Below are 144,179 nucleotides of genomic sequence, written 5' to 3'. Positions count from 1 at the left end.
TCGAACGCTTTTTCGTAGTCTACGAAACATAAAAATACATCTTTTTGTACCTCTCGACAATTTTGTATTAATACTTGTACAGCTAGTAACGCTTCTCGTGTCCCCATGCCTTCCTTGAATCCAAATTGTGTTTGTCCCATGTGTGCTTCGCAGATCGGATAGATTCGTCTATGTATTATTTTCAAAAATATTTTAAGAGCGTGGCTCATTAGACTTATTAGTCTATAGTCGCTGCAGGTCTTCGCATTATTTTTCTTGGGTATTGTGATAAATGTTGATTTGAGCCAATCTTGGGGATATTGTCCTGTTTTATATATATTGTTGAATAGTTTTAAAAGAAGCTTGGTGTTATTTCCGTCTATTAACTTAAGTACCTCGGCAGGTATTTCGTCTGGACCCATTGCCTTTTTATCTTTCATTGACATAATAGCTAGTTGTAATTCATTCTCAGTAATGGGTGTCCCTGTAAAATTAATTTCATCCCCAGAGTTGGATAAGGATGTTCGTTGGTGATCGATAAATAATTGCTTTATATATTCTTCCCATAGTTTTTTCTTTTCTGCAGTTTCATAAATTGCTACTTTATTATCATTGTAGATAAATGTTGACGATCTCTTTGGATAAATACCAGATGTCTCTTTTAATTTTTTGTGGAGATTGAAGTCGTCATGAAGTATTTTAAGTCGTTCAATTTCCTGACATTGCTTATTTATTTGCTCATTTTTTGCAGCACGTGTTGCGATTTTAATTTCTTGGTTTATCTCCCAATATCTTTCATAGTTTACATTTTTGTGTTTACTTCTTTCTTTCCGAAGTGCTCGAATTTCATCCGTTATCCATGGATCTTCTTTTTTGCACATGTTGGTTCCAATTATATTTTTTGTGACATCTTTTATGGATTTTTTCACTTGGTTCCATAGGTTTTCAACATTATATATTGTTGCATTTATTTCAATGAGATCGGCATTTAATTGTTCCTTTATCGTTTGTTTCGTTAATGGGTCATTCAGTTTTTCAATATTGATTCTTGGTTCCGGCTTTTTCTTGCGAGTGGTAGCAAGTTTAATTCTTAAATTGCACATTAAAAGGTTATGGTCTGAGGGGACATCAGCACCAGGGTAGGTAGAACATTTTGACACACACGTACAGTACCTCTTATTTATCAAAATGTAGTCTATTTGGTTTCTTACTATGTTGCCATTATTATCCTGAGGTGATTTCCACGTATAAAGTCGCCTAGGGTGAAGACAAAATAATGTGTTGGTGATTTTGTATTTATATTCTTGGCAAAACTGAATCAATTTCTCTCCTCTTTCATTCCGTTTTCCCAGTCCGAATTTGCCTGTAACTTCAGCTGTTATATTTTCTTAAGTTGTGAAAATATATTTGTTAAAAATCGCGCGCCTGCTTTTTCGAGCTTTTCGTTTTTCAGAAAGTATTTAAATATTTAAAAAAAAAAATTATCTTCTTAAATTGTAAAAATATTTTCGTAAAAACTGGCGCGATTTTTTAAAAATATTTACAGAAGGTATCTGCGAATTTTAACAAAAACTTTTTATTTTCTGTAGGCAGCATTTTTCGTTTATGTTGGAAGGCAAATTTTGAATATAATTCGATTTGAGATTGCTACTACTTATTTTGTACTTAATTTTCTTAAAAATTTTAAATCAATTATACATTTTTTTTTTGGAATGAAAAATGCATATGAACTTAAAGTTAATTTTTAATTTTTTTCTTTTACATTTGAAATAAAAATTGTATTTAAATAAAAATCACTTAAATTTTAAAAACGGACATAACTCCCATTGGGACTTATGTCCGCTAAGGGTGGACGGACATAGCTCCCAAAAAATTTGGGAGTTATGTCCGCAAACCAAGTCGGACATAACTCCCAAAATCGTTTTGGGAGTTATGTATGTCCGTTGGGAGTTATGTCACGGCACCCCTTTCCCAACACAGCGAATCAATCCCTTTTATTTGATGTACAGTTTGTCAAATTCTATTTGGCGGCCACGATGTAGCATCCGCTGCATATTAGGGTGCAAAGTACAGTTAAATGATCATAATTTCCGCGAAGTTCATTTACATTTTATGCGCATCCGATTTCAATAATCACCATTAAAAAATACATCATTCTATGCCGTTCCAATGCGATCCATCAAGAACCGTGGATGTAGCATCGCACTCAATTTTTAGGAAAAATCTATTATATTTCTGGATTTACGAGAGTTTTTAAATATCTGTTTTCGCGCAGTTTAAACACGCGTATCCATCTATTTATTTAAGTAGAACTGACACATCCAAAACGCGTTTTAATATGCGATATTTTCAAAATAATTTTTTGCAAATTTTCGAAATTTGAGGGGTATCATATCCGCCGATCTAGTGGGTGGATTTTTACGCGTGGCTTGTTAGATTCAGAACGTAAGAAACTAAATTTACGCGGGTTTCCACGGAAATCGAATGACGTTTGTACATTTTAAACCAAAAAAATAGGTTTTTGAGAAAAATTTACGCACAAAAATTTCGTGTTTGGGCGCAGATTACTGTGATCCTGTGAGGGCTACACCCTCATGTTATACATTAAAAAATGCGAAATCGCGAGTACTACAATCAAATAATAAGCCTTTAGGGAAATCCAGCTGCGCGTCCCGATTAGAGCAAAAATTCAAAAAACAAAAATGTCAAAATGTCAGCATCCGTTTGAGGTAGATACAGTGGGTACAGTGGACTCCGCTTTACTGTAAGTCGCTTAACTGGAAAATATTGGATAACTGGAATTGAGTTCCTGCACCATTACATTTTTTGGTCAATTTCTCACATTTTACTCCGCATTACTGAAACTCCGCATAACCGAAAATATCGGATAACTGAAATGATTTTTGAAGTCAATTATTGCAATTTCTATTGAAGTTACTCCGCTTTACTGAAAAATGCCATTTAGTTTATATAATAGCAACTGCTCAAATTCATTAGAAGAGAAGATAATGACGGGATTTGATATACATATGTATATAATTCATATTTAGATAAGTTGAATCTTCTAATTCCTTTTAACTTGAATAAGTGAAACAAAAACAAAATAAGCAAAGAATTAAAAGAACATAATGTTCAAATTATTTCCAAGAAATCTAACATGTCCAGTAAATATAAGTGTTTGTCTATTAAAGAAAAGATAGAAATTATAGAAAAACTGAAATCAGGTGTTCCAGAAGAGAGATTTATGAACATTATAAGCGTAGTGCCACGACAGTAAGTCGAATTGTAAAATATAAGCAATGTATCACCAATGTAATGGATCAAAACAGAAATGTTTTGATGAAAAGACAAAGGACAAGATTACATAAAAATGTTGAGGATGCTTTACTAATTTGGTTTAAAGATATGCGATCAAAACAGGCCACAATAACTACATAAGCTCTACATAAGCTACATAAGCTTTTTGCTTATTCCGAGTTCTGAATATTATCCGACTATCACCCGCATCTACTCCCAAAAAATTCGTGACGATCCGATCAAAGTTGCGACCTGTATCGTGATTACAAAAAAATCGGAAAATGGGATGCATTACCGACTATTGCGATATCTCTGTTGTTTGACCACCTACGACAACCTACTTTACATCGTTGTAAACGTGATATTTTCTACTTTGAAATAATACGTTGACCTTTTCACCAAATAAGTTTTTGCCCATTCCGACCCCTGAATATTATCCGACCATCATCAAAATCAGTAGGTTTCTTCCTCTGTGGGACCCCCATTAACACCTAAAATTTCGAAAAAAAAAAATTAAAATGGGATGTATTACCGACTATTGCTATATCTCCGTTATTTGGCCACCTACTCCAACCTACTTTACGTCATTGTAAATGTGGGATATTCTACTTCCATAAGGTGTGTTCGTTTACTCAACAATTTGTACAAATTTGTACAAGTCCAGTAACTTCTTGTAATCGACTAAGGTCTTTTGTATTGAATTGTAGAGTAAACGAACAACATCCAGTAACAATTAGTACAAATTTTGAGTAAACGAACACACACATAATCAGGCTTTGCTTTTGGAAGCTCCCCATCCAAAGCTGTGATATTCGTCATTATAACTAAAATCGCAAAAATGAAAAGTAGGTTTGTGTTAGCGACTACTGCGATATCTTCGTTGTTTGACTTTTGCTTTTGATAAGCCCATTATAGATGCGGAGATATTCGCTTTGAAATAAAACGTTGACTTTTTCCCCAAATAAGGTTTTTGCCCATTCCGACCCCTGAATATTATCCGACGATCACCAAAATCAATAGACTTCTTCCCCTCCGGGACCCTCATCAACACCGAAAATTTGGTGATCCGATCAGAATTCCGACCTGTAGTGTGATTGCACAAAAAATGGAAAAAGGGATGCATTACCGACTATTGCTATATCTCTGTTGTTAGACCACCTATGACAATCTACTTATCATCGTTGTAAAGGTGATATTACATACTTTGATATTGTCATGGGACTTTTGGAAACTTCCCTCCGCAAAAAATCTCAACGCAGCGCACACTTTTAAAAGTGGGGGTATTTCAGTTGATCTGTAACTTACTTTGAAGTCATCCTTTAACGTTTCCACAATATAAACTAAGGCATCCTTTCAATCGAAAATACGCCTTAAACCTAAAATAATTTACTGATTATACAGATCTTTCCAACATGAGCTTCAACTTAAGTACAGTACACATTGTCAGTTTTGAATGACGATTTTTTGCAATTATCGATAACTGTCCAACCGTCCAGCAAACAACAAAATATTTTGTGGTTGCATGATGAAAGACATAAATGAACGGCCACACTACAAGCACCAACAAAGCTGTCATTCAAAACTGACAATCATGCCCAGCAAAAAGTTTGAAACAGCTTCTTTTTTTTCAATGAATTACCAGTAACCCCAAACATTTTTGCAAGAATTCTACTTTCTGCGAGAAATTATGCATTTAGTGGAATGATATAGAAACATTCATATTGAAAATCTAACGAGTTTTCATTAATGTTTTCCAAAATATTCAATCAAATGTGAAAAATGCTTAGTTTTTTAAATTCCAATAATTTATGGACATTTCCTTATTTTGTTTACATGTACGTTGACACTAACGTTTACAAACAAAAACAAATTTCTATGTGGTTGTTGTTGAGTTGTATTTGTTGCAGTATTTACTTTACCTGGGGCTCAATTCTTGTTCTAAGAAAATTTGAAATGAAAAGTTTTATAAAGGAAATAAATGTCAAATGAAAATAAATTATAAAGGAAATATTTTTCATTTCAAATTTTCATAGAACAAGAATCCAGCCCCTGGTTTGTTCTACCATGACTGACAATGTGTACCCAGTAGAGCTGGCAAACCATCGATATTCCCAACATTAGATATTTTCGATATAATGTTTTAAAATATCGATCACTATCGATATTATCGTTAAGTTGTCATCGCCATTAATTTGGAGATAAAAATGGCGGAAATGTCAATGATTTTCTTGAAATTATGCAAAAGTAGTTCACAGAAATGTAAAGGAGAATAAACAAATGCTTTTATTTTATAAAAAATGTAAAAAAATACATTTTATTTTACCGAAAAATGTGTAGGTGTGACTACGGACTTACTTTCCTACACACACATAACCGAAAAGCAGCGAAATTTCTATTTATTTCAATGGATTTCAGGTTAGTCCATGGTCACACTAGATGGTTTCATTGAAACAATTTCATGAAATCCAGGGTTCCTAGGTCGATTTCCATACTAGAGTAAAATCATGAAGTGGCTGTAGTGAGGAACTCGATTTAAAAATCCCTAAAAGTTTCAATGAAACCACTCTAGTGTGACCTTCGACTTAGGGGTTTTTATTCCGATATTATCGATAGGCAAAACTATCTGTCAATATTGAATTTTTAAATAACAAATCGATATTATCGATAGTGCCATCGATTTTTTTCCAGATCTAGTACCCAGCTTTACAGTGCAGATCAGCGTTGTCAGTATTGGGGATTTTTCCCCAAATTGGGGAATTTTTATTTGAAATGGGGAAAAAAATTTCGACTTGGGGAATGGGGAAAATTTTGAGGAAATCTGAAAAATATTTGGGGATTTTTGGGGAATTTCTTTTTTGACTAATTACTTCAGATTATCTGTTGTGGAATTCTGTAACTCATATTTTGAGTTTCCGACAAAAATTAGTAAAATTAACAACAACACCCTTGCTATCGGTAGAATTCTACGATTACTATTTATTGGTCGTTAACTTACCGACAAATATCGTTAATTGCCGAAGTTATAAGCATTTTAAAGTTACCGATTTTTGTCGGTAACCCGAAAAATGTATTACAGAATTCCACTACTGGGACTCAATTCTTGTTCTATGAAAATTTGAAATGAAAACTTTTATAAAGGAAATAAATGCCAAATGAAAAATATTAGCTCTGTTCCTTTACGTGCAAGAATCTTCAAGTTTTACAACTTTTTACTCTAAAAGCGTTCCTTTACTTCAGACACCATAAAATTCATATGGAAACAGATTGCAACTTTTGCTACTTTTGCCGGTTTTACCACTTTCAAAAGTAAAGGAACAGACCATTTATAAAGGAAATATTTTTCATTTCAAATTTTCATAGAACAAGAATCCAGTCCCTGAACTTTTTTAATGTCTGTAGGTGAATAGTAGTAGCTCACGCGTGGCGCACAAATAACACGCGTCATATACTAACTGGTCACAGTTGTAATACCCAGCAAAAGTTTGCATTCGCGGATGCAGTTGAATCACTACAAGTGTACAGTATAAGTGCCGTTAGAGTACATCTTTTTCTATGAATTTTACAAGGGAGCGCGCAGCTAGGATGCACTCCATTTTGCTTCCACAGCACACAGCTAGGATGCACTCCACTTTCGATCCAAATCACAGCTTTTGATGTAGTGTTTTGGATTGAATTTAAAGGCACTCTACGGATTGCATTTTAGTCAGCCTAAAGATGCAATAAAAATGCAAGCCATTGCGAAATATCCCAGAATAAATAAAATGCATTTATTATTGCTGCATAAAACAATAACACAAAGAACATTATTATATAAAAACAAATTAAAAAAAAATTTCCATTACATTCAACTACATTTGAGTTTACTTTCTCCGTTCTCCAAATAACGCAAGCGCATCTAATTTTCCTTCATCATCCTAAAGGTTTTTTATGTTGCCTTCCCATCACTAGTTCAGCTTTCGACATGGACTCCAACTGCACTCCACTCCATTAAAAATTTCCGTCTCGTGAATTACCGCAAAATTTGTTCGCAACTTAAGTTTTTATTTCTTTATTTTATAACAAGTTCTTAGACATGTATACACTCTCTCTTATTTTTAGAATAAATGTAGGGATCTCTAAAGCAACTGCTTATAAATTGTATCCAACGGAGTGCATTTTTCATAACTCCGTGTGGATGCATCGAAGGATGTTGTGAAATCATAACTCCACATGCACAACTTCCAAATTTTTTTGCTGGGTACAAATATGCATTTTTTTAAAACTTACAAACAATTTTACGCTGATATTTGAGGCAATTTTGAACCATATTTAATGATATGAATTTCAATAGTAGTTATTTGTTGAAAAATGTTTGGGGATTTTTTTGAGGAAATTTAATAAAATCTGGGGAATTTTGGGGAAAAGTTTTGGACAAGTTGGGGAAAAGAGGTCAAAAAATACTGGCAACGCTGGTGCAGATGGCAATTCCAATGGATTCGACTTGTCGCTCAAATTTCTTCTAATGGATGCCATGTCCTGTACATTTTCTTCATTATCAAAAAATAATTATACTGAACTTATCATTTTAAAAAGTTTTTTTGGCGAATTGTGCCTTTTGGATTTTAGAGTTCACAAGTTTGAAAAAACACGGATCGATAACGATTTTTGTAATAATGCTTTTATTATTATCTGCCTAACAACATTTTTTTTAAAAAATTGTTTGAATCGCTTTATTTTTGGAAAACATTTTTGATATTTCACTGAACTGGTTTTTGCTGTAGTTATATTATAAATTGTATCCAACGGAGTGTATTTTTCATAACTCCAATGTGACAGCATCTGAATGATGAACAAACCGAACGAGAAAGATCGAAGTGAGTGTGGAAATAAAGACCTTGATCACACTAGAGTGTTTCATTGAAACAATTTCTTGAAAACAAGGGTTAATAGGTCGAGTTCCACAGTAGAGTGATATCATGAAGTTGCTGTAGTGGGCAACTCGATCAATAAATACCTAAAAGTTTCTATGAAACCACTCTAGTGTGACCTTCGACAAAGGAAGAAAATGAAAGGATGCACGACTGGCACTATATGAACTATATAAATGCAAGAGCCGGATATAGTTCCTTGTCCGGAATAGTTCCTTGGAACTAGTTCTTTCCGGAACTACACAATTCTAGTAATAATGTACTTAATATATATAATATATTTCCTTGAACTAATTCTTTCCGGAACTACACAACTATAGTAATAATGTTCTTAATATTCTTGCTTTAAACAAATAAAAAATAAATTTCATTTACTCTGGCATATTTCGCAAAGGAATGAAAACGAAAGGATGCACGACTGGCACTATATGAACTATATAAATGCAAGAGTCGGATATAGTTCCAATAGTTCCTTGTCCGGAATAGTTCCTTGGAACTAGTTCTTTCCGGAACTACACAACTCTAATAATATTGTTCTTAATATTCTTGCTTTAAACAAATAAAAAATGAATTTTATTTATTCTGGCATATTTCGCAATGGCTGGCATTTTTACTGCATCATGATCCCAACAAAAAAATTTGGAAGTTGTGCATGTGGAGTTATGATTTCACTACATCCTTCGATGCAGTCCACTCGGAGTTATGAAAAATTCACTCCGTTGGATACATTTTATATGCACTTGCTTAATGATCCCTACAAAACGAGCCAGTTTGTTAATCCCTATCCGCCGCTGGCGAAATTATTTTTTCCAAAAACAAAAAAGAGTGTATAAACTTCTAAGAATTTTTTATAAAATAAAGAAATAAAAACGTAAGTTGCGAAAAATTTTGTGGTAATTCACGTGACGGAAAATTTTAATCATGGCCCAATTATAAAGGTCCTCTCTCAAAAACAAATGATTTTGATTTGAGCTGTCAAAATTCATATTTGTCATTTGAATTCGCTGTGAGGTAGAGAAATGTCAAACTGTAGAGGAACAGGTAGATGTATATCGAAAAAAGAAAACAAATCAACTTATGTTGTACACGTAAAATGTCAACATTTATCGTGTTTTGTATTAGAATTTAATTTACAATAACTTATTTTGGCAGTTAAAGATCGATTAGCTGGTATTTTCTGTTACGCCAAACAAAAATAACTGCGTCAACAACTTTTTCTCGGAAAATGTTATGTATGCATCTACCTTAATTGACAATAAAGAAATTCGCCTCGAACATATTCCTTGTCTGCGAAAACAAATTGTTCGCCTTTGTTTATGAATTTTGACATTTCAAATCTTTGTTATTGTTTGAATTCGCTTGAGAGAGGACCTGTATAATTGGGCCATGAGTTAGAGGGATAACATATTCTACAAAAAGATTCACCACTCGATTTGACTGAAGACATATAATCTCAAAATGAAGCTACAATAACGCTTAACAGAGATATAAAGCTATTTTCTCGCAAATTAAGGGGCCAAAATTAAACCATTAATCATGCGATATCTCGGAAACATGACCTATGGTGAAAATTTCCTTTTGGGTTCTTAGTACACTCACCAAGGGCTTTTATCTCCAAAAGGGATTTTCTACCCACTGAATTTGAGTCCCATTTTGTAGCACAGTGTCATTTATCGATATTTTCCGAAAAATGTGCACCTTCTCGAGGCCATAACTCCCTGAAGGAGCGTTCCAATGCTTTTGGGATGTACTAGAGAGTTCTTTATTATTGTCTTGGCTACAATTGTTGTCTTTGTGTTGGATCGAAAATATCAGTGGTTTGGTTGTTATATGCCAAAATATCCGAAAATCCTTGAAAAAAACTTCAAGTCAAAATCCGGGGGCTCGATTTTCACCGTAGACATATGGTCTAGTTGACTTTTTTGCTCAGTACAATCCCAAGAATCAGAAACTCCAGGCGCCCGATAACACTTTTTTCCTTCCATACAAATCGCCCCGGCCACTTTTCACACATTTTGTAAATTCTCAAAAATAATATTTTAAAAACAAAATTATAACCATTTATATCTCAAAACTTATAGTCAAGACATGCTAATATTTCTACCAAAAATAATATTTGAAAAAACTTTAACGGTGTCGGTATGAGAACATTTTGAACAAAAACGTGGCGAAGGCGCCCCATGTTACCATAACAACTTAAGTTGCGAACATTTTTGCGGTAATTCACGAGACGGAAATTTTTAATGGAGTGGAGTTGGAGTCCATGTCGGAAGCTGAACTAGTGATGGGAAGGCAACATAAAAAATTTAGGATGATGAAAGAAAATCATATGCTCTTGGATTAAATCGGGAACGGAGGAAGTGAGCTCAAATGTGATTGAATTTAATGGAAACTTTTTTTAATTTATGTTTATATAATAAAGTTCTTTGTTCTTGTTTTACACAAATAATAAATGCATTTTATTTATTCTGGGATATTTCGCAATAGCTTGCATTTTTACTGCATCTTTAGATTGATTAAAAACACCATCCGAAGAGTGCCTTTAAATTCAATCCAAACGACTACATCGAAAGCTGTGATTTGGATCGAAAACGGATTTCATCCTAGCTGTGTGCTGTGGAAGCAAAATAGAGTGCATCCTAGCTGCGCGCTCTCTTGTAAAATTCATAAGTGAATATTTACAGCTTGGCATCTCCCTAACTCACTGCGAATTCAAATGACAAATATGAATTTTGACAGCCCAAATCGAAATCAGCTGTTTTTGAGAGAGGACCTGTAAAATTGGGCCATGTCAGTAGCGGGATTCTCGAACGCATTTTTTTGTTATCGACAAAAATCGTTAAAAATAAAATGCTTATAATTTCGGTAATTAACGATATTATTCGGTAAGTTAGCGACCGATAAAAAGTAGTCGCAAAGTTCTACCGATAGCAACAGTGATTTCAACTTTTATATTAACTTTTCATTCACAATTTTGCGTTTTAATTTGACCGATTTTTGTCGGTAACCCAAAAATGCCCTAACTTCGCAATTAAAACATATTTGCAAGTACTTGCAACTACTTCTCATTTCCCTTTATTGAAAAAGTTTATTATCGAACAGCATTTTGTAAAAGTTTGTACAAATTTGTACAAAGTTTTGGGTTATCGAACAGACCTACTACAGGTTATAAAAGAGATTTGATTTTTGTGTTATCATCTCCGAGACACTCAAATCGATTGATAGCTGTACCTCACCTATGATTAAAAATGTCACTATTTTACAGTGAATAAGTATGTTTTCGATATTCCTTCATTCTTCAATTTCAATTTCATTTTATCAAGTGTCTCCTCTTCGTGATTTATATTAATATATTTAATACTTCCTTCAAAATCAACGCCATAGGGAGAAGTGTGAGACACACTTAACAAATGACTATCGCCCATGTCGCCATGGAAGTGCAAATAGAAGGTCATGATCAAATGATAGAATCACATCGCCAAGGAGGAGGAATTCCAGAAAAGTCCGCTGGCGGCCTTAGCACCACTGTTATAATGTCAAACAGTAAATTTCACATTGACACATATCCGAACGCAGGAGCAGATGACAACTTTTGTGAAGAAATTGGCCAGGAGCCACAATTTTTACACCCTGATGAAGCAGGTCATCACCAAGTAACATGGTTGGACGACGACATGGTTGACACCCTTGACCTGGCAACGCTGGATATTGGTAACATGTTCAATCGTGTAGATAGTGCGGAAATTATATATCAGCAGAAAAAGAAAAATATTAAAATGGTAGGAAAATATGTAATGGGCGATGTACTGGGAGAAGGATCATATGGCAAAGTAAAAGAGGTGCTTGATTCTGAGAATCTTTGTAGAAGAGCGGTAAAAATATTAACTAGACGCAAGTTGAGACGCATACCCAACGGCGAACAAAACGTTCAAAGGGAGATTAAGTTATTAAAACAGTTGAAACATAAAAATGTTGTGGCTCTGCTAGACGTTTTGTATAACGACGAAAAACAAAAGATGTATCTTATTATGGAATATTGTGTTGGAGGTCTACAGGTATGTTTAATAGCTAAATCATATTAAGGTATAATATATATTTAGAACCTGGATTGTTTTCTTTAGGAAATGCTGGACAATGCCCCCGAAAAGAAGATACCGCTTTATCAAGCCCATCGATATTTTCGACAGTTAATTAATGGACTGGAATATTTGCATGGCATGCGTGTAATACACAAGGACATTAAGCCAGGAAATTTACTATTGACATTAGATGAAACATTAAAGATATCAGATTTCGGCGTTGCTGAGCAACTAGAGTTGTTTGCATCTGATGATACATGTACAACAGGGCAAGGATCTCCCGCGTTCCAGCCGCCAGAAATCGCAAATGGTCTGGAATCATTTTCGGGTACAAAAGTTGATATTTGGAGCAGTGGAGTCACTCTGTAAATCAAAAGGGAGAATTTAAAGTGTAAATTTGGATGTTAAGTGAGCATATCATTCCATTTCCAGGTATAATCTGTGCACAGGGAAGTATCCATTTGATGGCGACAATATATATCGATTACTTGAAAGTATTGGTCGTGGCCAGTGGAAGGCCCCCGATTGGCTTTTCAAGCTAGATGATAAGCTTGCTGTTTTGATATTGGGAATGTTGCAGGACAACCCGGAAAAACGTTATTCGATACAGCAGATACGACAAGATCCGTAAGTAGTTAACTATCTTACATTTCCATTATCCGAGCACGTATTTCCGGTAGAAAAATATTATATATATGCGCTGGATAATTATTAAACTGATTTTCTACTTGCCAGGATATAAATTTGCATACTTATGCAATATATATACCAAACATCTATTGTAAAATTTAACACTTATATTTTTGGTACACAAAGTAAATGATGTTATTGGAAGTCAGCTTCTCATTTTGTAACTAATCACAATTATATAGAAACAAAACTCTTGAGGATTTATATACATTATCTTTATCAAATATAAACGTCGGAATGATCTCACAGAATGATAGGTTCGAAATGATAATATTTCTTTATAAAATTCAATATCTCGTGATTCTTTGACAGAATCTTCATCGTCAGAAATATTTCGTTTTTTTTTTAATTGAGTTATTTGGTCGCGCAAAATTTGAGTTCCGACGTCTTTATTTTCATTGCACATTCAAATATAAAGTTTGTCAAGTAATTGTTTTCGAACCAAGAAAACTAACATTTTTCTGTATTAATTAATGAAAAAATTACTGATAATTGTGATAAAAATGTCGGGTTTTTTGCAAAAATTAGTTGGACGACTTATTTAAGACAAGATTGGATGTATAAATAAAAAAAATTAACCCACGTAGTCCAACAAAAAATAACGAAAAGCAATAACTACATGAAATGCAAGTTGTCAAATAAATGTTTTCGAAATGTAATGGAGGTTCCAATGTACCCCATATTTTCGGTAAATACTTGAAAATCAGAACAATTTATGAATTTTATTTTTAACAGGGAGTAACTACTAACAAGTATCAACAATATTAGTCATCGAATATCCGTACTAGGAGGGTTACCAATGGACCAAGGGAGTACCAGGTCATATTACATGTAAATTGGGTCCTGTAGGTTTTAAACCGGGAATATTTGAAAACTAAGACGTTTTATGAGTTTCTTTAGTTCACTAGGATGGATTGTCATCAACTAAAATAAATATTACCTTCAGAATAATTAAATCAGGAGGGTTGCCAGATGTACGAAAAAGGTACCAGTAGTGCGATTCTGTAACTCCTTAACGACAGAATTAACGACGAATGTCGGTAGTTAACGATAATTTTCGGTAAGTGCTATTCTGTAACCAATTTTAACGATTTTTGTCGGTAAATTTTGTCGTTAATTACCGAAAATTATTGTTAAGTTAACAACCAAAAAAAAGTAGTTGTTAAGTCTTAACGACAGTACATGATTGCAATATTTAGCCGATTTCTCTTAACAAAGGCGTTTTTATTTGAACATATGTTATGTTAATAAGAAGGGTATACAAGATAAATTCCGCCTTATTGAGAAAAAATCTTCTTAAGTCATTAACATAAGGGTTAACTATGTAGGATACATGGGCAGCTCCGCCATAGTTGCTCTTTCGCCAGCGCCGATTTTATTAAAGCTACATAAAGATCGTCAAAGGGAAAATTTTAGATCTTCGACGGTCTTGGACGGTCTTTATGTAGCATCAATCAAATCGGTACTGCCGAAGCCCATTTTACAATACATATCAAGGCTACGCTAATATTTGTCTTTATTTTTAAAGAGGGAAAACGTTAGCTAAAGTTTTAAAAGAACTCAAGTGTTGCACTTTTATATAAGACCTATACCAATGCGCTTAACACAATCTTTCTAGGAGACTTTAGTTGGCTTTAATGCCGTATTGAGGCCAAAACGTGTATAGTGTTCTTATAACCTACTTTGTTCTGTGGTAATATTATAGATTTAAACTCAGCATCACTAACAATAAGAATACTAAAAATGGCGTATAAGTTCGTATTTCCGAACTATTCATATTCTCCACTATGAGAAATTCTGTTTAATGTGGGCGTGAGATGAAGATCTGAATATATAAACTCAAATGACGATAACGTGGATCCACGAAAATCACTGAAGGGACAGGCTTAAGTCATGTTATATTTTAAACCTCAATCTTCATCTAGTTCTTCTTTTTATTGCGCTATTCAGAATTTGCTTTCAAAGCGCCACAATCCAAAAAATATGACCCTACCTTTGTAATTAGAAAAACTAAATAAAACAGCGATTTAAATACATACAATTAGGATTCTACATTTATATTTTTATATCACACACACACATGACCTTTTGAGCAACGATTCTGATTACATATATCTATTAATCTTCTTTCACTGCAACACAGACGGTGTGTACTTCCTGAGACTGCAGGCAAATTTGTTGGTCCGCCAGACAAGTTCCTGTCCACTTAAAACACATAAATCGGAGATATTCTATATTTTGCGTTGTGATCCCTTTACGTGGAGATTAATGCAAAATATTCTAAAAAAACACCAAAATCTATGATATGTTTGTACTGTTTACTTATCTCCTAGAAGTACTTACATACAAACTTGACGTTGAAGTTACCCTTGGGAAACGCATTGTTGGGATACATGCAAACACCCATTGTAGGCACATTACTTCTAAAAAGAGATATGTTTTCTTCGTTACGCGTTTTGTCTTCTGTAGTTGCGAAGAAATAACATTTTCAACTTAAAAATACAATAATAAATATTAAAATATAATTTTGACAATTTGTCTTTCCATCGATATTCGTCGGTATGTGCTACCGATTTATACAATCGGTAACATAAAGTTACAGAATAGCACATTCGTTAACTCAACCGAATATTTTCGTTAACTAACGATGTCGGTTCGTTATTAAAAAAAGTTACAGAATCGCACTACAGGTTATATAAACAGTAAACAAGACCACCTGTGTCTCAAAACAGGGCACCGAAGTTTGTTGTTTCACTTAATATTAATTAAGAGGTAATAACATTTCACGAAACTATCGGAAATATCGCAGTAAGAGACTAATATTGCTTAGAAATGTATGGGGTACAGATTTCGACAATTTTCAGAAATGCCTACTACGACCTATTGGAATCATTTCGTGTACTCTGCAATACTACTCAGCATATTTTTTAAGGGAAAAATAATGCTAGCGGCAAAATAATGCTTCAATGTTACCATGGAAGCCTAAAAACTTACAGAAGTCCTCTGAACTGGCTCTAAACAGTTGACATCGGATGTCCATTATAAAATCAGTATAGACTGACAATATCTTGCATTTGTATTTCTTAGCGATATTTGTACTTTTATGTCATGATTTGTTTTAGAGAATTGTTTCATCCATTAATTCAATTTGAGATAAATAAACAAATCTTAAGCCCTGGTTATGGATTCAGGTGGTCTCATTTACTGCTTGTATAACCTGGTACCTTTTTCGTACATCTGGCAACCCTCCTGATTTAATAATTCTGAAGGTAATTTTTTTTAGTTTATGACAATCCGTCCTAGTGAACTAAAGAAACTCATAAAACGTCTTAGTTTTCAAATATTCCCGGTTTAAAACCTACAGGACCCAATTTACATGTAATATGACCTGGTACTCCCTTGGTCCATATGGTAACCCTCCTAGTACGGATATTCGATGACTAATATTGTTGATACTTGTTAGTAGTTACTCCCTGTTAAAAATTAAATTCATAAATTGTCCTGATTTTCAAGTATTTACCGAAAATATGGGGTATATTGGAACCTCCATTACATTTCGAAAACATTTATTTGACAACTTGCATTACATGTAGTTATTGCTTTTCATTATTTTTTGTTGGACTACGTGGGTAAATTTTTTATTTATACATCCAATCTTGTCTTAAATAAGTCGTCCAACTAATTTTTGCAAAAAACCCGACATTTTTATCACAATTATCAGTATTTTTTCATTAATTAATACAGAAAAATGTTAGTTTTCTTGGTTCGAAAACAATTACTTGACAAACTGTATGTGTGTTGTATTGTGTAAATGCTTATGCCCTATTGTTTTGTAGCAAAGAAATAACATGTGATATAAAACAATGAAATTAGGGAAAGTAAAAAGGGCCTTTTTATTTGTTCAATTTGAATTACGTTGATAGCTTTGTGAGAATTCATAAAAACACACTCAATTCATGCAAATGTGTTTTCAGTTGGTTTATTTCAGCGCCTGAAGAAAAAGGACCACCGATACCCATTCCTCCATTGAAAAGTGATAAATATCGCCGTTCCACAGTACTGCCTTATTTAGATGCCTACCATTATGAAACGGACAGAGATTTAGAAGAAGTGTACTTTACCGAACATGATTTAAATCGTAAGATTTATTTAATCATAGAAATTGTTTTTGTATTAACATATTTATTTTATTGCAGAGGAGTTGGCACGTAAAGCTGCAGCTGCTGCAGCCGAAATTAAAGCCCAACAACAGCACAACTCGTTTGCAACTATGGCAGCATCATCCAGCAGTTATCACAATGCACAATCTTGTTCCAATTCAGCTTCCCACCACACAAAGGAGAAGAAATCATCCTCATTGAAAAGGCGAGCAAAAAAACTTACGTCGTGTATTTCCGTTCGAAAATTATCCAATTGTCGTCCCTCATAAAAGATTTCGGAAAAGTAAACGTTTAACCTCAATCACATGCCCCTTTAGTAAAACAAATCCATGCAGTAGTATTCTATTCACCTTTTCTAATGCAAGGAAACACAAATTACATAGTACATTTTTCTTCCTTTTGTTGGCTTATCACTTGGAATACTTCAGTTTATAATATTCCTTTGTTGTTATAGTATTTATTTAGTTATATCTGCAATCGATTAGACTAAATAATTTGTGTATATTTTTAGTTGTTGAACCATATAATTTTCCATTTGAAACATAGTTTATAAAAAATAATAAAAACAATGAAAATATGGAAGAAAATAATTTTTTGGATTGAGTTTAAAATATTCAAATAGTGATTTTGTTTCTCAACACTACTTCTATGTACGATTATAGTGTAACGAGAGATTGAATACTTACCATTTACATTGTTTGAACTACTAACACTTTTTATACATTTTCTGTTGCTATATTCAAATTATTTCTGTGATTCAATAACATGGTCTGACAAAGAGGTATTTATGCTTATTGAAATATTACGAAGCTGGGGCATTCCGTTTGTGCCATACTCGGGCATTATAAACATTTGATAGTAGTGTTGACCCAATTTCGACAGTTTCTTCTGCATAAGATTCCGTAATGTGTCAACGTACTGTGGTGGAATTTTACTCAGTTGAGAGTTCCGCCACTGCAACCCATTGTTATCGACGTGGAAAAGGGCCGGGGATGGGACATTATCCTTCATATAGTTCCACACGCATTCTTTAAGTAATAAAGCTACCTGCAATATTACAAATTTGTGATAATCTGAGTAAGTCGACACTGTGATTGCCTCTTACCTCTTGGGGCTCGAAGTGCTCAATGATATTGTGAAGATTAGACAAGGGAGGCGGCAGTAATTGACCCATTGACAGAATTTTCAAAAGATTTTTTGTTGTTTCCATTAATTCTCCACTGGTATTACTTGTTTCAAATTTATTAACTATGTGAATAAAAAAACAATAATGTACAATATGCTAATAATAATAATAATGCTGATAAGGTAATTACCATTTTTCGCTCTCCACTGATGTAAACAAGTTGCACACAGTGCCCTCAATAAGACGGAAGAGAAACACAGTGCTGGTCGTTGTGTTGATATAAATCCCAGTAGCGACCAAAGTATGGGAGACGTAAGGAATGCTCTTCGAATCATTAAATCTCTCTCCATAGTTACTTTCGTGAACTCCTCATCTGGAAATGGGAGTCCGTTGTACATGACATCGGTGGACACCATCTCTACCAATAAAAGCGATATGGTCGAATATGACTCTACAACGACTTGGCGATCCTGGCCGGTGTAAACAAGACATAAATAAATTCATAAAGATATGTCTACTGTATTGAACTAATTGGACTTACGTTATCGGAGCAACACATTTCTATTGCCTTCAGAAACAATTTTTGCACTTCTGGTGGACACCGTTCTCCGATTAAAGCATTTTCGGGTCTTAAACCACGACCAATCACCCCAGCATGTAAAATGGAGCGATTGGAATTTGGCCCGAAGGACTGCTTTTGATTTTGAACTATAATCATTTCATTTTCAGGTATCAACAGTTCATCCACTAATGGTTCTTCATATTGTCCAAATAAGAATCCATAATAAAAGAGTGCACCCTCAATCAGTTCTCTTAAACACGCAGACCGAGAAGACTTACGCGCTCGACACTGACGTTGAAGTAAAATGCAAGCACGATTGATAGCGGCCATTCGTTGGATAGAACCTGCTCGTTACGATTAATACAATAGCATCAGGTATTTTATGTAAATCACATCGATTCGGAATTTTAATGATATGCACAAAACAATTGAACTGATATTAATGGGCCGATTCCGTACAGCGAGGCGAGTCATGTCGCGTCGTCTATCGTCTCTGTGACAAAATTTAAAAAATGCACTACGTACAGCGATAGAAAATAATCGTCGATAACAAGTTATTTTTATTTTTTTTATTTTATTTTTATTCGTTAGTAAAAATGTACGGCGACAGCTAATTTGTTGTCGCCGGAAAATGAACATTTCGGCGACAAAATTTGACGACGTCAGGCGATATTGCCATACGGAATCGAAAAATTGCATTTGACAACGCGACACGACTCGCCTCGCTGTACGGAATCGGCCCATTAGACTGACTTCCGTATCGTCAGTTGCTTTACTAATGACTGAAAATCTGCGAAGTATTATGTTTCTTAAGGGCGTTGCAATTAACAACTGAAGCTGCGCATTTCAAAACATCAAAGATACGCATTTTCAACGCAGGTAAAAATCAAAAAATGAAATATTTTTTTAATGTAAAACAAATTGTTTGAAATCATCTTTTGTACAAGAATTAAGGGGCCACTTACAAATTTTACAAAATCGAATTTTTTTTGTCTCATTTTAAATTACTGGTAGAATAGAATATGTTGCAAAAATTAGCTGAGATATGTGCGTTAGAAAGAGAAAATTCATTGTGATTTGTATGTAAAATCGAAGTTTGAAACTCGGTTTTCTCAAATGGCATTTTGGAATATGGTGCCCACTGAAGCTCAAAAACTGATGACCCGATATTCTTATGTTTTTGTGGGATTGTTATACACATAAAAAGCTCTTTTAGTTAAAATCGGAATTTTGACTTTGACAGTTCACAATTTTCTTAAAAATTTATATTTTTGAATTCCGTTTCGCTTAAGTACAAGATTATTAGGTTCTTATGCATATTAAGCATATGTTGATCGGTTCATTCGTTTTCAAGCTAGAGTGGGCACCACAAAATGCTTTAGTAAAAACAGTTGTTCTGTTACAGAACCTGCAAGAAGCTACTACTTTTTACTACGATAAATTTTTTTCTTTAAGTTATCGAAAAAAATTGTAAAAATTAGTAGATTCTTACAGTACTGGAACAGACCAAGTGTTTCGTAGGCGACCATTTGTCAGAATACTGTGCAATATTTTTCAACAAAAAAAAATCCGAAAGTAGCTTAAGGTGTGATCTATCAAAAGAAAACTAAGGTGTCGATTATGGATAGCAACTCAACTGTAACTGCGTTGCGAGAAGAGAAAATCATGCAATCAAAATGATTAAAGAGACGGAAATTTTTGTCAAATTCAATCAATATCAGTGTTTTGAACCTTCAGCTATTACTTTTATTGTATTTACTAAATTTGTTATTACTAAATTTGCTGTGGGCAACGCAACTGGAGTTGGGTTGCTATCCGTAATCGACCCCTAAATCTTCTGAAAAAAGTTGGTAGATTTCTTGTAAAAAATGCATGAAAAATTTCAGTTTTCGTGCTCAATAAGTGGCCATAATGTATGTAATTGCTTTGCATGAATTGTAAGTCCATATTTACATTAGTTAATTTTCCTTGCGGCAATTGTCAGTTTGATGGAGGAAGGAGTGAGGCATATGGTAACCCTTTGCCTCTCAACACCCTCTCTCACCTACAAGCTGACAATTGCCACAAGGAAAATCGCCTAATGTAAATATGGACTAAAATGAGGATTCTATTGTCATCTGACAAAACACGAGTTTTTTCTTAAGAAAATAAATAAAGGTAGTTAAATGTTGTATTTATTTTAGTTTACTTCGGGAATTTTTTCAAAAGGGCGAATTCAGGCCGTAGTCTTCATTTGCTGCCAAAATTGTTTGCGCGAAATATCCACAAAAGATAGAAGAAAGTGGTAAAATATTCTTCGCGAAGCTGAAATAAAGATGTTGTACATAGATATTCTTTATAGAAGAGAAATGTTTATTTTTGATTAAAAATATGTTTGACGGCAAATGAAGACATCAGTTGGTATTATTGTATCACCTCCATTCTTGCACCATGACCTATTAAATATGTCTGACTTGGAATTTATAACATCCAAAACGAACGAAGTAAACTATCTTTAATTTTATCACACATTTTTCTATCAATATGTACAAAAGCAAATACTATTAATTTCTGATTGTAAATGGGTACCGCCGTGGTGCAATGGTATGCACACCCGCATTGCACGCTAAAGGTCGAGGGTTTGGTTCCCAGGACAGACAACGACAAATTTTCAACGGTGGCAAAATACCCCTCAGTGATTTGGGCGACATTTCCTGAGTATATCAGCCATGTAAAATTAAAAATTGTAAATGCATCGCACCTACAACATGTTTCAACTCATTTTGCACTCGAAATCGATTTACATCACGTATCTGAATTCAATTTAATTCATACTTACCTTGTTCATTTAGACTTATGAAAAAGTACTTGACACTCAATACTGCCAATTTTAATATCTGTGGGAATAGAGTAAAATCAATACTTTAAAGTGGTTATTTGACACTATACGATATATACCTCTGCTGTTTTAATCACTTGAGATTTCGAACCCGCTTCAATTGTATTCAAAAGGTCAACAATTGTATGGGCCAGGATTAAACGTTTTGCTATGTAATCCAACTCCTCTTCCTCGTCTGAATAATCGGCATAAATGCCAAACTTCTGTCTTTTGTGTGAATTGTATATGTGGATGGAATTATTGTTTGTTTGATTTTGTAAATCACGGAACTTTTCTTCGCTTCGCTCACAAGCATCGGCGTCCATTCGTAAAATAAGTTTATCCAATGTTACTTCCAATATTTGTAGTATTTTCGGAAGACTTTCATTTAACGCAGAACTCATTTGATGCTGTTTAATGCTGGAGAAATTGTTTTTCTTTTCCATTCTGTAAGAGTGGATGAAATGTAAATGTAAGTTTTTAGAATTAGCTTTTTAATTATGTATATTATACTTGCTTTGTTATTGTGTTTAGGTTATTGAAAATATTCAGAGCTTCAGTTTCATCAGATGCTTTTGCCAGACGCGTTTTCCTAAACTGTTCTTGTAGCAGAGCATCCTCCAATACCATTTGAATTCCAGATTTAATTTCAGGGAATTCTACCACACCTGACTGACCACCGATCATTCTAATTATTGCCCCCAACCCGGATGCATTAAGGGTGTAACATTTACGGAGCAATTCGGATATAGTCTGGTAGTATATGTGGGTATGTTGTGTAGCTAAACAATGAAAATATATTAGTGGGTTTTGTTAGAAACCGTGTACACAAATTTACTCTTGAATACTCACATACAACTAATAAAAGACGCACAGCAGTTTGCTGTTCATAGATGTTAGTGCTCAGACAGCTTTTCCATAACATATACTTCGTTTCCTCCATTGCCAAGTCGTCCATTAAAGGACAAATTCTGGCATTTAATACAATTTGTTCTAATTCTTGCAGAGAAAATTCCAAAAAATCCTGACACCACGAATACTGTTCACACATTTTTGAGACGGTAATCAAAACTCGCGACCCATTCGTTTTTAATCTCAGCACTAAATTATTAAGAGATGGCTGCATTTCTGCAAATAGGCGATTTGCCATCCACAAGGGAGCTTTCTGAGCAATATTAACGCGCAATTCGTCGTTATCTAAAACACAAATAGGTTTGAATACTCGAACAAATTTGGAATAAAATCATTCTTACACATATCAAGGAAAACACTGATCGCATTTTGCAGTAGTATGTCGGAATAATTACAAAACTCTAACATAAAAGGTATTATTAGTGCGTCCAACTTTCTTTTAGGTTGGAAGCCATCTTCTAGCAGATCTCTTACACAAACTCGAAGAACCTGCTCATGGGCAAAACATAAGTATTCGAGAATGCCAAGTTCTGAATCAAAACGGCATGGGTAATTTTCGGAGAATCGTTTAAGACTGCATTGCAAAATCTGTGATATGATTTTCGACGGAAAGCATCCACCCAAGCGGGCTACTACCCAATCAAATGTCATTGAATATCTTTGGTAAGCAGCTAAAACTCAAAATAGGTAGTTAATGTGCTTGGACAAAGGTATGTATATTAGTTGCGATTTTTACCTAATAATGTCTCAACACATGTTTCGGCTTCAGCGTTCGTAAGTTTTCGGAAACACACGTTAACCAGTGACAGCAGTCCTCGCATGGTACAACAGTTGAGCCAAAAATTACAAGCAGCACCAATCTGCATTCTTTTGCTATACTTATCGGACAAACTACCAACCAATTCCAAACTCCATGATGCAATGACAGCTGCCCATGCACTCGGACCTTTGCTTACCATATTGTCCAGAGACTGTTGTATTACTTCAAAACTTAAATCTTCTTGCGAAACGGGTAACTGTTGCTGTTGATTCCCTTTCTGCTGCTGTTGTATTATCATTCCAGTCTGTGGATCTACATTTGCAGTATTCACGTAACTCTGAACTCCTACCTCAGCCACCAAAGCAAAGTATTCGAAAACAATTTCCCTGCAAGACGGAAGATCGTCCAACAAGTGCAAAGATGTTCTAATCAGCCCAATCGATGTTAGATGAGAACTGTTCCGATGTATTGAGGATATGGACTGAATAAACTGTTTTAGTTCTACCAGAACATGCTGTTTCAACATGATTCTTTACTGGACTTTTTGAAGTTTTCGGAAAATTAATTATAGGATGAATATGAATCAATTTGTTTATTAATTTATTCTCGACACAGAATGCCACTCTTGCACAGCTGATAATTGGGATTCACAAATATTGGATAGCATGCAGGGTTTTAAGGCCCACACCATGGTAGAATAAAGTAAAGGTAGGCCACAGCTAACAGCTGATTACAATTTTTTTCTTTTTATGGCCTAATCTGTCAAAAGCAGGGTTGACATTTTGTACTGTTTTTGACATTATGCAATCATAAAGGTAGATGTATCGCTGAATTGTTCAAAAAAAAACTTCTGCTGTAACACTATATCTTAAAATTGAAAACAAGGACAAAAAATGTGTATTCGCTTGGCAAAATAAAATTGTTGATTTTTTTTTTAGCAAAACTTACGAATGAACAATTTATCAAATATTGATGTTGAGTTCGAGACGCAAAACAACTTTTTTAGTCGCCCTCTTCCAAATAAAACACTTTGAAACAATTTCACTTTAAATGTTTATTAATAATAAAGGGACTGTGGCGCTTTAAAAACAATTTGTTCGCTGCGTATTCAAATTCGAACTAATTATTGTCATCTCTTCGTTGCCCTTTGAAGCTACTTGTTTTCGTACATTAGACATTGCCGTTATTAAACAATAACAACATATGGTCTGTTCCAGAACTGCAAGAAGCTACTAATTTTTACTATTTTCTTCGATAACATAAAGGAAAAAATGTTATCGTAGTAAAAAATTGTAGCTTCTTGCAGGTTCTGGAACAGAGCAATACTTATTACTTTATGCATGTATGTATATACACATAGGCAAAGGGCCACATAAATAAAGGGCAACGAAGAGATAAATAGAGATCAATGCAAAAGTGTATTGACTACATAAAAGAGGAATAACTCAAATTAGTTTAAGTAAATAAATAACTATAAAGGGTAAATAAACAGTGGCGGCGGTAACATTCCCCCCTTCGTAAGCGAACTAGGGCCTCTTGAGCTTACTGTCATCCTTCTTAATACCGACGTCCAGGACTGCTATTTTGGTTACTGGCCTTTCGTACTCGCTGGAACTGGTTCTAACCTTGACGCTTCGAACTTGACCATCTTTTGCTGCAAATAACTCGGTTACAATACCTTTGGGCCACTTGTTGCGAGGTAGTGTATCGTCAACTATAACTACGACATCTCCGACAGTTGGTGGTGGAACCTTTTCGAACCACTTGCTTCTTCGTACCAACATCGGTCCATATTCACGTACCCATCTTCTCCAGAAGTTATTTGCAAATTGTTGGGTTTGATGCCATCGTTGTCTTAGATCGTAGTCGTATTCACAAAGAGGTTTCTGGCCTGCTGCTGAGCCTAATAACAAATGGTTCGGTGTTAGTGCGTCGTCTTCAACAGTATCCAGGGTCACAAATGTTAACGGGCGAGAATTGATGATAAACTCAACTTCATATAGGGCACATCGCAGGGTTTCGTCGTTAAATTTGAAGGCTGGACACATTGAGTACAGGATGGATTTAACTGAACGTATTAAACGTTCCCATGCACCGCCCATATGCGGAGCAGCTGGAGGGTTGAATCGCCACCTGATAAAATCATATTTGGAACACATCTTCATGAACTCTAAATGCTGTCTTTCCTCTTGGAGCATTCTTTCAACAGACTTAAAATTTGTTCCGTTGTCGGTAAAAATTTCTCTGGGAGAGCCACGACGACTTATGAAATTTTGAATGCACATTATGCAGGAGCTGGTGTCAAGACTATGAGCCACTTCGATGTGAATAGCACGTACCGTTAAACATGTAAACAGAACACCCCATCTCTTTTCTTTGTGCCTGCCGACTGTGACATATAATGGGCCAAAGAAGTCAATTCCGACGTAAGTAAATGGACGTTCAAAACTGGATACTCGGGCTGACGGTAATGCTGCCATTTGAGGTGGACATGGTGTTGCTGCTAAATTTTTGCATTCTTGACACTTTCTTCGTACGCTCTTATAAAGTGCTCTTAATCTGGGGATGTAGAATTCGGATTTAATATTTGACATCACTGCTTCATGCATACAGTGATGAAATTTTTGGTGGAAAAATTGAACCACTAAAAATGTTACGTGATGACCATTGGGTAAAATTATTGCATTGTTGCAACTTAACATCTCAGCTCTTCCTGAGACACGTAAAACTTCATTTTCGTCTAAATAGATATTCATTGGCTTCAATTTGCTGCTTTTTCCTATTGGCTTGTTATTCTTGAGGCACCATATTTCATCAGGAAAACTGCTCTTCTGGGCATTTTTGTACAAAATAAGTTTGGCTTTCTGGACACATTCGAATCTCCCATTTTCTGGTAATTTGCAGCTACGAACCACGGACTTTAACTTCTCCATATAAAGTATAAATAGCGACAGCGCTTTATAAAGTCGTCTCCAGCATGAAAAATACTCAACATTTATGGTGAACGTATGTGATTTCGAAATATGCAACAGACAATTACGTACCTCTTCATTGGTTTGTGCTAATACAGGACATTTCGGCCAAGAACATTCATCTTCTTCAAGGAACTTAGGGCCATGGAACCACAAATCTTCATTACAGGACCCAATTTTAGTCGCAAAATCAGCTGGATTCAATTTTGAGGGCACCCAATTCCACTGGGTAATATTTGTAGACTCCAGGATTTCTCCAACTCTGTACATTACTCAGTACAGTTTTTGAGTCCGACCAGAAGAAACTTTCTGTACATTGAAGTCTCGTTGCTTTTACTATTTTGTCTGACAGGCGCACACCAGTTAGGGCTGCTTGAAGTTCCAATCTCGGAATAGAAACTGGTTTGAGGGGAGCCACTTTTGATTTTGCTGCTACAAGACTGATATTGACTTCTTCGAGATACTTAATGCGAAAGTAGCACAACGCTGCGTATCCGTCTTCTCCAGCGTCAACAAAAGTATGAATTTGAACTTCCTGGGTGAACTTCAACAGCTTGGAGTAACATCTCGGAATTTGTACTTGCGAGATCACCTTCAAATTGGACAACCATGAAGACCAGTTATTATATAGCTCGTCATTTAATTCATCGTCCCATTTAATTGCCGATCGCCAAATCTGTTGTAGAAGTATTTTCAACCCAATCGTGTAATGGGAGATGAATCCAAGCGGATCAAATATGGACATCAGGACTTGAAGAACCTCCCTCTTCGTAGGGACCACATGCGACTCGAATACGTTTCTCGAGAGCCGTGAAAATCTGCAATTATACTGAAACACATCATTATTGGATTCCCAATACATACCAAGAATTTTTTCGACGGCTCCAAACGTATTCTTTGTCAGCTCTCCATTGCCTAATTTTTCCTGCACCAATTTTGAATTCGACACCCAATTTCTCATGTGGAAGCCACCAGCAGCATGTATCATTTTAACTTGTAATGCTAACTCTAGGGCTTCTTCTTCACTGTGTACGCTGTCGATAAAATCATCCATGTAGTGATACGACTCAACCGCCTTAACTGCTCTGGGATAATTTTCACGAAAGTCGTCTGCGTTCTTGTTGCGCACAAAATGAGCAATACATGGAGCACAGCTAATTCCAAAAGTTAACGCCTTCATCACATAAACACTGATTTTGTCTACGTCACCATTTTCGAACCACAAAAATCGTTGAGCATGCATGTCTTCATCTTTGACGTTGATTCTATGAAACATCTCAGCAATATCACCACAGACTGCAACTTGACCAACTCGGAATTCGATTAAAACATTGAAGAGTGACGTAAGCAAATCAGGACCACATAGCAAATAATCGTTGAGTGATTTATTATTGGATTTGGCTGCTGCATCCCAAACTAGACGAACTTTACCAGGCTTATTCGGATTAAGAGCCACAAAAATTGGAAGATACCAGGTGCGACCAGGATAATTATTAATTTCGGAGTCCAAAACTTTTCTTGCGTATCCTTTTGAGAGAAGCTTTTCGATTTCCATCTGCATAGTCTGCTTTAATTCAGTATTTTTCTTAAACTTCCTCATGAGACACTTTAGTCGATGAACTGCGACATTGTAGCTATCAGGTAATTGAGGATCACTATCTTTCCACAGTAGACTCACTTCAAATTGTTGATTTTTCTTTACGCAGTTGTTTTCTAAAATCTGCATGGCCTTTTGATTTTCAGTAGACAGTATATTTTTAGGTTGAGACACATCCAGGGAAAAATATTCTTTTACTTCATCATGTAAGATTTGATAACGGCGTTCACATTCACAAGTGTGTATATTCAGCGAAGCTATTTCACCAACATCCTTGCCACTACCTTGAAGAGTCCATCCAAGTCGAGTCTTCGTTGCAATAAACTGATTATAACCACCTTCACGAATTTTCATTGGGACAGCCACTCGCCAATTATTAACTCCAATTAAAATCGTTGGCTTTGCGTTGACATATGACTCGACTGGCAATCCTTTTAAATGTGGATTATATTTCACAACATCTTCAAAATTTAATGTTTGCTTGGGCAGTTCAAGATTCTTCACTGTTCTCACATCGTGCAGCATAAAACGAGAATCACCTTTGACACCAGACACTTCAATATTAATTTTCACCGAGTCATCTTCAGAACGAGTTGTGTTGCCAGTCCAACGTAATTCCAGAGGTTCCTTCTTGCCCTTAACTCCAAGTTTATTAAAGAATTCTTTCTCCATAAGGGTCACAGAAGAACCTTCATCCAAAAAAGCAAACGTTGTCACTGAGCCACCATCATAAAAAACTCGAATCGGCAAAATTCTAAAACATGTCTTCTCTTTATCACTGCCACGATGCGAATTTACACTTCGGCTTTGTTCGGTTGGCACGAAATTATTAGCACTCGCATTCAATGAGGATTGATGATTATGTAACAATGGATGATGCTTTGCTTTACAACCACCGATTTCACACAATTTATTGGAAAAACACTTTCTGCGATGTGAATTTAGGCACTGGCGACACAATTTGTTTTCTTTCACTATCTTCCATTTAGCTTCCAAATTTAGGGATTGAAACTCACCACAACTCTGGATTTTATGAGCTTCACTTTTGCACGAAAAACAAGTTGGTTTCCTTGGGCCACTATCCTGATGTGTATTCACTGATGCTCCTTTCTTGCTTGTTATTGGAGACACGACTTGGCTGGCAGCAGCGGCTATGTTGTAAATCCAATCACTAAACACTTTCACTATAGGAACATTAGAATCCTTTTGATGCATAGCCCAACTTAATTTGTGGTTATTCGGCAATTTGTCCACTAATGTCTTCACTAACATCGGATTATTTAAATGAGCCTTCATATCGCACGCTTCCATTGTAGAACAAATATTTTTAATTGTTAAAGCATATTCAATTATGCTATCCAGTCTGTCCTTCAATGGTGGAATCTTCATGGCTTTATCGATCATGACATCTAAAATATGCTCAGGACGACCGAAACACATTTCCAACGTCTGGATAATTTCACCCACCATCGAAGGAATTAACAATTTACTTTTCACCAACTCTTTAGCACGACCACGGAGACACGACTGCAAACGCATTAAATTTTCACCATCAGTGTAACCAGCAATCTCGGTACTATTTTTGAAATTACTGATGAACAACGGCCAATCCTCTGGGTTTCCATCAAAATTCGGCAAATCCTTTGGTATCACTTGTCTGGCTGCAATTTGAGCTGCTGTTGGTTGAAATGTTGTAAACGTCTGAGAAAAGGAACACGATGGCTGGCTTACGTTGCCTTGGGACAGAATTTTATATTTCTTCTCCAAATATTGCCTTTGTAATTCTTTCTCCTCTTCCAACATCTGCAGCTGCAATTGAGTCTGAGACATGTTGCTTGGAACCACGTCAGAATTACCGAAATTCTCAAAATGGCGGTCTTTATGAAAATTTTTATTAACACTGTTTGAATATGTCGATGTTGTTTTTGTCAGTGGCATAACTGTCGTTTGAGACATAGTTGTTGGTACTGAAGACACTGTACTGGAGCCATGTTTACTTGCACTTGGATTATGTGCCTTTTTATATGCACCTTTTCCAAGAACGGGATCCATTTCTTTTTGTTGTTGTTTTTGTGATGTGCCAGGTTGCGCCATATTGGCTGGTGATGATGAAGCCTGCCTCCCGGCGGTGAAATCAGCGGTATTATTTACGGCTGGCATATGCTCCGATCCATCACACTCGTTACTTTGGGCCACAGATTGGTCACCACAGCACGAACAACTCCAGCTTACATTTTCAATGTTGCTATCCACTTTAACACACTCGAAATGGAACCACTTGTCACAAGAATCGCATTGCACCATACGATCGGTGTCTTTTAAATCACACTTATTGCAATTAAAATCGGTTTCTGACATGTCAAATTGTTGAAACACGATATAAAATTATTGTTATTTTATTGAGAAAATATTTTTTTATTTTTCAGAAAATAATTCCTTTTTTTATGTGCGACACTCTTCCCACGGTTCTTTGATGCTATTCACGGCTTTTAAATGTATTGTTTTGTGACACAAAATCTCTTGTACACTTCCTGTAAATTTATTACCGAAACCGAAACAAGCTCGCGAAATTATTTTTATTTTTGTTCTAATGAACTCTCACTAAATTGTTTTTAAAGAATGTTGAGTTCGAGACGCAAAACAACTTTTTTAGTCACCCTCTTCCAAATAAAACACTTTGAAACAATTTCACTTTAAATGTTTATTAATAATAAAGGGACTGTGGCGCTTTAAAAACAATTTGTTCGCTGCGTATTCAAATTCGAACTAATTATTGTCATCTCTTCGTTTCCCTTTGAAGCTACTTGTTTTCGTACATTAGACATTGCCGTTATTAAACAATAACAACATACTTATTACTTTATGCATGTATGTATATACACATAGGCAAAGGGCCACATAAATAAAGGGCAACGAAGAGATAAATAGAGATCAATGCAAAAGTGTATTGACTACATAAAAGAGGAATAACTCAAATTAGTTTAAGTAAATAAATAACTATAAAGGGTAAATAAACAGTGGCGGCGGTAACAATTGATATTAATTTAAATTTGTTCCAAAAGTACGGGAATGTAAAAATTACAATTTTTTTAAAAATTCTGCTGACATTTATCTGCAAATCGGATACCAGCAATCACGATGTCAGATTAGCCAAACTTGCCAAGTAGAAAATAAGTGAATGACATTTTTTCACTGTCATAAGTTTGTGAAGAACTTTTGCTATTTTTGGAACACTTTTCTAACAAGAATATTCTGGAGCCTAGCTAAAGACATTTTTTTACACTATATGGCACTTTTAACATATAAAAAGTGAAGCTTTAAATTCCATATGTTTTTGTAATACGGGATAGCTATGCAGGTACATCTACCATTATTATTGTACCATGCCATTTGACGTTTTAAGCCATGGCTGCAGGGTGGCATTTCTCAGTGATTTTCATACCTGGCCTACCTCTACTTTATTGTACCATGGCCCACACCAATGGTACAATTACAAAGGCAGCCCAGCTGATCGAATCTAAAACGTCAAAAAACTAGGAATTCGCCATGAAAAATCAAAACAAAAAACCATATGATTTGGTAAGAGGTAGTTTACACTATCTATTGCTTGGTTTACATTTATGAAATCCACTCGTTTTCAACTGTCAAATCCATACGTTAAACGTCAAATGAAATCCAGATGAGATTTCATTTGACGTTTGAGCTATGGAATTGACAGTTGAAATCGATTAGATTTCGTAAATGTAAACTTAGAGGTAGTTTACACTATCTATCAATGTCATATGACACGAAAATAAACCATTCCATATCTACCCACGAAGGCAATGTGGAGACGTAGTTTTTTACATTTTTGCTGGTGTGGGCCCACAGAGTAAATGGCGTAAGGAAAATCTCCAATATTGCAAATATTAGCGAATATATAACGATGGAAAATTTCATGTCATATGACATTTACATATAGTGTAAACTACCCCTTATCAATCAATGTCATATGACACGAAATAAAAACATTCCATATTTACCCACGGAGGCAATGTGGAGACGTAGTTTTTTTTTACATTTTTGCTGGTGTGGACGCACAGAGTAAATGGCGTAAGGAAAATCTCCAATATTACACATATTAGCGAATATAAAACGATGGAAAATTTCATGTCATATGACATTTACATATAGTGTAACCTACCCCTAATGCTAAGTTTACATTTACGAAATCCACTCGATTTCAGCTATCAATTCCATAGCTCAAACGTCAAATGAAATCTCATCTGGATTTGACAGTTGAAATCGAGTGGATTTCGTAAATGTAAACCAAATATAAGTAAGAGATAGCATGTCTACACCATGGTACAAATACACAGGTAGCCGCATCGGCAATTGTTGGTAACATAAGGTGTCAAAATTTGACATCAATTCAATGCAGTTGACACATTATGTTACCATCAGCTGGCATGATAATGCTACCTGTATTATTGTACCATGGTCTACACCATGGTACAATAAGAAAGGTAGATGCATCGGCGAATTGCTACAACAAAGCAACTTTTTTTGTAATGTAAACTGTCAAAAATTTCGCCAAATGGTCTCTTGTCGTCTCTTTTTATCGCTTGTGTTTGTCTATAAAGTGTAGACATGCTATGTCTTACTAACCGAATCATATGGTTTTTTGTTTTGATTTTTCATGGCGAATTCATAGTTTTTTGACGTTTTAGATTCGATCAGCTGGGCTGAGGCATCTACCTTTCTAATTGTACCATGGTCTACACTCATGGCATGGTACAATTACAAAGGTAGATTCCTCAGCCCAGCTGATCGAATCTAAAACGTCAAAAAACTAGGAATTCGACATGAAAAATCAAAACAAAAAACCATGGTACAATTACAAAGGTATATGCCTCAACCCAGCTGATCGAATCTAAAACGACAAAAAACTAGGAATTCGCAAAATTATGAATAAAAAGTATTAATAAAACTGGACAACCCTGTTGCTATCGGTAGGATTTATCAACAGCTTTAGTTTGGTTGTTAACTTACCGAAAATTTTCGTTAATTACCGAAATTATAAGCATTTTAATATTACCGATATTTGTCGGTAACTCGAAAAATGAATTACAGAATTTCACTCAAACTAATGATTTTCACTCTAATGATTTTCACTGTAAGGATTTTTTAGTTATAATAGAACAACATTAGCATATTCGAAGGGAAAATTTACTTCCGAAATTTTTTCCGAAATCGGAACGAAATCTGAACGAATTCCCCTATGAAAAATCATTTAGAAATCGGAACGAAATCTGATCGATTTTGCTTCCGAAATTGTTCCAATGTGTCGGACATTAAGGCCTGCGTACATAAGCTGCTTTGCCTGGTTGCCTTGCTTTCCTGCTTCATTTTTGACATAATAAAAATAAAAGAATAAATGAGGCCGAGCAAATTTTGAACTGGGTTGCCCTTTTCTTTTTTTATTCTTTTATCAGAAGCAAGCAAGGCAACCAGGCGAGGCAGCTTATGTACGTAGGCCTTAAGACATTTGGTCATTGACATCAAAATTTGATAGTGTATGCCCCACTTAATATATGGCCTGTTCCCGTACTTTATAAAGTGGTAAAAGTTTTAAACGATTTTCATATAAATTTTGTGTACGGGAACGCAAAATGTGTAAAAGTGGTAAAAATTGTAAAAACTTTTTAGTTCGGGAACAGAGCTATAGCCATTAAGGTAGAAACACAATTAAATACGCCACTTTTTCACGCTCAATTTCATGTAAAAGATTAAAGGTCAAGTACTACCTACTATTTCAAATGAAGTGGGTAACATTTGAATTAGGTAGTACTTGGCCTTTAATCTTTTACATGAGACTGAATCAAATCAATTAGAAAAATGTACTCAAGGAAAATTTATATAAGGTATATGCATGAATTACAACAACTAATAACTTTACAAAAACAACATTGTTGTTATTAGAAATTAAATGTCAAAGAAAATATTGAATAATAGGGTCATTCTAAACTTTTTATTGCCGAGTCCAAACGGCGTGTCTTACGACACCAGTTGTAGAGAAGATTTTCATGGCTTAAATACTCAGGAAATGTCGCCAGCATTACTGAGGGGGAATTTTGCCACCGTTGAAAATTTGATGTTGCTTGGCCTGGGATTCTAACCGCAGACCTTCTGAGTGCAAGGCGGACGTGCTAACCATTGCACCACGGTGGCCCCCTATGAACTACCTACTTCACTATCTTGTTCAATGGACACCGGTCGTTTCTTTGAACAAAATGAGTATACTTATTATCTCACGTTAGTTTGGATGATGTCATGGTATAAGTAAAGAGGTAGATTTAAATGAAAAAAATCTATAGAACCCTTGTTTTTCTTGAATTCCTAAAACTTCAAAATAAAAGCAACAAGTGGGTTTGTTTACAATGCATTTTTGAGCATTTTATAAAAAACGCGAAAAATGAATGAAGAGTTAAGTTTTCTTCACATAATCCAGTTGTGAATATGATAAACTGATTGTTTCAATGCAAATCTCACCAATTTCTTCCGTACAAATGGTCTAAAAACAATTTTAAAAATCATTGAATTCGATTGTTTTTAAAATTGTTTGGCATAATATCAAACACCACACACACACATACACAGTTTGTTTACATTGTTTTGAAGTTTTAGGCATACTCGAATGAAAAAATTTAAATTGACATAAAGCTTTGGCTAACCTTTCTTATTAAACCATGGATGATGTTACTCATACGTTTTTGAACTAGGACAGTGAACTAGGTCGTTCAATTGCCCAACTCTACTTTTCAAAAGAAAAACCCTAAGCATTCTTCAGATATAGATGGCGTTTAATCGCATACTGAGGAAGCAGGTGGTATCAATTCACTTTCGCAAAGCAAGAAGATTTTTTTTTTGATTTTGTGTGAAGAACGAGCCCAGGAGAACTTCCGACGGAATGGAGAAGTCGTCAGCCGGAGAGAATGCCATTGAATGGGATAGTGACAAGAGAAATTGGGCTAACCCCATTAAACCCTTGGAAGAAAAATGGAAACTAGTACCGGCTTTCCTACAGGTTAAAGGTTTAGTTAAACAACACATTGACTCCTTCAATCATTTTGTAAATGTGGACATTAAAAAGATCGTACAAGCTAACCAAACAGTGTTAAGCGATGCTGACCCGATGTTTTATCTGAAATATTTGGACGTACGAGTTGGTACGCCAGACATTGAAGATGGTTACAACATAACAAAGGCTACAACACCCCATGAATGCCGGCTCAGAGATACAACTTATTCGGCTCCGATTACGGTGGACATTGAATATACACGAGGGGCACAAAGAATTGTTAGAAACAACTTGCTGATTGGGCGTATGCCTGTAATGTTGAGATCTTCAAACTGTGTCCTTACTGGCAAATCGGAATTTGAATTAGCAAAACTAAACGAATGTCCATTGGACCCTGGTGGATATTTTGTTGTTAGGGGCCAAGAAAAAGTTATCCTCATTCAAGAGCAGTTGTCGTGGAACAAAATGATTACTGAAGAATTCAATGGGACGGTGCAGTGTCAGGTGACTTCTTCAACACATGAAAAGAAATCGCGTACTGTTGTCCTCAGCAAACATGGTAAATACTATTTGAAGCACAATTCTATGGTAGATGACATTCCCATAGTTGTCATCTTTAAGGCAATGGGAGTAGTATCAGACCTGGAAATAATGTCGTTAATTGGAACAAGTACAGAGACGCAGAACAGATTTGCTCCCTCTCTGCTTGAAGCTTTTAATCTAAAGATTTTCACGCAACAGCGAGCACTGGAATACATGGGTTCAAAACTGATGGTAAAGCGGTTTCAAACTGCCGCTACCAAAACGCCAGCTGATGAAGCAAGAGAACTCCTAACAACAACAATTTTGGCACACGTCCCAGTAGAAAATTTTAATTTTCAAATAAAATCAATTTACGTGTCGTTGATGGTGAGGCGCGTTATGGCAGCAGAGTTGGATGCTTCTGCGGTAGACGACAGAGATTATTATGGCAACAAACGTTTGGAATTGGCTGGATCGTTGATATCTCTAATGTTCGAGGATTTATTTAAGCGTATGAATTGGGAGCTCAAGATGATAGCCGACAAAAATATTCCGAAGGTTAAGGCCGCTCAATTTGATGTTGTGAAGCACATTAGAGCTGCTCAAATTACAGTCGGTCTAGAGTCTGCAATATCCTCGGGCAATTGGACTATTAAACGTTTTAAAATGGAGAGGGCAGGGGTTACACAAGTTCTCTCTCGATTGAGTTACATATCCGCCCTAGGTATGATGACAAGAGTTAATTCCCAGTTCGAAAAAACACGGAAGGTGTCGGGCCCTCGTTCTCTTCAACCCAGTCAATGGGGTATGCTATGTCCGTCAGACACACCAGAAGGCGAAGCATGTGGTCTCGTAAAAAATCTGGCATTAATGACGCATATAACCACAGAGGTCGAAGAAGAGCCTGTTGTCCGTTTGGCATTTAACGCTGGGGTGGAGGACATTCGTTTGGTCGGTGGTGATGCGATTAACAATTCCAAGGTGTTTCTTGTATTTATAAATGGTAATATTCTGGGATTGACAATAAGCTACAAACGATTGGTGGAAGTATTTCGCATGATGAGACGTAAAGGCCGCCTAGGTCCGTTTGTTTCGATTCACACGTCTCATACCCAAAGGTGTGTTTATATTCATACTGATGGCGGTCGCTTGTGTCGTCCATATATTATCGTAAGGAAAGGACAACCCGCAGTGAAACAGCAACACATTGAGGAGTTAAAGAGGGGAATACGAAAGTTCGAAGATTTTCTCCACGACGGTCTTGTAGAATATCTAGATGTCAACGAAGAGAACGATTCATTTATAGCCTGGAACGAAAACGATATTGATCCCGATACAACAACACATTTGGAAATTGAACCCTTTACACTGCTCGGTGTGTGTGCGGGCTTAGTTCCCTATCCACATCATAATCAGAGCCCCCGTAACACATATCAGTGCGCCATGGGTAAGCAAGCGATGGGTGTCATTGGTTATAATCAAAAGAATCGAATAGATACCCTCATGTATAACCTTGTTTATCCACAAGCGCCAATGGTAAAGTCGAAGACTATTGAATTGACTGGATTTGACAAATTACCAGCTGGCCAAAATGCCACCGTTGCAGTAATGAGCTATTCTGGATACGATATTGAAGATGCGTTGATATTAAACAAAGCGTCCATAGATCGTGGCTATGGCAGATGTCTGATATATAAAAATTCAAAATGTACTGTTAAAAGGTATGCCAATCAAACATACGACCGGATTATGGGGCCTGTCAAGGATGCTCTTACCAACAAGGTTATATTTAAGCACGATGCTTTGGACACAGACGGCATCGTTGCCCCAGGGGAGATGGTGGTGAATAAACAAATTTTAATTAACAAGGAAATGCCGGCCGTAACATCAATAAATCCCATTGAACAAACAGGACAAAGCTCACAGGTACAAACCATTGATATTCATTATTTAAGTTCGTCCCGTCTTCATGAAATTTCTTTCAGATTTCGTACACTGCTGTGCCAATTTCCTATAAAGGACCGGAGCCAAGTTATATCGAGAAGGTAATGGTGTCAGCAAATGGCGAAGAAGATTTTCTTATTAAAATTCTACTGAGGCAAACTAGGCGGCCGGAAATAGGTGACAAATTCAGCTCTCGTCATGGACAAAAAGGAGTTACTGGTCTGATTGTAGATCAGGAAGATTTGCCATTTAATGATTTCGGCATATGTCCAGATATGATTATGAATCCGCATGGTTTTCCGTCTCGTATGACAGTTGGGAAATCGCTAGAACTGTTGGGTGGCAAAGCTGGCTTATTAGAAGGGAAATTCCACTATGGCACTGCATTTGGAGGCTCAAAATGTTCAGATATTCAGGATGAATTGTTCAAAAATGGATTCAACTACATGGGGAAAGATTACTTTTATTCGGGAATTACTGGTGAAAGCTTGGAAGCGTACATCTACTCCGGACCCGTCTACTATCAGAAATTAAAACACATGGTGCAGGACAAAATGCATGCCCGAGCAAGAGGTCCCAAGGCTGTGCTCACCAGACAACCTACCCAGGGTCGAAGTCGAGAAGGCGGCCTACGACTTGGTGAAATGGAACGCGATTGCTTAATATCGTACGGTGCCAGTATGTTAATCATGGAGCGACTAATGATATCGTCAGATGCATTCGATGTAGATGTGTGTAAGTCATGCGGACGCTTGGCCTACTCTTCGTGGTGCCATTATTGTCAGTCATCGGCCAACGTTTCGAAAATATCCATGCCATATGCATGTAAACTTCTGTTCCAAGAACTAACTAGTATGAATGTCGTACCCAAATTAAAACTACAAAATTATTAATTACAAACATAACATGAATAGGTACCGAAATATTACATCTTCAGAATAAAGATAATCTGTTATTTTATATCAATACAATGAAATAATCTGACGAAATAGTCTACGATTCTTAAACTTTGGTAAGTGGAACCTACTAACATACATACATATTTACTTTAAAGATGAAATCCTTTTGTATGTTGCAATAATGATTTGAATATGCCATCTATGTCCACATGCCATATTTCTATGTTTTAATATTTGTAGCATTTGCACATTTCTTTCCCACTATAACTACACGCGTACCATAACATTGAATTATATTAACTTCGAAGTCTGCCTCTTAAATATTCCGCCCTATTATGAATGCGTGAGATTTGAATTTTTTTCCTTCTCCCACATTTTCATATTCTGAATTTTGTGGGAGTTGGTTTCCCATATTCCCTGATTCAAAATGAAGTATTCTCAATCTTGAATCGCTGGAGAACTTGGTTTTTTTTGTGGGAAAAATCTCCGCTGCAAACTGTGTTTAACCAAAATGTTCAAGGAATTTATGTTTTTATAAAAAGTAGGTCGAGATATTTTTGAATTTTAACCCAGCAAAAAGTTTGCCTCCAAAGAGGCAGTTAAATATGTACAAGTGATTTGGAAGTGTATCAAATTATGAATTTTCACTCATGATTTTTACGAGAGCGTGACTACTGAAAGATGCACTCCATTGCACTGCATTTTAACTGACCCTCTGACAATGCATTTTAACTAACCCTTTGGGGGTAGAATAGGATGCAGTACATAGCACGTGATTTGGTACATTCTGCGGAATGTGCGCAAACCATTACAAAATATCCCATAACAAATAAAATGCATTTATTATTTGTGTAAAACAAAAATATTAAGAACTTTATTACATTAACACAAATGATGAAAATTCTCCATTGAATTCAATTGCAACCATGCGTATTTCCTCCGCTCTCCATTTAATCCAAGCTGAATTGTTCTTGCTGCATCTGCTAAATGAGTTTGGAACTATATTAAGGAACTAGTTCCTTTTGGGAAAAGGAACTAGAAAGAACGACATTTAATAGAATACATTCGTCTTTACCAAAGGAAAGACACTCTTAGAGAGGCTAAGCAAAAAACCTACCAAATTCTCTCTCATTTATTTTGAGAGAGAACTATTAACCCACTTAAAGCCACTGGTCGTTTAAACGCCAGCAAAAAATGTGCACAAAAATGCCGGTAAAAAACAGTTAGATACGTGTTTTATCGCGGGGTTTTTTGTATTTTCTAATTATATACTCATATGTCTGTCCTTCCCCGTTCATAAATTGACATTTGACCTGCGTAGTTTTTCGCGGTTCGGTCACAAAAATAACCCTTTTCGTGAAGTGATTTTTTGATTTTCTTACAATGGTAAAAAACACATAATTAGATAAGTTACACTTATACAACGCAAAGATTATTTAGAAAAGATGTGAAAGTATTATTCTAAAAACATAAATTGTGAATACAAAGCAAGAATTCTTCTGTATTCCACTGCAAAGTTAGCTGTCCGTTTAAACGGACAGTGGCAAAATCCAATACCGTAAATTTGTATGGGAAATTGATGTTTTTTACAATTACGGATAAAGTAAACATGCCGTTCTTTAGGGCGTACGATGGAAAATATTTTATAAAATGAAGAAGATAGAGAATATCTTTAAAAATATAAAACAGTTGGCTTTGTGCGTACGACTAAAAATTAAGTTTACTTTATACATATTTGTAAAAAACACCAATTTCCCATACAAATTTACGGTAGTGGATTTTGCCACTGTCCGTTTTAACGGACACCCGATTCCGGAAAAACTATAAGTTTTAAGAAAAAAAGTTACTTTTTAAAAAATGCTTAAAAATAAAAATAAAACTGAATTCAATAAGAAAATTTAAAATTTTCCAAAAAAATTTTTTCTGGCGCTAAGTGGGTTAAGGTAGATGTATAATACATCTAATACCCAGCAAAAAGTTTGCATCCGTGGATGCAGTATAATTAGTACAAGTGTACAGTACAATTGCCGCTGGAGTACATCTTTTCCTATGAATTTTACAAGAGAGCGCGCAGCTAGAATGCACTTTGCTTCCACAGCACACATTTTGCTTCCACAGCACACAGCTAGGATGCACTCCATTTTCGATCCAAATCACGGCATAAGATGCAGTGCTTTAGATTGAATTTATATTCATTCTTCGGATTGCTTTTTTAATCAGTCTAATTTGCATTAAAAATTCCTTAATTTTAATTAACTTTTTACCCTGACAGAGGATAGTTTCTGCATTTATGAAACAGCTGTTTGTGTTGTTTGTTTGTACCCAGCAGACCATTTCATAAAGTTTTACAAAAGTTCGCCAAAATATGCGAAACAAATATACTTTCTACCATTGACCCTTTCACCACGATAATGCAAATAATAATGCAAAAGACCATTTGAGGAAGATATTATTTTCGATAGAATTGGGTAATGAAATGCTTGTGAAAACAAAATTTTTTAAAATAGATTTGAAAGAAGGCGCGAAAAACGATTAGTTGCTATTCTATTCTAGAGAGACCACTACTTATTTGAAAGAAACGCGAAAATTTCTGATTTGTTTTCCTTTTTTATTTTCTTTTTTATGGAAATTTGACAAAAGACAATTGATTTTCAATGCAAATTGTGTCTCAGAGCATGAATATGCTGTCTTTCCTACATGAATATGGGCTCTCTTTCACAGCATTGCCATATTGAAATACCTAAATTCAGTTTAAAATTCCTTTGATTTTGTGCGTTAAGAATGAGGATAATGCACGAATTAATTTGAATTATGGCAGTTAATGCAAATTAACGCTGCCGTCTGTCTAGGGTATAAAGATGCACTAAAATTGCAAGCCATTGCGAAATATCCCTGCAACAAATTTTGGAAGTTGAGCAATTGGAGTTATGATGAGTTATGAAAAATGCACTCCATTCGATACATTTTATAAGCAGTTGCGGTAGAGATCCCTACAGAAAAAACAGTTGTTTGATCCCTACACATTTCTTCGAAAGATAAACATGCGTGTATGCATTTCGAAGAATTTGTTATAAAATAAAGAAATAACAACTTAAGTTGCGAACATTTTTGCGGTAATTCACGAGACGGAAATTTTTAATGGAGTGGAGTTGGAGTCCATATCGAAAGCTGAACTAATGATGGGAAGGCAACATAAAACAACTTTAGGATGATGAAAGAAAATCAGATGCGCTTGGATTAAATCGAGGACGAAGAAAGTAAGCTCAAATGTGATTGAATTTAATGGAAACTTTTTTTAATTTGTGTTTATATAATAAAGTTCTTTGTGTTCTTGTTTTACACAAATAATAAATGCATTTTATTTATTTTGGGATATTTCGCAATAAAATGTATCGAACGGAGTGCATTTTTCATAACTCTGTTGGACTACATCGAAAGATGTTGTGAAATCATAACTCCAATTGCACAACTTCCAAAATTTTTTGCTGGGATATTAAATTATATTATTTTCATTCATATTTTTTATTTTTACTCACAATTTTGGCGTAACTGGTATACAGACTTTCTGGCAGGCATTTGATTTTTTTGTTTCTAAATTTGTATGCGAATTTGAAACTATGGACAAGAAATACAACTGCAATGAATGAGAAGACAAAATTTGCTATGATTTGAATGTACACTAGTCGTTAAACCGTTTACTTTTTATTCATGTTTTGCAGTTTTTCTGTTGTTCGTTCTCAAAATTTTGTATGGGAAATGAAGTAATTAGCTTTGTTCCAGAACTAACAAGTTTTTACGACTTTTACACATTTTACACGAAAAACCGTTCCGTACACAAAAAATTTCCAAAATGTTCACTTCTCTTTAAACAAAATTGACGCTGAATGGCGCTCTCTCCAAAAATTGTATACTCAACAAATTTGAGCGTGTAAAAGATAGTAACATGGGTGTCACCGTGGTGCAATGGTATGCACACCCGCCTTGCACGCAGAAGGTCGTGGGTTCGATTCCCCGGCCAAGCAACATCAAACAATTTTCATCGGTGGCAAAATACCCCTCAGTAATGTTGGCGACATTTCCTGAGTATTTCAGCCATGTAAAACTTCTCTACAAGACACACCGTTCGGACTCGGCGATAAACTGTAAGTCCCATATCATTGAGCTAATATAATATAAATAATATAATATATATAAAAATTTTTATATATATATATAATATATATAAAAATTAATAACATGGTTGCCGGACTACATATTTCAAAAAACTTTTGTGTGAGAAAACATTTTTTACAGTTCTCTCTTTCGCCAAAACTATAAAATGTATACATTTTGCTGCCAATTCCATAAATTGTACGGTCCCAGCAAAAATTTGGTAAGCACATGTCATTAGTCTCAATTTACATTTGGCGAGTTTACTTGCGGCAATTGTCAGTTTGTGGGTGAGAGAGGGTGTTGAGAGGCAAAGGGTTACCATATACCTCACCTCTCTCTCCATCAAACTGACAATTGCCGCAAGTAAACTCGCCTAATGTAAATTTCAAACTGACAATTGCCGCAAGTAAACTCGCCTAATGTAAATTGGGACTTGCTTTCTGCATTACCAGGTAATGAGTACTGATTACCCTCCGCATTATCAGACAGTACATATATAACAGTTAACATATAACTAGTTACATCCTTAATTACTACTTACTTACTAAGGAATAAGTACGGTGGCACAGGGCTAGTGTGTCTGACTACAAATCCTAGGTTTGTGTGTTCAAAGCTTACCGTCGGCAGCGGAATAAAAGAAAAAGACAGTAATTTCGACTGCTAAAATAGTAATTTGGCAAATGTAAATTTTTAAATGGTTTTTGGGTAACTCGGTGCGGATGTCGTAAAACTGTAAAGGTAGAAACACAATGAAATACGCCGCTTTATCAGGCTCAGTTTCATGTAAAAGACTAAAGGCAAAGTACTACCTAATTCAAATTAATTACGCAGCATTTGAATTAGGTAGTACTTGGCCTTTAATCTTTTACATGAAACTGAGCGTGAAAAAAGCGGCGTATTTCATTCTGTTCACACCTTAAAAGTTATTTTGCTTTTGGCTTTTTACGACCAACTCATATTCCACAATTCGCATTATTTCACATTAGCCAAGACCACTCTTTGCGCACAACTTCTAAAACTAGTATTTATTTTTGCTCATAAAGAATTAATTTATTATCATATCTAGAAATAATAATATAAATAACAGAAAGCGCTTAATATAGAAGATACTTAAGCTTACGTATTATTGAGGTAAAAAATTTGCGGATTACAGAGCCTACAGTGTAAATATTTTAAAACACATCAAGACTGGTTGCCAGAATTTTCTTCAGGAGATTTTTGACAAGATGAACGATAGGAAACCAGAATTTCTCTGAGAAAGGATCAACGATTGGGTACCAGAATTAGTTTTTTAGTCAGCATTAGTTCTCTGTCAACAAAATTACTATTAGCCTTAGTACTATTAGCCGATTGACCACCAACATTTCATTATGATTTCCAGGATTGGCCACCAAAATGACTTTATGCAAATAACTACAATTGGAAATAACAAAATATCCATGATTGTTCTCTATGAAAATAATCTGTTTGAGTCCCAGAATTGTCTGTTAAAAGAAACACAGATTGGAAGTCACAATTTTTCACGTTTTGTCACAAGAATGTGTCTACTTAAAATACAAGATTGGAAGTCAGAAATTGTCTACTAATAACCCATGTCTTGGCGCAAGAACTTTTATAATAACAAGGCCTCGTGTGGGAACCCTAATAACTTACTTACTTACTTAGCTGGCCCATTACAGAACATTTGTTCTATAGGCCGAACTAAGAAGAGATCTCCATTCCTCTCTATTTGTTGCTTTGTTCTCTGGAATACCGCGCCTTTTCATCTCAACATCCACTTGTTTGCGCCATCTATTCCTTGGCCTGCCAATTCTGCGTGCACCGCCATGTGGCATGTATTCATACGCCTTTTTAGCGGGTTCATCATCGCTCATTCTTATGATATGGCCTAGCCAACGCAATCGCTGCATCTCGATACGTTTAACAATATTGATGTCGTTGTATAGCAGATACAGCTCGTGGTTCATGCGACGTCGATATTCACCGTCAACGCAGATTGGTCCGTAGATCTTTCGAAGAATTTTTCTCTCAAACACACCAAGCACTGCCATGTCTGCTTGCGCAAGTACCCAGGCTTCGGAGCCATACATCAGCACGGGTAGTATCAGTGTTTTGTAGAGCGTTATTTTTGTTTGACGAGATGTGGCTTTGTTTTTAAACTGCTTACTTAATCCAAAGTAGCATCTGTTTGCCAATACAATTCTTCTTTTTATTTCACAACTGATGTCGTTTGTTGTGTTGACGGAGGTGCCGAGGTAGACGAAGTCTTTTACTACCTCAATATTATAGGAACCAACTTCCACAGTCGGTCCGAGCTCAATGGACGCATTGCGCGTCGACACCATCAACTTGGTCTTCTCACCGTTTACCGCCAGACCCACTTTAGCAGATTCTCCTTCGACCTTTATAAAGGTATCAGTTACTTCTTTTACTGATCGACCCATGATGTCTATATCATCAGCATGAGCAAGTAACATGTGACTATTGGTGTAGATTGTGCCACTTCTTTTGACGTTTGCCTCTCGTATAACCTTTTCTAGCAGGATGTTGAAGAGGTCACACGAAAGGCTGTCTCCTTGTCTGAAACCTCTTTTGGTACCAAACTCTTCGGAGAGGTTCTTTCCTATTTTAACTGAGGACCTCGTGTCAGTTAAAGTCATTTTACAAAGCCGGATGAGCTTTGCGGGAATACCAAATTCAGACATGGCTTGGAATACCTTTGAGCGCAGCGGACTGTCGAAGGCTGCTTTATAATCGACAAAAAGGTGGTAGGTGTCGATCTGCATCTCTTGGGTCTTCTCCAGGATTTGCCGCAGGGTAAATATCTGGTCAATGGTGGACTTGCCAGGTCTAAAGCCGCATTGGTATGGTCCAATAATCTCGTTGACCATTGGCTTTAGTCGTTCGCACAATATCCCTGACACGATCTTGTAGGCAATAGGGAGTAGACTTATGCCCCTATAGTTAGAGCATACAGTCTTATCTCCCTTCTTGTGGACGGGGCACAGGATACTCAGTGTAGTGTATTTCAATAGTTATTTCAAACACATGGCAACACTGTTTCTATGTTATAATTTCTCTTTCTTCTTTCTATCAAAGTATCTATGCATTGTACTAATTAGTATTCGTTATATTTTGGTAACTGCCATTTTGCCTACTAGTTATGATTAGCTTGTTCACTTCGATTTCAACCATCAAACATATCAAACGTTCGATTCCAGTTTTCATCAATTTGTATCTTTGTTGTTATTAGTTATTTATTAAATAAAGCAGTATTATTTAAACATTAATCAACGCGTGCTCATTTTTCAATTTAAATACACAACAAAGAATTGGCGACGAGGATAAACTCAAGTTCAAAGAGTTTTCAATAAGATTTTGTGCAAAAAATCTATTTTCAACATCAACAAAATCCATAACCTAAAATGGATCAAAATCAATTGGCGAAACTGTTGGATGCCATTACAACAATGGCAACAGCAATGCAAAACCAGCAAGCAGCTTCTACTTCCACAACAAACAGTGTTCAAATCATCACAAATTTCGATGCTTTCGACCCAAAAAGGGAAAATTTCAAAACCTACAAGGAACGCTTGGAGCTCCACTTGCAGCTAAAAGGGGTGTTTGACGACAAGGCTACCAGTGCAAAGCTTTTGTTGCAGTACATCGGTTCACCTGTATATTCAACCCTAACCACACTAGCTGCACCAAGGACAATTACCGAGTTAAAGTACGAGGAAATAATTCAAATTCTAAATTCACATTTTTGCCCCAAAAAGAATATTTTGGTTGAACAACATAAATTCTTGTGCGAAATTCAAAATGAAGATCAAAATATATCTGAGTTTGTTGCAGTTTTACAAGAACGAGCTAGTGAATGTATGTTTGTGTGTGAGTGCAAAAAGTCAGTGGCCGAGATATTTTTACGCTCTCAATTTATAAGAGGATTGAGAGATGCTCACATACGAGAGCAACTATTACAAACACCAGAACTGACTTTCACACAAATAGTTCAAAAAGCAACAACACTAGAAGCGGCAAAAATCGACAGCAACATAATTTCTCACAATACATCAACATCAGTACATCAAATTCATCAATACCGCCAAAACAAAAATCGAAGCCGTAGTCAAAACCGCCAAACAACAAGAATCAATTACAGCGAATTGGGTTTGGATGGTATGTGTGTGCGCTGCGGACAATCAAACCACATAGCAAGTGAGTGCAAGGTAAAGAAGCAAACATTAAAATGTCAATATTGTGGAAGAAGCGGACATGTTCAAAAGGTATGCATTCAAGCGAAAATGAATCAAAACAAATTAACAATCAATGAACATACCCAATCGATCGATGAGTGCAACCAGCTGTTCTCTCAAAATGATTCTAATTCAATTCACGGAACATACCCCATCGATGACTGTTTTGGTATCAACAAAATTATCGATATCGACCAAAACAAAAACAGAAAAGAAACGTCAATAGATGCAGACAAATTTTATGCAAAAGTGCAAATAGAAGACAAAAATCAAATTTTCGAGGTGGATTCGGGTGCGAGCCACACGTTAATATCGAAATATCAATTTAAAAAATTAAATGTGAACAATCAAATACGAAAACCGGAAATTACATTTCGGTCATACACCGGAGAAGTGATTGTGCCTGTGGGTGTTGTGGACGTGCGAGTGATATACAAAAACAAAACATCAATCGAACAAATGTATATTGTAGATTCAAAATGTGCCACAGTGCTAGGTCGTACTTGGATACGACACCTGAATATAAATTTCTCTGACATCGATTTGGACCGTAATACTTGCACAAATTAAGCCTGGGAGAAAGAGTGCGAATTCCTGGGAAAAAAATCACACACACACAATCAATGCAACAATTCAAAATGATCAATTCCCCAAAATCAACATCATCAACATTTTTCTTTTCTGCCATCAAAATCATATCCAGTTTTCAATAAAGTGCCGTGTCATCACTACAGTCAACAGTCCCTCTCTGCTGCACCTGATGTATAAGAAGTTCAAGCCTAAGGAAACAACCTACTGCTCTCCTGACGGACCAAGTCCTTATTTAAGCCTGGGAGACTGTAGTGTATTTCAATAGTTATTTCAAACACATGGCAACACTGTTTCTATGTTATAATTTCTCTTTCTTCTTTCTATCAAAGTATCTATGCATTGTACTAATTAGTATTCGTTATATTTTGGTAACTGCCATTTTGCCTACTAGTTATGATTAGCTTGTTCACTTCGATTTCAACCATCAAACATATCAAACGTTCGATTCCAGTTTTCATCAATTTGTATCTTTGTTGTTATTAGTTATTTATTAAATAAAGCAGTATTATTTAAACATTAATCAACGCGTGCTCATTTTTCAATTTAAATACACAACACTCAGGTTCCAATCGTCGGGTACTCGTTCTTCCTGCCAGATGGTGCTAACTAGCTGATGAATACACCTTATCAGCGTGTCGCCTCCGGTTTTGAACAGCTCGGCTGGTAAGCCATCGGCCCCTGCTGCCTTATTATTCTTCAGCCGATTTATTGCTGTCTTTACCTCATCTTGGCTGGGCAGTATACATTCAATATCATCTTCTGGGATTGGGACTGTGGTATCTTCGTCTTCTTCGCTGCTATTGGATACCAACAGATTTGAAAAATGTTCTTTCCATATCCTGAGTATACTATCTGTATCAGTTACCAAATTACCTTGCTGGTCTCTACAGGAGGATGTGCCTGTACCAAAGCCATCAGTTTGATGCTTGACTCTTTGGTAGAATTTTCGGACTTCATTCTGGCTCCTGTACATCTCGATTTTTTCACACTCCCGCTTTTCCATCTCTCTCTTTTTCCTGCGGAAAAGACGTTTCTCCTCTCTCCTTTTCTCCCTGTATCTCTCTCGTGCGCTACGCGTTGCTACGGATTGTAAAGTAGCCTTATATGCCGCATTTTTCTCTTCGGTGGCAGCACGACACTCCTCATCATACCATGGATTCCTTGGTGGAGGTCTCTGGTATCCAAGTATGGATTTTGCGGCTGTTTGCATGGAGTGGGCAATGCTTTGCCATTGCGCTGATATGTTATCGGGATGAGGAGGGCTTTGATTAAGCAATTGGGCTAGTTGAGTGGAATATGCTGTGGCTATCTGTTGTGATTGCAGCTTACCGATGTCTAACTTTCGTGTTGTGTCTGCTCGTACTTTGTTTGCTACGTTTAAGCGGGTGCGTACCTTTGCTGCAACAAGGTAGTGGTCCGAATCAATGTTTGCGCCTCGGAACGATCGTACATCCAACACGCTTGATGAATGTCTTCCATCTATCACAACATGATCAATTTGGTTTCTTGTTTTCTGATCTGGAGACAGCCAGGTGCCCTTATGAATATCGAGATGATTAAATCTGGTACTGCTAACTACCATGTTTTTTGCAGCTGCAAAGTCTATCAGTCTCATACCATTGTCAGATGTTTCACTGTGGAGACTGAATTTCCCGACTGTTGGGCCAAAGATATTCTCCTTTCCAATTTTGGCATTAAAATCGCCTAGAATGATTTTAATGTCATTGGCAGGGCAACGGTCATATGTTTCTTCTAAGCACTCGTAAAATATATCTTTGGTCTGTTCGTCCTTTTCTTCAGTGGGAGCATGAGCGCAAATAAAGCTGATGTTGAAGAATTTAGCTTTTATTCGAATTGCAGCAAGTCTTTCATTCACTGGAGTGAAGCTGGATACAAGATGTTTTAGTCTCCGACTAACTACGAATCCACAACCAAACTCATGCTTTACGTCATGGCAGCTATAATACAGTGCGTCACCTTTAGGTGTTGTTGTGACGCCTTTCCCAATCCATCGTATTTCCTGTATGGCAGTAATATCGGTCTTGTACTTTTCAAGTACGTCTGCCAATGCGAAGACTGCACCTTCTCTATAAAGAGTGCGAACATTCCAGGTGCAGATTCGCAGATCATGGTCCTTAAAACGTTTGCGGGGTTCGTCAACTTTAGAGGGGTTTGTTTTTCTTTTCTTTCGTTTTTTCATAGTAGGCTGTTTTTTCTAGGGGAGGGTTACTAACCCGACGCCCAAACCCAAGTTTTTAACGTTCTTATGGGTGAACGCGCGGCACATGTTAGCTCACTACCTTTAACGGGTGTTAAAGGCAGTTCCCCAGGTGACACCACGGGGAGGTCAGTGTCCACTTGGGATGAAAGAGGGACCAAGATAAATCCTGGGCTTTGCCATGTTAAAACCGGTCAGGACCGTTCCTTGGTATCTTCCATCCCCTACGAACCCTAATAACACTGTGTGTAATTTTTTTAATCATGGAAAAAAAGAAGATGTCTCACCATTTTTCCCATCACTTTTATAGCTACTGAATCCTGCCTGTCAACTAAAAAAAACATATATATTACATCCAAATCTGAACCGATTTCAATATGCACAAATAAATATGTCGAAGCCAAAAAAACATTATTTTAAATATTTTAAGATATTCCTATGTTTTTATGACTGCATTCTCTTTCTTAAGTTTCGGTCATTAAATTACGTTTGTCTTACCGAAGTGAATGGTACTTATATCATCTCGATGTGAATTATAGCCTATTCCTGAAGTTTACTTACGGCGGCCTTCAATTTGATAAATGATATGCTCAAAAATATATGTGACTATTATTGATTTGAAAATTCATATATTAAAACCGATTTATAATTTTGCAAAAGTGTTCTAAAACCAAAAAAATTGGTGAATATCGTCGTACATCGTCAGCAATAAAAGTTTAAAACAAGTTTTACATCATTATTAAATAACAAATTTTTGCTAACATGAACTTCCAAAATTTTGGTCCGGTGACGCGTGACGCGTCGTCGTTTTAAGGAGATGGCTGAAATTTGGTATTTAGTCTTCGTTGGGGGTATAAAACTTCCCCCATAAATTTTTAGGTATATATCCACGCCATCATATAGCCCATAGAACGGTACCTTCCGATTTTCGGTTTTTTGAAGGTTGTGGCCACATTAATCCACCGAAATGGCTGAAATTTGTGGTGGAGGGTATGAAAAGTTCGGCCCGACCGAACTTAACGCTTTTCCTACTTGTTTATATCTATTTATTTTAATAGCGTTTGTTTATGTTTTTGCCAATTTGTCCGCCACAAAACATTCGAATTTAGAAAAATTTTCCTTGCAAAAACTTCTAAACAAAACTCTCCAATATTCTCTGACAATTGTCTCCAAATTCTCTCTCTTTTACTTTGCAAGTTTGTTATCGAACAGCATTTTGTAAAAGTTTGTGCAAATTTGCACAAAGTTCTGGGTTATCGTACAGACCTACTGTTTCAGCTTCTTGTTCTTGATTTTTGCTAAGAAAACACTGTTAGCTGTGTTCCTTTAATTACCTGAGGTTACAATTTTTACCATTTGTTACCATTTTTACCCTGCAAAGCGTTCCTTAACCCCAAAAAGTGGTAAAACTGGCAGACATTTTTAAGAGAGTGAGAGAGGAGAGAGAACCCATATGCCTTTCTCTTCTACCACAGGCTACCAACAAAATTTCTGCAGGTAAAAAATGGCAGAACTGATTTTTCGACTTTTGTTTGACGATTATTTCACAATGAAAAAGAAAATGGACGAAAAACAGAAGAAAAAGTCGAACGCTGACAAAACTAAATTAAAAACTGTGAAATAAAAGACGAAAATTGACCTTTTTATGTTTCTTTTTGACATTGCTGCCAGATCTACCATTTTTCTGTTCCTTTACTTTTCTGGTAAAAATGTTAATGAGAGAGCAATTTTGACACTTTTCTCTTTTACCACCTTTACCATTAAAAAAGTAAAGGAACAAAGCTGTTGTTTGTGAATATATACAGTGAGCGTCAAAATAAAGTTTCCACGTCTGAACATTTTTTTTTTGATTGCATTATTACTCCGACATAGAGATATTATATGTAAAATATAAATGTAACTTTTTAAAGTATTTAGAAAATATTAGGCCCTTCCAACCAAGGCCTATAGAAGTTCGGCCTTTTAGAGTTCTGTTAACAACTTTTGTCCACAAAGTCCATATTTACATATATTAGGCAATTTTCCTTGCGGCAATTGTCAGTTTGTAGGTGAGAGAGGGGGCTGAGAGGCAAAGGGTTACCATATGCCTCACCTCTCTCTCCATCAAACTGACAATTGCCGCAAGTAAACTCGCCTAATGTAAATTGGGACTTACAAATTAAAAATTGCCGCAAGGAAAATTGGCTAATGTAAATATGATTTGAGTTTCTTTGTATTTTAAATCACAATAATGTTTTTGACAACAAATATAGCAATCAGGTGGGCTTAGTGTCCAACTGTATAAACTGTGCTTCCAACGTTTCATTACAGAATAAATGAAGATTACCAAAATAAGCCAACATTTGACGCGTCAAAATAAAGTTTACACCACAGTCTATACAGTCGGACACTAAGCCCACCTGATTGTTATGTGTGTTGTCAAAAACATTATTGAGATTTACTGCTATGCCTAAATACGACCGTATTCCAAAAACGTATGAGGTGAAAAATGCAAACAAATCCAACATATAAAAGAAGCATTTGTTTACAATTGTTGGAAACAATAAATGTGAACAAATGTCGAGATTAGAGATTAGATAGAGATTTGTTGCAATTTTTTTTTTGGAAATCTCAATAGAAAGACTCTTGCCCCCACAAAAATGCAAACAAATCCAACGTATAGAAGAAGCATTAGAAAAAATAATGCTAGTTTGCGCCCATGTGTGTGTGTGAGATCTTTGCCTGCGCAAAGGACAGGCGGCAGACAGGCAGCAAAAAATTAAAAGCTTTTTTCCCCCAATCCCTTAGCTAGACGTAGGTGGTAGCTAGAAATGAAGACTAGACTTGGCAATTTTAAGGTGGGTTTTAAATGTTAATATTTTATTTCTTTTTTTTTATAAATTTACAAAAAGCTAATAAAAAGGAGTGGCCTGAAAACACCCTAAAAGGTCCATCAAAACTCCTCCTTCTTCCGAAGCACATTCAAAAAGTAACTAAACAACGACCCCGACTTGATTGTGAAACTCCCAATTCAGAACCCCCCAAGCAACAAATCTGATTTATATCATCGTATCCTTTCATTTCCCCTTCTTTAACAACAACCCCCACAACAGTTAACCCCTCTCAATTGTATTCCTGCTGTGTTGTTTGAATTTTCTCAACTTTTTTATTTTTTAATGTTCCTTCAATGGAAAATCGATCTTCTTTAACATACCAAACCGGGGAAAAAGGGACGAGCAGACAAATCGGCATATTGTTTCTCCCATGGTACCGTCTTCGTGTAATTTTGGCATGAAATAAGCCTAGAGAGAGTCTAGAGACGTCAAAGCGTGATCCGATACACATTGGAGTCAAATATAGCAACGTGTTATTCATAAATATGGGCGACTCTTCAGATCTCTGCCCATATGTTACGTAAACCTTTGGTATTGGCCCCATTCCTTTAGACTTGGGTCTTTAATATCGTGTCGATTTGAGTGAAAGACATTGTTTTCATAGCCCTGAACCCATAAGAACCATTTATCCGCACACCGCTATGTTGAGAGGTTGAAACTTTATTTTGACGCTCACTGTATACAGGGAAAGGCAAAGACCTGCTAATATTGGCTACATCCCTCAATAAAAATGTTACAAAAAACTAAATACTTAATCCATTGCTTATCAAAATGTCCATGGAATACGTACCAAAATATCGAAATATCGTAATGACTGAAACCTAGTTAAACAACACAATTAAGAACTCTGAAATTCTATCTAACAAATACAATATATTTAGAATTGGCCGAGGAAGCAATGGTGGTGGCGTACTTATAGCTGTATCTACTATTTTTACTTGTGAATTGTTGGATAATGTTTCTACACTTAATATCGAGTTTCTTGCCGTTCAAGTTAAAAATAATTTAAAACCAGTAAGGAAAGATCAAAGTCGGGCGGGGCCGACTATGTAATACCCTACACCACTGTGAATATGTGAAATATATACGGGAGCTAAATCCAAATCAGAACAGATTTTGGCAAAACTTGGCGCATTTATTTCTAGACCAAATTCCGAATTAATATTGCAAATTTCATATAAATTGGACATACACATATGTATATGTATAGCGTGTTTCTTGCATCAAATATCTAAAATCGGCCCATAATATATATGGGAGCTATATCCAAATCTGAATTGATTTCGATATGATTTGGTGCACTAATTTCTAGAGTAACCACCGTCACACATTCCAAATTTCATTAAAATCGGATATATATAGCGTGTTTCGTGCATCAAATCGGACTAAGATCTATGTATGTATGGGGGCTATATCCAAATCTAAACCGATTTCGATATAATTTAGCACGCTTATTTCTAGGCCAAATCCCGACACATATTCCAAATTTCATTGAAATTGGGTGTTTCGTGCACCAAATACCTAAAATCGGCCGAAAATTTATATGGGAGCTATATCCAAATCTGAGCCGATTTCGAAATACTTTGGCACACTTATTTCTAGACTAAATTCCGTCACACATTCCAAATTTTATTGAAATCGGACATAATTTGTGTGTTTCGTGCACCAAATACCTAAAATCGGCCGAGGTTATATTTTTAATTCCTCCAAATTGGTTTATTTTGCGTTTTAAAATCCATACAATAGTAAAAGAACACATATAATAATGGCCCTTAATCCCATAGTCGTTGTTTTAATATTTTATTAAAACAACTATAATTTACCCTTTACACTTACCCCTTGGTAAACATCGCCAACTTTCCCACTAATATTAAAAAAACGACTATGGGTCATTATTATATGTCTTCTTTTACAATTGGATGGATTTTAAAACGCAAAATAAACTAATTTGCAGCCACCAAAAAATATAATTTACACATCAAAACTTAATGCCAAGAATGTCCTCCATGAAATTTAATGAACACATTTATCTTTAAGTTAACCGGAACGCTATAAATCTGTTCGGAAAATCCAAACTTTAACGAAAGAAGACTAATAATAATAGGGGTTATGGGATTAAGCCTGACTATTTAGAAAAACAAAATGGTACAATTAGTTTAATTTCGTTTATAAAGAAGATTAAATACCAAATTTCAGCAATTTTGGTAAAACAATGTACAGTTCTATGGGGGCTACATCAAAACGTCGATCTATACTTACACATTTTTTACCCCATGGAAGACCAAGCAACAAGTTTCAGTCTTTCGGAGGAATATTGACGTCACAACTTTCCGAATTGCGAAAATCCGGAGGTGCCGTGACTAAGTACCAAATTTTAGCCGTTTCGGTGTGATCATGAAACTATTGAAAATACCGAAAATCGGGTGGTACCGTTCTATGGGGGCTACCAAATTACAAAGCTCTATCTTAAAAATTGCGAGGTGTATCTTGATTTCAACAGACGGACGGACGACTTAGAATTTTACCATGATCTAGAATATATACACATTATGGTGGAGGGTATAAAAATGATTTTATCGTTGAGACATCATAATAATACATGCCGGATAGAAATGGTAAGAGATGCCTTAACATTGCACCAAAGACAAGGTTCATGAAGGCCTATATATGGTCAGTATTGTTATATTCTGTGGAAGTACGGACTCTAAAAACCATAGATGTGAATCGTTTAGAAGCCTTCTAAGAATTCTGAAAATCCCGTGGATAGCTCACATATCAAATGACGAAGTTCAATCACATAAAAAGGAGACAAATTTCATATCCGAGACACATAATCCGAAACCCAAAATACTACACCTTGCAAAGAATTCTACAAGCCAAAATAGAGGGTAAACGTAGCAGAAGAAGATAAGAGACGTCTTGGCTTCAAAATATTCAACAACGCACGGAATTGCGAAATGCAGAAAATGTAATAAGTGTTGCAAGCAGGGTGTCCAAAAATTCGGGTTTTAAAGACAAAACGATTAACCGAAATTTTCAACATCTTAGATCATGCTAGCTCGATTAATTCAATTAATTACTTAAAAACCTTAATAAATAATGACCTTCATCCTAAAAAGACAATAATAAATAAATTTATTTTAATTTCGAGAATACAATTGTATTCAAGGCACATTTATATATGTAAGGTAGAAGAGACAATCAGCTGTATTTTTACTTTTTTGTAAATTTGGTTTTCAAAATGTAATATGGTCTAGTCATTAGCATGAAGAAAATATTAGGAGAAAAATTCATCTCGAAAACTACATTTGTTGCCTCAAACGGGATAATATATAAAAAAAATTCCTTATTTCGTATATTTCGAACAATATCTCCAAAACTGTCACATTTTTCGCTAACTTTACTGTGAAAGAAATATGCTCTGGAATGTAGTTCACAACCCTTCAGAACATTCTATTCCTATTAAATGCTGCTATCACGCTATTATAACACATTTTTCAGAGGAAATTTGGTAAATATATGAACAATGCACTGAAATTCCAAATATGAAAATAAATAGCCTGTGTGAACATTGTTTGAAATATGTGTTGTAGAACGTATGATATGAAATACTGCAGAAAAAACGTGAAATAAGTATTTTAGAGTTTCAGAATGTTCTGAAGAATTGCTGAGCACATTGTTTGGAATTTTTTGCGAAAGGTTATATGCCATTTAGATATGACACCATTAGCCGGATTTAGCCCATTATCAGGTTTTATTTGCTAAATCCAGCCAAAATCTACCAGATTTCCCATACAAAAATAAATCCTCCTATTGAGTGGATTTGTTTTAAATCTGGCATAAATCCTCGTATACAACATGCTTATTATAGATTTCGTTGGTTCTAACAAGAATGTTTTATATATGAATATATATTTAATGACAAGAAAAACAGAGAGAAGACTGAATACATATTTCATTAATCATTAGTATATATAATAAAAAATTCATAGGCTGCTATGGTTATTATTAACATGGCCAACTAAATAATAACTACTATGATTGCTTTTCTACAACACCCCTTCTCAATCATATAAGCCAATGCATTTTGATAGTTTTTTAAATCTATTATTATCCAGGGATTTCGTGAAGATATCGGCCAATTGATCACATGTTCCGATAGGTTCTATCTTGACAATTCCTTTATCGATGTAGTCTCTTATAAAATGATGCTTTATGTCTATGTGCTTTGATTTCTTAGTCTCAACATTTGACGCCATGAATATACATCCCCGATTATCTTCATCTTCATTATCTTCATTCAAATCTTGAAGTAAGCCACGTAACCAAATTGCTTCTGAAACAGCAGAACTCAATGCGACATATTCAGATTCACTCGATGAGGTAGCCACCGTCTGCTGCTTTCTACTTGACCAGGATACGGTACATCCGAATACTTTAAATAGGTAACCACTTACTGACTTTCGGTCAACTTCGTCTCCGGCCCAATCTGCATCGGCAAATCCTACCAAGGGAGGTTCATCTTTTTCTTTTTCATAATTCAATTTTGTTTGCAATGTCCCTTTTATATATCTCAACACCCTTTTAGCTGCTTGCCAATGTGCTTCTGAGGGGTTTTGTTGGAAACGTCCCAAGTAACCGACATGGTAGCATATATCTGGCCTTACACAAAGCATAACGTACATCATACTTGTTGTGCAAACTTGTAATTTCAAACCTTTTTCCATTGGCGTCTTTACGGGATTACAATCTTGCATAGAGAATTTTTCCAATATTCGGGATAGGTTTGCTTCTTGAGATAACATTATTTTTGATGCGGTCTTTTCTACCTTTATTCCCAAAAAGTACTTCAGTTCTCCAAATTGTGACAACTGAAATTTTCTCTCTAATTGCGCTTTGAACTCTGCAATAAGTTCCATATTACTGGCAGCAATAAGCAGATCGTCCACATATAGTATGACATAAATAACATCACCGGTCATAAGTTTGGTGTATAGACAATAGTCATGACTTGATCTATTGAATCCCAATGTGATAAGGTATTTATTAAGAGTTTCGTTCCAACACTTTGGCGCCTGTTTTAAACCGTAGATAGATTTTAAAAGTCGACATGCCATATCTTTGCTTGCTGAAACCCCCTCTGGTACATGCATAAAAATTTCTTCTTTCAGGTCACCATTCAAGAAGGCAGTCTTTACATCCATTTGATATAAAAATAAATCTTTGTTTGCAGCGATGGCTAATAAAACACGGACAGTAGAAAGCTTAGTCACAGGTGCATAAACCTCATTGTAATCCACACCTTTCCTCTGTAGAAACCCTTTTACAACTAACCGCGCTTTGTACCTTAATGGCTTCCCATCTCCATCGTACTTGATTTTGAAAATCCACTTTGATTTCAATAATTTTGCTGTTTTGGGAGGTCGTTCAATTTTCCAAACTTTGTTTGATTCCAATGACTGCAGTTCGTCATTTATTGCTTGAATCCACAAATTTTCATCAGATCTACCAGCTATATTGGAAAATTTTTCTGGAATGTCCATAGGTGTTTGCTCTTTAATGTATGCCGAAAATCCTAATTTAAATCCCATGAATCTGTTGGGAACGTGCTTAGTACGTTGACTTCTTCTGGGCGTATCCTCTACACTGTCACTTGATTCAGTAGTATTTCCATTTGATGTGGTAACTTGTTGTGGTAAATCTACATTATCATCATCAATAATCTCCACGTCGGGTGTGCTCTCTGTAATGTCGATAGGTGTCGGAGTAACAGGCACGCTATTCTCATCATCCCCTTCTTGCATGTTACTTCTTATAATTTGTGTTTTCAAAGGATTCACTGTGTTGATATCTTCCTTATATGGAAAGCACGTTTCATCAAATTTGACATCTCTGGAAGTGATTATCTTCCTTTCCTGCATATTCCATAACTTGTATCCATTTGGAACATAGCCCAACATAACTAACCTTTGACTTTTCGAATCTAGTTTCTTTCGCTTTTGTTTCGGTACCCAAGCATAAGCTTTGCAACCAAACACCTTGAATTTCCCAACATCTGGCTTGGTGCCGTACCACATTTCTGCTGGAGTTGTATTTATTAAGGATTTTGTTGGACTTCTATTGATTAAGTAAACAGCTGTCAAAGCAGCTTCGTTCCACATATTCTTTGGCACATTTGATTCTAGAAGCATACTTCTTACTTTTTCCATTAGCGACCTATTGAATCTTTCGGCCACCCCGTTCTGCTGAGGGGTGTAGGCAATTGTTTCCTCTACTTGAATTCCCTTCATGGCGTACCACTTCCTTTGCTCATGTGAACAATATTCTCGGCCTTGGTCTACTGTTAGTTTTGAAATTGGCACACCAAATTGTGCAACAGCCATGGCTTCATACTCAACAAATTTTTGAAATACTTCAGACTTTTTGGCGATGGGATATATTACTGTAAAATGGGTATAGTCATCGACGAATGATACAACATACTTGGAACCATTCCAAGCTACAGGATCAATTGGTCTGCATACATCAGAGTGAATTCTTTGTAGTGGACGAGTGGTCTTTTCGCGGGTTTTATTAAAGGGTTCACGACATTGTTTGCCCTCGACACAAACATCACAGAACACGATTTTTTCGGGTTTTACATCAATGCCCAGTACCATCTTCTTATTTACCAGTTCATTAAAGGAGCTTGATCCAATATGACCATATCTTTTATGCCACAACTGATTCTTTTCGACGTTTGAGTAATTCACCACACGATTGTAGCATGTAACCGAAGGAGTTCTTTACTGGAATTTAAATTTAAATCCCAAGGTTGCTTCAGGCGTAGACGGATGACGGCAGCATGCATTTTTTTCCGCAGCCTTATCGCTCGTCGGAGGTGTGGGATCTTGTCATTGTCTACCGAAGGGCATCTACAGTAACGAATTAACATATTTTTTAAGCATGCTTAGGAAAAATAGATATACAGAAGAGAGGAGAGAAAACATGAAGGAAGATAAAGAAAAGTAAACGTTCTCCGCAAGCTGTCTAGGCTAGTCCTGGTGTTATTGCACTAGTCATATGGCCCACCCAACCATGTTACCTACCCAAGATCCAGCATCGGTTCTATGGTAACCCAAGCTCAGTACCCCTACTACAACTTTTGGTGCCTTAGAAAGTCAAAAGACGGTACTAAATTAGTTCATGGCGACAAAAGCCAACATTTTTAATCCAACCATTATAATAATTTAACAATACTAATTTTAATAGATTATCAGAATATTACTGGCAATAGTATTAAGTTCATGATAATTTCAAAACCCGCTATAAAATTCACATGGCATACAAAAAAAAAAATAGGTAATAGGTAAAAATACTTAGTTGTAAATATATTCTGAATTAAGAAAATGAATTAAATAGATATGACTTGGATAAAAATGAAATATTTAATAGATCTGTGTGCATAAAGTTTTCAGTGGTTTCAAAAATGTATCAGCTGACCTTGTACTTGAGTTCATTGAACTTTTGTAACAAAATTGTTTCCAGTTCGAGCATATGAACGGTGGAATGAAAGAAACGCAAATCAAATTATTATTTAATAAATGAGATCATACACTGCTAACTTGAGAGAGGCTTAAACTCTCAGTAAAAAATAAATATTGCAGACCTAGTATAACAGTTCCTATTTGTGGGAGATCAGTGTTAGGTATTGTACCAGTGACTTCCAAACAGTTAAAGCAAACGTCCAACAAGTTGGCATTTCTGAGTACAGCACATAACCTGCAACTTAGTTCAAAATGGATACCATTTCCAGGAAATGGAAAATTCACTTTTTCATTCGCAATTAAGATTTTAGGGTCATAACCACAAAAAAAATATATAAATATTCAACCAATGTCAAATGAATATCAATTCGGATTTCAGTCAACCTCTGTCTGAGAGTAACGGGATCGTTACTAAGAGCGCTATTATCTCAATTAGATGGACACGAAATCAAACAATCAGAGGGAGGTTGTCTGAAAGCCAAATTGGCAAAATAGTGAGAATACTTGTGACTTACTTGGACGGGCTCCAACGATGAAAGGCCTTTCATTTCCAGATGCCGGACTCCTTTTGTTTTTGTCTTTCCTTTTGCTTGTACAAAAATAATATTAAAACAATTTGGTTGAAATTTATATGCTGGTAAACTTTAAATTTACAACTCGTTGATATTTGAACTAGGGGTTTGCTTGGTTTGTTTCCCTCTTACTGACAGCACGATATTAGTTTCGAAAATTATTCTGTACCACACACACATGTACTTTATGCAAACAGAATGAGACTAAGAGGAGGTTGATATAGTTTTGCCAAACAATTAATATTCAGAGTTAATCAATCGTAATCTGTTTTTTTTTTTGCATGAAAACCAATCTTTGATACACATAAAGTCACAGTTTTCCGATCGTGTGATCCAAGGCCAATTTTGACTTCTTTTAAGATGTAACTTAGATTCACTTAACCAATGTCGTCACTCCTTCAACCAAATGTAATTTAATCGATTCTCAACACCAATTTACGAAGGGCTTTGGACCAGCATTCATGGATTTATCCTTTTTCCACTGATTTTTAAATCACAATATGACTATATCCAACCGGTGTCACTACCGTGGCGTTTTCTTTAAGAATTTGTTCCGCTGGTCTTGTTTTGACGACAATTATACCACGAGGATTGATTGAGATTTATGACAAGCGTCTGTAACACAACCAGAATAACTGACGTGCAGATGACCAACATGGACCACTTCAACTAGTGGGGGTTGTAGGGGGAACCTAACGGCAGAGGTTAAAAAGACACAATAAGAGATGCAGATTCCTAGATTAAGAGAAAGATTAACAAACCTCACCTTGTTCAGTGACAGCAGAAAAAATATCAACGGCAAATCATGAAATCACTGGTATGTAATATACAATATTGTTGAGAATTCCTCCAATTGTATTCAATATCTTACGTCGCAAATGGAACAATGCATCGACATCCAATTAGTTTAGCCACCAAGAAATCTTTAAGACAACTGAATCACACATATATTCATATGGAAAAACGTCTGTAGAATTCACTGGGTATTGCCTTACCAATTAAGAGGACGACCAGAATTGAAAATCAAAATTGTAACCAATGGATTCCGGTTAGGAAAAATGTTTTAATAAACACTTGTAATATTTTGATAATGCGTTTCAGTCGAAGGCTGTGTCAGAATGGGCAAGATGGCTTCTCAGTAACCCTCTTTTCTAGCCTCGTAGTTTCCAGAAAAAAAAACAATTTTCTATTCTCCAACACAGACAAAGCAAAAAAAGCAAAATGGTTTTCAGTAGAAAGGAACAAATCTACATTCACCAGGAAAAGCGCTCAATTATCTATTTTCACTTAGAGTCTACTTTGCAGAGCATATCTTAAGGAGGGATTTGTTAGTAGAAACAGTATTATCACGCATACTACTGTATTGGTAAAACAATTACGACTAACACAGCGACAAACAGGAAGTCTACACAAGCGCCACCACACGATCGTTAATGTTAAATCTGATCTCATATAAACTTCCACGTAAGTATGCAGTTCCTATGTGGTATTTTCCCTTCATTATATATGCCTTGTCTTTAACAAATCGCACTTCAATGCTGGCTGATGTCATCTTTTTTACAGATAGTAAGTTGTCTCTGAGATCGGGTACATATAATACATCCTTTAGTTCTACATCAAAATCTCGGTTACTCATTCCTTTGATTACGCCTTTATGGTTGGCAATCAGATATTGATCATCTTTACCGACTTTTATTTCCACGGGAGTTGCCAACATTGACATTGAATCGAAATACCATTTCTCATTCACCAAATGATCGCTTGCACCAGAATCTAGCTTAAATGTTACACAAGACTTACCAACGTTTGAAAAATTTGCATCTGCCATAAAACAAACTGATTTGTTATTCTCCTTTTGTGTAAATTTGCTTCCTTTAGAGGCACTTCTCGCTTCACTTTGGCGACAATCAATTGCTTTATGACCGAATTTGTGGCACTTGTGACATCGACCTTGAAATTTCCTTTTAAAATTCTTTTTACCTTCAAATGCGGTTTTTGCTGGAATTTCGTCTCCTTCTGAACGATGGGTCATTTTTGTTTCTTCCAAGAGTAGTCGCTCTTTTACCATATTGTAGGATAACTGAGATTCGTCCAAATTTTGTAAAGCTGTTATTAATGGATCGAACTTCTCTGGCAATGTCATAAAAAGTTGCGTAATAACGTCACTGACTCCAACTTCAGCCCCAGCCATCTTAAGATTCCTGATTAAATTTTCAAATTTCATTAGGTGTTCCGCTACAGACTCTCCTTCTTTCAAACGCAGGTTCAGAATCTGCTTTCTGGTCAAGACTTGATTTGTTATAGATTTCTTAGCAAATACGTTCTTCAGACTCTCCCACATCTCTTTGGCTGTCTTCTTTTCTCGAACGTATCCCAGGCAATCATTGCTAATAAAGGATACCAATTTGTCTCTTGCTTTCTTATCCTTCTTTAAAAATTCTTGCTTTGCAGCATTTTCTGCGGGAGGATTATCCTTTAAAACATCCTCCAGGTTTAAATTCTCAAAATGAATTTGAACTCGAAACTGCCATTCATCATATCCGCATCCATTAAATTGGGGTATACCAACGCTATCCTTTTGTTCGCCCATAACCTATTATAGATTTCGTTGGTTCTAACAAGAATGTTTTATATATGAATATATATTTAATGACAAGAAAAACAGAGAGAAGACTGAATACATATTTCATTAATCATTAGTATACATAATAAAAAATTCATAGGCTGCTATGGTTATTATTAACATGGCCAACTAAATAATAACTACTATGATTGCTTTTCTACAACAATGTTGCTAGAAAATACAAAAAGTTGCAAGCTGGAACAAGAAACAAGGTAGATGCATCGGTGAATTGCTACACTAAAAATAATTTAAAATGTAAAAATTTGTAAACAAGGCGGAAAAATCAAATTTGTTTTGATGTACAAAGTTGATTTTAATCAACCAAGACTAATATTTATGATGCCTAAACGATAAAATAATTCGTTTATTTATCTTAGATGGGCAAACTGCGATAAAATAATTCTTTATTTGCTCTTTAGTTAGCATTAGTAGCATAATGTGCTAACATTTTCAGTAGTAAACAATACATTTGTTTGACGTATGTTTTTTGAGACGAATTCAATTTACAAAAATTCTTTTGACGTTTCACATTCGTTCAGATGGGCTGATGCATCTACCTTGGTAATTGTGCTATGAACAAAAATCAGCTGACTGCCATTTAAATCCTCCAAAATGTATATCTAAATGCCATGAGATTTGTACTGGATTTATTAAATCCAGTCGAGGATTTATGGCTAGTCTAAATGAGCTATTACTTGGTTCAACTTCCAATAGTTTAGCTGCTACTGACCATAATTCCAGAAATTATGTAAACTTCTATACATTTTATCGATTTTGATGCGCTAGATGCAGTTTTTCCTGGTTCTTCTGATTGACACCTAGGTTCCTCTACTTTAGGGCTACAATATTTCTGAAGACCGCGAACTATAATTCTTATAAGTTTCTGAGACAAAGCACGGATCAATGGAAAAAAGTGTAGTTTAGCCCGGTTTAGATGAGGCTATAAAATCCAAACCCGATCTAACAACACAAAACCCAATTAGGGTTTTTGTAGTCTCAGTATGTACTTTCGGAAAATGCCCATTAAAAGTTGTTTGCATTTTCAGTGTTGCATAGTGTAATTTTTTTCATTTGACAGTTTTCACCTTTATAAAAGTTTTCATTTCACATTTTCATAGAAACAGAATTGAGCCCCAACTGATACACGTAAAATCATGACGGCACGCATTTCTAATTTTTCCATTGTAAAAAAATTGCGGATGCGTCTTTTTTGAAAACCTGTTTCTATATGAAGGAGTTGCCAGATCGAAGCAAAATTTAACATGTGTTCATAACAGAGATGGAAGTTTCCAAAACACTTAACTTTTTTCTGTTTATACCGCGCTTTTTGTGCTAGGCTAAGAAGTTTCCGAACTGCCCTCGTATAAGCTGTGTTCCAGAACTAAAAAGTTTTTACAATTTTTACCACACAAAAACCGTACACAAAAAAGTTGTAAAATGTTCACTTTTCTTTAAACAAAAAAGGCGCTGAATGACGCTCTTTTTAAAAACATTTTACCCGACAAATTTGAGCGTGTAAAAAATAGTAACATGGTTGCCGGCCTCTGATTGGCTGATAAGACGACTTTGACATTTGTTCCAGCTTTTTTGACGTTTTTTTCCATTTTTGCGTTCCCGAACTTTTTAAAAAAAACTTTTGTGTGAGAACAATTTTTCTCTCCTTCATCTTTTACAACTTTTGCTACTAAAAAGTACGGTAACAAAGCTACAGTATGCAAAGTTCATATTCGTACACCCCTAAAAAATTAATAAAATCGTTATTAATTCCATATTTTATGTGCAAATATGAAATAATTGATAGGGATTACCATAACGAAGGAAGATTTAAGAATAACAAAACAAATTTTTAATTTATTCCGTCATTTAGGTATAGATGGCGCCTGTGTGGGTGGCAAAGATCGTATTCGTACACCTATAAGCACTATATATTTGAAGTTTTTAAGGATTTTCAAAGCAAAATACCGCAAATTTTTGTTCTTTTCTTCTTTCGGAATGCCTCTGCTATAGAAATATGTAAAAATAACGGTAATTTTATTAAAAATTTTGCATGAATAAAAAGTCGGACGAATATTTGAAATACCTAAGAAAAATGTGCTAAATATGATTAACTATTGCAATTTATTCCCGAATTTTGGACGAAAATAGCTAATAGCAGTCCTTCTGTAACAATATTCGAGGTCTAATATGAAAAAAAAATGTTGTCAGCGTTTGGAAATGCAAAGAAACATAATCCGGATTTTGGTAAAGTAAACACATTTTTGGTTTTTACTTGGTGAAAATCGCAAGTTTCGTTTTATATTTGACATTAAATGTATTAAAGTTTTAGAATACGGTTTCGAAAATCATTTTATGTCAAGACATATCGGAAATTACGAGGAATAATAAATTTTTAAGGAAGAACATTTCCCCGAAAATAATGCATTTCTTCAAAAGCTTTCCCCACGTTCTTTCCAGGACAATTTACTTCATTCTTTTAACATTTTTGTACTGATTTTGGATCCTTCGGTAAAGAAATATAATTTTCAAGAAGTAAAAACCATTATTTTCGCAATTTTGGCAGCCATAACCTTTGTTCATAGTAAGCGTAGAATTTCACTCGCACGCAGACAGTATGAAAACTTGTACAGTTTAATTTTTCTTCATAATTTCTCACAGTTTTCGACACAAAATTATTTTCAAAACCTTATTCCAAAACTTCAATACATTTATTGTCATATATAAACCGAAACTTGCGATTTTCACCAAGTAAAAACCAAAAATGTGTTTACTTTACCAAAATCTGGATTACGTTTCTTTGCATTTCCAAACGCTGACAACATTTATTTTCATATTAGACCTCGAATATTGTTACAGAAGGACTGCTATTAGCTATTTTCGTCCAAAATTCGGGAATAAATTGCAATAGTTAATCATATCTAGCACATTTTTCTTAGGTATTTCAAATATTCGTCCGCCTTTTTATTCATGCGAAATTTTTAATAAAATTACCGTTATTTTTACATATTTCTATAGCAGAGGCATTCCGAAAGAAGAAAAGAACAAAAATTTGGGGTATTTTGCTTTGAAAATCCTTAAAAACACCAAATATATAGTGCTTATAGGTGTACGAATACGAACTTTGCCACCCACACAGGCGCCATCTATACCTAAATGACGGAATAAATTAAAAGTTTGTTTTGTTATTCTTAAATCTTTCTTCGTTATGGTAATTCCAATCAATTATTTCATATTTGCACATAAAATATGGAATTAATAACGATTTTATTCATTTTTTAGGGGTGTACGAATATGAACTTTGCACACTGTATATGCTCTGTTCCAGAACCTGCAAGAAGCTACTAATGTTTACTACGATAACATTTTTTCCTTTGTGTTATCGAATAAAAATAGTATAAATTAGTAGATTGTTGCAGTACTGGAACAGACCAATAGCGTAATGCATCCATAATGGGTACTTTACACGATATGTTTTTTACATATGAGTTGTCACTTTGCATATACATTTTGTACGGGAGAAGTGACAACTCATATGTAAAAAACATATCGTGTAAAGTACCCATAAGGAAAGGAGACCTCTCTGCGATCCGATGTAGACGAACAGAGGCTCCCTGGAGATTTGTATTGAACAACAAGTAAATTTTATTGATGTAAGCTTTTAAAACCCCACATTTCTCTCCTTCATCTTTTACAAGTTTTACTATTAAAAAGTACGGGAACAATGATATATGCTCTGTAAGCTTTTGAAACCCCACATTTGTAATATTCCTATAGCATATGGTTTGGAAGTAGGAGTTGCCATCATACGTACCTTGCAAAAATGCATCCCACAGTATAGCTTCGTTCCGGTGCACCAAAAAAGTTGCAAAATGTTTATTTCTCTTTGAACAAAAATGGCGCTGAGTAGCTTTCTCTTTAGAAACTTTTTACACAACAAATCTGGGCGAGCAAAAATGTGCAACATGTGCAACTTTGACATTTGTTCCAGATTCGTTGACGTTTTTGCCATTTTTCCGTTCCCGTACATTTTGGAAAAAAGTGTATGTTGGGTTTATTTTCAACAGTTTGCTCTTTTGACACTTTTATCATTATAAAAATAATGGAACGAAGCTTATATTACCTCCACAACGAACGGAATTAATCCAGTGCGTGTAATAGTACGGTTACACTAGAGTTTTTTTGCCGGGTTAACCCACTTCTAGAGGATTTTTTTGACGTTTGCGCTATGGAATTGACATTTGAAATCCAAACCAACTGGGTTAATCCGGTTAAGTGTAACCGGGGTATAATACCTTTAATAAATACTACGTTTCATGAGTATACCCTATTACATTTTGAAACCATTTACAAAAAATATAAAAATACAGCTGATTGTCACTTCTACCTTTTATAAATGTGCCTTGGTTTAGGCTAAAAGCTGTCAACACACAGTGTTGCCATCTTATTATATACTTTATAACATTTTTGATGTATATCTAAAATGCAAAATGTAACGGACAGCTTGTATAAACAGTTGCAAATTTTTCGACCTTTTTGAGTAGAGTTGATTTTTGTTGTACAAACACAGAATACAATACTGTATTTTTGGTGTATTTGTGTTGTGCCGGATTTAAAATAAACCCAGTCGTGAGAGGAATTAAACGCCGTTTGCATTAGATCTTTTCGCCGGTTTAACCTTCTTTATAAGGATTTAATTGAGGTATAAGCTATGTAATTGACATTTGAAACCCAGTGGTTTTATTAAATCTGGTGATATGCAAACGCGCTATTAATTTCGTATGGTAAATCTGAGCGGATTAAAAAATTATATCCTCATGAAGGAGGTTAGCCCGGCATAACTGTATATTTTAGTTACATGTAGTACGTTTACAAATAACCGGATTTAATAAACCCACTGAGCTTCAAATACGGTTAAAATTATAATATAAACATGATATTACATTCTATTTGTTTGTACGAGAATAAAAAAAATCAACAAGCTTTAGCAGATAATACAAAATCCTGAAGATTTCAAATTACTCACTTATGCTTTATTTTAACGGTGTTTGCAATCACTTGTCAGGCCTATTCCTTCTGCGCATGTTGTAATTTTAGGAGTTGTCAAATATGTACTAAATACAAATTGCATTTGGAAAATGTTATTCTTTCTCTTCGCTATTCACTATATTGTTATATTGTGCGTGCGTGTATGTTAGTTCTTTCCTCCGTGTGTTAAAATTGTTAAAAAAATAAATGTAATTTAACGGGACTCCTTATACATCCACTCGATTCAATGTGCAACGAAAATACATCATAAACCAATTTTTCGAACAACGAAATCAAAGTTGAGACGTGAAAATATCAATCGAAAAGAAAAAAATCGATGTGAAAAACACTACAATCTGTCCACCCACCAACCTACCTACATACAACATACCCACAACCTACAGCCTGTAGAAGGAATATTAACACGAAATAATAATCACACGATATGTAACACAAGTATTTGCGGTAGCATCCACTATAGCACATACTACAGTTGAAAAACATTCACCTGAAAAAATTAACAAATATTGCGCATTTTGCAGCTTATTTTAGTAGACATCTCTGGAATAGAGCAAATGGTCATTGTGTCAGAGCTTTGCCTCTGATTCCTGACAAAGCACGAACTTACTTATGTATATAATTATAGTTTTTGTTTTTCAAATAGAACCATTATTTATCGCAACTTCTGAATGGAGTGATTAATTATTGTTGTACTCCTACCCCAATAAACAAAATACCAGCAACCACTACACTGCCTAACCTACAAGAAGCACACCACCACCACCCACTTTGTCAACTTGTGCACCCTCTAAGAGCAAAGAAGAAGTTACAACCGCACGAACTAAAAAAATATGTCATATGTCAAATTGATGCACACTCTTTTGAAGATAACTGTGTCTAGGCCCATCTGTTTGGGTTAAACATTACACTTCTTTGTAGAATAGGAAATATTCGCTTTGGAAGTGTCATCATTATGGTTTCTCTTTGTTTTCAGAACAACTTTTGTTTTGTTGAATGAATGACGAGAAAGTGTTATGGTAATAGTGACAAAATAATATTTATGTTTTATTATATTATGCTTGTGTGATAATTAAACGAATTATATTATGTTTATGTGATAAACGAATTTGTTATTTTGTTCAAACGTAAAAGTCGATGTTTCATGGAAAATGAACCTATCTATTATTATGATTGAGTCAGTTCTGCTAAAATAGTATAAAGGCAAACTGGTTAAAAATTGGCTCAGCAATTGTTTATTCTTTTTCATACAAATTTATTCACAATAACGAAAAATTTGACAGATTGAAGGCAATCAGTTGGCAGTTTTATGACACCTTATTATTATTATATCATAATAACGACCATGTCATAATAAGGTGTTACATCAAAAACAACTGATCATCATTCTAATTGTCAAAATGTATTGTGAATAAAATCGCACACAAAGGTTAATTTGGCTGAGATATTATCATTCAATTTCATTTTTCTCGAAATGGCATTTTTGAGTTGGGTGCCAACCATAACTGTGATCGAAATACCTCCAAGCTGTGCGTATTTACTTTCACTAGAATATTGTGTCATTCCATGTAAACCTAATCAGCAGTGAATTCCCGTATCCTGCAAGAATGGACTTGCAATATACATATCATGGTGGAATAATAAGGTGTAAAGCCAAAAACAGCTGATCCTCATACCAGTTGTCAAAATGCGTTATTGAATAAGATCACATACAAAATGTAAACAAGCACAGTAATGCATTATTGTGACGTTTGACATGATTTGATGTAACACCTTCTTATTCCACCATGATACGACTTTGTGACCGTTAAATTAAATGTTATTAGTCATGCCCATGATGTTTCGTGGTCGTGACCAAGATCTATTTACCAGTTCACGTATGTAGCACAACATCAACTGTATTTTGACCGAAAATTCTTCAAGATGACAGATTGAAACCACTACACTATCGTTTTTCGGCACCTAATAATTTCATCATGGTCGTCTATAAGACAACAACATAAAGAGAATCCTTCAAGCTGTCAAATTCTTTGTTTACATTTCATTCAGGTCACGTAAGGAGAAAAATTACAACTCTGATTTGACCGAAAATTCTTCAATCTGTCAAAATGATTGTTTACGTTTTCATACAATTAATTCACAATAACAAAAAAATTGACAGATTGAAACCAATCAGCTGGTCGTTTTACGCCACCTTATTATTTCATCATGGTCGTGACTTTCTATTTTCTGTGATTTATAGTATGTTTACACTCTGGAGTAAATTATCTTGCAATGAGTTTGACGTACAATGACAAATAAGATCATTTATGATGACAATACACACTTTCTTAAGATTGAAAAACATGATGACTAGCAACATACTTTCAATTCACATATTTCTGCATTTTATCGTAAATCTGCACCTGAACATTAAATATTTCGCCATTAATTGCACCGCCATTTCAGTTTTTAATGTTGCCAGAACTTTGAAAAATAAGAAACGTGTTTTATAAACATTAGTGTTGCATTTTACCTTAAGCACAATATAATTTCAAATACAAGTTTGTATATACAAATACCTACATACGAATGCTCATGGTGCAATAAGAAGGTTCTATTAGTTTAAGGTATTTTTATAAGGTCAAGTAACGAGTACAACAACAATACTCTTTTAATTAAAATGCTTAAAGCTGTCAAATTTTTTGTTTACGTTTTCATATGATTAATTCACAATAACAGTGAATTTGACAGATTGGGTAAAATCATGGTGGAATAAAAAGGTGTAACGCCAAAAACAGCTGATCTTCATACCAGTTGTCAAAATGTGTTATTGTGAATAAAATCACACACAAAATGTAAACACCTTCTAATGCTTGGTTTACATTTACAAAATCCACTCGATTTTTCCAATCCAATGGATTTCAGATGAGATTTCATTTGACGTTTGAACTATGGAATTGACAGTTGAAATCAAGTGGATTTCGTAAATGTAAATTTAGCACGGTTACACTAGAGCTTTTTGCCGGGTTAACCCACTTTATGATTTTTTTTTTTTTGACATTTGCACTATGGAATTGACATTTTAAACCCAAACCCACTGGCATATATTGTATGAAAATGACAACTTATATCCACTGGATTTGCGCAATCCAGCATAGTATAAATGTACTGTAAATGAGTGATATATATGTGCCACTATCTATTCAATATGCCTTGGTATCACATACCATTCTATTATATTTCGTTTAATACATATTTACTTGCCTTTGTTATGTGGTTTCACTCACAATAAAGGCTAAAACTCAATGGATTTTTCCAAGATCTATTTACCAGTAGTGCGATTCTCTAAGTCATTTTTAAGTAACCGACAACAATTGGTAAAATTAAAATGCTAATCAGCCCAGTGAAAACCACTTTTATTGAATATAAAATGCTTATAATTTCGGAAATTAACGATATCATTCGGTAAATTAGTCACCAATAAAAAGTAGCCGATAGCAATAGTGCTACCAACTTTTATTTGAACACTTCATTCATAATTTTGCGTTTTAATATTCGGTAATTTAGCGACAAGTTTGTTTTTGTTCAAGTTGTCGAAACGTTTGTTTGAGTTTCCATTCAATTTATTAACAATAACAAAAAATTTGACATATTTTAACCAACCACCTGGCCGTACATTTATAATTACCTTATAGTACATTTATAATTCCGAAATTGAGTGGATTTCTACTGTCAATTGCTTTGCGTATACGTCAAATGAAATCTCATCTGAAATCAATTGGATTTCATTTGACGTTTAAGCAATGGAGTTGACAGTTGAATATACAGTGGATTATACCCCGTTTGCACTTAACCGGATTTAATAAACCAACTTGGTTTCAAATGTCAATTACATAGCGTTTCATAATGGACTTTTCTTTACCCCTAGAGCGATTTCAATGAAATAATTTCATGAAATTAGACGTTCTTAGATCGGGGAACTAGCAATTTCATAAAATTACTTTTGTATGGAACTCGATCTAAGAACGCCTAATTTAATGAAATTTTTTCATTGAAATCTCTTTAATGTGTACCGGGACTTTCTTGATTCGCTTCCTTTGTCCCGGTCCACACTAACGAGATTTCAATGAAATAATTTAATGAAATTATGCTTTAGTATTAAGGAAAATTATTACTTCAGTATGGAATCTTATCGTATGAAATTGCTGCAGTGGGCAAAAAATTATTAGCTGAGCGAAAAATTAGAGCTGAGCGAGTCTTGGCCTATACATATTTTTGCAGCTAGTATCAAGGTCTATACAAGGTCGGTTAGTTAGACGACTTTTAAAAACTTTTGGCAATAGCAGCAAACTTAATAACCAATAGTGGGTTCTCTAATTTTTTGAGTTACCGACAAACATCGGTAAAATTAAAATTCTTATGAATTCGGCAATTAAAAATGCGATTCTCTAGTTAAGTTGAGTTATTTACTTAGTACTCTAACTCAAAAAAATTAGTTAGAGAATCGCAATACTGGTGGGCTTATTGACCGACCTTGCATAGATCTTGGCTAGTATGATGATCAGTTATATAACGATGGAACAACTTGTTATTGCGCCATGCAAATACCTACAGATTTGCAAATAAAGCATGTTTATAGCGCGACAATGAATGAGTTCACACCCATATACATACATACACACAAACATTAAACATAAACACAAAATCGGAATATTATACCATTTTTACCATTTTAACATCTGATTTCTTGCAGAGCAGCTAGAAAACATTAATGAACGAAATGAAGGAAATAAATCATTAATATAAAATACTCGCGCAAAAAGTGCAAAAGACAAAATTAAAATCAATAAAAAAAGAAACGGACTGTCATCTCCTTAAAGGAAAATCATTCACGTGACCATTGTGATAGTGTTTAAGAAACAGCCTCAAAATTACGGAGCAAAAGAATCAGCAGGTCGTGACCCGCGCCGAAGCGAACAACGACTATAGAGTTGTTGTTTTTGGTGCGGGGGGAGTTGGAAAAAGTTCATTAGTTCTACGATTTATAAAAGGAACATTTCGCGAATCCTACATACCAACAATAGAGGATACATATCGTCAGGTGAGCATATAACAGAGAAATGTTCAACTATTTGTAACTCTATGAGCTGAAAGTTCGCCGCTCTAGAGCAAAAAACAATTAATTCCTCATATAAAAATAATAAAAACTAACGATCTTTGTACATAGATATATTAAAACATGTCTTTTCAAGAGGACGAGTTAATAATTTTTCGCTCCAGAACGACGAAATACTTGTAAAAAGGGTTCGAAAAATTCCCAATGTTATTTCGACTCCCAGCAGCAAAATTTTATGTTGTTTCTTTTCATCCAATACTTTACTATACTTATAGTCTGCGTTCTACTATAGTCTGCGGGTCTACTCATGAAATATGAAACTTCGAAATTTGCTACCATAAAATACTTATTTTCATCGTAAACGTGTAATAAAAAGGACCAACGACAATTCTGTATGTTTTATATTAACATTTTGATTCAAATTTGTTCTATTTTAGAAGATTTTCAAAATGTATTTATGTTCTTCCTGAGAAAATTTTTAGAACGACCTCATTATTCAATATTTTCTTTGACATTCAATTTTCAATAACAACAATGTTGTTTTTGTAAGTCCCAATTTACATTAGGCGAGTTTACTTGCGGCAATTGTCAGTTTGTAGGTGAGAGAGGGTGCTGAGAGGTAAAGGGTTACCATATGCCTCACCTCTCTCTCCTACAAAATGACAATTGCCGCAAGTAAACTCGCCCAATGTAAATTGGGACTAAATTGGTTAGTTGTTGTAACTCATGCATATACCTTACATAAATATGCCTTGCCACTACCTTGGTAATTGTGTCATAATTTTGTAACAATTTTTATTAAGTCTGTCTGTTTACTTTCCCAGCAAGAACTTTCTCAGAGAGTAAGGGGTTTTTATTCTCTTTTGCTAGAAAATTGTAAAAAGTAAACAGACACATTCCCAGCAAAAACCAGCAAGCAATCAGCTGGCTTGCCAAAACAGAACAATTTGTCCGCCAATAAAGGAAGCAAAAACGTTGTATTTTATTTAAAAAAAAATAAAATAAAACAAAAAATTATTTTTTCACTTTACAAATTTGTTCTCCATAAAACAATACAATTTTTAATTTTCACAAACTTAAATCAACAAAAAACTAAAAACAGATGATTGACTGTTTTCAGGAAGAAGAAGAATTGCTAGTGCTTGCTAGAAGAAATTTGTCCAGCAAGAATTTGCAAACTCTCAGTGAAAGAACTGTCAAAATGTATCTCTCGAATCGCTGTCTTTTGCTGTTTTTTTTTGTGTTAACAGACGACTTCAAGAAACAATTGGTACAAGTTGTTAAAAAGTTTATAGTAACCAGACAGACCTATTCTTTTCACAAGAATTGTTAAATTTTGTAAATCGATTTACTCACCTTACTAGGCGTTTACACAAGACAGACTGTCTGCAAATACAACTCTGATTTACTAACACATACATACATTTGTCGGCTGTCTCCCAGCTGTCCATCACTTTTTCACAGACAGTCGGGATAACAAATTTTTGACATTTTTGTAAAAATTAGTAAGATAATAATTGAAATGTGTTAAAAACAAAAGAACATGAACAAAAACAAAATATGTGAACGGAAAACAAAAAGAAATCGACGATTTTCATTCATAATTTTTGACGCCTACGTCAAACTGGCAAGTTTTGGGTTTTGACAATCAATACATGTACTCAACTGTCCTGTCATGTGTAAACGCAGGGTTAGCGCAAATGACTTTTAAATGAGGAATTCTTAAATATATATGGCCTGTTCCCGTACTTTATAAAGTGGTAAAAGTCGTAAACGATTTTCATATAAATTTTGTGTACGGGAACGCAAAATGTGTAAAAAAAATGTGTGTGTCATCTGAGAGCTAATCTTTGTATGCTTAAATTATTACGGATATCGATGTATAAAGGTAAACAAAGAAAAAACGTCAATGAGAAGTTTTTCTTTGGCAACCTCACACAACCCCGACGAAAAACAAACAAACAAACAAACCAAACCTCAACGACACATAACAGTGTGTCAACAGCAAACACGTTCGTCGGGGTTGTGTGAGGTTGCTACAATATACATATATGTATACTATATATACGCAAAGTTATGGCGGTTTCAATTCTGATTATTACAAAAAAGCTATTCATTATATCGAGAAACATTGTTAATTTATGGCTTCCTATATACCATATGTTTACTGAGGTCCCATAACTTAAGTCAAAAAGTTGTAAATTTTCGCGGAAATTAGGAAAGAGTTCAAAACAATTGGCAGTTTGCAACTTGTTTTAAAAATATTAAGCTGTTTTGGCATCTGAAAATATATAAGAAATGCTTAAGTAATTTAAACATCGCGAAGATTCAAATGAAACCAAAACTATTCAAATCCGTTCAGTGGTCTGCATATTACATATTACAAAAACTAAAAAAAATTGAGGACATTTATAAAATTTTGATTAGAGAAAATATTTATTAAAATTTTGTTTTTTCAAAATAGTCTGGCTTAATCCCATTGTTGTTGTTTTAATATTTTAAAACAACTATTTTATTAGTGGAAAAGATTTGGCATTGTTCGCCAAGGGGTAAGGCAGGGAATACTATAGTTTCGATCCACGCCACTGGATCTCATCAGTTCCCTTGTTTCTTGTTTGTGGATATTCTCCACCGAAGTTATTTTTCACTTCAGAAAGTCGCCGAAACTTTAAAAACAAATATACAATTGGATCTGAAATTATTGGAATTGATAACCGATTACCAAATTTTAAATATAAAGTGCAAACGTGTTTAAGGGGTTTAAGAAAGAAGATCAATAAAATGCACCCTTATGTGAAGGAGGATCAACTTATAACCCCATTTGTAATTTAAAATTACACGTCTGAATAACACCAAGGGCCTTTCATTACAAAACTGTCAACTAAGCACTAGATGAACACGTAGCACATGGGTGTGTTTAAAGGAACCCCTTTCTGACCATAAGGGATTTTGAGGTTTGCTGAAATTGGTTAAAATATATTAAAGCAGACATATAATACGAGTATCTATATATCTATATATAAAAGAGCTTGGTGATGAGTGAGTGAGTGAGTGACATGTATATCATCGCCCAGACGAAACCGCTGAAGCTAGAAAGCTGAAATTTTGACTGTGGGTTGCTGTCGGTGTGTAGGGGTGAGATAAGGCTGGGTTTTTGGAAATTCGACCTAGGAGGGTACGAAAAGTACTAAAAGGTACTAAATATGGCACCCTTTGGAATGAGGGTAACTGATGGAGAGTTAGAAAGATGTACCAAAGGGTTTTTGGAAATTCGACCTCTAAGTGTACGAAAAGTACTAAATTTAGTACCAATTGTATATTTTGAAGGGATTTAGCTAGAAACTTCGAATTTAGTATGGAAAGGAAGGTTGAGAAGTGGTGTTTATAAAAATAAACGGTTTGTGAAATTCGTACTCATGTGTACGAAAAGTACTAAATGATACTAAATTTAGTACAACTTGGATTTGGGTGAACAGATAGAGCTATAAACCTGAAATTTAGAATTAAGATTACTGACGGAGTATAGGATTGAGATATGGGGAAGTTTTCGAAATTCGTACTTATGTGTACGACAAGTTCTAAATGGTACTAAATTTTGTACAACTTGGATTTGGATGAACGGATAGAGCTGTAATCCTGATATTTGAAATTAAGATTACTGTTGGAGTGTAGGTTTGAGGTGGTTTTGGAGATTCGTACTTATGTGTGCGAAAAGTACCAAATAGTACTAAATATGGTATAATTTCGATTTGGGTGAACGGAGACAGCTGGAATCCTGAAATTTGGAACTTAGATTACTGTTGGAGTGTAGGACTGAGAGAGTTTTGGAAGTTCGTACTAATGGGTACGAAAAGTACTAAATGATATTAAATTTGGTACATTTTAGATTTGGGTGAACGGATAGAGATGGAATCCGGAAATTCGGAATTACTCTTGTGGATAGTTATTGAAATTCGTGCTTTCATACGAAATGTATTAATGGTATTATGGATAGAGATGGAACTCGGAAATTTGGTATTATAGCCGCTGTTGGTGTTTGGGTTGAGATATGAATGTGGTTGTGGGGGAATACGTACAATAAGTGTACGGAATTTACTAAATGGCACAGAATTTGGTTGAAATTGTTAATGTGTAGAGGGGTACAGCTGAAATTGTGAAATTGGTATTAGTATAGCAGTAGGCGTTTAGAGTGGAGATAGAGATAAAGTTTTGGAAATTCAAACTTATGTATATGAAAAAAACTAATCGCGGTTGGGATATATTTTTGGATATAAAGAAGTGATTTTTGAAACTAATACATATTATAAGTACTAAATATGGTACCAATTTGGTGTTGCATGAAGAGATATAGGTGGAATTTCGAATTGTTGTATGAGGGTTTGTGTTGGTGTTTAGATAAGGATTTTTTGAAATGCATACAAATTATGAAATTAGGCTCTTTTATTAAGAAATACCAAATGAACTAAATGGTATTAAATTTGACGTTGGTTGTAGCAAACTGGAAAATGGAATTATATTAATACTGTGTGTGAAAAGTAGAAAGTTGCAATAAATTTGGTATTGGGCTAAGGAATAGAAGTGTAATTCCGATTTATTATTTATTTGTCAGGTTCATTGTTAGAGGTGGTCGTACTGTTAAGATTTTGATCAGAATGTTTATTAAAACCCGCCTTTAAATGTATGAAAGGTTTCTACATGTAATACCATTGGCATTGGGTGAACAAGTAGAGCTAAAACTGAAAAAATGTACTGAATAGAGTACTATTGTTTACATGTTAACAGAAATTAGGTTTCTAAATAATGTACTAAAATCAAAAAGTCAAAGTATCGTTTCAACAAAATTTGTTCTTATTGTTGTTGTCTATTCTGAACGTAACCCAGCAAAATGTTCGATGCCAAAGATGACATTCAATCATGGGTGCAAGTGATCTAGCATGTCATCTTTTTAGCATCTTCATCGATGAATTTAATATGAGCGTGGACCCCAAAAGATGACGTTCTTTTATGGATCCTAAGCATGTCATTTTAACCAATGCGTTGACATGTCATTTCCACCAATGCTTTGCCATGTCATTTCCACCAATGCTTTGACACGTCATTTTCACCCATGCTTTGACATGTCATTTTAACCAATGCTTTGGCATGTCATTTTCACCAACCCCTTGGCATGAAATTTTCTTGTCTTGTTTGGAAAATGGAAATGCTGTATTGAAATATGGTTTTCATGAAAAACAAAACTCTTTATTAATTCAAACGAATTCATGAAATAGCTACAATTAATTTATCAGTTTAGTTTTTCAAAAGTTTACATCCAAAATTGCAATGTAATCACCACCGCTGCAACGCAAAAGATTACTTCCTCCGTTCTCCGCAACTGATATTCTTTCATCTTACAAAAGGTTTTTTCAATTATCTTCCCATCACCAGTTCAGATTTCAACATTGACTCCAAATGCACTCCTTTAAGTATTTTTATTTCGTAAATTACTTTTATTTTATAATTTTGTTATTTTATAACAACATTTTGGTAATTTATACTCTTTTGTTTAGTGACGGAAATATGTAGGGATCTACAACCCGGCTTGCTTTAGGGATCTCTAAGAACAAAATGTAACGAACCGGGAGGAGAGACTTTTTATGGAAAATACCATTTATGCTTAATTAAAGCTCTGTTCCAGAACTAAAAAGTTTTTACAATTTTTACCACTTTTACACATTTTGCGTTCCCGTACACAAAATTTATATGAAAATCGTTTACGACTTTTACAACTTTTACGACTTTTACCACTTTATAAAGTACGGGAACAGGCCATAATTTATTTTTAATTGTTTCTTTCCAAAAGTAGTTTCTTCTTTATTTTCAGATTCTTGTTTCTTTTTGTTTCGGACTTTTTTTCCAAATTCCAAGAAGCGAGATTTGATTGATTTCATTCTATGTCAGATTTAGAACAGACAAGGGAACTTTTAAAATAGCAATGTGTGCAGCCCGATTCTATTTTTAGCTCGATGGTTGGGACTTCATATAATACCAATTGTTTAGAAGTTTTAGTTGTTTGATATGCAGGCAATGTGAGACATCACGACGACAGTTCTAACAACTTTGATCTGTTCCAGAAACTGCAAGAATCTACTTATTTTTACTACGATAACAATTTTTCCTTTATGTTATCGGAAAAAATAGTAAAAATTAGTAGATTTTTGCAGTACTGGAACATACCAAAATGAAAATAAACAGGTGTGTAAATAAAAACACAAACATCATCTCTATTGGATCGATGAAATGGGTACAAATGCTGATGAAAAGATCGGATCTTTCACGACTTCCTTGGCATTGGTTCAAATCCTAATGAAAAGATCGGATCTTTCACGACTTCCTTTGAACCAATGCAAAAGATGACATGAAATCACGTCATCGCAAAGAACCCCTTCCGTCAAATTTTGCTGGGTAATATTATGGTAGATCTATGCGGCTAATGTTTTACAAGAAGGTTTTGACACTCTGAATATAAACAAAGACATAAATACAACAAGATAAGACATTTTTTTGCTATCATTCTTCAGTGAATGGCTTTTGAATTTAACATAATGTTACATCACGATATGGTGATATAACATTTTTTTCTTTTATACATTTTTACATATTTAACCGAATTTACCGATCCAATTGACATAGAATTATTCTTGAATAGATCCTTGAATTCATAAATTTCGTTTCTGATACGATTACATGAAATGTTCCTCCTTGGTTGCGATTTTGAATTAACTGCAACCTGTTAAGGGTAATGTTTCTATACAAAGTTTCGTAAACATTTTTTTGTTGCATGCATTTTGTCTAGTCTTAGTTGTATTTATGTCTTTGATATAAAAAGGCCTAAAATAAAATGTATCAAAAATTAACTGTTATATAGGGTAACATCTTTTGAATAAAGGTTTTCTACATTTTGATAACATAAATACTAAAATTCGGTTGGAAAATGGGGATAAAAAATTTGGATAAAATATTCAAACCGTTCTAATAGAACATTGAGTGGAATTTAAAATGTAGGCCGCTGTTAAATAGAGTTGTAAGGTCTTTTTTGAAATTCGAACAAAACAGTACTTAAATAAACAGCCCTATTCTGAACATTCCCATGGGAACTGTTTCCCATGGGAGCGAAATTTCCCATTCCCACGTTTTCCATATTCTCAACGACGTGGGAACAGCAAATGATGGGAGCTGGAATTTCGAAATTCGAAATCAGTTACACCAAATTATTATAGCATACTTTGGGGGGATGTAATTTTGTTTTGTAATACAAAATGCCTATTTGCATTGAATTCGCGGTTTATGAATTAGATTAGCAAAGCACAACTCACTTAATTCAACAACCGTGTGCATTGATTTATGGATTTTTTAAGTGAATGGAGTCAACGATGTGTGGTGTTGTTCTAATAAGCACATTTTCTTCAGAATTTGCGAATTGGTGTAAGCATTTTTTAATTAGTAGGCAAACATAAGTTTTGTGTATAAAGTAATAGGAACTTTGTAAGTTTGCAACGAATTTAAAAATTGTATGTTGATTCGGAATAATTTTAGTTAGGAGTTTAACGCGTACATATATCGCTAGTTTTACTTATTCCTAATGATCGCTAGAAGTCGTATTTTGCATATTTAAAAAAAATGAAAAAGATAAATTCGGATATTTTTCTCGATTATTACATATTTTAGAAAACGTATCTCAAAAAAAATAAATAAAATACGTTTTTGAATGAATCTAAAACTAAAACACATGCCCTTGCAAAATTTCAAGCTTCTACGTTCAAAAATAACGATCCTATTCAAGAAAAGGCATTTCGGAAAATGGAATAGCATTGCAATAATTTAGCATATACCCAGCAAAATTAAATGGAAGTGATTCCATGTGAAATCATGATTTCACTGGTTGTTTTGCATGAGTGCGAAAGGAGTCGTGAAAGATCCGATCTTTTTCATCGAATTTTCATGAGTGCAATTGAAGTCGTGAATGATCCGATCTTTTTCATCGAATTTTCATGAGTGCAATTGAAGTCGTGAAAGATCCGATCTTTTTCATAGAATTTTCATGAGTGAATTTGAAGTGGTAAAAGATCCGATCTTTGTCATAATATTGTCATGAGTTTAAATAAATTGATATTTACCAGCACAATAAATTATCAAATACCCGAATAATTGTGTACTTGCTGAAGTAATTGTTAAAATGAAAATAAAAGTCAGATGAAAGTGATCGATAGTGCCAAAAATTTATATATTTTAATTAAAAATACAATGTAAATTGTTATAAAACAAAAGAAAAATATATTTTGTGTTTGGAAACCTGCTTCTTTTTGTGGATATTAAAATGAAGTATGGAAAAGACCCGGTCTATAAACCACGAGCTCCACCAGCCGACAAACACCGATATAGTAAAACGTATCGAGCTGCAATTATTGGGTTGGTTGGGACATGTTAACAGGATGGATAAAGATGCCACCGGCATATGAATACGAGCTATTTGACCTTATGCGACACGAGGGAAGAAAAAAATCCAATGTAAAGGCCAAATTGAATGTGATATCACAAAACATGGCATCCAAAATTAGAGAAGAAAAGTAGAAGATCGGTAAAATAAGTATAAAAGAGACCATAACATGGTAACTATTACAGGCTAAGTTTTTTCTTTTGAAATAACATAACAGAATTCAAATTTATACTAGATTTCCCAAATGATGAGCTTGGTTCAGAGATTGATCGAATATTGGGAAAAACGAACCCCAATTTGAAAGAAATATCTTGCAGTCATGGAAGAGATAAATATGATATTGCAGATTAATATAATATATAGTTTTGAAAATTTTATACAAAATAAAGAAAAATAACATCTGTTCATTGTATTCGTATTAATTCAACAAATTACATAATTGTATTGCAAATTTTATTTTTGGCGAAAACCCGGATCCAAAGCATTGGTGCAAGAAGCCATGACAATGAACTGGTGCAAGAAGCCATGACAATGAACTGGTGCAAGATGCTATGACAATGAACTGGTGCAAAATGCCATGACAATGAACTGGTGCAAGATGCTATGACAATGAACTGGTGCAAAATGCCATGGCAATGAACTGGTGCAAGATGCTATGTTGATGAACTGGTGCAAGATGCTATGACAATGAACTGGTGCAAATGCTATGACAATGAATTGGTGAAAGTGTGTGTCACTCCCTTGTAAATTTCATTGGTGATTCACCTAAATTTTCACCTATGACATATCACTTGCACCAATGATTCAACTCATGATTTGTCATCGAACATTTTGCTGGGTATGTATGTACGCTTGTGTGATAGTTGTCGTGTCGTTGAGGAGACTAACACGTTTTCAATAGAACGTTAGTCGACTGATTTAAAAAACCGGAAGATTATATTGCGAAATTGAATAAAAGTTGTAAAGATTGTATGTATTATGGTTATTTTCCAATATATTTTAATAATTATTGCCAAAAATTCTTTTGAAATTGATTTGTTTTTACTTGCTGTGCTGCGTTAACAGAATCAACCATGACTCTTTTTCTCGTATTTCAATACATATGGTCTGTTCCAGAACTGCACAAATCTACTAATTTTTTTTTTTTTGTTTTTTTATCCGTGTAAAACATGTTAGATTCTTGCAGGTTTTTGTATCATATAAGAATATGCAAAATCCGAAGTCTACTAATGACATATTTTACAGTACATTTTGTATGCTTTTATTAAGCAAACACATGGCGATTATAAATATTTGCAATAATTTTGTCGTGTAGATGTCTTAAAATATGAAATTTCATAAAAATATGAAATTTCATGAACAATTTTTTCAAACTCCCACACTGTTTGCTGGGGAGATTTTTCCCACAAAAAGACACAAAATTCTCCCACAATTCATGATAGAGAATGTATACTTTTTTCCCATGGGAACAAATTCCCAATTCGAACTTCATTCAGAATGAGGGGAGATGGGAAATGGGAAAAAAACTCCCACAAAATTTTATTCAGAATACGAAAATGTGGGAATGGGAAAAAATTCCCAACTCCCATGCGTTCAGAATAGGGCTGAAAATTAAATGTCAGCAAAGACGTATAGCAATAAAGACCCGAACAAATGCATTTTCCAAAAACATATGCTAATAGTTCCACATTTTGGTTACAGATGGCTACACAACTCACTGGAATTGATAACAGCAATGCCAATCGTTTTTGATTCTTATTTCTCGCGGCAGAAAACATAAACGTCGTGTTTTGTGGCTGAAATTTATTTCTTCACTATTTTTTATTTTTTATTTAATAAAAAAGCAAAAGTCAACGCCGTAAAATTTGAGTTTTAATGTTTTTCTTGTTAATATTCCAATGAATAACAGTTTTCGTTTAACAGAATGTTGCTATGATGTCGTAGCAACAGAGGTTAACTCCCTCTACAGTTAATTTTTCACAATTGACTTTTCCTATCTTATAATATTGACATCTTTGATGTCACAAAGACATAAATACAACAAGATAAGACATTTCTTTTGCTATCATTCTTCAGTGAATGGCTTTTGAATTTAACATAATGTTATATCACGATATGGTGATATAACATTTTTTTCTTTTATACATTTTTACGTATTTATCCGAATTTACCGATCCAATTGACATGGAATTATTCTTGAATAGATCCTTGAATTCATAAGTTTCGTTTCTGATACCATTACATGAAATTTTCCTCCTTGGTTGCGATTTTGAATTAACTGCAACCTGTTAAGGGTAATGTTTCTATACATAGTTTCGTAAACATTTTTTTGTTGCATGCATTTTGTCAGGTCTTTATTACTTTATGTCTTTGGATGTCAGTTCAAAAAGGTATTAGTAGATCAAAATTGTCAGTGTTCACCATTGGTCTGTTCCAGAACTGCAATAATCTACTAATTTTTACTATTTTTTTCGATAACATAAAGGGAAAATTGTTATCGTAGTAAAAATTTGTAGATTCCTGCAGGTTCTGGAACAGAGCACATATTAACCCCCAGTTTTTGTAAAAATTTTTATTCTTCTCACACGAATTGTCAAATTTTGTAGATCAATTTACTCGCTTTAGCGCAAATGTAGAGCGCTGATTTCTAAATGAGGAATCCTTAACGATATTTGGAACGGGTCACAGAGGGGAAACATAGGCCTAAAGTTGCTCAAAACTCAAAATATGAAAATCGTTTTTTTATGAAAAAAATGTTGATAAACAGCAACCAGACTCTTTTCTACATTTGCTATAACCATCCTCGACTTTGTAAGATTAACCAATCCAATGCAGCAGTCGATTGAACTCAGCCATACTGAAAACAAAAAGTAAATATTCGAAAACTAAGAAATTAGGTGAGCATTAAAATGACATTATTTCCGCGAAAATTTATATTTTTCAAGATTTATTGTTTTTGTACAGTCTCAGAACAAGATTAGCATTTAAAATTTTCAGATTTATTTTACATCTTGGCTCTTTAATAATGGTGATACATATCCTCTTTATAACAATTTTTTATGATAATTTTTAAGATTACTACAATTTCAATAGTGAAAAAGTCTATTTCCCCGTCGTTTCCCGACCATAGTTTCTTCTAATGTTTTATGCGGTTGAGTCTCAAATATCAGATTCAATCATAAAAAATTGCGCATATTTGCGCCATTCCGAAAAAATCTAATTTTTCTCAACTAAAATATGAAATATTTTTATATGGAATTGCAAGGTTTACTCACACTAAATTTTGCTCCGCCTTATAACCGGGACTCTTATTTATCAGACTAAACCAACACCTATCAAATATGTTTGCATTATTCAGAAACATTAACGCTTTTCTCATGTGAATTGAGAAAAATTTAATTTAAGTAAGTTTCAAAAAATAAAATTTGGAATTAAATATATGTATATGGGACTATAAATACATCTGTACCGATTTGTTTGAAAATTGGCTCAATGTTTTTTGTTGGCTAGTTCAGGTTGCATGTGTCAAATTTCAGTGATTTTGGTGCATTTTTATCTCATATGAGATGCGAATATATATGGAAGCTGCATCCAAATCTGGACCGATTTCTATAGGATTAATCCTTGTACAGAAGATATGCTTGGTGCAAAATTTTATATCAATCCGACTATAAATGAGCTTTCTAGGGCTTTTGATCAAATTTTAACACAAATTTCCCCTCTGTGCGGGTATACGAAAAATTAGATGTGTATGTCATCTGGGGGCTGAGCTATGAATGCCTAAATTATTACGAATATAGACGAACGAACAAAGCGACGAAGTAGCGGGCATTTTTCTAGTTCAAGATAAATGTTTTCTCGATTATTGATTTTAAATTTAATGGTCTCACTAGACTATCTCCAATTTGCCTTTAGTTTAGAAAATTATTGAAATTTGCGTAAGTCGTATAGAGATGAACGTAGGTTCATCGTGGCATACATCACGACATATCGGTAAAATTTAGTCCAGATGGATAAGCATTTATAAAATCAATAGCTCAAATCATCATATTACAGTTTTAATGAACATTTTTGTGTCAAACGGACTTTACAGAAGCACACTGCTGGTGGGTACATCCCACTATTCGCAAATTTTCTGAGATGAACAGGAATATGATGTTTTATTTGATGTTTCTATGAACTACTTGCATCAATGAATTTGTTTACATGTTGAAAAATCGATGACAAATACTAAAAAAAATTAAAATTTCCATCAGTCCTTGGGATTCAAGGTGTACCCCATATAATTCCCTTCTGACACTGAAATTTCGGTGACTGGCGGAGAGTATAACAATCAGACTGGAACTTATTCCCAAACGAAATTGATTTAAAACTGAATATGGACGAAAATATTGAACTATTCACAAAATTAGTGATTCTTTTAAGGTGTGCTAATTACGTGTCCAGTGAATCTAGGCCATTTTTTACATTTTTGGAGGTTTTTCAAATTTACAGTTATGTTTCATATATATATATATACAGTATAGTCTCGATAATCCGGACAACGCGGTAATCCGGACACTAGAATTTTTTACATTGTAGACTCTGTAATCATCACACATTTTTCTTACCGGACACCAATATTTTTTTCCTATTTTGAGTATTAGATTCTTATTTATTTCATTGACGTTTTCGTTCTTAGCAATAGCAATTGGTGTATAAATGAGAAAAATTAAGCTTTTCAAAGTTTTCGGTTCAAATCTCGGCTTTCTGGCTAGGCTGTGTTGATTCAGTTATACAACCAATATGGAATTAACTATCTGAATCAGTCAGATGATTTTCTCATCACTCAACTATTGATGCCTGGCTATGATAAGCAACAGTATTTAAAACCTAATGTTGGGTAGCCTAGTTCCCAGAAAGATCAATGTTGCGTGTTCTTTTCTTCTGAAAGAATTAGTTCATTCGCCTTGGGTTAGTGAGAAAGTCCCTTGGGCCATGTAATGTATTCCAAGGACATTTTATCTAGAAATGTTTAAATCATTTAAAGGGTCGGGTTTAATAGATTTTATTGGGATTTATAACTAAACGAGGAAACGATTAGATACCATAGAATCAATAAACTAAAAAAAATCGTATGTCCCCTTTTATTTTCTTTTTTGACATTCAAAATCACTGACGACTAAGGATTGTTGTATTGCATTCTCGTCATTATGCAACCAAAGGATTTGAATTCCATTTTGTCTTATTCGTAAACTAAAACATTTATATAAAAAACATCTCCTTTTGGTTCGTCGACGAGATGTCGTCATTTGGTGATGTTCATAGAAATCGCTAAATATTCACCATAATGAGATGAGTGCATATTAATTCTATAGTTCTATGGCGAGTCATAAGAGGCTCGTGTCCCATGGAAAAGGGAAATTATATGTACATGGACTGCAACGTTTATGTCCTTAAAATAACTTTGAATTAATATACACCAGTTGTAAGGAAGTTTTAGGTGACAAAGATACTTAGCAAATGTCACCTTACGTTGGAGGAAAGTATGAAGTAAATTTGGTAGCCAGGAAAGCTGCTCTTGGTCTTAAAATGATCGCAACCCGTGATATTTGCTTAATATGAACGTAATCTAAACATCTAAATATTTTTTCAAATTTATTCTGTGAGTTAGTCGATGAAAATGTAGGCAAAATAGGTCGGAGTTCTTCATCTATTTATTTTTAAATGGGGAATAATTTTGAAGGAAAACTGTATCGGGTAATACAGTTTGAGATGTGTGAAAATCGCGAAATTTTCAAAATAACTTTCCCGGTTTTCCGATACAACGAATTGTTTTCTTTCAGCAACATTTATTTAGGCGGCTGCGATGTAGCTTCGCCTACAGTTTTTCCGACCGCCGAAAAACTAAAAAATAGTTTTTTTAGAAAAAAATATCGCACTAAATTTTGGCCTTTGGCCAAAATAGGTTTTTTGAAATACCCGAATGCGCGTCCCAATTTAATCAAAAATACAAAAAAACAAATAAAATCCGGCTTCAAAATGTAAGCATTCATAAAAGGTGGATACTGTGTGAATTTTAAAAAGTAATACATTAGAAGTGTAATTTAGACAGGTGTCCGTCATTTGAATGGTTTAAACAGCAATCGAATAGCAACGTAAAAAACTCGTTAGCTTCAACGTGTTTTTGCCTATGTTTACTCATTTAAGCGGTCTAACTTCCACGCAAATTAATTAATTTTTTTTTTTTTTTTTGCTAAATTTTTGAGCTTTGTTCGTAAACACTTAATTTGATCCAGAAAAAGTCATAGCTACTGGTAAACAACAATAGTTCGCGTATTATAATATGTAGTACAAACCTTGGCTTCATGGAAACTAAATTTGTTTGTCCTTTACTCATATATCACAAAGATGTCAATATTATAAGATAGGAAAAGTCAATTGTGAAAAATTAACTGTAGAGGGAGTTAACCTCTGTTGCTACGACATCATAGCAACATTCTGTTAAACGAAAACTGTTATTCATTGGAATATTAACAAGAAAAACATTAAAACTCAAATTTTACGGCGTTGACTTTTGCTTTTTTATTAAATAAAAAATAAAAAATAGTGAAGAAATAAATTTCAGCCACAAAACACGGCGTTAATGTTTTCTGCCGCGAGAAATAAGAATCAAAAACGATTGGCATTGCTGTTATCAATTCCAGTGAGTTGTGTAGCCATCTGTAACCAAAATGTGGAACTATTAGCACATGTTTTTGGAAAATGCATTTGTTCGGGTCTTTATTGCTATACGTCTTTGGTTATTCGTATTTTCAAGAAGAAGGTCTTTACGGAAGAAAATTTTGGAAAATCTCTCTGGAAAAGTCGGAAAATTGGAAAAATCGAAAATTGAGTTTTTGTATGAAATTTTATTCCTTAATAGCGAGACGAAGTTCGCCGGGTCCGCTAGTATGTATATAAATATATATAAACTTTGTAGCCCATGTACATATATTGATTTTCGGTGTCCATGCGACAAGAGCCTCTTACGACTTGAGATATAACTTCAAAATTCAAATGCACCCATCATTATGGTGAATTTATTTTGGCCATTTCTACGAACATCAGCAACTGACTTTATCTCGTCGTCGAAACCAAAAAAGAGTATTTTTAATATATATGTTACAGCCTTCGAATAAGACAACGGAATTTAAACCTATTGGTCGTACAATTACAAGAATACAATACAACAATCCGTAGTTGCAGGTATTTGGTACATCAAAGATTGAAAATAAAAGGATTCGATACGATTTTTAAATAATTTATTGAAATTTCTATACAATAAGTGCGATTCTCCAACTAATTTTGTTTGCGTTACCGAAAAAATCGGTAAAATTAAGTTGCTTATAATTTCGGTAATTAATGATATTTTTCAGTAAGTGGGCCACCAAAAACAGTGGTCGTTAAGTTCTGCCTATAGCAAGAGTGCTGTCAAAGTTTATTTTAACTTTTCATTCATCGTTACAGGGAAGTTCGTTATAGAGAAGTTCGACTGTATTTTCATTTTGCATGGACCCCAACAAAACAGTAGTCTTGGACAAGAACCCTTGAATAATTCTTGTGGGAAGCAGCGTTATCTATGAAAATTTAAAAATGCAGTTTAATCTATAAAGTAAAGACTGAAGAAAAAGAAAAAAACGTATGCCAAATGTTGTGAATATATCAGAACATCTGAAGATTTGAAACACAACATGGCTTATTATCTTTTGATACGTTTAATTCTACTGAACAATGCCAAAATAATATTCTCAGACCATTACTTTTAATACCTAATAGATAAAATATGTTTAACTAATTTCCACCAATTTTTAAATGATTCATACCAATTTTCATTCATGATTCATTTTACAAGATGTACAAAAATTTAAATGGCTACAAACATCGACATTTGACTCTGGATGTCCCCGCGTAATTATTTGTTGATGTGCGTCAATTTTAATAACCTAGCAAATAGGGATGGCGATCCAAATCCCGAATCCCGGGATTTATTTTTTCCGGGTGCCGGGATTTTTGAAGTTCTTTTAATGAATATTGTATTTCTAAAAAAGAAATAAAAGAAAATATCTATAAGAAAAGAAAGAAGAACGTAAGTAATTCAATTGTAGTGCTATTCACAAATAAGTCATCAACTAATGCAGGTCAATGCCAGGGACGTACGCAGGATTTCATTTCGGGGGGGGGGCCCAACTTGACAAAAAATCATGAAAATTAAAAATGTTGTGTATCGTTACGTAAAGCTATTTTAAAGGGGTTTTAATTGATTTTATGTATATTCAATATTGAAACAAAGTATATACATTCAAAAGAGAGAGATCACAATATTTTAAATACAAGATTAAAATTTGGAACTGATTATAATATATTAGTCCTTGGATGAACCATATCAGACCACGTTCGGCATAGTCTCCTTACAAAAGTTTTTAACCAAATTCTCAAACAGAAATGAAGCAATAATTAAAAAATCTTTCAAATTAATATTACCCATATAGATGTACGTTTTGGTGTATCCCAGAATTTTCAACCACATTAGCTCTTATTTTGGTATTTTGGGTTCTAAATCCCGCAGCGAATAGCTTTCGAAACATTTTTTCTATTTTCGAGGCTATTAGCATAGTTTTTAAAAATATCGTCAGTAATATGGATTTTGGAAATCATTTTGTTGGGAGAACTTCCATGCAAAAAGTGGTGAAAATAGATCCACGTTCGAACGCAGGGATTGCATTCGCGAATATTTCGAATAGATACATACATACATTGTTTGGAGGATATAAACAGTTCGATCTGAACATAACGCCGTTTCTTCTTTATCACACACTAAGTTCAGTGCTATTAAAAAAGTTTTGTATTATTGTAAGAAAATAATATTCTTTAGTGCATAAAAACACCAAAACTTTACTATTTTACCAGAAGTGATAGAGTCCGTAAAAGCCAACTAATAATTCAGAAAATTACATTAAAAAAAGAAAAAAAATACCAGGAGCCGGGCGATGCAATCTACGACTCATAGACTCCGAATCCAACTCGCAGTACTGTTTGAGACCACGCTAACACATGGTCGAAAAAATATCTCTAAAAACGCTCGGCAACATTTTAGCTAAATCCTGAAAAAATAGTTTAAGACGAAAAACTCCATCTGATACATAAATGGTTGTTGTTCCCACTTATTTCTATCTTAATTGTACGACTAGATGTTTATGGACTCGATGACCTTAAAAACTTTCCAACGACCAATCACTCCTGTCGGCACAGCGGAGACAAACTTATGAAAATGCATCACTTTTGTTTTCTGGAAAACAAGTAAAAAGTTACAGTCGGGTTTGCCTACAGCGATATACCCTCAGCCTGTGTGAGTTGAGACTTTTATATATAAACAGATCGAATACGGGCTACATAGCCAATTTTTTTCTATAAATTGTATACCCAAGAAGTTTCAGAATTTGATATGTACGTAATTTTAGGATGTTTCCGTCAAATCGGGTAATTGAAATTTTGTGTTGAAGGTATTTGAAAGAGTGAATCGATATAATCCATATTCGAACCTACTCTAAGTCTCGAAAAAATCGGATTGGACTTTGCTCAAGATTTGCCCCATACGACGGTACAAGTTTCATAAGGGGCATGTCCATACTTCTTGAGAAAATAGCCTGAAAGGTGCAAAAAAGCACCTATGACACCGTGTGTAGTGGTTGGTGCGCAAGATCACTATCGAACGGATCTGCCGATTTGGTCCAAAATTTGGCTTTCATAATATTCTGTCCAAACTAAGTTTAAGTTCGAAGATGGACCATATCCGTCGACTCCTTCAGGTACCTCCCCCACAAAAGTTCAAAAATTTTCGGAAAAATTCTGCGCACGATAATTCTTGAAGGTAGTAACCGATTAAGTCCATACTTTGCACATCGTAAAATTTCTAACAGACTTAAATGAGGTTCCAATATGGACTCAATTGGTTCGCTCCTTCGGGTACATCCCACACAAAATTTCGGATAAGTTCACGTTAAGACCTGTTCTCGAATCACTTTGATTTCTTTTGAAGCAACTTGCATTCGGTGCCTCAATTACGACGGTAAAATATTTTTCAGGGTCAAGTCCATACTTTTTAAGAAATATGCCCGAAATGTGTAAAAAATCCATATGTGGTGGCTGGATAGCTCTCGATTTGCTCCCGATTTGGTCAAAAATTTGGCATTCGTCATATTTTGTCGAAGCTTAGTTTCAGTTCAAAGATGGGCAATACCGGTCCACAACTTCCGGTACTTCCCCCCAATATTTATAGAATGTCACTAAAATGGTATGCACGATATCCCTTTTAACGGGGCAATAAAATTCAGAAAACACGTTAAATACATTCCAGCTGTCAATAGATGAAATTTTCAATTCACATAGGCTGAGGGTATATGTCTGTCGGCCAAACCGACTTTTTTAGGATTTTTTTGTTAGGTTTTCACGATTTGCTTCAAAACAGTAAGTCTTGTCGAAATGGGACTACAGAAAATCGTGTAGCTGTGAAAAATCTTTACAAGATTGGGATTCGTATTTTGTTTTACTCGGTTGTACAATTTTTGAGATATATAAGTTTAAGTTGGGAAATTGTAGTCATGACATTGTTTTATAAGGCGACGATACAGTCAGTGAGTTGTCCAAATTTGAACTTCTATATCTCAGAAATGGTAAAAACTACGAAAATATCATATAAAAACAATATTGTAGACAACATTTTCTTTAGTTCCATTATGATGGGGCTTGTGGTTTCCCAGCAAAATCGTCAAAAACTAAAAAACCCTAAAAATGCAATTTTTTGTTTTTCGATTTTCTGATCTAAGCTTCTTTCATTTAAAGCTGGCTCAAGAGCACCGTAATATACAATACAAATAACAGCAGATTTTAATACAATACCATAAAACGAAAGTTTGAGCATTAATTTCGTTTACGGTTGTTTTCAGCTACAAATTTGTTATTGACAGGAAAAAATTCAGATGGGCAAGCTATTTAGAGCAGATATTATCACTTTAAAATGCACAACAATACATTTTTCTACATTATTTTATCCCACTGTTTAGCAACAAGTTAATATAAACTAGGAATACAAAATTTTGATTAAGGCAGTAAAACAATTTTCTAACTGCTTTTCGAGATATACTCCATGGAAAACCCTTGATATGTCGTACATATTGTCCAATAGACATTTCATTTTATTTACTTCTAATCCGCACAATACTGAATTTGTAAATGTTTTGAATACAAAATGAGTTTAAAGCCTCAAGACCTTTATATTCATTACAGAATTCCAAAACACTAGCATGGCATAAAGAAGGAATTCAGTTTTACTGGACGTATCTCTAAAAAGACTATTCAAACAAAAAAAATTTAAATATTTCTTAGACAACTTGATGACAAAGTACATTTTCAGTACAGAACCTTCAGAATAATATCAGTTTTCATTTGAAATTTTAAAAACAAAAATTATTTTAGAGAAAAAATCGTAATAATTTGTTAAAGTAGCTCAAAAAAATTTAGTCGACCAAACCATTTCGGGGGGGGGGGGGGGGGGGGGGCACGGGCCCCCAGTGCCCCCCCCCCTGCGTACGTCCCTGGTCAATGCAAATACCATTCTTAAACTATCAGAGTTAAATCACCCGGCCTAGCATCGCATCATTAATGTGTTCATTTACGAGGGCGGTTCGGAAACTTCTTAGCCTATCAATGAAAGAGAATAGTTAGTTTCTCAAAAATAGTTTTATTTTTCAATATAATCTCCTGAAACTTCAATACACTTAGTCCAAAGCTTTTCTTGCAATTCTAACACTTGATTAAAATAGTTTTCCTCAAGGTTTTCAAAATAGTGGTTTACAACTGTAATTGCATCTTCATTTGAGGTAAAACGCTTGCCAGCAAGGATTTTTTTTAGATTTGGGAACAAGTAAAAGTCACTGGGAGCTAAATCAGGAGAATAAGGTGCGTGGTCAAGCAACTAGTACTTTAATTCGTTGATTTTAGCCATTTTTAAAACACTCTTGTGCGCTGGTGCGTTGTCTTGATGAAAACTTATTTTTTTGTGTTGTAAGTCAAGACGTTTTTCTCGAATTTGTACATTTAATTGATCCAAAAGGTTGCAATAGTACTCTGAATTTATTGTTTTACCCTTTTGCAGATAGTCAATCAATAAAATACCTTTGAAGTCCCAAAAAACCGTTGCCATAACCTTACCAGTCGATTGAATTGTTTTTGCCTTCTTTGGGCCACTTCCTCCAGCTTCAGTCCATTGTTTGGATTGTTCTTTTGTCTCTGGAGTATAGTGGTGGATCCATGTCTCATCAACAGTTATGAAACGACGCTTAAAATCCATTTTATTTCGCTTAAAACGATCCAAACAAGATTGAGAAATGTTCATTCTTATGCGTTTTTGATTATTTCACAAAATTCCTGAAAAATCCCGTAGTCCGTAGTATTCTCAGCTAAATTTCACTATAAGTCACCAAAGAAATGAAATCTCTATTTGCATTACATACCAAGGAAATATCGGTATCAATTTTGCCAAAAAAACCAAGAAACTAAAATAGGGTTGCAAGCTTCCACCATTTCTACAGTTTTGGTAATATTTGAGTTAAGATCACTTGGATTCCTTGCACTTTAGGTGTATAATGTCTTTGGCAACTTTACTGACAAGAATGCAAGGAATATTTGTCTTAAAAAAATTAACCCTCGTGCGAGTCATAAAAGGGGTCCTTTTGGTCCCTTTTTCCACAAATCTTTAAAATCTCCTATAAAATGTGGTCGGATCAGACCAAAATATTCTAGAAATTTGTTCGCCATAAAATTTTACTATAAGTCTTAAAATATATCAAAACCCTAAATTACGCTCAAACGCCAAAAAGTGACCCTATACTATATTCTGACATTCTGAATGAAAGAAAATCTGTATAAACCTGCAAGACAAAATATCACATAAAAACGAAAAGTGCAAATATGTGCAGGATGTTTCGATGGAAATTGGTAGAAAACCCTTCCTTTTTTATGAAATGATAAATTACACGGCCCAACTCGATCTTACTCACAACTATTTTCATAATTTATTGTGAAAATTGATCTTGAAAAAAAAATAACAAGTACGGACATCAATTATTAAAGAACGCACAATTCATTGGCGACACTGAACATCTTAAATACGTTTCACATACCTTTCATTACAATTACAAAAAGAATAGGGTCACTTCGACCTGCTTTTATACCCACTTATTAAACAAGAAATGTATATATTTTTTCATAACTACACGCACTGGGATCCTATAAACAATATCTGATCCTTTTTAGTGTAAATTGATAAATTTTTTTTTCGATTTTTGGCCAGGTTTTTTGGAAAATCGGACACTGTACAATGGGGCGTATACGGTGTTTTTTCAATTGGAAGAAATTAATCATACGCTACACACAAGTACAATTATTCTTTAGAACATATAGCGTTTTTTTGGAAGACAGTCGCTGGGGCAACATTTAAAATTTGTACAGTCATATTTTTCAATAAAGCTGAATTTAATAAAACAAATTAAATTTCGCAATTCCTGTGGGTAAAAAATTCAAATTATCGAGTACAAGTTACAGAATAAGCTTACAGATTACAGGTAGTTCGGTTAGAAAATGTGCCTCAAGTATTTTAATACCTTCATTCGCTATTTATGGTTATATAGGCGGTTATAATATTACAATAAAACAAGTAAAAAAGTATCAGTCCACTTTGCCGAAAGAGATATACTCACAGCTTATTTGAATTGAAACTTGCATCTACGAACTGATCGAATGTATTTTAGGGTCTTTTCAGAATTTTTTGGCTCTTTTTGGACAAAAATGTGGATTACGATTAAAGTTCAAAAGTGTTGCGGAGGAGGTACATAAAGGTATGGGCCGACATAGACGTAGGCCATTATGGAAATAGATCTTATTTTCAGAGTCATATTTTTTCGATAGATTCGGGCCTATTAGTCATTTCAGTGGGTCATCTTATAACTTTGGACCAGTATTCCAGGGAGCATGGACTTGTCCACGGAAACATAATATGGCTGTAAACAGGATCACAACGAACAACATCGGGATACATTTCCAAAGAATCTTGGAACAGACCCTAAACTGCACTTAGATACAAATGTTGAACTTTTTGGGGGAGGGGACCACTTTAGAAATTAAACTTAATTTGGGCAAAATATTAGGAGATCTAAAGTTGGGTTCCCCCATTCAACAGATATCGTGCACAACATTTTAGTGACATTTTTAAATATGGGGGGAAGTACCCGAAGTTGTGGACGGGTATTGTCCATCTTCGAAATGAAACTAATTTTGGACAAAATATGACGAATGCAAATTTCGGACCAAAACGGTTTATCAGTTCGAGAGTGATAGTGCTCTCCAGCCACTACATATGGTGACGTAGGGGTTTTTACAACTTTGGGGCGGTTTTCTCAGGAAGTTTGGCATGCACCTGAAAAAACTTTTACGATCGTACTTGAGACTGCGAATGTAAGTTGATTCAACAGAAAAGTGATTCGAGAACAGGTCTTAAAGTGAACTTATCCAAAATTTTTTGTGGGAGGTACCCGAAGGAGTGTACAAATATAGTCCTTATTCGAACCTGATCTATATCTGGCAGATATATTAGGATGTGTAAAGTATGGACCAAATCGGTCGCTCCTTTCAAGAGTTATCGTGCGCACAGAACATTCAGAACATTTTTGAACTTTTGTGGAGGAGGTACCCGAAGGAGTGGACCGATATGGATTATATCCGAATTTAAACTAAGTTTGGACAAAATATACCGAAGGCTAAATTTTGGACCGAATCGGCAGATCCGTTCGATAGTTTTCGTGCGCTCCAACCACTACTCACGGTGTCATAGGGATGTTTTGCACCTTTCAGACTATTTTCTCAAAAAGTATGGACTTGCCCCGGATGAAACTTGTACCGTCGTATGGGGACAGTGAATACAAGATGATAAAACTAAAATTAAAGTGATTCGAGAACAGACCCTAAACTGAACCTTTCCGGAGGTACCCAAAGGAGAGGGCCGATTGAGTCCATATAGGAACCTCATCCAAGTCTGGTAAAAATTTCCCGTTGTGCAAAGTATGGACCAAATCGGTTACTCCCTTTAAGAGTTATCGTGAGCACAAATTTTCCGAACATTTTCGAACTTTTCTGGGGGGTACCGGAGTGGACCAATATAACCCAACTTCGAACTTAAACTAAGTTTGGACAAAATATTAAGAAAGCCAAATTTTGGACCGAATCGGTTGATCCGTTCGAGAGTTATCGTGCCCACCAGCCAGACAGACGGACGGAAGGACGGATATTGCTAAATCAACTCCAAATTGTCTGAAACGGATTTCGTCCAAACATACTTGGGGTGAACTAAACAGACAACAAAGCAAGTTAAATAAAACATTGTAAAAATTACACAAATATTTTTATAAATACAAGATCGCAGTGTGAAGATCGATATTGGGTAAAATCCCTCAGGAAATTGTTCTAAAGAAACGTCCCGATATGTGTGTGATGTCATACTATGTGAGGCAGTTCGTTCGGACTCGAAAAATCGTCCATTGATATGAACGCAGTCTTCCCGTTTCATCTTCGGAGATATTCGTGGGAAATAGTTTTTATTCTGATTTTTATTTTGCTCTCAAAAAATATATATCCCTAATGTACATAGAAAATAGAAATAAAGGCCTGGGTACATAAGCCTTGCTTGCCTGCTTCATTTCTGACATAACAAAAATAAAAGAATAAAGAAGGCCGAGCAAATTGCGAACTAGGTTGCCCTTTTCTTGTTTATTCTTTTATCAGAAGCAAGCAAGGCAAGCAGGCGAGGCAGCTTATGTACCCAGGCCTTAAGAATACAAAATGTCTTTTGGAATTTGGCACTAGTATTACAGGAGAATCAAAACAGCTGGCACTTAATTGTACCTGTAAATTATTGCACCATGGGAGGTAGACCTATTAAAATCTAAGAGGTATACCTTAATACGTCCGTATACCTAAAGCGTTTGTATTCTTATGAAAACTACCGAAATATGTCGAACGTATAAAATTTAAAGTCGAACAAATTAAAATTTGACACAACGTATAATATGTTTTGTATTTATGCAAAGATGTCAATATTACAAGATAGGAAAAGTCAATTGTTAAAAATTAACTGTAGAGGGAGTTAACCTCTGTTGCTACGACATCATAGCAACATTCTGTTAAACGAAAACTGTTACTCATTGGAATATTGACAAGAAAAACATTAAAACTCAAATTTTACGGCGTTGACTTTTGTTTTTTTATTAAATAAAAAATAAGAAATAGTGAAGAAATAAATTTCAGCCACAAAACACAACGTTAATGTTTTCTGCCGCGAGAAATGAGAATCAAAAACAATTGGCATTGCTGTTATCAATTCCAGTGAGTTGTGTAGCCATCTGCAACCAAAGTGTGGAACTATTAGCATATGTTTTTGGAAAATGCATTTGTTCGGGTCTTTATTGCTATACGTCTTTGATTTATGTGTGTATGTCTATTTTATTTCGAAAACAGAAGCAAAATAAAACATAAAATTTGTTGTTTTTACGGATGAAAAAGAAAGGTTTGTATGTTTTCACGCTGTTTTTTAACGCGATTTTGGTCAAAACGTATTTGGATAATATTTGGATAAGTCGACGGTCACACTACAGTGGTTTCATTGAAACTTTTAGATATTTATAGATCGAGTTCCTTACTACAGTAACTTTATTTTATTGCTCTAGGGACCCTTGGTTTCATGACATTGTTTCAACAAAAACTCTTTAGTGTGACCAAGGAATAAGAAGGTACATTATTTCGTACGTCGCACAATGGTTCAAGAATCGATTTTCCTGGCCAAAAATCAAAGTTTTGTTTTATCAAAGATATTTAATTTCTATATGGGGTTCGATAGTAAACATATTGAAACCAAGGAAACCAAAAAATTAGGTCAAAATATTGGAAGGTGTGGGCGTGGTGTGCCCCTGAAGACGAAAATTTTCACCATTTTTGGGAAATACGTAAGTTGTGCAACTTTCTCGAGAAAGACGTAGCTATTTCTCGGAAACTATAACAGTTATTGCGTTCATTGTTTTTTTGTAAGATAGGTAGGATTGTGGCCGTTTAGTAAATTACCGTAGCGCTTACGCAACATGAGCTATTTTATTTTTCCTCAGGTACTAAATTTTATGAAATTCCAACTTTAGTGGACTAGAACTTTTGTGGAACAACATGGAACAAGGTTCGGTTTTCACAGAAAGATGCCCAAGAGTCTTCTCTTTTAGCACATATATACTTTTGTACCCGTCCCGTTCAGTCCGTTTAACACTTTTTTCAATTTATTGAAATTACATGGGTAAAAATGTGTGTTTTTCTATACTGTTTCCATATGAATTACAGCTTTTCGACACAAATTAACATTTTTTTGAGTATATGAGTTTTTATACGAGTTATATAAGTTTTATAAAAACCCAAGGAATATATTTTTTTTAACTTTTGAAAAAAAAATAAATCTTTTGAAAAAAATTTTATACAAATTTTTGAAAAAAAATGTCAACATATTTTTTCAATTTTTTTTTTAATTTTTGGTAATTTTATTGTTTATTTGTTGGTGTTTGACCATCTTTAAAACATAGGAAGATATAACAACCAAAAAAATACTCATATTTTGATGAAAAATAGTTGGAAAACTTAAAAGTTTAACTTTGACCTCGAATTTCTCTGCATCTACCAGACCGAATTTTAACGCTTATAATTCGTCTGATAGCTGATTGTGTTATCTATCTAACAAAAAAAGAATTATGAAAATATCTCTATCCGTTCAAAAGTTACAGAATTTTGACCAGGAAAAAACGATTCTGAACCACTGTGCGTCGCCTCGTCTGTTGTGAAGAAACAATTGCAACTTTTTGTATTTTTTGAATAGAGTCCTTTTTTCTTTTCGTGTCTATATCTATGCCGGCAAATTTTCGTACAGAAATGCCAATTTACAGCTAATTCCGTTGGATATTCTGCATTGACTGCAAGTAAATCAATAGAAACCCACAAAACAGATATGGCAATTAGTTATTTTTTATAAGTGTTCTTTAAAGTGAAAGCCAAGTTACTGTGCTTTGAAAAAACACTGCACCAAATAAATAATTTATGGGGTCTAAATGATAAATGTCGATCTTAATTTTTGTTGTTCTAATTTTCAAATTATACGTTTGTCAAGCTACTGTATGGAAATGTGGATTTAATAAACAAAACTATGTACAAATGTATGTTAATAGTATTTCACATCCTTATCATCTCAATAGGTCATCAGCTGCAATAAAACCATCTGCACATTACAAATTACTGACACAACGGGTTCCCATCAATTTCCAGCGATGCAACGATTGTCAATCACAAAAGGCCACGCCTTCATTTTGGTGTATTCGGTGTGCTCCAAGCAGAGTTTAGAAGAATTAAAGCCAATATGGAGCCTCATAAAAGAACTAAAGGTAAGTATGAATGTATGCGTTTAATAATTTCCATGAAACATATACATATGTACATAGAATATACACATGTAATACATATTTCGAAAATTTTCCAGGGTCAAGATATTGTTAATATACCTGTCATGCTGGTTGGCAATAAATGCGACGAAAGTGCGGAGCTGCGAAACGTTACTGAAGACGAGGGTAAGGAACAAGCCCGCTTGTGGAATATTTCATTTATGGAAACATCTGCCAAAACCAATCACAATGTTACAGAGCTGTTTCAGGTACGTTAACGGATAAAAGAATAAACATGATGATTTCCTTGCTAAAATAATTATGTATATTAATTAACAAAAAAATTAAAGTCAGCCAAAAACAAAATCAAATGAATAATGGATCACTTCACTATGAAGAAGACATCATTTCGCATTTTCTTTGTGAAATCCTAGAGGATTCCTAGAGATTCACCATTTATTTTCTAGTATACGACATGTAATTTGACAGTTATACTGTATTAACTTAGGACCAGTATTAAGAGTTTCCATATGTTAATAGAAGGTCGATATCGGCAAAGCCATAATATTCTAAAGACTGGAGAAAATATGTACATTTAGAAAACAAAATGACAGAACACGATTCATTTAAAAAAATAGATGTTCAGTTAAAAAAGTAACAGTTGGCTTTGCCGACAGAGATATACCCTCAGCCTGTTTGAATTAAACATCTATGGAAAGATCGAATACAGGCTACACAACCAATATCCTTTCGCTTAAGAAGTATGTGGTTAACCCTCTGTCGTGCCATACCTTTTTCATTTTATTTTGCATTTTAAACTGAGTTACGATTATGGTAGAAATCTGAGATTTCTGGTCAAACACCCACCCAGTTTTTTTGTGAAATATTTCGGAATGTTTTGCATTAGATTAGAGATTTTGAGATTTGATTTGAGATTTTGGTTAAAGACTTGGAATTTTGTACCATATTACCATGTAACGACAGTTATACCAAAACCCGAATTTAATTTGTTTTAATTAATCTCCATTTTTTGCGATTTCAGCCCTTGTGCATCGCCATAATTTCATATAAATCATTATATATAGTAACTATAACATAATGGTGGACCTGAACACATTGTCTTATGTAGGGTGAACACAGACATAAAACCAAAACACGACATACTGTACTACAATAAAAAGGAAAATGAAGACAAAAACCTCAAAATGCAAAAAATTTGAACTTAGGCTATTTCCACCATTTTTGACATAACTCAAAATGCGCAAACAAGACGCAAGTTTTGTTTGCGCATTATGAAAGACAACAATCAAGAGAAAAATACAAAAAAATTTCTTACGTTTGTTATACTCCAATACATTTCAAAATTATGCAAAATCTGGACACATTTTAACGAATTTTTAAACACATTTCTACAAGACTATTTCAGAAAAAATTTTTTCCTAAAATATTAAGAATTACCTCTGTTTGAAATATCCATTTTGAAAATGCCAAGTATATGTAGCAAAAACTACGTTATGGCGATTTAAAAGCAGCAAAACTTAATACTTTTCACCTGCTTCTTAAATTTTAAAAATATGTTCAACTTTAACACCGTGCTACACGAAAAGTAAACAACATACGGCTTTGCTATTGTGGCTAGTGAGGTAGAATTTTGTACTCGTTAACCCTGTCAAGACAGATTATCAAAAATTTGTGTTTCAATTTTTCAATTAAGACCCGTTTTTTCAATTTTGCCCCAACGTGCGTCGGATCAATCTGATTTTTTCAGTATATGCTAAAAATAAGTAAAAAATACTTCATCAATATAGGTCCAGATTTTCCTATAGCCCCCATGTAGCGGTACCACTCGATTTCAGGTATTTTGAAGCTTTTATCAACATTTTCGGCCATAATTGGCTGTACTTTGGTATTTGGGGTTCCCAATGGTCAAAAACCTTCTGCGCCAAAAATTGTGGTCTTAGGTCCAGGTTTCGGTATAGCTCTCATATTACGATACCTCCCGACCTCAGGTATTTTGAAAATTTTATCAACATTTTCGGCCGGCATTGGTTGTAATTTGCCATTTGGAGTTCTCAATGATCAAAAACCTCCTGCGCCAAAAATTGTGGTCTTAGGTCCAGGTTTCGGTATAGCCCTCATATTACGGTACCTCCCTATTTCAGTTATTTTGAGGTTTTTATCTACATTTTCTGTTCGAATTGGTTGTAATTTGCTATTTGGAGTTCTTAGTGGTCAAAAAACGTCTCCGACTGGTATCGTGAACAGGAAAGTAAACAAATTATTCCATTTGAGTTCAGAATGTTTCATTGTAGGGGATATAATAAAGTTCCGTGCGTGCGAACTTTACATTTTTACTTGTTTTTCATATTATATGTAGCATCATACATATATCAAAAATATACAAATGTAAAAAAAATACACACAAGAGTAGATCCCAAAACAAAAATGTCTAAATCTTTAAAGAAAAAAAACCAAAACAAACAATTAGAACACAAAACAAAGAAGAGACTGAGATTGTACCCGCCTGATCCAACTAGCAAAACAGGAATAATAGCCAAACAAATGAAAAATGCTCTTATACCACGGTATCCCCTTAACGACAGGATAATAACTGCCTGATTAAGTAGCGCTTATAAAAAAACTTACATTACACCCATACAATGCTATGCGCCTACGGAGGAAGCCGATGAATCAGATAAAGACATGTTCTATGAACAATTGACGAAAGTATGCAACTCTACAGCCAGAAAAAAATATAATGGTGTTAATAGGCGACTTCAATGCGAAAGTGGGAGTGTGAACATGGGGCTGCACCACGTCATGGGTACACATGGGCTAGGCATTATGGATAACAACGGTGAGCGTCTAGTGAATCTGTGCCAGACATTCGAGTTGATGATAGGCGGAACGATTTGCCCACATAAGGACATACACAAGTACACCTGGACCTCCCCGAATGGAAACACGAGGAACCAATTTGATCGCATTGTATAAGTAAAAGGTGGAGGACAAGTATGTTAGATGTACGTAAAAAGAAAGGTGCGAACATCGATAGCGACCATGACCATTTACTACCTAATCTCAGCGTTTGATGCGGCTGCGGGAAAACTTTAAGCATATACTAATAAAAGTATACACAAAGAAATCCTCTCACCAATATTCTCGGACTGAGTGTGAATTGAGTCAGTTGGATATGCACTCAATTTTTAAAATTGCAACAACTATACATTTTTAAACTACCCGCTTGGGCGATGGGCTAGATCGGCATCGGAAACTCGTTGATTCTCAGCGTTACAGTAACTAGTTCCAGTTCGGACCCCTCACAGTGCAATCAACTGTAAACTTTAACATGGGGATGTCATAGGAGGTGACCAATTGACACTCTATGCATTACCTGTAGGTGGTATTGTACTAGTTCCAGGTTTACAGTCATATACCAGTTTATTTATAAAAAAAGTGGTGGGAAATAGTCACAACTGACGCTTCGTCGTTTACTTGGGGATATATAGGTGTCAATTGGTTCCCTTCGCATTACTTATGGGTCAATTGTGAACTAGTACCACTTACCTCTAGTATAGGACTATTTAAATTGCGACAATTGGAATTGCTAGCGGGAAGAGAGAAGAAGAGGGCGATTTGCATATTTCCTTCGTATTCCTTTTTTATACCAGAACAATATGTACGAAGATATTCAGTGCATCAACACTAGCTTCTGTTATTGGATGCTTCATTTATATTAAAGTTATGAAGAAAATGTAAATGTGAATCATTTATACAACTCGTCGTTTAAGTTAAGTTAATTAAGTCGCAACTAGCGCCTCCTCGTTTACTTGGGGATAAAAAGGTGACAATTGGTTCCCTTCGCATTACTTAGGGGCCAATATTTGTACTAGTACTGATTAGAACTAGTTCTGGACTACTTGAATTGCGACAATTGGAATTTTCGTCGCAAGCGGGTATTTATTCTGGTAGAAGACTGTTGAGTGAAAACGCTGCACAGTTTCCTTAAGGGCAAATACATTACAATTTCTCTGTCTATGCATTTATTAGTCTATGCTATAAGTCTTAAGAAAGATTTAAAAACATGTTCGCTGTTGGCCATAAACATTTTAAATCTTCCTATGAGGATTTATTTGACTTATATGCTATGGAATTGCTGCATATGATATCCAGTGGATATATTAAATCGGGTTATATGTAAACTTTCTATAAGTGAGCTTATAAAGCATGCAGATTTGTGCGGCACAAAATTGTAAGTTTAAACACAATTGTCGGGTGACGTAGGGGATGGAAGATACCAAGCAACGGTCCTGACCGGTTTTAACATGGCAAAGCCCAGGATTTATCTTGGTCCCTCTTTCATCCCAAGTGGACACTGACCTCCCCGTGGTGTCACCTGGGAAACTGCTTTTAACACCCGTTAAAGGTAGTGAGCTAACATGTGCCGCGCGTTCACCCATATGAACGTTAAAAACTTGGGTTTGGGCGTCGGGTTAGTAACCCTCCCCTAGAAAAAAAAAAAAACAGCCTACTATGAAAAAACGAAAGAAAAGAAAACAAACCCCTCTAAAGTTGACGAACCCCGCAAACGTTTTAAGGGCCATGATCTGCGAATCTGCACCTGGAATATTCGCACTCTTTATAGAGAAGGTGCAGTCTTCGCATTGGCAGACGTACTTGAAAAGTACAAGACCGATATTACTGCCATACAGGAAATACGATGGATTGGGAAAGGCGTCACAACAACACCTAAAGGTGACGCACTGTATTATAGCTGCCATGACGTAAAGCATGAGTTTGGTTGTGGATTCGTAGTTAGTCGGAGACTAAAACATCTGGTATCCAGCTTCACCCCAGTGAATGAAAGACTTGCTGCAATTCGAATAAAAGCTAAATTCTTCAACATCAGCTTTATTTGCGCTCATGCTCCCACTGAAGAAAAGGACGAACAGACTAAAGATATATTTTACGAGCGCTTTGAAGAAACTTATGACCGTTGCCCTGCCCATGACATTAGAATCATTCTAGGCGATTTTAATGCCAAAATTGGAAAGGCGAATATCTTTGGCCCAACAGTCGGGAAATTCAGTCTCCACAGTGAAACATCTGACAATGGTATGAGGCTGATAGACTTTGCAGCTGCAAAAAACATGGTAGTTAGTAGTACCAGATTTAATCATCTCGATATTCATAAGGGCACCTGGCTGTCTCCAGATCAGAAAACAAGAAATCAAATTGATCATTTTGTGATAGATGGAAGACATTCATCGAGCGTGTTGGATGTACGATCGTTCCGAGGCGCAAACATTGATACGGACCACTACCTTGTTGCAGCAAAGGTACGCACCTAGCAAACAAAGTACGAACAGACACAACACGAAAGTTAGACATCGGTAAGCTGCAATCACAACAGATAGCCACAGCATATTCCACCCAACTAGCCCAATTGCTTAATCAAAGCACTCCTCATCCCGATAACATATCAGTGCAATGGCAAAGCATTGCCCACTCCATGCAAACAGCCTCAAAATCCATACTTGGATACCAGAGACCTCCACCAAGGAATCCATAGTATGATGAGGAGTGTCGTGCTGCCACCGAAGAGAAAAATGCGGCATATAGGGCTACTTTACAATCCGTAGCAACGCGTAGCGCACGAGAGAGATACAGGGAGAAAAGGAGAGAGGAGAAACGTCTTTTCCGCAGGAAAAAGAGAGAGATGGAAAAGCGGGAGTGTGAAAAAATCGAGATGTACAGGAGCCAGAATGAAGTCCGAAAATTCTACCAAAGAGTCAAGCATCAATCTGATGGCTTTGGTACAGGCACATCCTCCTGTAGAGATCAGCAAGGTAATTTGGTAACAGATACAGATAGTGTACTCAGGATATGGAAAGAACATTTTTCAAAACTGTTGGTATCCAATAGCAGCGAACGAAGACGACGAAGATACCACAGTCCCAATCCCAGAAGATGGTATTGAATGTATACCGCCCAGCAAAGATGAGGTAAAGACAGCAATAAATCGGCTGAAGAATAATAAGGCAGCAGGGGCCGATGGCTTACCAGCCGAGCTGTTCAAAATCGGAGGCGACACGCTGATAAGGTGTATTCATCAGCTAGTTAGCACCATCTGGCAGGAAGAACGAGTACCCGACAATTGGAACCTGAGTATCCTGTGCCCCGTCCACAAGAAGGGAGATAAGACAAGATCGTGTCAGGGATATTGTGCGAACGACTAAAGCCTATGGTCAACGAGATAATTGGACCATACCAATGCGGCTTTAGACCTGGCAAGTCCACCATTGACCAGATATTTACCCTGCGGCAAATCCTGGAGAAGACCCAAGAGATGCAGATCGACACCTACCACCTTTTTGTCGATTATAAAGCAGCCTTTGACAGCCCGATGCGTTCAAAGGTATTCCAAACCATGTCTGAATTTGGTATCCCCGCAAAGCTCATCCGGCTTTGTAAAATGACTTTAACTGACACGAGGTCCTCAGTTAAAATAGGAAAGAACCTCTCCGAAGAGTTTGGTACCAAAAGAGGTTTCAGACAAGGAGACAGCCTTTCGTGTGACCTCTTCAACATCCTGCTAGAAAAGGTTATACGAGAGGCAAACGTCAAAAGAAGTGGCACAATCTACACCAATAGTCACATGTTACTTGCTTATGCTGATGATATAGACATCATGGGCCGATCAGTAAAAGAAGTAACTGATACCTTTATAAAGGTCGAAGGAGAATCTGCTAAAGTGGGTATGGCGGTAAACGGTGAGCAGACCAAGTTGATGGTGTAGACGCGCAATGCATCCATTGAGCTCGGACCGACTGTGGATGTTGGTTCCTATAATATTGAGGTAGTAAAAGACTTCGTCTACCTCGGCACCTCCGTAAACACAACAAAAGACATCAGCTGTGAAATAAAAAGAAGAATTGTATTGGCCAACAGATGCTACTTTGGTTTAAGTAAGCAGTTTAAAAACAAATCCACATCTCGTCAAACAAAAATAACCCTCTACAAAACACTGATACTACCAGTGCTGATGTATGGCTCCGAAGCCTGGGTACTTGCGCAAGCAGACATGGCAGAAAAATTCTTCGAAATATCTACGGACCAATCTGCGTTGACGGTGAATATCGACGTCGCATGAACCACGAGCTGTATCTGCTATACAACGACATCAATATAGTTAAAAGTATCGAGATGCAGCGATTGCGTTGGCTAGGCCACATAAGAATGAGCGATGATGAACCCGCTAAAAAGGCGTATGAATACATGCCACATGGCGGTGCACGCAGAATTGGCAGGCCAAGGAATAGATGGCGCAAACAAGTGGATGATGAGATGAAAAGGCGCGGTATTCCAGAGTGCGAAGCAACAAATAGAGAGGAATGGAGATCTCTTCTTAGTTCGGCCTATAGAACAAATGTTCTGTAATAGGCCAGCTAAGTAAGTAAGTATGTAACACACAATTGTCAAAACTGTTAACTAAACCCACTCTCTTTAGCTGAAGATTTGCCTAGGCCAACATGATTCAGTAACATTTTGTACACATTATTACGAATTATAAAATAAGCCTAATGTTTTAGATATTTACAAATATTCTAAAAAAAAATATATTTTTGTCTTCAATTTTAGGAATTGCTGAATTTGGAAAAAACCCGAACTGTGTCACTGCAGTTGGATACAAAAACCAAGAAAAAACAAAAGAAAGAGAAAAAGGCTAAGGAATCAAACGGTGCCATCGCTGAGAACGGCGAAGGTGATGGAGGGGGCTCAAGTAGTGCCAAAGAAAAATGTCTCATGATGTAAGCCATACACGAAACATCGAGTGAAACTGATGCGTGGAAACATTAGATGTTAATTCCTTATTCATCCGACTTCGCAAGCTGTTACCAATTATTGGATGGACTGTTGCAGTATTCAGCTTTCTATTTTGTTAAAAGTGCTAAGTGAATTTTCTATTTTTTAGATAAAGGTATTGGAAACTTTTAAATTTTAGTTGTGAATCAGTTTTCGGTAATCCAATCTATACTAACCCAATGATTACACATGCAAGTAACTTGCAGACAGTTGCGTATACATATTATAGTCGAAACTTCTATAAATCAATATAGGGTAAATTGCATGGTAATGACCGCAAAATGTAAAGGTACTTTAAAACGCTCACGACGAAGCCATTCCCAAAATTCATAGATATGCAAAATATCGAAGAAATCAACATTAGCGTATTTAACCGTTTCTCTTAAGTTATTTGAATACAGCAATATATACGATAAATAATATTATCTGGACAGTATGGCAAAGGCACTTTATGTTAAAAAAATATAGTGAAAACGCCGTCATCACGCAGTAACACATTTAAGAGAAGATTTGTCAATCTCTTTCTTTTAATTTCCGGAAATTGTAAACTTTTTTTAAAACCACCCTAGTAGACAGACATAGGGTATAACCCTGCGTTTTAGGTGTCCAGACAAATGCGAAAACAATTGTACAACTATGAATAAAAATCGTCGATTTCATTTTCTTTTTCGTTCACATATTTTGTTTTTGTTCATGTTCTTTTGTTTTCAACACATTTCAATTATTATCTCATTTATTTTTAGAAAATGTCAAAAATTTCTTAACCCGACTGTCTGTGAAAAAATGATGGACAGCTGGGAGACAGCCGACAACTGTATGTATGTATGTGTTAGTAAATCAGAGTTGTATTTGAAGACAAATTGTCTGGTGTAAACGCCTAGTTAGGCATGGTATAACAAAGAAGAAGCCTGTAGCACCGATAATCGAACTTTTGGCTATTAATCACTAACGTTTATTGCATTAAAATATAAAAAAGTTGACTAATAACCTGTGGCACAATATGAATATGTTATGTCAAACATTTATTTATGTTGTTGAGGAAATTACAACAAAATTATTTTTTTTATAAAGGGATTTGACTTTTCATTTTTGACAACAGCTGGTGTGATACCGTGATACCACTATGTGGGTAATTGTGCCATGTAATAACCATTATAACGTTTATTCCAAATATTGAAAAAGGTAATACACCAACCACTTTGAAAAAAAGTTTAATTGTTTTTTTTTTTTTTTTTTTTTTGTTAGAAAAATTATATCATTGAAAAAACTGTTTACGACATTTTTATGATTCTCAGAATTAAAGAAAATTAGTGAAAAACAAATGTTATGTCAGTTTGGTTATCTCATCGGCTTAAAGTGACTTCGCCACATTGCCCAAAATATAATTAATAATAATTCTGATAAATTCAATTTTTATAATCAAGTTGCGCGTGCGGTTTTTTCACCAAATCACCTTATATAGTAGATATACAAGGTAATGGAATCGACATATTTGAATATTTTATGTCAAAAAGTGTATTTATGTCGTGGGGAAATTACAACAATAAATTTTTGCAACAAAGGGGTTTGACATTTCATGTTCCCGACTACCTTGTATTTCTACCATGCCCTACATCTATCGTTCGCTTCCTTTAAAGAACATATATTTTATACCTTCTTTATTGTAACATGGTATTAGGCTAAAACACAATGAAAATTTGTTGTTTATTTCTTCTGATTCTCTTCAAAGTGAAAAAGGTAAATTGCACTGTTTTCAATACAAGAGCTTCCAACGTAGCGAAATGTCAGGTGTCTAAGATAATAATTGTATAACTTTTGAATTCTTCGACTGGGTGTATATTTGACATTTCGTCCAGTTTTAAAAGAGTTTTGGGATATGATTTTCATGTTCAGTAACAGCCAAATTAAAGCAACAGTGCTGTCAAATTTTATTGATGCCATAGACAAATAAAAGAATAGACAAAGATATTGTAGTGTGCTTGTTTTTTGTAGGGGTCGCTCTTACAACCAATATCCTCTGTGTTCATTTTGTGCATTTTGTTTTTGGGTAAATTGCAAGATTTTTTTTTTTTTTGATTTTTTTATATGAGGGTGTAGATCCGGCCATATACTACCCTCATATTGTCTTTTACCATCAAAAATAGTTTAAAAATGTATAGTTCTTGTCATTTTAAAAATTGAGTATCTCGTAAACTAACTCAATTTTCATTAAGTGAGAGAATTTAGGTGAGAGGATTTCTTTGTCTATTCTTTTATTTGTCTATGATTGATGCTTTTCATTCATTTTTTTGCATTTGAATTTTACCTATTTTTGTCGGTAACTCAAAAAATGAGTTACAGAATTCAGCTACAGCTGGGCTTACTGGGCCACCTCGTAATTAAATCATGCTTTTTACTCTTTAAAGTTTATACATTGTGTATTTGTTTCATGTTTTTTTTTTTTTTATTCAGAACCATGGTGCAAGAATGGAGATGATATTATGCCTGTTCCAGAACCTGCAAGGAGCTACTATTTTTTACTACGATAAAATTTTTTTCCTTTATGTTATCGGAAAAAAATGTAAAAATTAGTAGATTCTTGCAGTTCTGGAACAGACCAACAATAATACTAACTGATGTCTTCATTTGCTGCCAAAACATATTTTTTAAACAAAAATAAATAACATATAATTTTTATTTTAGCATCGCGAAGAATATTTGATCGTTTTCTTTTCACCTTCTTCACCTTCTTAAATTCGCCTTGTTGAGTACTGTAGTTATATAAGCTTCGTTCCAGTACTTTTTAATGGTAAAATGTTCAAAAGAGAAAACTGTCAAAAATGAGTTCAACGCACACATTTTTCCAAAATGTACGGGAACGGAAAAATGGCAGAAACGTCAAAAAATCTGGAACAAATGTCAAAGTCGGCGTGTCAGCGAATCGGAAGCCGGCAAACATGTTGCACATTTTTGCTCGCTCAAATTTGTCGTGTAAAAGGTTTCTAAAGAGAAAGCCATTCAGCGCCATTTTTGTTCAAAGAGAAGTGAACATTTTGCAACTTTTTTGGTGTACGGGAACGCATTTCGGGGAAAAATGTTCAAAATGAGTAAAAACTTTTTAGTTCTGGAACGAAGCTATAGTCTTATGTCAGACTATGAAAATTTTCATTGAAAATGTTTTGCCATTTTCTTCCAAATTTTCATTGACGATATTTTCATTGCTTTGAATTGGCTTGAGAGATACGAATTTAAACACAAAGAATAATTTCAGATTACAGAACCTTGTGTACAGAGTTTCACCCCCTTCACACCTCTTGCCTATAAACTCATTTGCCTATAAACTTATTACGTCTATTTCGACATTCCTGTACTTTTACAACAATTTGTTATGAGAAAGCAATATTTAAAGTTTGCCAGTTTCAACAGTTAAACAGTACGGGAACATAATGATTGTTTCCTTTATACATGGACATGTCCATGGCACAATTATCGAGGTAGTGGTATCGTAAAGTTTTGAATATGTTATGTCAACATTGTTTTATGTTGTTGTGAAAATTACTACAAAAATACATTTTTTATAAAGGGATTTGACATTTAATATTCCAACAGCTGGCGTGATACCACTACCTTGGTAATTGTGCCATGGAATGTCTTAACTTTGGAAACGCCAAGATAACAAAAACTAACTTCATAGCCTCTTCACTTGTAGGACAAACATGCGCAAGTTTTACTATTGTTGAAAAACCTATAAATATTTAATATCGCGGAAAACATATTAAATATGGATCCCATTTAATAAAATGCCCAAGACGAGGCCTTAAATAAATAATATGTTGGTAACATGTTACGCTGTATGTTTTTCAATGGAAATGGACCTGCGGTAGTGGTGCTCCATACTTTTTGATTTCGTTATAATGATTACTACAGCCATTGTCCTCGAACGGTTACACCTTCGTGAGCATAAAAAATGAACAATTTTTGAAAACAAATGTGTTGTTTTAAATAATAATCGTAAAAACATATTAAAATTATCCATAAATATAATGCCTGTTCCAGAACCTGCAAGAAGCTACTATTTTTTACTACGATTAAAATTTTTCCTTTATGATATCGAAAAAAATAGTAAAAATTAATAGATTCCTGCACGAAGACTGTTAAGTATTTTTCCTTGGATATGAAATGGCAGCTTCTTCATCTTTCACGTTGTTGCTTGAAGACATTTTTTCAACAAGAAATTGCAAGATTAAAAAAAAACAACTGTAAAAATGTTTTTTTTTTTTCAAATTTTATTTTTCGTAAAATTATTACCATTAATTATTCACCAACCTACCACAACAACGCTCTCTGAGCGTCCGTATTACCCAAATAATAAACTACATAGACCCGTTTAGACCCAATGAACTACCTGATGATACGTGTTGGTAGCTGATACTCAACAATAAAGTACATAGACCCGTTCTTACATCTTGTCTTTAAAGTCCATTTATGTTATACCTTTCTTTAACAAAAGTAAGGAATGAAGTTCGAATTACCAGGCATTCATTACTACATCTTGCATTTAGAATAAATGTTATATATGTACATCATGTCGAGGAAAAGGAAAACAAATTTGCTTTTAATTTATCTGACTATTATTACTGAAGCAAATTTGTAACAATTAAAAACGGGTTAACAGTCCGATACCAGTCACCATTTAAATACAGAAAGGATGAAATAACGGGCCATAAAATGTCATGATTTTCAAATATTTAAATTTGGCATTATATGTAATTATACGTTTTGGTTATTAATTGCTTTGTTCCAAAACCTGCAAGAAGCTACTATTTTTTACTACGATAACATTTTTTCCTTTATGTTATCGACAAAAATAGTAACAATTAGTAGATTCTTGCAGTACTGGAACAGACCAATTGTTGAACTACGTGAGTTATTTGTTTATTTATTTGTTGATTTATATTCTTAAACAACTAATTTTGGCACAAAACCCGACATATTTATCACAACTATTTTAAATTTTCGCTATTTATTACAAGTGAAAACAATTCATTGATATTTTCGAATTATTTTTTCGACAAGCACAAATGTTCTTGTTTTCAAAGTGGTTGGCCTCTCGATAACTTTTGAATCAATTTATAGTTAACTGAAAAGTAGTACAATGTTGGACAATTGTGGCTTTTTTCTGTTTAGCTTCATATGATTTTTAAACCAATTTATAGTTTAAAATTAATCGATTTATAATAAACAGTTTTTAAAACTTGTTAATAAAAGTCCTACAGGGAAGCTTATGTCGTAGAGTTGGGTAATCTGAGTAACGTCAAAAAACGATTGATATTACGTATACATAGTTTGTTCACACAAATGATGTGGGCTTTTGGAACTGCGTAGAACTATATAGTTCATATGGCAGGAACTTGTTTCCTGGATAGGAAGGACTAGAACAATACCAGACGTATGGTGTATTGATTAATGTAAAATATGTAAATATGTCTTTTTCACATATGCTCTGTTCCAGAACCTGCAAGAAGCTACTATTTTTTACTACGATAACAATTTTTCCTTTATGTTATCGACAAAAATAGTAAAAATTAGTAGATTCTTGCAGTACTGGAACAGACCAATACTTTTCGAAGAGCCGTGCCTTATTCTCGGTTTACCACAAATGTCTGTTTAGGCCCAATCAAAGCCTATATTTAATGGAAGAGGTACATGTTTCACACATCAGTGTATGTTTGTTACACCCATGCGATTTAAACATATTCCGATATAGGAAAAACGTTAAATATTTATGTATAATTTTAATAGACAGATTGCTGAATATTTATTTATTTCTTTATTTATTTTTTAAGAAGCTACATACACAGGTATGTACGTATGTAGTATTACATACAAATGCATACATACATATATACCAAAGATGCATAAAACACATTCCTTACAAACTAGCACACATTTTTAGATACAAATAAGTAGTTTTTGCTACAAATAATTCAAACATATTTTATTAAGAAAACAAAAAAATATCGGAATTAAAATGTTGTAGTTTTTTGCTTATTTAGTGATTTATTAAAAGCAAATAAGGAAAAAAACAATAAACATATAGTAATATATTGTATTATTCATAATTAATTAATATATGTATGTATACAGTACACATATATGCAAAATTAATTAGATAGTTTTAATTGTTTGTTTACTTTATTATCGATAAGAATAGAAAACAAAGAACCAAAGCTTTAATTATCTTTTGGAAGTACTATAATTAAAATGAAGACAAAATGTTAGTAATGTCACTACTTATGGTGTTTAAAACGAAAACAAACATTAACTTTATACGAGAAGTTTTGTGAATTTCCAAAGGTGACGACTTGCGCGATATTTACAAATGCGCTCGTTTTGGGATTTTGAAATTTTATTATTTATGTAGAATCAATAATGCTCATAGTTTTATTACATTACACTAAGCGACATAGATACATGCATATATACATATGTACATAAATAACATGATGCAGCAACCGTTTGTTTCCCCGACAAATTATAAATCAAATAAAATAATTTTTAATCATTTCAGTGTTTGGCAATTAAATTAATACAAACACTAGCAGAAAAGTATTGGTAATAATAATTGTTTAATTATTACACAGATATAAGAATATGAGATGTAAAAAATTAAATGTATTTTTTTACGCTTAGTGGTGAATTAAAAACCTTGAAATATCAAGTCTTTCAAAAGTTTCATTAGAAAATATATGAAATGTATCGATTGTTTCATGTATGTAAGAAAATGTTATTCTCGCATCCTTGACTCCACCAAAAAATGTTTATCGGAACTCCTCTACTGTCATGCACCCCTTGTATGTAATACATGTTTAAATATATTTACCACATTCCCGTCATTGAAAGCTTCGTAGTGATTTCTTAACATTATTGGGGTTTTCAACGATTTTGGGACTTGTGGAAAATGGGATGTTTGATTGTTACTAAGTACTTAAAAATATAATTAATATTTTATATGTATCGTCAAATACAACTCAACAACAACCACATAAGAATTTGTTTTTGTTTGTAACGTTAGTGTAATCGGTAAATGTCTATAAATTATTGGAATTTAAAAAACTAATGTTTTTCACATTTGATTGAATATTTTGGAAAACATGAATGACAATTCGGTAGATTTTCAATTTTAATGTTTCCATATCATTCCACTAAATGCATTATTTCTCGCAGAAAGTATAATTCTTGCAAATATGTTTGAGGTCGCTGGAAATTCATTGAAAAAGGAGAAGCTGTTTCAATCTCTTGTTTTTGATTAGGGCTTTCTTTTTTCAAACTTATCAAAATACCACACCATATTAACAAATGTTGTACCGCCTCTATAAGCGGTGTTTTAGTGTGCGGCACAGCGTTCGTACTTGGAGGAGGTTACATGTCATTTATATGAAGAAGTCTTTATGGGAAAAAGTTTTTTTTTTATGAATATATTTTTTCTCCAAAAACTATATGTCCCTAATATACATCGAACATAAAAATAAATATATAAAATGTTGTATGGAATTTGACACTAACATTACAGCCCAGTTCAGTCAGCTGGGTATTGCTGTTACATTTTCTTGTTCTACCATGATGTAATCGTATCGTTATATTGGTGTAATAATGCAATTAAAAATTATTGTGAGGTGCAAAGTTATTACTTCGACTTTTTTATATTTGTTCTCAAATTAAACAAGTGTTTGTCGATATTTTTTGCAATCCCTATTAAATAAATATTTGGTAGATTATCCCTGAAGAATTATATAAAAAACATGATCTCAAACTCGACAAACAGTAATGTTAGATAACAGGCTATGCTTTGACTCTCACATTGATTTCATTCAATCTAAAATCTACTATATTCTACGCAAGTTGTATTCTGTGAGCATTTTTACCGAGATGGTTTAAAGTCAAAATGGCTCATGCTCTTTTAATGCCACATCTTTTAAGACTTTTTGACCTTTTTCCCAAAAATGATTTCCTGTTGCGAAAATGAACTATTGCCTATTAATGACTAAGAAAGCCTCTGAATATTTTCATTAAAATTTATTGAACGTTGATGAATGTCAGATATGGTCTTAAAAACAAATCGCAAAATGTGTTGCATATACAAACCCTTTATTGGTAAAACACTTTTTGCTTTCTCTTTATAAAGCTTTGACGTAGAATATCGTCAAAGAAAATTCAAAGATAGTTTGAAGTTATTCCATTTAAGTATTATAAATGGAAAAAATGCTATGAAATGAAAAAAGAAATTTGGAAAAATGATTTCCTTCTGCCGGAATAGATCATATTCATACGTGCTCTTGAACCAACTTTAAATGAAAGGAACTTTTGTTTGCGGATTCTGAAACTACAATGTTCATAAATGGGAAAAATAAAAAAAAACAAAAGAAATCGCCAAATTTCACATTTTTAGGACTGTTTAGGTTCTCACGATTTTCCTGGGAAGCCGCAAGTCCTATCGAAATGGGATTAGAGAAAATATTGTAACTGTGAAAACCCGAATGTACATGCGTTATAGTATACTTGCAGTACTTTTCGTATATTTTCTAACTAGTTAATGAATTCTGAATGATTTTTTCTGTTTTTTAAAAATATATCACAGAAAACTCTGCTCGTTAATTTCTTCTTTTCTTTAAAATGCTAATAGAGGACCAATAATTTCAAATAGAAATTCGTAGGCTTTGATAAACATTTGTCAACTGACGGAATTCAAACATGCACATCTGACTGTGTATTGTCGCATCGTATAAACACAATAAGTAATTTGAAAGAAAAAATTATGAACTAAGGAAGAACCACAACACACACTGTAAAATACAATAATAAGATTTCATTGAAATACAACGAATAATTAAAAATGTACATCTTATATTTATACATAATTACATAACAATGCTTCTAAAGATTTTTTTTTATTTTTTTTAACATAAAAGCGAACAATGTTATATTTAATAAACAAAATCAAATTTACAAAGACAAGATATCACAGTTATTGAACTATTTATTTATTGTAATTTTAAGTCAGAATTTCAAAGCATCGTTATCGATTTGCTTTGGACACAAAAATGTTATTAACTTTAGTATTAAAAAATTTATTTAAAACTATTATGTTAAGCCAATATAAAAATGAACAAGCTTTTCCATATGTAGCTAAAATATATTTATTCATGGGAAGGACATATTTCGATTCCACACTATTGTTGGTAATGACTACCGACGAGTATTACAAAGACACTTTGCAAATCATCCCTATCTAATATTATAACATACGGTCGTTATTACAATTTACCTTTTGTTATTGGCTAAATTTGTTACCAATTTATATTAGTTAAAAGTTATATTTAATCTAATTCAGATTTGAACTAAATGCAGAATCGTCTCATGTTTAAGTTTTAATGTGAGCTTCATATTCTTAAAGCCTCCAAAGTTTATTTTTGTTCTTTAAAAATTCTTGAATAACAAAAGGTGATTTGCCATAATGACGCACCACAGTACGCTAACTTATCAATTATATAAGATAAACAATGGTATGTATAAACGTATGCAGTGGCACACCTTCAAAGACGAAATTGTAGAAAAAAGTCAACGATCTTTTCACGAGTTTACGAATGAACGGTTGCTACTGTATATTGAATTACTATGTACTTTCTACCAAGAAACGATCAAATATTTACTACTATCATATGCAACCTATTATAATAGTTGAAAATAAAATTAACCCCCAGTTTATGTATTTCGAAACGAAAATGTGTGCGCATGAAAGACACCCAAACTTTAGTTTTTGAAATATTATTTCATTTCCTTTTGCTTCCAAACAAAAAACAAATTTGAAATACACACTCAAGTTTGGTAGTTTTTCTTCCGCATTCGTTTTCTTATCGACATACATAAACAGGCCCTATCATTTGAAGAATACCAAGACTTTTATTTGCATTTATTTAATAGCTCTACACCTCTTTTCGGAATCCTGTGAACTTTATGTATAACTGGTTTGTATCATTTGGAATCTTGTCGATCAATATAGAACAATATTTCTAAAATGTTGTTTTTCGCGGAAAAACAAAGAATTATAATAGCTGTGTCTGGTTACCCTAAAATTTGTAACAATTTGTACCAATTGTTGCTGGAAGTCGTCTGTTAACACAAAAAACCAGCAAAAGAGAGCGATTCGAGAGAGACATTTTGACAGTTCTTTCACTGAGAGCTTGCAAATTCTTGCTGGACAAATTTCTTCTAGCAAGCACTTGCAAGCTCTTCTTCTTCCTGAAAACAATCAATCAGCCGTTTTTAGTTTTTTGTTGATTTATGTTTGTGAACATTAAAAACAATTTTATTGTGGATGTAACATAGTCTAATTGTACTGTTTTATGGAGAACAAATTTGTAAAGTGGAAAAATACTTTTTTGTTTCATTTTTAATAAAATACAACGTGTTTGCTTCCTTTGTTGGCGGACAAATTGTTCTGTTTTGGCAAGTCAGCTGATTGCTTGTTGGTTTTTGCTGGGAAGGTGTCTGTTTACTTTTTAAAATTTTCTAGCAAAAGAGAATAAAAACCCCTTACTCTCTGAGAAAGTTCTTGCTGGACAATTCTTGCTGGGAAAGTAACCAGACAGACTTAATAAATCTAAGGGATAACTCAAAATTGTCCAACATCAGTGAAGGAATTCAATAACTTTTATCGACTGAAAAATTGTTAAAATTTCTTTTGTTTTTGTAATAACTACAAAAAAATGAATTGTTGTAAAATAAACAAAATGAAAAATTGTTAGAAGGTTACATAACACTGTGCAACACTGAAAATGCAAACAACTTCTAGTGGCCATTTTCTGTAAGTACATATTGAGACTTCAATGGACTCATCTATACCGGGCTAAAACGACATTTTTTCCGGGCTTTATCTCCGAAACTAATAAGAATTTTGCTTTGCGCTCTTCAGCAATATTGTGGTCCTAAAGTAGTATAACTTATGTGTCATATAGACGAACAAGGAAAAACCGCACTTATCGCATCAAAATTGATAAAATATATGAAAGTTTACATAATTTCTGGAATTATGGTCAGTTACAGCCAAACTATTGAGAGTTGAACCAAGTAACCTTTCACAGAAATTTACCAAATAATGTCCTCAGCAATTCTTTAGAACATTCTGAAACTGTAAAATACGTATTTCATGTTGTTTAGGCGGTATTTCTTTCATATCATAGTCCCAATTTACATTGGGCGAGTTTACTTGCGGCAATTGTCATTTTGTAGGAGAGAGAGGTGAGGCATATGGTAACCCTTTGCCTCTCAGCACCCTCTCTCACCTACAAACTGACAATTGCCGCAAGTAAACTCGCCTAATGTAAATTGGGACATACTTTCTACTAAACATATTTCAAACAACGTTCACACAGGCTGTTTACCAATGCGAATCTTTCAAAGTGTATTGTTGATATATTTATCAAATTCTCGTCGAATAATATGCTAGAAATAAGGCGATAGAGACATTTTACAACAACGATATGTTCTGAAGAGTTGTGTATTACATTCCAGCGAATATTTTTCGCAACGGTAATATTAAGAAAAGATTAACCGTTTTGGAGATACGCTGCGAAATATATACAAGTTACGGAATTTTTAGATATATTATAAAAGTTGAACCAATACATGTGGTTATTCATGTTCTTTATTTTTCCAAATACTTTCTTCTTCTTCTTATCTACAAGTTTGCTGCGGATGTCATGGAAAGATTCGCATTGGTTTCAAAGATACAGCCCCGATTTGGTTTAAAAAGCCAATATCTAACCATGTTTAAACATGTTTATAAAACAAAACCCAAATACGGTTTTTAGCTTTCATAAAAACCGCATTAGAAGTTGTTTGCACAAAATTGCCTTGAAACTGTGGTTGTTTACACCTCAAAAAAATCTTAAAAGAAATTTAACACTGGGGATTTAATGAGAAAAGCCTAACAAGTTTGGTGATTTTTTGACTACAAATCAAATTAATTCTTAATGAGAATACACCAATTCTCCGCCAAATTAAGCTCATCTTTAGCTTTTCAAATCTATTAGTTTACCGCGAGAAGGCAATTTTCGAAATTTGGAAATTTCGTGTCGAAAAACATTTAGCTGCCTCAGAGTGTCTTAAAGCTGCAAAGTCGTCAACTCAAGTTATGGGATATGTGTGAGTCCAGGGTTTTGCTGGGGAGATTTCAGCAAAACACTTCATTGGAGAGTATTAAAGAAGGTTCTTTATATCTTAAAGGTTTTAAAGATGTATACCTGATTTATACGAGAAAAGAAATGTTGCAAGCAAAAGTTATATGAGCATTGTAATATAAAATTCATGGTTTATTATGTTAATTTGTTATGGAACTATTATTGCATGGCTGGTTAAGACTTTTGTTTTCACATTTTATTCATTTATTAGCTTTATTATTATAAGAATCAAAACATTGCACTACAGGCCCAATGGCAGGTTTCTGAGGCAAAAAGTCTGGCTGACTTCATAAATGCAGTATGATTCGTCAATTGACATCGTCGTGACTTCATAAATGCAGTACGTCTTTTTATAGACATCGTCGCGACTTCATAAATGTCCCGCGACACGTCACATTGCGCAGTAATTAAGAAATTTGTGCAGTGCTTCCACTTCTGCTGCACAACAATTGTCATTTCTATAGTACCGTTATGCCAACTGACATTTGCGAAGAAAATAAGAAAAAAAAATACATAAAAAACAATTAGAAATGGCGGATTTGTGGTAATTATTTAATATAATAAATTTATTTTCAAAAAAAAAAAAAACCGAAAAGTGAACAAAGTAAAGCAATGTATGCGTTCATAATGCAGCAAAATGACACGTCTCTTTTTTGACAATGTCAGTGTTGCCAATCATATTTACTTCGTCTTTTTGTAATGTTGCCAATATCTGCAATGTAAATACTGCACTTATGAAGTCAGCCTCTATTTTTGAAGCTATATATTTGGTTAAAATAGTAACGGGATTAGATTCTTAACACTTTGAGCCACTTAGAAACAAAATCATTTCAACCTGGCAACGTTTCATGACCACATACCGGGCTATCGAAGATATTGCATCTTACATTGTAAAATTTTATAAAAATCTATCAAACGAAGAACAAATTTGTTTCGCTCGACCCCCCCCCCCTCCCCCCTCCATTTTTCGGTATAAAAACTACCTTACGATCTTTTCTAAGACCTAAAGAATCTACAGTCAACATTTTATCAAATTCGGTTCAGCCATTTCGGAGGATTTATATTTCGAACATCATGGCAGACCTGAATAACTTTCTATATATATATATATATATATATATATATATATATATATATATATATATATATATATATATATATATATGGGTATGTTCTGAGACACACTTCACCTCTCACTTCACGCATCAAGCATTTTGTTCTCCCCATTTACGCTGATTTTTCGAGTATTTTATGGATGGACTAGGGCGTACTTTTCTTTTTAAATACCCTAGTGAATCTTAGTCCCAAGAAATTCGCAAAAAATACGAGTAAATGTGGTGATCAAAATGCTTGAGGCGTAAAGTGAGAGGTGAAGTGTGTCTCAGAACATACCCGATATATCACTGAACAGATCTGGACGTGATTCTGACTTGATCACGATGTACCATATCAAGTGCGGCTTAAATATAAAATCGGTTGAAACATACACTCCACGTCAGTAGAATAGAACACCTACATTTCTGTTAATGTTAGCTTATTTATAACGAAGCGGATGAATCTGCGATTTTAATCTTGTAGGGATTTAAAGTCTATGATGTTCCGTATCAAACACTGAAAAAATTATGTTTCTAGCTCTTCGCGAAATGATTTTCTGATCAATTTTCCGATAGTACTATGAAAAATAGGCATTTATTTTTGGTCATCAGGATAGAACAGTCATTTTATTTTCGCGAATTTTTGAGATATTAACGCCGAATTTTCTTTCAGCCGATAAAGCAAGGCTTTCTAATCATTTTTCACCAAAGAAAACCTATAAATTATTCCGCGGACACTGAAATAACAGCGTAAAGCTGAAAACAGATACAACGTTTGATTAAAGTTTTGCGTTGGGCGTCGAGAAAAAACAACAACAACAGGGCGACGACGATACCAAAGTCCAGCGTTTATCTGTTTGCCGGCATATATTTCAAATGAATTTGAATTTTTCGGCATCATGCCCAACAGTGTAAAAACGGCCAAAACGACACAAAACTTTACCCAAACGTTGTATCTGTTTACAGCTTTACAGGGTTTAAATTGACAGATATTTGAAACATCTCGGAATATCAATAGGAGTAGCGCAGTTATGTCATATTTCTTCCCAATAAGATAGAATATGACGCAGGCAACCTCGACGGATACTGTCAAATGCTTCGGATGCTGATAAGATGGAACATTTTCAAAATAATTGTGAAAAACGTCAAAATTTCTTATAAAAACCTTGATGTTTTGTTCAATAAAATCGTTTTTCCGCGAACAAGTCTGCCGTTCAAAGGTTTGGAAATATGCTCCAGATTTGCAGGAAGATAATATGATACGAAAACAACCGTTATCTTAATACACTGAGGGAAATTATAATACTTTTTAAAACAACATACTAAACTTAAAACCTCAATTTCCATGACTGTGTTTTCCCGCGAAAACGGGGTTTTTACATTTGCCAGTTCAGTTAAAAAAACTACTAATTCGTAAAATCCGGTATGGAGAGCATAACCTGGTCCATTTATATAGGAGCATAACACTGTTGAGAACAGTCGTGGACACCGAAATAAGAACACATATAAAATTCAAAGTCTAAAGGGTGTGTTCAATTTCAAAATGTGCTAAAATTTCCCTCAGTGTATTAAAATAGCAGTTGTTTTCATATCAGATTATTTTCCTCTAAATCTGGAGCATATTTCCAAACGTTTAAAAGTCAGACTTGTTCGCGGAAAACTCATTTTATTGAACAAAACATCATGGTTTTTAAAAGAAATTTTGAAGTTTTTCATAATTATTTTGAAAATGTTCCATCTTATCAGCATCCGAAGCACTCGATTGTTTCCGTCGTGGTTGTCTGTGTCATATTCTATCTTATTATGAAGAAATATGACATAAATGCGCGACTCCTATTGATATTCCGAGATGTTTCAAATATCTGTCAATTTAAACCCTTTCACGCTCTTATTTCAGTTTCCGCGGAATAATTTATAGGTTTTCTTTGGTGAAAAATGATTAGAAAGCCTTGCTATATCATCTGAAAGAAAATTCGGCGTTAATATCTCAAAAATTCGCGAAAATAAAGTGACTGTTCTATCCTGATGACCAAAAATAAATGCCTATTTTTCATTGTACTATCGGAAAATTAATCAGAAAATCATTTCGCGAAGAGCTAGAAACATAATTTTTTCTGTGTTGGTACGGAACATCATAGACTTTAAATCCCCACAAGATTAAAAACGCAGATTCACTCGTTTTGGGATAAATAAGCTAACATTAACAAAAAATTAGGTGTTCTATTCTACTGACGTGGAGTGTATATACGAAAGCTATATCTGTATCTGAACCGATTCCTTCCAAATTTTGCAGGTGTATTTTTATGTTCACTATAAAGATCGGGACGAAATTTGAAAGGTCCAGCAGCTTCCAGTGACTTGTTGCCTCAAAAACCTGTCATTGGGCCCATAGTGCATTGTTAAATTTAAGAGTATTAAATGTAAAGTGGTTTTTGAAACCGATCATGACCGGCGTTACGAAATAAGTCCCTAATGAAAAAAGTCCCCAAACTGAAAATGAAATAAGTCCCCAAAATTTTATACACAAAACAACAACAACTATAATTTAAATTTTAGGGGATTTATTTCATACAAAAATTTGGGGACTTATTTCATTATGAAATAAATCCCCAAAAATTAATTTGGGGACTTATTTCATTTTTCTAAAACTGCAAATTATTTAAAAATTGCAAATTATATCCCACTGGACTTACCACGCAGTAGTTGTGCTTTATCATGTAGTTATTGGTTTTCAAGTAGTTTTTTAAAAACGTCTACTGGTCAGTATGGAAGTCGAAATTATTGCCGCTGAGAAAAAAAGTTCGAAGGTATTATATATTCCAAAAATGATTTACACACAACACAACACAGAATGAAGAAGGAATATATATATACATATATAACTAAAAGCATAGCGAAATATGATTGTGAAAGTAAATCGTTTTCGATGAATGGTAGTATGAGTAGTTGTTTGTGGGAAAAAGGACGTGTCTTGGTTTCAAGTTAAAAATTATGATATAACGCCCCAAATTTGGGGACATGCAGTTAGTCAACTTAATTATTGCAAAACCAAAATTATTACAAAATTTAAAATAAAACACCATTTTATTGATATAAATAAATATCATTATTAATATTTCTGTTAACAGTTTAACTTTTACACATGTTTATTAATAAAATAAAGTAAAAAAGTAGCTAAATTTCACTAAAAAAATTCTAAAAATTAACAAAAAGGAGAACAACTCTTTTTTTGTACTGTCAACTAAAGAATTGCAAAATTCAGAACTTTTCAGTCTTTCAGGTTATTTTTCGAAAAGTCTGTTCTAATATTTCGTATGCCCACCTGGGGCATCAATAACAGCTTGTAAACGTCTCTGAATTTAATAAATAAGTTTCGGAATGTCATATTCCACTGATATTTTTTTGCCATTGTTCTTTAATGCATTTTATTTAGTCCCTCCTGTTATTGGGCGACCTACTCCCGACTTTTTCTTTAGGTGTACCCATGAATTGTCGATGTTGGGTTAATATTTAGGCTTTGGACTGGGGTGTCAATGACTTTGGTGCAGTTGTATAACAACCAAGTCCTACATAAATACGATTTATGCTTACGGTCGTTGTCTTGGTAGTACTCACATTGCAATTTTTTGCATTTTCAGGGTCAACAGGCCTAAATTTCTTGACGTTTTTGGTTAAATCATTTTTTAAAACATGTAAATAAACCTCCTCTGTCATTGTATCCTTCAAAATCTGGATGTCACTAACGTATAACTGACAGTTTTCCGAACTTTACGGTAGGTATTAAATTTTTGTTTTCCATGGCTGTAAGGGGGTTTCGCAAACCTTTTTCAGGCCCATCGTGATAGTACAACATAATTTTAGTCTCATCAGAAAATTCAACGTCATCCCAATACTTAAGATGGCGTGAAAAGTTATATGTAACAAGTGTAAATAGTTTCTATATATTGTGCTGGGAGGCAATGGCTTTTACCTTGTCACTCATGATGAAGGCTTGATATTAAGTGTGTCTGCGTACTCGATAATTTGTAATAATTATTACAAATTATTACTGAATGTTGTTTTTTTACACAAATGTTCAGTAAAAGAGAATGAATTGAGAAACTTGTTTTGAAATTTTTATTACTGAAGGTATTTTGTTCAGTAACATTTTGTAGCTTTAGCAGTTGTCAAAAGTTTAAAATATTCAAATATCATAATCGTCAATATTAATCAAATTGAAAATTTGTACTGAATGTTGTCTTTTTACTTTTTTAATTTTTTACTTTGAAAGAGTATAAAATGCTTTACTCTCTAAAAAAGGTTACTGAGTATTATTTACTAAGAAAGTACAAGGACAAACCTATTATGTAGCACTTTTCTGACTTTTCCATGTGACACACTTACTCTAAAATCGTTTTTGATTAAAAAATTAAAATTTTCTGGTGCTGCTTTGGAGTCTTTCGGCAATTTCTTTTATCAGTCTCCTGTCAATTCGTGGATTTACTGTATTTCGCCAACCATGTAACGTCTTTAGTTTGAGACTACCCTCTATCTCGATGCGGTATATGATGTTGCATACAGTTCTCAGCTTATAAGAGATGACGTTGGCTATTTCTCTAGCGGATTTACCATTATTATAATTGGAATAGACCAAATGTCCCATTTTTTTTTAAATCCGTTTACCCGAGTTTCTCTTTTTCTGAATATACCGTCTATGTTACGCACACAACAATTAATTTATGATCAAAAATTATGGATTTACATGTCCACATACCATAAAAGTCATAAAAATCCTTAATTGCAAAAAAATCGCTGGGAAAATCCCAGGATTTTATTGCAATTCATTCATTTTGCAATTATTTAGTTGACACCACAAAAACCAGGTACCTATACTTTTCTCCCGTTGTTTTTGTAATTTACGACCGGTTTCTGCATTTTTTAGCTTGATGTTGTCATTAACAGGTAAATCAAGAGATATGTACAAAAAACCCAACATTATTGAAAGATTTTCTTGTAGTAATTCCTAATTAAAAATCTAAATTTTAAAAAATTCATCGTTTGCAATAATATAGTTGACTAACTGTATTTCATTTTCAGTTTGGGGACTTATTTCATTGGGGACTTATTTCGTAACGCCATCATGGCCCTATGGGATAGAAGAAGCTCTCATCGGTTATGGCGATGCAGATTGGGCATCTAACATTGAGCAAACTTCTCAAAACGATCCGAGAGAAGCTCTTAAACTTCACTTTCTCCAAATTTAAGAGAATCTCTTAAACTTCACTTTCTCCAAATCTTGTATGGTAGATACTCCAATCACTTACAATGTTAGAGACTGGGAAATTAACAATGGATACGTCATAGGACGAAGTCAATTGTCTCTTCACTGAATTCCCAGTATTACACATAACAACAGACTTTTTGTTGATTTTGTTAGTTATTGACAATGCGGTATGTGATGTAGGAGATAATTGATTCCCTCCTATAAAATCTGCATGTTAAATTCACCAGTCTAAACTATAGTGTAACCAGTAAAATATCTGGATTACGGGGTATGAATAGAATATGTTATAAGTACGAAAAGAAACTCAGTTTTCACCGACAAGAATGACGATGTCAATCCAAAAATCAATGTGTCGAAGTACTATTGAAGCTACAGCAATAATTTATGACAACTAGGCAGGTATAATTTAATTTTTTATTTGTAAAATGTAAAAGTATAAAACATTATCTTAACAACAATTAGACATTCAATAAATAATTAATTACTAAAACAACACTTATATATCTTCCGGCGCGTCCTCTAGTATTACATTTGACACAGATTTATCTACTTTATTGTTTTGCGTGTTATTATTATCCTTGCATTTGGACGAACTCTTTATATCGCATCCATCATCACTATTTGAAGGGGGAGCTTCAATGCACTCCCGCACTTCTTCAACGCCCGAAACTACGTTCATTTGTAGCTGCTGACGGAGTGGAGCCACATTTATAGCATTTAGTAATAATTTAAGATTTTCCCCAGATATATGATCACCGCTTGAATTGCCACTGCCTTGCGTTAATGGTGCCCCTTGATTATGGTGGTGGGAATCAGATTTTGAACGCATGACATTCGACCAAACGGCGGGACTCAATATATGCTGAAAGGTAAGTTTAATTACAAATCCAATTATACTAATTAAGAAAAACGATGCAATGATATAAGAAGGAAAGGATAGATTCGCTTGCAATGACGTCAAAGTTTTTGTACATTGTTCTAAAAGAACTTCAAGGTATTTTAAAAATATATCATTGAAATACCGAATCAGGACGTGATCTGGCCGACAGAAACCTAACGAAATTTTTGTTGATTTTCTGTAATAATACAAAATAGTAAATAGAAGAGTGTTTATTTTGAAAACATAATAGTATTCCCCATTGCGTTGTACTTACTTCAAAAGTTCTCGTTCCTCAATATTTTTAGACTTAGAGAATAATCCTTTTAAATATCCAAAAAATCCCGATTGCATTTCCTGATTCATTGGTTCTTTATTGCGATCCAAAATCTCTATCATTTCATTAACTTCCAATTCCTAAACAGGCAAAGTACAAAGTGAATAAACCAAATAATTATTTAAGCTTTTTTTGTTACTCACCCGGTTGCACTCTAAGTAAGTGTGCAGGTATCCAAACGCAAAAAGACCGCCGCCGAGCAAGGCCAACAAACCAATTCTATAACGTTTATTCAAAATCCATCCACTTAAGGCCACAACCATAACGATCAGTAGAAAACGAATCTGGCGACAAAGCAAATTTATTTCAATTAAATAATACGACATTGTCATTTTAAGTACAACAATAAACTAAAAAATACATTTTATTTTTTTTTATCAAATACTTACTTCAGACGTCTGAATCAGTTGCAACGTATCCCGGAAGATATCAGCAATCAACTCAAAACCAGTTGCTGCATTGTTTGAAGTATGACAATGACCATACGTATTAGGAACGTTGCGAGAATTTTCAAAAATCTCCATTATAACGTTATCCAAGTCCCTCGGATCTTTCAACCGTTCCAATTTTTCTAGTTGAGACGTTTGGAGTGAAAATGTCACCGACCTTTCATATCTCTGAAGTGAGTCATCAAACTACAACAAAATGGCAATGTTTAGTGTTTGTCGTAGAAATACATTTGGCATTACACTATGCCAGAAAAAAGTGGATATCGACATTTTTCAATTCAATTGTCACATACGTAATAACCGGTTATCCCATGTTAGTAGTACAAAAATCCGTTTATTTCTGCTGTATAGTCTTTTTGTTTGTTGATGAATTCCTAATTGGGATTTTAGTATTATTTTTAATTTTCCTCTAAGTTTAAGTTTATATTTTTAATATTCAGTTTAAACTTCATAATGTAATACACAATGTAGTTTGCTTGCAACAAATAAAATGGGCATATCCGACTGGTATCAAGTAATTGAAAATAAATAAATAAAATATCACTGAAATTTGTGCAATTGTAATTTTTGATTCGTTCATTAAAATTATGGCAATCCGTTTCAATACAGTCCCACTGATAAGCTCAAAACTATGCCTTCTTTTATCTTTATGCATATTGTACATAAAACTAATAATACCTAATACCTTGTCCCCTTGCTATTTATTCATAATGCATATGGTAAATTTCAAATTTCCTTTACAATTCCATTGAAAAGATATTAAAAAAAATTTTTGCGAGCACATCCGCGATTGTTGGTACATGGGTTAAGAAAAAATCGTGGTTTCTAATCTGTTCGCGATCACAAAATTGGACACTGCGCCCAAAAGTTATGGGGGGTTTTATTTCCTTATAAATTTGTCTATGCTTATAATTAAAAAATATTTAAAAATTCCCTTTGTGTTGTGACAAGAAAATGTATATATAAATCGGCAGCATAATTTAATATCTATCCGCAGATTTTTAAAAAACTGGTTAAAATTTTTTTTGGGAGTTATTCTACTATGTCGCTAAATTTCCATACAAAACCTGAATTATTTTTCTAAAACTTCTACAAGGAACATAGTTTGTCATCGTGAAAGTATATTTGCTTTCTGTCATAAGCAATATAATTAAGAAGCAGAGAGTAATATTGAAATGACAACCAAAGAAAAACCACAATAAATTTATTCAATAAATTGGCGTCAACACATTTCAATCTAAGTTTTGGTCTGCTTCAGAACTGCAAGTATTACTATTTTTTTCGATAACATAAAGGAACAATTTTTGTCGTAGTAAAAATGTATAGATTCTGTTAGAGACATTTTTATTTATTTATTTTATTTATTTCAATTTTCATATGCCCAGTCTTTCATTTCATTCTTCATTTCATGTCATTTTGTTTAGATTAGACGTCTTTTATATTTTTATAAGATATGTAGTTTGTGTTGTCAAATTGCCGAAGTTTAACGTGCGTTAAACAATCTGCAAACTTCCCTTAGGGGTTTTGAGGATCACTTCTTTCTTTTAAAACCAAATGATATACTTATTCCCTATTTCATGATATCTGAATATAAGATGTCTTGTTTTAAATTATTAATGTCCAAATTCATAGCTGTGTTTTAGAAGGTATGAAGTTGTTCCTAAAACTTGTTCATATTTATACCCTACACCACAATGTGGAAAGGGTATTATAAGTTTGATTTTTATGTAACACCGCGAAATATTCGTCGTAGACCTTGGTATATCAAAATTCATATCTCGACGAGATAAAGCGATTTTGATATGTGTGTCCGTCTGTCCCTCCATCCTTCGGTCTGTCCGTCCATTAAAACTTGTAATCAAACTACAGGCTGCAATTATGGACCAATCGTCACGAAATTATGAATGGAAGTCGGGTTCGGACAAGGATAGACCCTTCTTGTTATTGGTGATGATCACAAAATATTTATCCGAGCTGCTCTGTAGGTCGCAAAGATGTTCTGGTTTGGGTTTACAACAAAGATGAAGCTTGCAATTTAACATGATGATCTTCTAATATTTAGCGGGGTAAATTAACCAAAACTTTTGTGTGAAAATTGCTAAAATTTTTTAGTGTAATGACTATATCTTTATTGCTGGAAGACAGTATATAGCGGATGAAATTGGCCATAATTTTCGTAAGAAAAATGTTCAAATTTAGTTTTTGCCTTTACCCCAACAAGGGTTTATACATTTTGATACAACAAATTATGTGTCTAATCGAAATGACGGTTTTAGACCCCATGTATGTTTGGAGGAAATTTGTTTAAGACAATTTGGAGTTGAATTGTCCCGTTCCGTCTGTCTTGTTGGCTGGTGCGCAAGGTAAATCTCGATTCGAATAAAATTTTGAAATTCGTAATATATATTTTGCTAAAACTTTAAGTTTGAAGATGGGCCACACCTTCAGTTACTGCGCCCACAAAAGTTCAAAAACTTTTTATAAAATGGTGTGAATGATAACTATATGTGGAAGGGAGCAACCGACTTGGTCCCAAATTAGCAAGTCATATTAGAAATAGATCGGATTTAAATATGGATCCACTCCTTCGAGTATGTTCGACACAAAATTTGGAAAAAGTAACGTTTAAGAGCTCTCTCGGATCGTTTTGAATTTTTTCAGCAGAAGTTTGAATCAGAAGTTTGCTTATTCAAAATCGCTGGTGAATGTCAGTGATTTGGTATAGCCCCACATTACGGTACCTACAGATTCCACTAATTTTGAAATAAACTTGTGATACAACATCAGTATATGTTATATACGGTATAAATATGATCTTTGCTTATTTATATCTCCGTCAGCACATCTGACTGGTGCTTTCAAGATGTTCTTTGAAGTTTGGTTGTTGTTTATGTAACAGCATATAGACCTACGTAAAAACATAGGTTTGATGCTGGGTTAGCAGCCACTGGCCGAAACACTATGGTTTCGGGTTAATTCGCTCGAAAGACCCGCTGCTTTGGGATCGCCTAAGTTGTGCTTCCTGATGCTACAAATACGACATCCATCGGTGTATAAATCTTTTGAATGGAGTCAGTTTTAGAGAAGTCATTTTTCTAAGAGTATCGCAATTGCTAATTGCCAGTCATCTTTCCATAAGGTGTTTAGCACTCCTTTGAGAACTTTTACTTATACGCTCAGTCTCATGATTTTTGAATTTTTCTCTTTGAATTTTTCTCTTTTTCCAATTATTACTATAAAAATCTTTTTTTTTTTTTTTTGTTAATTAATGTGTCATTTACTTATCCGTTTCGTAGACTGTTCCAATTTTGTTTAAGATTAAATGTAGGTATTACAGTAGTCTAGGCTAAGATACTTTCTGTGACATCGATAAGAAATATCTACGGGTCAAAATGCAATGACGGTGAATATCGACGTCGCACTGTGGGCGAAATTCAAACCCAACCAAAGTCCGAAAACTAACCTTAAGTTATATGAAAATAACAAATGCCATCTTATGGACCCGAAACTAATAAGCAATTTTGTATTTTATTGTTGTTGGCCGATATAATGGTACTTACATTTGAAATTTTTATTCGTGGCTGCTAAATCGAAGTGTGGGAAATTCAAAAAAACAGTGCATATTTATTTCTTCCAAAAGTTTGGAAACTCTGATTTAAAAAGAAAGTGGTTGGAAGATTTTTTACTGTTGTAAATATTCAAAAAATTAATCATTAATTAAGAGAATTATCGGTATTTTCCTACCAGATTTCTCCGAGAAATAAAATACATTTATCGCAACTGATATTAGGTGTGTTCGTTTACTCATAATTTGTACAAGTCCATGACTAATAGTGCGTATATATATATATATATATATATTTAACAAACCCACTGGCTTTTAAATGTCAATTCCTTTGCGTATACGTCAAATAAATCCTCATTAAGAATGTTAACCCTGCAAAAGGCTATAATATAAACATGGCCTTAGGCCTTTTGTATCATACTTTAGAGTAAATAATTTGTATAAACGTTATATGGTAAGTGCACCAATAGTCGGCACTTCGCCATTTCCGATGACATAAAGAAATGCTAAATTATTATTTTAAAACTTGCGAATTTGTTAGAAAAGTGCACCATTTTCCAATAGTCGGCATCACATGTTCCAATAGTCGGCACCTTGTATTTTAGTATATAAATGTTATTTTTTATTATTTTAAATAACAAAAAGCATAATTTTACATAAATAATACATATTTTAACCGATATTGCTTTTAAAAAGTAAAAAAATAGAGATTTTGTTAACATTTGGAATTCATTTAAAATTGTTCGTTTTAGATTTGTTTTTAACATAAACTAAATTATTTTGAAACGTCAGTAGTGTCTACAGTATTAATTCATATTCCAAATAAATTAGTTGGTGCTATAGTCGGCAATTATTACCCAAATGTACGCACTTCAAACCATGCCTAAAATCACTAAAAAGTCATTATTTTAATCATTATTTAATCTTAAGAAAAAAATTGTGGAGATGTTAACCTTATAAGCTCTGTAATTATATTAAAATGAAGAAGTTTTCCACAACATTTTTGTTATATAGGTAGAGAACAGTTAAATGAACACTTTAGAAAAATAAATTTTTAAAAAAATATTTATAATTGTGCAATTTTTGCTGATGCCGACTTTAGGGACAAAAAAATAAAAAATTTGCCTAAAGTCGGCATGGGGACATAAACATTGGTTTTTATCGATTACTTTTAGATAAAAATTACAAAAAATACTAATAAAATAAAAAAAATAAAAATACTAATAAAATAAAAAAATAAAAATACTAATAAAAAAAAAAACTAAACAAATACTTTAAAGGCTAATTAATAAAAAATTGTAAAGCCGATCTTCAGGTGTATTAGGAAAATAAAATCTTCTGATATAGAAGAGCAATTACTAATGATGTAGGAATAAAATTTACCGTAGTATTTGTGAACATTGAAAAATGGGATTACCAAGCAAGACTATAGGAAAAGTTTAGAGTTTCAATTAACTGACATAATTTCGCATATACATTTATCTAATGAAGTGCGATATATATACCAGTTTCCAAGCTTTGCCTTCGTCTGCCACAACAACATCCTAATACACCTGAAGATCGGCTTTACCACCCGTGAAACGTAGTGTAATGGTTGGATGCGTGGGACTTCGGTAGACTCCTAATTTTTCAATGTATCTCTAAAGGCCTTACAGCTCAACTCGAAAGAGAATTAATTAAGTATTTATTTAACATTTTTGTACAATTTTGAGCTAAAAATAACGAACAAATCGCGTGTTGTTCACCCCATGCCGACTTCTGTCAACGAACACAACAACAATTTTGTAATTTTTTTTTTAATTTTAATATAAATACAGACATTATTATGTTGACGTCTCCACTAATTTTTTCTTAAGAGGCATGCATTTTCGTGGTGAAAACCACTTACTACCTCACAGAGTTAGCTGACAAAATTGTTAAAACGTTTTTAAAATCATTTTGGCATAAGATGAATGTAGTGGCTGGACTCAGAAAATTTTGAAAATTTGTCTACAAGTAGATCTTGGAATGCTGATTACGCAAATTTATATATCATGTTTGGGAAAAAATAATTTTGAAAAAAGTTATGATCGCGTTAGAACTGTTTAGCATCTGTCCATAGGAGAAAATCTTAAATCCCGGCCGAAGGCCAGCTATTTTCGACAAAAATTTAATTTTTGAAAACTTTCTGTGGAAAAAGTTTTAAATCCACCCACTACATTCAACTTTAAATTGAATAAACGAACACACATATTGAACGGAACCATGTAATAAGAACATATGATGAGGAAATATATGACCATCCCTTTTTTTAAACAGAATCCGATCATGATTTTACAAAACAAGGAAATGACAAAAGATTTGAAGGGTATTAAAATTTACATAAGTGAATATGTTAAAATATGTACATGTACAAAAGTCGAAAGGTTCGTAGTAATCCAATTATCTTACTTAGGACTTAAATGAAGTATTGTTGTGCTGATAATAGGAATGCATATTTTGATCAGGTAGAAAACTACAAAACCGGGCTAATATCCCCAGTATCAATTGGATGATGTCAACATTTATGTAGGTGTGTGGACCAAATTCAAGCAAACTCACCTTTAAATCTTTGCGATCAAATAGAAGCGAAATTAGTTTTCTATAATACACCAAAGCAACCTCATCTGTTGATACTTTGTCAGGAATAGTGTTGATATGAGATTTATCCGTGAAATCCGATGAGCATTTACAACCGTCATTTAATTGATCTAAGGTCCATGCATCGGGTTCCAACCATAAATCCTCCTCATTTTGGCAACAAATGTTGTTTATATGGGAAAGTGAAATATAAACAATAATAAACAATTTAATCGCGTACTTCATTTCAAGGCGAGAGAGATAAACAACGTTTCAACTGGGACTACTACCAAACCAAAGATGCAACGAAAGAAACATCGATTAAAAAAATATCGATATCTAGGTTATTCCGATATGTCTTAAGCGGGGTACACTCTGACGTTGCCAGCACGGTTGCCACTGAGTAAAAAATTCTACCAAAACTTTCCGAAAATGCATGATAGAACGGAATTTCTAATGTCATGTTCACACGAGCGTTTCAATTACGTTGTTCGCCATTCGAACGACGTACACGAATTAACCCGTTTCCACGACACCATTCGTAATTTACAGAAACATAAACATTTCCTTCATTTTTGTTTCCTTGTTTTCACGAAAATTTGAACCGAAACACATAAATGGTCTGTTCCAGTACTGCAAGAATCTACTAATTTTTACTATTTTTTCCGATAACATAAAGGAAAAAATGTTATCGTAGTAAAAAATAGTAGCTTCTTGCAGGTTCTGGAACGGAGCAAAAATATACATTAATGCTCTGTTCCAGAACCTGCAAGAAGCTACTATTTTTTACTACGATAACATTTTTTCCTTTATGTTATCGGAAAAAATATTAAAAATTTGTAGATTATTGCAGTACTGGAACAGACCATAAATGAATAGGAAAAGCAATAGACTTTCCTTCAAATGTATCTTCTATATTTAACTACGCACATTTCATTAATTTTTTCCATAAATTCTGAATAATTTTGTATTTTCAATATATTTTTAAATGTTTCTATTTTCAAAATTAAAGAGAGGGAGACATGTCAAAACAATGTTTATGTATAGAGACATTCAGTTATTTGCTTCCTTTTTGTTTCTGATTTTTTACGCGATTTTGAACTAATGGACAAGAAATGTGTGTGGAATTAAGAAGGAAACACAACCATCTTCCTTCTGCATCTATATAAAAAGTTTAGTACATTAATTTCCATTCATCTTTTCCCTTTTTTTTTAAATTTATTATTTTTTCGATAAATTCTCTCATTTGTTAGGGATGGGACATACTTATTCGTCGTTCAGAGAGTATTTCTAATCGAACAACGTAGAAAAATCGTCGTTCGTTCGTAGAATTTTGTGTGGGGAAATAAGTAATTTATTCGTAGTTATGGGTCGAACAACGAATGGAGAACGAACGACGTACCGTGGAAACGGGCTATAAAATGTCAAAACAAAGTACACAATAGGTCTGTTCCAGAACTGCAAGTATCTACTAATTTTGACTAATTTCTCCGATAACATAAAGGAAAAAATGTTGTCGTTGTAAAAATTAGTAGCTTCTTGCAGGTTCTGGAACAGAGCAAATCTGTGTATGTGTGTGTATTGTTTGAAAAATATGCCAAGAAAATTTAAAAACAATCGAATTCAATGATTTTTAAAATTGTTTTTAGAATATTTGTACAGAAGAAATTTTTCACCTTTGCATTGAAACAATCATTTCATAATATCCACAATTCGATTATGTGGAGAAAGCTTGGCACTTCATTCATTTTTCGCATTTTTTATAAAATGCTCAAAAAAGGTATTATGTATAAACAAAACCACTTGTTGTTTTTGTGTTTAGTAATTTTGACGTTTTAGGAATTCAGGAAAAAGCAGGGCTCTATAGATTGTTTTCATTTAAACCTACCTCTTTATATGTCTCTAAAGCCACACGCTGAAACTTTCATACGAAACTTTCCCATGATTTTGGCGTTCATAGATCGAGTTCCATACTAAAGTATCTTTATGAAATTACTGTATTGGGGAACTCGACCTAAAGGGGTGTTTACACTATCTATGAATGTCATATGAGATGTCAAATTTGCTACCTGTGAATGCTGTACACATAGTGTGACCACTACGAAAATTTTCATCTATCAAAATGATGTGGCAACTCATATGTACATTTTTCATTTAGGGAGCGCTCTATTCGGCCATGTATTTTCGTATGCAGTTGAAAAATTAATTGTTAGAAGAAAACAATTTTAACAAAAAATGAAGGAAATAGGTAAAGAAAACGAAAGTGTGAGTGCGATTAAAGTTTTTAACATTATAAATTGTGTTATTTGCGTGATTTATATTTTGTGGTCATATGAAATTGTATGCTAGTGTGAACGCAAAAACTAAAAGTGGTATGGACTTTGACAAACATAAAGGATGTCGAATAGAGAAAAGAAGTGGCAGCTCATATGACATTTATAGATAGTGTAAACAACCCTTAAGTCCCGGTCCACACTAGAGTGATTTCATTGGAGAAATTGCATGAAATTTTGCGTCTCTAGATCGACCTCCATGGTAGTGTAAAATCATAAAATTGCTGTAGTGGGGAATTCGATTTAGGAACACCTAATTTCATGAAATTTTTTAATGAAATTCACGCTAGTGTGAACCGGGACTAAGAACGCAAAATAATGGGAAACTTTTCCATTATTATGGCGTTTATAGATCGATTGCCATATTAAAGTAATTTTATGAAATTACTGTATTGGGGAACTCGACCTAAGAACGCCAAAATAATGGGAAAGTTTTATTTATTTACTCAGTAGTCACACGCGCAAAATTTGCGACGAAACTTTCCCACTATTTTGGCGTTCATAGATCGAGTTCCCCAATACAGCATTTTCATAAAATAACTTTAGTATGGAACTCGATCTGTGAACGCCAAAATAATGGGAAAGTTTCGCCGCAAATTTATTATTCATACATTGTAATGCCAATAAGTCAAATAGACCCAAGGTAGCATCACCATTAATACAATAATTAAGCTTATACACATGACCAGATAATAAAATCATTCTCTATTCCGTATAATTCAAATAATTTAACAAAAATCTATATAGCAAATTCAAAGTATAAAGAAAAATCAAAAACATATGAATGTTTTGGCTCCCCAACCAATAAAAATCAAATTAAAAAATTAAACCCATAGCAATATTGACAACTATACCCTCTACTGTGACAATCAAAATGTTACTATTCAAATGAATGTGGATGACGAAGATACAGTAGATAACGTTGCTTAAAAGTATGAGGCGAATTAGCAAAATTACGCAGGCTAATCGGAATACTATTCCACAACCTAGCTACTCGAACAACATATTGTTACGATTTAACTGATAGGTTTATGTTAATTTAGTTTAATTTCCGTTAATTTAAAAATTTGAATTGTAACGTAACGTTTTATTACGCAGTTATTTTATTTAAGCAACAACAACTACCGTGTAGAACTCTCTTCATCATTCTAGTCGTTACATTACCTTTTGTTAATGTTTTATCGTTTAGTTTGTTACTCCTTTTCTTGCATTTATTTGTTGTTACGTCATTGATCATCCCCCATGTATGTGAGTCTGGTTGTTCGCGTAGTGCGAATGTGCGTCTGTGTGTTCGTTGTACATATTCGAGGAGTTGCCAGACATTTTCTAGAGGACTCTCGAACAGGGAGACTTTGGGATATAAATACAGGGGAACTGGCAATGACGAGTTGAGTTGTGTTTCAAGCGTTGAACTGAACAGATCGGTTAAAGAATAGCTGCGTGCTAACTAGAGACTTGCTTTGTGCTTAGTAATTAAAGTAGGTTCCGAATAAGTGTAATAAAGTAAATAAAGCATTGTAGAAACGTAATCTAAAACGAACCCTGTTTTATTTGGTACAAATCGTACTGGGGAATAAAACAACGTCTACACGTAGATTAGTTAAATCTAATTCCGAAACAATTGGTGTCAGGAAGTGAGATTACGATAATCCTACAATGAACTTAAAATTCAAGGATCTACAAGAGGAACACTTGAAGAAGTTCCTATCTAAGCTTGGGTTGCCAACTACTGGCAACAAGGCCGAACTACAAAAACGCTTGTTGGAAGAGTTCGAGCGCCGTGGAATGAACATCGATGAATATGAGTTCGACGGTAAGGAGGAAGTCGAGTTACCGGCAAGGGGCGAATCCACTGTTGAGGAAGTTTCATCGGTAGCTGCCAGGGGTGACGATTTGAAATCAATGCTGGCTATGATTATGCAGGAAATGAATAAGAAAAGTGAAGAAAATTCCAAAATGATGGAGAAATTAGATGCTAAAATGGAAGAAAATTCCAGTAAAATGTTAGAAGAGATGTCTAGAAAGAATGAAGAAACTTCTAGACTTATGATGGAAATGAAAGCAGAAAATTGCAGAATGGTTGAAGAAAATTCCAGAAAGAGTGAAGAATAGAGAAGAGAAATTAGAGGTAAATTCTAGAACAATTAACGAGAAACTCGAAAACATCACGATGGTGATTGAAAAGAGAGTAGAAAACATGGAGGTACAAATTAAAGAGTTGGATAAAAAGATTTTGTCTGTTGACGAGAAATTTCTGGCTCAAGATGAGAAGATTCTGGGCATAGAAAAGAAAATGTCGGAACTGGAAATTAAAGGCGGTCCAGTGAGAGCTATCCATAACGCGTTAAAAATTAAGCCTCCAGTGTTCGACGGCTCTACCTCTTTCAATGTGTTCAAATTACAGTTCGAGACAGTGGCTGCTAGAGATTCTTGGAACGACAACGAAAAGGCGGTATCACTCCTTATGGCATTGAAGGGTGATGCTGCTGACGTATTACAGAGTATTCCCGCCGCTTCTAGGAACAACTATGGAGATATAATGGCTGCTCTTGAACGTAAGTACGGTAGTGAACACAAGCAAGAGATCTACCGAATGGAACTGAGGGGAAGAGTCCAGAAGCCAAATGAGACCTTACAAGACTTTGCGGCTGATATTGAGCGATTGGCGCAGTTGGCATATCCAGGAGAGACACATCCATTGGTGGACCGCATAAAGATTGAGGCATTTGCAAGTGGTATTCGTGATCCAGAGATAAAATTTGCGACGTATGCGGCAACGATAGGAACATTTGCAGAAACCGTGTCATTTGCCCTGGGCCAAGAAACCGCGAAGATGCTGGTGAAACCTAAAGCTTACAACGTGCAGAGGCTGCAAGTTGAGGACAACAATTCCCAGACCGTTGTCGACCTGCTGAAAGATGCACTGATGCGGGTGAAACGAGGGGCTGCTAGAACGAAGAAGACTTGTTATAACTGTCGTAAAGCTGGACACATTGCACGAGAATGCATATTGGAACGACCAAGGCCCAGATCCACCTCACCGCCTTCAAAAAGCGACGACCAACCGGTGGCCAAGAATCTGGAAAGAGAGATATCAGGTGAATCAAATAAAATGAATTCCGTCGATCACGAGGCGCCGCTGGCAGAGGATGAAAACGATGGTCCCACAATTTCTATAGCCATAGTCCAGCAGAAGAACCACAACTTAACGGTGAAAGGCTTCGTCAATGGTGTATTGCGTACCTTGACATTGGACACCGGTGCAACAAAGTCCATTATTAGACCGGATTTGGTAAAAGGGAAGGTATTGCCGTTAAATGGAGTCAAATTGCGGACGGCCACAGGCGAGACTAAACGGTGCATGGAAAGGCCTACCAAAGGCTGAGCATGGGTAGAAAATCTGTAAATTTCGATTTTGTAGTGGCCGATATTATGGACGAAGTTATACTTGGTGTAGACTTCATGATTGCCTTCGATATAAACCTGGACATAAAGCACCGTGTGATGACTTGGTCCAATGAGGAAATACCGATTAATGTGGGCTACAAAGAGAAGAAAAGCATGTGTCGCCCTAGCGCAGAATCTGACGAAATCGCTGTAGATGTCCGTACGCTGAAGGTGGAAGCCGCCGATAAATGGCCAGTACGAAAGCGGAAAAATCTCGCAACGAGGAGGAAAAAGCGAAGATGTACGTCGAGGAAACGTCCATCGAAAAGCGGCCGTACAACAAGGAAAGACAAGTCCGATGAAGACCAGGTGGCACTTAGGAAGGTGACCACAAAGAAAGAAGGTATAACGTCAAGATTCCTGGAGAGAAAGCAACGTCCAGAAGAGCAGAAGTCCAAAGCTGACGCAGTAGAGGGTACATCTAAATCGGTTGCCACCACTACGGAACGAGAACTGCGTCTAGTCAAGAGGAACAGGCTTAAGCGGGAGGCAGTGTTACCAATGCCCATACCACAGAGAGGGAACTGTGCCTATTCGGGACGAACAGGCTTAAGCGGGAGGCAATGTTACGATTTAACTGATAGGTTTAAGTTAATTTAGTTTAATTTCCGTTAATTTAAAAATTTGAATTGTAACGTAACGTTTTATTACGCAGTTATTTTATTTAAGCAACAACAACTACCATGTAGAACTCTCTTCATCATTCTAGCCGTTACATTACCTTTTGTTAATGTTTTATCGTTTAGTTTGTTACTCCTTTTCTTGCATTTATTTGTTGTTACATCATTGATCATCCCCCATGTATGTGAGTCTGGTTGTTCGCGTAGTGCGAATGTGCGTCTGTGTGTTCGTTGTACATATTCGAGGAGTTGCCAGACATTTTCTAGAGGACTCTCGAACAGGGAGACTTTGGGATATAAATACAGGGGAACTGGCAATGACGAGTTGAGTTGTGTTTCAAGCGTTGAACTGAACAGATCGGTTAAAGAATAGCTGCGTGCTAACTAGAGACTTGCTTTGTGCTTAGTAATTAAAGTCGGTTCCGAATAAGTGTAATAAAGTAAATAAAGCATTGTAGAAACGTAATCTAAAACGAACCCTGTTTTATTTGGTACAAATCGTACTGGGGAATAAAACAACGTCTACACGTAGATTAGTTAAATCTAATTCCGTAACAATATGAACGATCATAAATCTGCGACCCAAAACGTGGAAACGTGATTTGGGGGTTACGCATTGATCGAAAGAAAGAGAATTTTGCACAAAGCATTTCCGGAATTCCATTTCTTATAATTTTGTAAAAATATGTAATAACTCGAGCATTTACAAATGATTGGAAGGGGGCACCCAAAAACTCCTCAACATAGCTCGAAACGTGATCACGATAATTCAATCGATAAACAAAACGAACTACCATCTTAACAATTCGTAAAATCTTATCTGTTTCGTATGAAAGTTTCAGCGTGTGGCTATAGAGTATATGACATGGTAACAGCAATACCCACAGTTTATACAGTTGGACTCTAAGCCCACCTGATTGTTATGTTTGTTGTCAAAAACATTGATGTGAATTAAAATACAAAGAAACTCAAATCACAATAATATAAAATCCCAGCAAAAAGTTTGCATCCGCGGATGCAGTTGAGTCACTACATGTGTACAGTACATTTGCCGTTACTCAGTAGTCACACGCGCAAAATTTGCGACGAAACTTTCCCATTATTTTGGCGTTCATAGATCGAGTTCCCTAATATAGCATTTTCATAAAATTAATTTAGTATGGAAATCGATCTGTGAACGCCAAAATAATGGGAAAGTTTCGCCGCAAATTTTGCGCGTTCGACTACTGATTTGGAGAACATCTTTTCCTACCCAGCAAAAAGTTTGCATCCGCGGATGCAGTTGAATCAATTCAAGTGTACAGTACATGTGCCGTTGGAGTACATCTTTTCCTATGAATTCACTTAGTCCCGGTCTACACTAGCGTGAATTTCATTAAAAATTTCATGGAATTAGGCGTTATTAAATCGAATTCCCCACTTCAGCAATTATATGATTTTACTCTACTATGGAAGTCGATCTAGAGACGCATAATTTCATGCAAGTTTTCAATCAAATCACTCTAGTGTGGACCGGGACTTATGAATTTTATAGGCCGTTTACATATAACCGGGTTAACCCAGTGGGTCTGGGTTTCAAATGTCATTTCCATTGTGTATACTTCAAATAAACCCTCATAAAGAAGGTTAACCCTGCAAAAAACTATAATATAAACGCCGTATAACAAGGGAGCGCGCAGCTAGTATGTACTCCATTTTGCTTCCACAGCACACATCTACGATGCACTCCATTTTCGATCCAAATCACGGCTTAAGATGCAGTGCTTTGGATTGAATTTATATGCATTCTTCGGATTACATTTTTAATCAGTCATATCAGAAATATCCCAAAATAAATAAAATGCATTTATTATTTGTGTAAAACAAGAACACAAAGAACTTTATTATACAAACCCAAATTAAAAAAAGTTTCCTTTAAATTCAATCTCATTTGTGCTTACTTCCTCCGTTCTCGATTTAATCCAAGCGCATCTGATTTTTTTCATCATCTTAAAGTTTTTCTATGTTGCCTTCCCATCACTAGTTCAGATTTCGACATGGACTCCAACTCCTCTCCATTAACAATTTCCGTATCGTGAATTACCGCAAAAATGTTCGCAACTTATGTTTTTATTTCTTTTTTTTTTAATTTATACACTCTATACACTTCGAAATGTATACACTCTTGTTTATCTTTTGAAGAAATGTGTAGGGATCAACCAACTGTTTTATTTTTCTGTAGGGATCTCTACAGCAACTGCTTATAAAATGTATCGAACGGAGTGCATTTTTCATAACTCTGTTGGACTACATCGAAAGATGTTGTGAAATCATAACTCCAATTGCACAACTTCCAAATTTTTTTTGCTGGGTATATAAACACAAATTAAAAAAAGTTTCCATTAAATTCAATCACATTTGATGGACTCCAACTGCACTCCAATCCATTAAAAATGTCAGTCTCGTGAACTACCGCAAAAATGTTCGCAATATAAGTTTTTATTTCTTTATTTTATTTATACACTCTATACACTTCGAAATGTATACACTCTTGTTTATCTTTTGAAGAAATGTGTAGGGATCAACCAACTGTTTTATTTTTCTGTAGGGATCTCTACAGAAACTGCTTATAAAATGTATCGAACGGAATGCATTTTTCATAACTCTCTTGGACTACATCGAAAGATGTTGTGAAATCATAACTCCAATTGCACAACTTCCAAATTTTTTGCGGGTATACAAACACAAATTAAAAAAAGGTTCCATTAAATTCAATCACATTTGATGGACTCCAACTGCACTCCACTCCATTAAAAATGTCAGTCTCGTGAACTACCGCAAAAATGTTCGGATTTACCACCCGTGAAACGTAGTGTAATGGTTGGATGCGTGGGACTTCGGTAGACTCCTAATTTTTCAATGTATCTCTAAAGGCCTAACAGCTCAACTCGAAAGAGAATTAATTAAAGTTCGCAATTTAAGTTTTTATTTCTTTATTTTATTTATACACTCTATACACTTCGAAATGTATACACTCTTGTTTATCTTTTGAAGAAATGTGTTGGGAAATCATAACTCAAATTCTTAGAAATGTATACACTCCCTCTTATGTTATGATTTCGCCAGCGGCGGATAGGGATCAACCAACTGTTTTTTAGGGATCTCTAAAGCAACTGCTTAAAAAATTTATCCAACGGAGTGCCTTTTTCATAACTCCGTGTGGACTGCACGAAGGGTGTAGTGAAATCATTGGTC

General features: G+C 34.5%; 7 protein-coding genes across 16 annotated transcripts; 4 read left to right on the top strand and 3 right to left on the bottom strand.

Annotated features, from left to right (window-relative positions):
- Positions 1-11,423: 11,423 nt before the first annotated feature.
- On the top strand, positions 11,424-17,699 carry Lkb1 (Lkb1/serine/threonine kinase 11). The gene is made up of 5 exons (XM_073963045.1): positions 11,424-12,238; positions 12,305-12,627; positions 12,695-12,889; positions 16,927-17,090; positions 17,149-17,699. Exons 1-5 carry the CDS (start codon positions 11,594-11,596, stop codon positions 17,379-17,381), a joined length of 1,560 nt encoding a protein of 519 aa, XP_073819146.1. The 5' UTR covers positions 11,424-11,593; the 3' UTR covers positions 17,382-17,699.
- Positions 17,700-17,825: 126 nt separating this feature from the next.
- On the bottom strand, positions 17,826-24,746 carry omd (integrator complex subunit 5 omd). The gene is made up of 10 exons (XM_073963044.1): positions 23,306-24,746; positions 22,911-23,240; positions 22,510-22,854; positions 22,175-22,439; positions 21,738-22,104; positions 21,619-21,676; positions 18,780-19,144; positions 18,429-18,708; positions 18,218-18,360; positions 17,826-18,159 (listed from the first exon to the last, which is right to left on the bottom strand). Exons 1-10 carry the CDS (start codon positions 23,853-23,855, stop codon positions 17,857-17,859), a joined length of 3,006 nt encoding a protein of 1,001 aa, XP_073819145.1. The 5' UTR covers positions 23,856-24,746; the 3' UTR covers positions 17,826-17,856.
- Positions 24,747-24,855: 109 nt separating this feature from the next.
- Positions 24,856-30,256, bottom strand: LOC141393720 (uncharacterized). Its single transcript, XM_073967133.1, has 2 exons — positions 27,166-30,256; positions 24,856-25,442 (listed from the first exon to the last, which is right to left on the bottom strand). The coding sequence occupies exons 1-2, from the start codon at positions 30,254-30,256 to the stop codon at positions 24,856-24,858; spliced, it is 3,678 nt and encodes a 1,225-aa protein (XP_073823234.1).
- Positions 30,257-34,730: 4,474 nt separating this feature from the next.
- On the top strand, positions 34,731-38,400 carry Polr3B (RNA polymerase III subunit RpIII128). Its single transcript, XM_073963043.1, has 2 exons — positions 34,731-37,406; positions 37,466-38,400. Exons 1-2 carry the CDS (start codon positions 34,848-34,850, stop codon positions 38,315-38,317), a joined length of 3,411 nt encoding a protein of 1,136 aa, XP_073819144.1. The 5' UTR covers positions 34,731-34,847; the 3' UTR covers positions 38,318-38,400.
- Positions 38,401-45,555: 7,155 nt separating this feature from the next.
- LOC141390238 (uncharacterized) lies at positions 45,556-141,510 on the top strand. Its single transcript, XM_073963042.1, has 2 exons — positions 45,556-47,884; positions 140,274-141,510. Exon 2 carries the CDS (start codon positions 140,311-140,313, stop codon positions 140,923-140,925), a length of 615 nt encoding a protein of 204 aa, XP_073819143.1. The 5' UTR covers positions 45,556-47,884; positions 140,274-140,310; the 3' UTR covers positions 140,926-141,510.
- Positions 68,256-118,072, top strand: LOC141390236 (GTP-binding protein Di-Ras2). 10 transcript variants are annotated; one of them, XM_073963036.1, is made up of 6 exons: positions 68,293-68,621; positions 68,821-69,193; positions 72,910-73,257; positions 100,096-100,281; positions 100,377-100,547; positions 107,920-118,072. In XM_073963036.1, the coding sequence occupies exons 4-6, from the start codon at positions 100,168-100,170 to the stop codon at positions 108,091-108,093; spliced, it is 459 nt and encodes a 152-aa protein (XP_073819137.1). In that variant the 5' UTR covers positions 68,293-68,621; positions 68,821-69,193; positions 72,910-73,257; positions 100,096-100,167; the 3' UTR covers positions 108,094-118,072. The 10 variants fall into 10 exon arrangements, with proteins under 10 accessions (XP_073819141.1, XP_073819136.1, XP_073819140.1 ...); XM_073963040.1 differs by lacking the exon at positions 68,821-69,193 and having other exon boundaries at positions 68,256-68,365; XM_073963035.1 differs by lacking the exon at positions 68,821-69,193 and having other exon boundaries at positions 68,256-68,454.
- On the bottom strand, positions 127,120-134,861 carry LOC141390234 (uncharacterized). Its single transcript, XM_073963029.1, has 5 exons — positions 134,528-134,861; positions 128,323-128,568; positions 128,077-128,217; positions 127,874-128,013; positions 127,120-127,795 (listed from the first exon to the last, which is right to left on the bottom strand). The coding sequence occupies exons 1-5, from the start codon at positions 134,789-134,791 to the stop codon at positions 127,216-127,218; spliced, it is 1,371 nt and encodes a 456-aa protein (XP_073819130.1). The 5' UTR covers positions 134,792-134,861; the 3' UTR covers positions 127,120-127,215.
- Positions 141,511-144,179: the final 2,669 nt, after the last annotated feature.

Source organism: Musca autumnalis, unplaced genomic scaffold, assembly GCF_047663935.1.
Source record: "Musca autumnalis isolate F117 unplaced genomic scaffold, ASM4766393v1 scaffold_1, whole genome shotgun sequence".
In the NCBI taxonomy this organism is placed as follows: domain Eukaryota; kingdom Metazoa; phylum Arthropoda; class Insecta; order Diptera; family Muscidae; genus Musca; species Musca autumnalis.
This window is presented reverse-complemented; position numbering and strand designations above follow the sequence as displayed.

What these genes read in the sequence shown, in the direction of transcription:
- Lkb1 (XM_073963045.1), top strand. Translation starts at nt 11,594, where the DNA reads ATGACTATCGCCCATGTCGCCATGGAAGTGCAAATAGAAGGTCATGAT. An exon ending in ATTGTGTTGGAGGTCTACAG is followed by an intron (nt 12,239 to 12,304) that starts GTATGTTTAATA and finishes TGTTTTCTTTAG; the next exon opens with GAAATGCTGGACAATGCCCC. An exon ending in TGGAGCAGTGGAGTCACTCT is followed by an intron (nt 12,628 to 12,694) that starts GTAAATCAAAAG and finishes TTCCATTTCCAG; the next exon opens with GTATAATCTGTGCACAGGGA.
- omd (XM_073963044.1), bottom strand. Translation starts at nt 23,855, where the DNA reads ATGTTGAAACAGCATGTTCTGGTAGAACTAAAACAGTTTATTCAGTCC. An exon ending in AACCTAAACACAATAACAAA is followed by an intron (nt 22,105 to 22,174) that starts GCAAGTATAATA and finishes CCACTCTTACAG; the next exon opens with AATGGAAAAGAAAAACAATT. An exon ending in TCAGTGGAGAGCGAAAAATG is followed by an intron (nt 18,361 to 18,428) that starts GTAATTACCTTA and finishes TTATTCACATAG; the next exon opens with TTAATAAATTTGAAACAAGT.
- LOC141393720 (XM_073967133.1), bottom strand. Translation starts at nt 30,256, where the DNA reads ATGTCAGAAACCGATTTTAATTGCAATAAGTGTGATTTAAAAGACACC. An exon ending in AGCCGTCGAAAAAATTCTTG is followed by an intron (nt 25,443 to 27,165) that starts GTATGTATTGGG and finishes TCAACCCTCCAG; the next exon opens with CTGCTCCGCATATGGGCGGT.
- Polr3B (XM_073963043.1), top strand. Translation starts at nt 34,848, where the DNA reads ATGGAGAAGTCGTCAGCCGGAGAGAATGCCATTGAATGGGATAGTGAC. An exon ending in AAACAGGACAAAGCTCACAG is followed by an intron (nt 37,407 to 37,465) that starts GTACAAACCATT and finishes AATTTCTTTCAG; the next exon opens with ATTTCGTACACTGCTGTGCC.
- LOC141390236 (XM_073963031.1), top strand. Translation starts at nt 98,629, where the DNA reads ATGGTTCAAGAATCGATTTTCCTGGCCAAAAATCAAAGTTTTGTTTTA. An exon ending in GCCTCATAAAAGAACTAAAG is followed by an intron (nt 100,282 to 100,376) that starts GTAAGTATGAAT and finishes AAAATTTTCCAG; the next exon opens with GGTCAAGATATTGTTAATAT. An exon ending in ATGTTACAGAGCTGTTTCAG is followed by an intron (nt 100,548 to 107,919) that starts GTACGTTAACGG and finishes CTTCAATTTTAG; the next exon opens with GAATTGCTGAATTTGGAAAA.
- LOC141390234 (XM_073963029.1), bottom strand. Translation starts at nt 134,791, where the DNA reads ATGAAGTACGCGATTAAATTGTTTATTATTGTTTATATTTCACTTTCC. An exon ending in TTGATCGCAAAGATTTAAAG is followed by an intron (nt 128,569 to 134,527) that starts GTGAGTTTGCTT and finishes ATTTTGTTGTAG; the next exon opens with TTTGATGACTCACTTCAGAG. An exon ending in AACTGATTCAGACGTCTGAA is followed by an intron (nt 128,218 to 128,322) that starts GTAAGTATTTGA and finishes CTTTGTCGCCAG; the next exon opens with ATTCGTTTTCTACTGATCGT.
- LOC141390238 (XM_073963042.1), top strand. Translation starts at nt 140,311, where the DNA reads ATGGACGAAGTTATACTTGGTGTAGACTTCATGATTGCCTTCGATATA.